Source organism: Pinus tabuliformis, chromosome X (assembly GCF_031772625.1).
Source record: "Pinus tabuliformis cultivar Carrire ecotype Pingquan chromosome X, CPIR1, whole genome shotgun sequence".
Lineage (NCBI taxonomy): Eukaryota > Viridiplantae > Streptophyta > Pinopsida > Pinales > Pinaceae > Pinus > Pinus tabuliformis.
Window position 1 is genome coordinate 1,151,251,794 of NC_142308.1, and position 144,179 is coordinate 1,151,395,972.

The following is a 144,179-nucleotide window of genomic DNA, read 5'->3' on the forward strand; positions in this document are numbered from 1 at the left end:
AAGGTAGCTTCTATTAGATTACTTTTATCTGTTGCTGCTGCTTTTGATTTTGAGGTAGAACAGATGGATGTGAAGACAGCATTTCTTCACGGGGATTTGGAAGAGGAAATCTACATGAGGCAACCTGAAGGCTTTGCGGTGAAGGGTAAGAAAGAACTGGTATGCAAGTTAAAGAAGTCTCTGTATGGGTTAAAACAGTCACCAAGGATGTGGTATCAGAAATTTGATACATTTATACGGGGACTTGGCTTCACCAGAAGCAAAGCAGATCATTGTGTGTATTTTAAATTAATTGGTGACCGTGTTATTTATCTGGTCTTGTATGTGGATGATATGTTGCTGGTTGGAAATGACAAAGAAATTATCCAGGATTTGAAGACCCAATTGTCCTCCAAATTTGACATGAAAGATCTTGGTGCTGCAAACTATATTTTGGGCATGGAAATTAAAAGAGATCGGGCAAAGAGGAAGCTCTGGTTAAACTAGAGGAAGTATGTCGAGACAATACTGCAGAGGTTTAATATGCAGGATAGTAAACCGGTGAAGGTTCCTATTCCTGTAGGTGTGAGGTTATCTGCTGAACAGTGTCCCAAGACACAAGAAGAGGAAGAGGACATGTCCCGTGTTCCATATGCAAGTGCAGTCGGTAGCTTGATGTATGCAATGGTCTGTACTAGACCAGACATTGCACATGCAGTGGGAGTATTGAGCAGGTTTATGTCAAAACCTGGGAAGGAGCACTGGACAACAGTGAAGCGGGTTTTCAGGTATTTGCGTGGCACTAGTGATTATGGTTTGTGCTACCAAGGAAGACCAGGATTGGATAGAGTGTTGGATATTCATGGTTTTGTTGATGCAGACTGGGCTGGAGATCTGGATCAGAGAAGATCTACAAGTGGGTATGTGTTTAACCTATTTGGAGGTGCAGTCAGTTGGATGAGTAAGAAACAATCTGTAGTGGCACTATCAACTACAGAGGCAGAATACATGGCAGCCACTCATGCAAGCAAGGAAGCAGTTTGGTTGCAGAGATTGTGTTCAAGTATGGGGTTAGTACATGGAGCTATAAGAATAGACTGTGACAGCCAAAGTGCAATTTTCTTGGCAAAGAACCCTGCTTATCATTCAAAGACAAAGCACATTGATGTTCAGTATCACTTTGTGAGGGATATGATAGAAGACAAAAAGGTGTTGCTGGTAAAGGTGGACACTTTGAAGAATACTGCAGATGCATTGACAAAATCTGTGAGCTCTGAGAAGTTCTCTTGGTGTAGAGAAACAATGGGTGTTTCAGGGCTGTAAAAATGACTAAGCTCTCCTGTGGCCCCCTGTGGAAAGAAAACAACAAGTGAGAGATTGTTGGGTTGTGTTATATTCTTTCCACGACTAACCTACGTAGTTAAACGGGGGGTTAGAGGGGGGCGGTTGCCCCCTTCGTTGCGCCGATTGCGCAGCGGGGGGGTCACAGGGGGGGCGATAGCCCCCCCTGTCCGGGGGGTTTGAGGGGGGCAGGTAGGACCCCGGGAAAAATTTTTTTGGACCCTATATTAGGTTGGGCGAACCTACCTATGGTTTTGTGCATGATTTTCGCACATGGTATTGGACGCGATGGTTTTTCGGTCCATGGCATTGGATGCTTCGGCATGTATAAATATGTATTGTAACATTGAAAGGAACATAATGAAAAATCACGCTGGTAGTCCCGGTTTTGGGATCCAGGGAAAAATCTTTGTGCATATGTGTTTTATGGGTTATGCTCTCGCATTGTTTATTTTCTTTGTTTAAGAATTCGTATGTAGGTAATTTCTGTACAGGGTTAAAACCTACATCCTCCACGTAATAGTGTAAATCGCAGCTATGTTCAGCTGTGGTAATACAACTTACCAAAATCTCAAATAAGGCCCCCAAAGTCTAAAATAAGGTCCAGTTGTGGTAATATAACTTACCAAAGTCTCATTGTCTCAAATTAACTTGTAAATTTCTTCCTGGACTTTATTGTTTTACTCTGTACATGGGTAGTATTTAATTGAATAATCAGTTGTGTTTTTATTTTAAAATTACATTGGAATTTATGCAATATACTTTATGTTATGAGCAAAGTCAATAGCATCTCAAAAGGGTGAAGTATTAGCATGATCTTCAAAAATCCTATTATAGGTGTATTCCCATTACCTATGCCTCCCCATTGGCGCCTTATTCCTTCCTCATTATCAGATGCGTGTTTAGATCTAGGCATAGGCTGCACAGATTTAATCCAGAAGTTGAGCAGGATGTTGCTTCATACCTTTTTCATTTTTTTTGTTGAGGCCTAGGGTTAGCACATGCAGGGCTTGGTGCATGGGTTCAAGCTGTCGGGGGAGATTCCAGTGATCAGGGATCAACGGGATAACCAAACAAGGAAGGGCGTAGGGGGGGACACCATTGCCTATAATATGAATCTTGAGTTTTGGATTATTATGTTTATAATGCACACTTGACATTGTCTCATATTTAGCCTTTCTCCATGGATGGGTAGCATATAGACAGATCTTCAGGTCATACCATTCAAACAAAACCCTCTCAGTTTAGCTTTATTCCTTTTAACAAAGCTACTTTTCGGGCCAACTGTGCTTTTATTTATTTTAAAATTCAGTGGAGAGATCCTTGCACTGTCTCCACAGTATATTCCACGAACATTGATGATTTTTGCACGTTTCATCCAGTCAAAATTAAAGGGAAATCCATCTATTCTTATCTCTAGAGCTTGCATCAGGTGCTCTATCTTAGGATGGTATCCAGGGTAAACCCAAATTCTTTGGGGCTCGGGGCAATCAACAATACATTCATTAAGAGGTCAACATTTCACTTGTGAGAATTGGTCCTGGGTGTGGAGGGATAACATTCCTCCTCAATTGCCTGGGCTAGACCCAATTGACTAAAATTATTTTTGCAAAATATATCCCGAGAAAACCCAGGGAACTTTGCCTCATTCTGAGGATGGCACCCAGGCTTAAGCAAATTCCTTAGCGCCAAAGGCCATATCAACATGTCATTGGCGGGAATAGAACCATTGTAGGGAGGATAACAATCATTCCACCTAACTAGTGGAGCTAGACCCAATTGACATCAAATGTGTTTGCAGTTAGACAAAGGTGTAGGAATTTTGTTAATGAGTTTTTTTGTGTTTTTGGAGAATCAGAGATTGCTCTTATTTTGGTTGTTTTCGAGTATGCTGGAAAAGAGAAGTTGTTTCTTTTTCCTTTTTACTTGAAACTTTAAAGGATCTTAAAAAATGGTTAAATAATGGTAGATGGTCCTTAGTACGCTAGCCAAACAAACAAAAAATTCTTACTAACTTAAAAATTCTCCAAGAGGTCCCACCTTACTGATTTTAAAAAAGGTGTAGTCCAAGAGTCCCAGAAGAGCTTATCCATCCACTTGACTTTCAATGCCTGTTCCAAGTGACAAATGAAATACTATTCTACTAGTAAATTGTTCCATAAATAGAGCAATGACTATGAGGGGCTTGTTTCGATTCTAGTTCATTTGAACTTCACACAAGTTTGTTGCTCCCGGTATTTTTTTCCATGTTTGATGCATCTGTGAGTTGCATTTTCTCCCTTTTGAATGCAAATAATGGAATTTTTTCACTACATTAAATGATGATTTCCTAAATTAATTTCCAGTCCCCTATTAGAGGAGGTTAGAAGAGGGCTTCTTGATAGGATTAATGATTAAGACTATGTGTCATGTTATGGCCTTATACAAGGTGAAACTGCAAGATCTTTAAAAGTGAGGGAAGTTGGGGTGAAGTTATGGGCTTGAAGAGAAGGAAGTTGGGGATCCATTGTATTGCATAACTTTTGCAGAACACTCGGCAGGGATCTTAATTTGGCCAAGCATCATTGATTTTAATTAGCTCTACGATTTTTCTTGCATAGATCATCCCATCAATAACATTTACTTTTTTCTATTGAACTTAGTGGACATTCAATTTTTATTTCCATTTGAAATACATAGGGGAGACATGGTGATATTGATCATGGAAAATTTTCGGGGCAAATTTTCCCCTTGGGCGAAATTAATGGGTTTTATATTTTTATTGGGCAAATATTTTGTATCACGATGCATTGTTACAAATGACCTCAAATTTATTTTATAAAAAAATTAGGTATGGAGGTTAGCCCACCTTACTTTAAGGGAGAGAGTAAAAAAAGTAAATTTAGCCCTTGAAATTAGGAGTTACAACCTTCCATTCACCCTAATTTTCAAGAATAGGTATTTATGATAGTTATTTCACTCTCCACATTCAGTGTAATATTGGGGTTAATTTCAAGAAAATGACTTTATTTTTTGGAACAAATGGTCAAAAAAGAATAATTCATTTTATTTAAAAATTCAAGTATCTTATTTTCATGTTTATTTAAAGATTGAATAATGTTCTTGCCATATTCCAAGTTTGCATCTGTTTAGTCATAATCATATAAAGAATAATGGAAAACATTTTTTTATATTTACTCCATAAGTCACCTTATATTTACATGTAAATAAATAAAAATATAAATAAAGTGGAGTATGGTAAATAAATAAAACCTCTTTTTATACTTACTCCAAAGGTATGGTAAATAAATATAAATATAAATAAACTAGAGGTATGGTAAATAAATAAAACCTCTTTTTATATTTAGTCCATAACCCTCTTTCTATTTAAGAAGGCTCAAAACAGAAGTTTTATTTAAGTGAATCCTATGGGCCAAATACCATATTTATACAAGAGGTATGGTAAATTAATAAAAATATAAATAAACAAGAGGTATGGTAAATAAATAAAACATTTTTTGATATTTACTCCAAAGGTCACATTATATTTAAGAACACTCAAAAAATGTGTTATATTTAGGTGAAGCCTATGGGCCAAATTATTATTAATACCATGCAAAAAAACATTATTAACCCTTTATTAGCCCTAATATTAGTATTAATAAAAAAAAGATGGCACATGGTATTGACCCATGGTATTCACATGGAATGTAGGCTATTTAAGGGGGGGGAATTAAACTAGCATAGATCCATCTTTACTTTGGATCTACTAAGCCCCGGGAGGGATCAAATATCGTAATATGCAAACTAGCATAGAGTGAAAAAATATTTGATCCTTGGGCTTGGTAGATCAAGGGTAAAAATGGATCTTGTAATTTAATGTCACTTAAACATTTTAATTTGGTTAAAAAAAAAATCAATTATTAATTTTTATAAATTACTAATAGTAGTTTTTAAGCTCCAGGTTTATGATAACCCATGGTATTGACCCATGGTAATATCATGGTATTCATGTGAGCATAGACTATTTAAAGGGGAAATTCTATCAGCTTAGATCCATCTTAATTCTGGGTGGGATAAATAAATTTCATCCCTCCAAGAGTGGTAGAAGTGGAGTTAAGATGGATATAGGTTGGTTTTTATGATAATGAAGATATTAAATAGACTTAGGAAATTATATTATAAAAAACATCTTAAGGTGAATGGTTAAAGCTACATTTAGTCACTTCACAAAATTTAGTAAAAAATACCAATATCTCCATTAATATTGGTTTTTCTAATTTAACCAAAAAAAAAATCAAAACAGTGAAATCTTATCACTCTTTCTGCATCACCCTCGCAGAAGAGAGATAGTCAGTGCCCAGATTTCCCACCATTTTTCAAACGTTCTCGATATGATATCTTCATGAAAAAGTTAAGGTACTAACGTTGGATTATTTGTTTGAAAAATATGTTGGTTTGTACAACCTTTCATCTTCTCTGTTATTCTTAATTTGTCGTAATGATTTGTAGGGGTTGGGCCAATGCTTAAAAAATATGTTGGTTTGTACAACCTTTCATCTTCTCTGTTTTTCTTAATTTTCGTAATGATCTATAGGCATTGGGCCGGTGCACCATATTTTCCTAAAAGGCAGAGATTGTGCACCAAAAAGGAAATTAATCCACATGTTACAACGTTGTTAAAAAATGCAAGACGTATGAAGGTAGTGAATTATGCTAATAAGCAATTTAGATTGGGAGAGAGGTAATTAAATTTTATTATTTAATTGAATATTTCTAATTAAAATAATAATAAATCTATATGTATATATTAATATATTGATTGGAAGGCTTATGACAACGGTCACTTCTTTCCATTAGATCCCCTTCAGGCCTTTGGGATACCTACTACTTTCTTATATTATATAGTTGGGGCTTGCTACTTGTTGACGTGTTGGGGTAAACAAAAAGTGTGTTTTTTTTTTTTTTAATCTCGCAGTTGGAGTCTATGGAATAAGAAAGAAATTTGATAGCTTGAAAAAAGTGGTACAAAATATGTTTTTTTTTTTTTTCGTAGTTGGACTCTATGGAATAAGAAAGAGATTTGATAGCTTGACAAAAGTGCTAGAGAAAATATTAATCTCTCCTACCTTGACAGAACTGGTGGTCAAGATCAATACCTACAAGAACTTTGTTGTGGAATATTATCAGAACTAATAGAAGGATATGAAAAAGTGTATAGTGAGAACCTTGAAAAACATGGCCACTAAAACTTGCAACATTGTTTGTAGGAAGAGAAAATTATGTTTCTTTTTTCCAAACATGTATTTTAGTATATTGTGTTATACTGCTATAGTTATAGGTGTCATATTTCATGATTGACTGGTTGAGCTCTATAATATGTTCATCCTTTCCTTGTTGTAAAGGTTTCCATATTAGCAAAAAATAAAAAAAATATAAAAATGAAAAGAGGGTATACCCTAAAAGAAAAATCAAAGGGTGAAAAAAATAATTGGTCAAAAGAAAAAATGAAAAGAAATGAACCCCAAATAAAAAAGACCAGGAAAGTGTGCAAGTCCAAATGCCACTACTATTTCATTTTTTGGTAAATAAAGCATTGTGTGCAGCTTGTTAACTTTTGCCACAATTGATGAATGGCCAAACAGCTTAATCTTGGCCAGTTCATGTTTGAATTTCCTGTTTTAAAGATAGAGAATAAAATCTGGCCAAACTGTTTAATCTTGGCAGATAAGTAGATAGGTAGAGAAGCAAAGGAGCTCAACAGTTTAATCTGAGCCCTTGGAAGTAATAAGTGCAGACCTAGGTAGGCTTACCATGCAAAGTAGGAGAAAATAAAAGTTGAAAAGGGTTTGCTAGTCCAAGTTTCACCCAAGAAAGAAGAAAAAATGTTAGGCAAAGTAGGCAGGGTAGGTAGATGGTGTTGCAGAAGAATTCTTGTGATTGATTTTGTCTCTAAAAAATGTGTTAACTTACACTTCTATCACAAAGTGCCATGGCAGACATTTTTTGGAGCAGCTCAGGCGAGGCATGACTAACTCCCCTTCATACTATTTCCCCAATCACTTACTAATTTCCCCAATGATATTAAGTTATGCTTAATATCACTAAGCCACTCATTCCATTTCATTCATTGCCTAAGTGAATTCCTACTTTACTTAGGAAAATGGCTACATTCCGCATATAAACTCCTTTTCCTTTAGCCTAAGTTTCCTAACATTATACTTAGCGCTTGTATTTCAAATTCATATTAACCATTAACCTTATTATATTAGCTCCTGGATAAAATAATTTATCAATCCCCGTATTGTATAAATATAATAAAAAACCCCATGTATTAATATCCCCGCCCCCCGGTTGAATACAGTCATATCGCTATTTTTGGGAATTAATAGATTCATTTTGGATTTATTAAACAAACCCGACGTGCACTCAAGGATTAATTAACATTTGGTTAATTAATAACTTAAACCCAAACCCGCCACCCAACCAATGAAATTAACCTCAAAAACCATTAAAATATCGGTTTATTAAACCGGGCCCGCTGTTTAAAACCTCCGCCATCTCCAACGATCGTCCGCCTTCAGATCGGCACCCTCGCATCCGACGGCTGTTATTCATTTCACAACCCCCTCATCTGCCGCATGTTAAGTCCCGGGGAATTGGCTGTATTTCTCTCGTACTGCTACCACTCGTCATTCCACCGGCGTGCTCGCTCCCTCCCCGCTCGAAATCGCCCAAGCCCAAAAGCGGTGCGGGCAAAACTGTTTACCGCCCTCCCTCTGCTGACATCATGCTGATGTCATCCGTCCTTCGAACCAAAATTTCCCGCCAAAATCGTTTTTGTCAAAAGGAAGGGAAAAATGATCATTTTGTTATGTTTTCTTCACTCAGCGCCCCCGCACGATCCAGGCGTAAAAGGAACCAAGGTCACATTTCTGGTGTTTCGACCACCTCCAGACTGAGAAGGGCTCCAGCAACGAGCTTGCAAACTCTGTCGACCCACCATTGGCATTTTTATTCCTTTTTTAACATAGTTTAAAGCAAACAGAGGGATTTCCAAAGCCTCCAGAAGAGAGAAACCGACATATACAGAGATATTTTGGGCTAAACACCGGACATATATGAACAAAGAAAACAAGGTACGCAACAAGTCAAAGAGTATCAGATCAAGCATTAAAGAGTATCAGTGCAGAATTAAAGGCAAATCAAGTCAGAATTAAAGAGTATCAGGAGCCGACAAGGAAAAGCAGATCAGAATTTAAGAGCGCAGTTAAGACAGGCAGATGCACAGAACCACTACAGGACAGCTGCAAGCCGAACCTTAAATAACCAGCCTCCAGCACAGCATAAGTTAGTTGTTTCTACTTTGCTTGTAAATTACTTTAGGTTAAAATCCAGATATCATCTCGTAGCTTTTATGAGATATCTGTTGTACATATTTTATTGTATAAATACCTCCTTCATCAGAGTTTTGAAGAGGTTGGGTATGTGTAGATTTCCTAGACTTTGTTGTAACTCAGATACTTTGGAATAAAGAGATGTTAGAATCAACTGTTGTTTGGCCCACTAGATGAAGAATTGAAGCAGAGGACTTGTCACAGAATTCTTGAATCAAACTTCGAATCAATAAGTCCCTTATATCTTGTGTTTTACATTTTTCTTGTTTACTTTATCATCTGTGTCTCATAATCTGAATGGTAAAGAAAAAGATTAATTCAGAATTTGTTTAACTACACTCTGTTTTCAGTCTTTATTATTCTCTGTGTTTTCTTTAGAATTAGCATAAACAGTGAAATTCTTAATTTCTCATGTTTCCTGATTCTCTCGTGTTGATTATTTGGTGAAGAATTCTTAATTGCTCTTTGTCAATAATCATCCATTTTCCCTCTTTCAATATGTCAAAGGATTCTTAACTTCCCTTCACCCATTTGATCCCATTCCATCTGCTTCAAATCTTTTATTTGTTCCCTGTTTGACTACCTTGCTCTGTGAAGCCATCCTCTGTTAAGAAACTAAATCCAGAAAACCATCTTCTTTTACTCCATCATGCCCAATAGACTTAACTACTCAATTTTATCTCACTGATCTATTGAGTCTCACCACCCAAACTCAAAACAAAATCCTTGAACTTCATAACTAGCCTAACACCTTCAATAAACAAAGCTAAATCATAAAGAGAGAGCCCTCTCTGGATACAGATTGGCTAGATTCCGTATCCAAAAGATTGGTTTGTGGTTACCTCGACCGTATTCCCTTTCTTACAACTTTTGGGAACAACCTGAGTGATAACATTAATGGCGACTCCACTGGGGATCGAACCCAGAATCTTTGGTTTCATAGACCAGTGTAATTGTTTGTTACTACTGTTTTCTCTATAAACTACAGATGAAGCCTGAAGTTGGCTAGGAAGCCTTTGAAACTGCTTTTGCTTTGCAATTGCAGGAGTAAATAAATGCTGCTTCAGTCTATCTCTGGTCTAGTTTATGTATTGAACAGTTGTTTTTAAACACTTGATCAGCTCCTTTTTCAAAATAAATCTTCAGGATAGTTCAAAACTCCCGTATCTAAAACTTCCTAGAAGAGACTGTTAAAGTTGTATTGTCAAAACTATTTCAAGAAAAAACCAAAAACACACTTAGAAACTGGCTTCAGAAAAGATTCGTTACCCTAGAGCACATCCTGATCCAATTCCCTCACCTGTGTTTGAAAATCCTAATATGATCCCTAAGATTCTTAGAAGACAGCGGAGCCAAGAAAATTCTGCTAGTTCACACCTTGACAAACATTTACATAATTCCATTCAATCTGAGCTTACCTCTAAGAGAACACCAAACCTTTATGTGATTACCACAGCTTCTCCAAGTTCACTATCAGCACCTCAAACTACCCTTTCCACTTATCCATCTACAGCACTCATTTCCATTGTTATCCCTACTCCTTTAGTTGTCACATCTATTTCTGCAACCATGGCAAACCGATATATTCTCCTAAACTTACCTGCAAATCCAGGGGCTATGCCCCAAGACTATCAAAGTAAAATCACCTATTTCAACGGTACTGGCACTTACACAGCTCAACAACATACCAAGAAAATGACCGATTATTTTGAAAACTATGAGATTGATGATGATGATGTCAGAATGAAAGTATTTTTTAAAAGTTTAACTGGAGATGTTATAATCTAGTTTAGAGCCCTCCCTGCAAACAGTATTAATGACCCACAAGCTCTTTATCAGAGTTTCTTGAACAGATGGGAAAAGAAGAAATGTCCTCTCCACATTTTATTAGAATATGAAAACCTAAGAAGAGGCACACAAGAAACAGTTCAAGATTACTGTACCAGATTCAATAACATCTACAATGCCATTCCTCAAAATCTCAGACCTCCTCCAGATTTGGCCTTAATCAAATTCCCTGATGCATTTGATTTTGATATGGCATACCAACTTAGGGAAAGAGCTCCTCGAAACTTAGAAGAGATGCAGAGTATAGTTGTCATTGTTGAGGCCAACCTGATATCTAAACGATCTATAGCCAAAGCTGAAAGAAGGACACCTTTCAAAGAAGAACCTTCCACCTTTGAACAGAAATTAGATGATATTATCAAAGGAATGGATAGACTTGGGGATAGAGTGGAAAAAATTGAGAGAAAATCCTCTTGGGACGGTCAACCAAGCAACATTGGGAGAAATCCAAATTTCAGGAAAAATCAAATTCCTAACACTGGAAAGACAGGGCCTGACCAAAATATCAGGCCCCCATTTCAAGAAAATTATGCTGATGCCTCAACTTTTGATGAACCAACAGAAGACACTCAAAGTAATTTAATGGGACTCAACAATGAACAACAAGTTTTCTTGACCCATGAAGATCAAGAAGCACACATTGTAAAACAATTCCAAACTCAGTCAGGTGAATCATTTGACTTTAGGGAGGGATATGATACAGCCATGTATGAAGTCCACAAACAATACAATCTGAGGAGCAGAAGGATAGATGTCCCTGAAAACAGCAAACAGAAAGATATCAAGCAGCCCAACAAAGGTAAGGTCACTAACCTCCCTGTACATATTCTTGCTGGAACAGATCCAAACCCAAATAATACAATTGTTGAAGATATATCAGACAATCAACCACACAACAGAAAACCTTCCACTGCTATTCCTATTAAAGGAAAAGTAGGAGAGCATCTAGAACCTGATTTGGAAACAAATTCAGCCCATAATCCCACTCCCAAAGAGGAGAAAAACGCCGAAAATTCAGCTGTCCGAAATACAAAAACTGAAACTGAAAAACCTTTCAATCTTGAGACAAAAGTAGGCAAACTAAAGATAGCTCTTCCATTATCAAAATTGGCTAAACATGATGTCTACAGAGGTCAAATCAGAAGATCACTCAAAATTTCTATGAATGAAGATTCAGTAAACGTTTTTTATGACCAGCCTGAATTGATATTTGGCCCTAAAGTAAATGGAAAAATAGCAAAGGGAGAAGTTCCTCCTTTCTATGTAGGTCTAAACATACATGATAAAATACTCCATAATGCTATGTTTGATTCAAGTGCTTCCCATAACTTAATGCCTAAATCTGTAATGGAGAAACTTGACCTTGACATCACCAGGCCTTATAAAGACCTTTTCTCTTTTGATTCAAGTCAGGTCAAATGTTTGGGTTTAATCAAAGATTTATGTGTGTCACTTGTCCAATATCCTGCCAAAACCATCTTAATGGACATAGTAGTAGCTGATATTCCACCAAAATATGGCATGTTATTATCTAGATCTTGGGGTGCAAAGCTTCAAGGATCTCTACAGTTAGACATGTCCTACGCTACTATTTCAATGTTTGGTCAACCCAAGAGACTATAGAGAGAAACCTTAATGAAGTACGTAGTAAGTAGCCAAGAGAAACCTCAAAATTTCCCTATCTACTCAATACATTCAGATATGGATTCTTTTATCCTTTACAACACTGAAATTGGTCCCCCACGCGAAATAAAACTCCTAGCAGGTGAAATAGAAGAAGCAACAAATGAAAAGTCTAATGTCTGAATCCTAGAAATTTCTGAAAAATCATGAAACATCATAGAAATCAGAAGAAACCGAAAAACCAGATCTCCCTATTGAGCAGATCCCTGAAACTCTAGATACCATTTATGAACGTGAAAACCTTTAGTACTTAGAATTTGATGGTTCTGTGAATAAATTAGGAGCAGGGGCAGGAGTCTGGGTGCAAATCTTCAAAACAATCATGTTGAAGGCCATGCCTACAGATGGAACTTTAGGTGCACTAATAATATGGTTGAATATGAAGCTCTATTGCTGGGTCTTAAACTGATCAAGAAATTGGGAGCAACTAGAGTGTCGGTTGTAGGAGATTTTGATTTAATCATTTAACAGATAAAAGGGAAGTTCTTGACCAATGATCCCCGATTAAGAAAGTATAGAGAAACAGCTTTAGAGATCCTCAACACATTTCTAGAAACTCGGCTTGCTAAAATCCTGAGAAAACATAACTTACAGGCTTATAGCCTAGCAATGTTTGCCAACACCTGTAAATTACCATTTGAACCAAATCATCAATTCACAGCAGAAATTAGACACAAGCCAGTGATACCTGATAATGTAAAGAACTGGCAAGTGTTTGAAAGTGATAAACAGATCAACAATTTCTTAGCCCTAGAAGACGAATTTTCCAGCACTAACGTAGATGAAGATACGCTCAGTGACTTTGATCCGACAAATCAGATAGAAACAGACATTTCAACAGAAAATGCAACTCAAATGCTTCATTCAGCGAAATTTACCAAAGAGGAAATACAAGATTTGAAAGAAACAGATGTTGATGAGATTATTGAAGGAGAATCCGAAATTATCGATTTGAAAGACAATCATTTGCCCAAAGGATTAACTCCTTTGGAAGATCTCTTTGATTTTAACGATATTCCAAAGAAACCTCAGATGGAACCTCCAAAAGCAGACATTGAAGACTACAACATAGGAACTAAAGACAATCCGAAAATGGTAAGATTGTCCAAATCTTTTCCCCCTGATCAAAAGCTTAAGTATGTTGAGCTGATTAAAGAATTCGAGGATGTTTTTGCCTAGAGCTATGAGGACCTGAAGTCTTATGACACCTCTGCAATTCAGCATATAATACCCCTCAAGGAAAATCAAAAACCATTCAAACAAAAGCTTAGAAGAATCAACCCTGTACTGCTCCTTTTAATTGAAAAAGAAATCAAGCGAATGCATGATGCAGGGATAATTGCACCAATCAAATTTTCAGAATGGGTATCTAATTTAGTGCCCACTAGGAAGAAAATAGGAGAAATCAGATTATGTGTTGACTTAAGAAATTTAAACAAGGTTTCTCTGAAGGACAACTACCCTTTACCTAAAATGGATCACATTTTACAAAGAGTAGTAGGTGCTTCTAGGATTTCACTTTTGGATGGGTTCTCAGGTTTTAATCAGATTCTATTTCATCCTGATGACCAAGAAAAGACTGCGTTTACAACACCATGGGGAACATTCAAATATGTTAAAATGCCATTCGGACTTAAGAATGCAGGGGCAACCTTTCAACGAGCAATGGATATAGCTTTTGCAAAAGAGATTCACGATTTTCTGGTTGTATATCTAGATGAACTCACTGTGTTTTCTAGATTAGATCGGCAACATTTAGATCATTTGAGACAAGTGTTTCTAGAATGTAGAGAGTATGGTATTTCACTGAATCCTAAAAAATCTTTGTTTGGTCTAGAAGAAGGCAAACTTTTAGGCCATATCATCTCCAAAGATGGCATCAGAATTGATCCTGTTAGAATAGAAGCTATTCTACAAATACCCTACCCCAGAAATGTCAAAGAACTTCAAGCTTTCCTAGGGAAGATTAATTTTCTGAGAAGATTCATACCTAATTTGGTTGAATTAATTAGATTGCTGAACAACATGTTAAAAAAGGATTCAAAGGTTAAATGGACAGTAGAAGCCAAACAAGCATTTGAAGAAATTAAATTGGCTTTGACCAGAACACCAGTCCTCACAAGTCCAAAGTTTGACAGAGACTTCGTAATTTTCTCATTTGCATCAGAACACACGATAGCAGCAGTTTTACTGCAAAAATATGATCAAGGATGTGAAAAACCCATAGCCTTTTTCAATAAAGCACTTAGAGATGCACCGTTGAAATACAAAATCATGGAAAAACAGGCTTATGCACTTGTGAAAACTTCAAAGTTTATATATTGTACTCCCATGTAGTAGCTTATGTACCAAATGCTGTTGTCAAAGATATCTTGACTCAGGATGGAATTGAAGGCAAACGAGGAAAATGGATAGCTAGAATATTGGAGTATGACATTGAGATAAAACCTACAAAGCTTGTAAAAGGACAGGGACTAGCTAAACTCATGACTGAAACAAACTTTCAAGCCTTGGATATTAATGAACTGGATAACAAACAGGAGATAGCAACTCCACGAATCAACCAGGCCTTCTTAGAATCACCTTGGTATGCTGATATAATTCATGTATTATTAAACCTGCAGGATCCTACAGGGTTATCCAGAACAAAGAAAAGGTTTTTAAAGATGAAAGCTTCAAAATTCTGTATTTTAGATAATGTTCTTTTTTGGAAAAATCATGAAGGTATTCTATTGAATTGTTTAATAAAAGAGCAAGCTGAAAAAATTCTGAATTTCATACAGGGGACTGCGGTGGACACTTGTACTGGAAATCAACTATAGACAAAATCCTAAGGGTTGGATTTTACTGGCCAACCTTGTTCGTTGATGTAAAGAAGTTTGTCACTGCTTGCCACAAATGCCAAATTTTTTAAGGCAAAAGGAAGCTATTACCTTTACCCTTGAAACCAATTTCCACTGAAAGACCCTTCCAACAATGGGGTTTGGACTTCATTGGAGAAATTCATCCTCCCTCTTCTGGAAAACATAAATGGATCCTTACTACCACCGACTATTTCACCAAATGGATAGAAGCCATTCCTTCTAGACAGGCCAATGATACAGTGATCATAGGATTCTTAGAAACCAATATCTTGTCTAGATTTGGCTGTCTTGAAAAGATCATAACCGATAGTGTTGTTGCCTTCAAGTCCAAAAAACTGATAAATTTCTGCAGCAAATACCATATCACTTTAGGCCATTCCACAGCCTATTACCCTCAAGGTAATGGTCTAGTTGAGTCCTCCAATAAAAGCCTGATCAATATCATTAAGAAATTTATGGAAGAGAACAAGAAAAACTGGCACAAGAAGCTTACCAATGCACTATGGGCAGACAGACTTACTACAAAAAGATCTATTGGAACTAGCCCTTATGAGCTAGTTTATGGCATGGAGGCTATGTTTCCTTCATCTTTAGGAGTTCCTGTAATGAAATTGCTACAAGAAGCTCAGATGGAAGCAAATGGCATTCAAAGGAGAATAAATCAGACCATCCATTTGCAGCAAACTAGAGAAGAAGTGCACCAGAAGTCCCAAGTGTTACAAGAAAAACTCAAGAAGATATTTGATAAAATGACCAAAGCAGAAGACTTCTACATTGGAGACAAAGTTCTAAAGTGGGATTCCAGGAGAGAAGACAAAGGAAAACATGAGAAGTTTGACTTCCTGTGGAAAGGACCATTTATCATTCAGGCATTACAAGGGAACAATACTTACTTTCTAAAGAGCCTGGATGATACAGAAACAGAAAAAGGACCAGTGAATGGTCGAATGTTGAAACATTACTTTGATCCAGTTTTTTGATGTATTTTGACTCTAACATGTACATATTATATCCTTAACAATGTCACAGTTTTGAATGGGATAACAACTTGCTGCAGTTGAGGCTCGAAGAGAAGGCCCTAAGCTTCACAAGTGTGCTTTCATATATAAAATAAAGCAATCAGCAAAGGAAGATTTCAGAGCACAGCAAAATTTATTCACAAAGCCATCTGACCTGCTATTCTTGACTTTCCGCAAGGGAAAGCCATCCCCAAGTGGAGCCAGTGTTATACTCCTATAGTTATAGGTGTCATATTTCATGATTGACTGGTTGACTCTGTAATATGTTCATCCTTTCCTTGCTGTAAAGGTTTCCATATTATCAAAAAATCAAAAAAATATAAAAAATGAAAAGAGGGTATACCCTAAAAGAAAAATCAAAGGGTGAAAAAAATAATTGGTCAAAAGAAAAAATGAAAAAAAATGAACCCCAAATAAAAAAAGACCAGGAAAGTGCGCAAGTCCAAATGCCACTACTATTTCATTTTTTGGAAAATAAAGCATTGTGTGCAGCTTGTTAACTTTTGCCACAATTGATGAATGGCCAAACAGCTTAATCTTGGCCAGTTCATGTTTGAATTTCCTGTTTTAAAGATAGAGAATAAAATCTAGCCAAACTGTTTAATCTTAGCATATAAGTAGATAGGTAGAGAAGCAAAGGAGCTCAACAGTTTAATCTGAGCCCTTGGAAGTAATAAGTGCAGACTTAGGTAGGCTTACTATGCAAAGTAGGAGAAAATAAAAGTTGAAAAGGGTTTGCTAGTCCAAGTTTCACCCAAGAAAGAAGAAAAAATGTTAGGCAAAGTAGGTAGGGTACGTAGATGGTGTTGCAGAATCATTCTTGTGATTGATTTTGTCACTAAAAAATGTGTTAACTTATACTTCTATCACAAAGTGCCATGGCAGACATTTTTTGGAGCAGCTCAAGCGAGGCATGACTAACTCCCCTTCATACTGTTTCCCCAATCACTTACTAATTTCCCCAATGATATTAAGATATTCTTAATATCACTAAGCCACTCATTCCATTTCATTCATTGCCTAAGTGAATTCCTACTTTACTTAGGAAAATGGCTACATTCCGCATATAAACTCTTTTTCCTTTAGCCTAAGTTTCCTAACATTATACTTAGCTCTTGTATTTCAAATTCATATTAACCATTAACCTTATTATATTAGCTCCCGGATAAAATAATTTATCAATCCCCGTATTGTATAAATATAATACAAAACCCCATGTATTAATATCCCCACCCCCCGGTTGAATACATCCATATCGCTATTTTTGGGAATTAATAGATTCATTTGGGATTTATTAAACAAACCCGTCGTGCACTCAAGGATTAATTAACATTTGGTTAATTAATAACTTAACCCAAACCCGCCACCCAACCAATGAAATTAACCTCGAAAACCATTAAAATATCGGTTTATTAAACCGGGCCCGCTGTTTAAAACCTCCGCCATCTCCAACGATCGTCCGCCGTTAGATCAGTGCCCTTGCATCCGACGGCTGTTATTCATTTCGCAACCCCCTCATCTGCCGTACGTTAAGTCCCAGGGAATTGGCTGTATTGCTCCCGTACTGCTGCCACGTGTCATTCCGCCGGTGTGCTCGCTCCCTCCCCGCCCAAGCCCAAAAGCGGTGCGGGAAAAATCGTTTACCGCCCTCCCTCTGCTGACGTCATCCGTCCTTCGAACCAAAATTTCCCGCCAAAATTCGTTTTTGTCAAAAGGAAGGGAAAAATGGTCATTTTGTTATGTTTTCTTCATTCAACACCCCTGCGTGATCCAGGCGTAAAAGGAACCAAGGTCACATTTCCGGTGTTTCGATCGTCTCCAGATTGAGAAGGGCTCCAGCAACGAGCTCGCAAACTCTGCCGACCCACCATTTTGTAGTTTTCTTCCTTGTTTAACACAGTTTAAAGCAAACAGAGGGATTTCCAAAGCCTCCAGAAGAGAGAACCCGACATATACAGAGATGTTTTGGGCTAAACACCGGACAGATATGAACAAAGAAAACAGGGTACGCAACAAGTCAAAGAGTATCAGATCAAGCATTAAAAAGTATCAGTGTAGAATTAAAGGCTAATCAAGTCAGAATTAAAGAGTATTAGGAGCCAACAAGGAAAAGCAGATCAGAATTTAAGAGCGCAGTTCAGACAGGCAGATGCACAGAACCACTACAGGACAGCTGCAAGCCGAACCTTAAAGAACCAGCCTCCAGCACAGCATAAGTTAGTTGTTTCTACTTTGTTTGTAAATTACTTTAGGTTAAAATCCAGATATCATCTCATAGCTTTTATGAGATATTTGTTGTACATATTTTATTGTATAAATACCCCTTTCATCGGAGTTTTGAATAGGTTGGGTATGTGTAGATTTGCTAGACTTTGCTGTAACTCAGATACTTTGGAATAAAGAGTTGTTAGAATCAACTGTTGTTTGGCCCACTGGATGAAGAATTGAAGTAGAGGACTTGTCGCGGAATTCTTGAATCAAACTTCAGATCAATAAGTCCCTTATATCTTGTGTTTTACAGTTTTCTTGTTTACTATATCATCTGTGTCTCATAATCTGAATGGTAAAGAAAAAGATTAATTCCGAATTTTCTTAACTGCACTCTATTTTTAGTCTTTATTATTCTCTATGTTTTCTTCAGAATTAGCATAAACAGTGAAATTCTTAATTGCTCCTGTTTCCTGATTCTCTCGTGTTGATTATTTGGTGAAGAATTCTTAATTGCTCTTTGTCAATAATCATCCATTTTCCCTCTTTCAATATGTTGAAGGATTCTTAACTTCCCTTCACCCATTTGAGCCCATTCCATCTACTTCAAATCTTTTATTTGTTCCCTATTTGACTACCTTACTTTGTGAAGCCATCCTCTGCTAAGAAACTAAATCCAGAAAACCATCTTCTTTGACTCCATAATGCCCAATAGACTGAACTACTCAGTTTTATCTCACTGATCTATTGAGTCTCACCACCCAAACTCAAAACAAAACCCTTGAACTTCATAACTAGCCTAACACCTTCAAAAAACAAAACTAAATCATAAAGAGAGAGCCCTCTCTAGATACAAATTGGCTAGATTCTGTATCTAAAAGATTGGTCTGTGGTTACGTTGGTCGTATTCCCTTTCTTACAACTTTTGGGAACAACCTGAGTGATAACATATTGCAATTTAATGAATATGTTTTCCGATTATCATATATGGTTTCATACTTTAACAAAACATTCGCCAAGACTTCACTTTTTATTATTCAGTGAAAGATTTGCTAAGATCTTACAAGATTTTATAATTCAATGATAGATTCGCCATGACTTTACAAGATAATATAATCCGGTGAGAGATTCGCCAAAAAAATTATATATACATATTATATTATTGATAAAATCGCCTCCCATTTTTCCTATGTATCATGGGGATTCGTCAATTTATTATACATATAAATTTAGGGTGGTTCTTAAAATTTTCCCTGATATTGATGCCTGATTTAAAACTTTCTTCACTTTTTTTGCATTCAATAGGATTTGGCAACTCTGGTTCTAGGTCTTGAGCCAGCAGGAATTGATCTTCTCTCAATGAGGACAAACATTATCTTTGTTCTTTGGAATATGATCAAATGATGTCTGGTAACATTTTTTCTTAATGCTGACAACTTTGTTGTTTGTTTCTTTGTTTTTCTGCCAGCATGTTCCATCCCAGAAAATGATGTGTCTGGAGCCTAGTAGATGCATCACTACTCGTAGTGCTCTAGAGCACGAGTATTTCAAAGGTCTAGGTTTTGTACCCTGACCTGTATATTAGCTGTGGGGATAAAAAGATTATTGGCCTGTTGTAGTGTAGCAGGCATCATCTCACCAGTGAGTTGCTCTTTGGAGACTGGTAAACTAGATGGAAACCTGTATAAGTAACATGATCAAGTATACCATGTTTAAAAAAAAAATTGCCACATTTGTTAAGGATTTGCACCATTGGTGTAGCTGGATTGTGGTGGTTCTAGTTCTTCAAGACTATTGAACAAAACTTTATTTGGAAATTAATTTGTTTACGATTTTCAAATATGACTGATCATTTGAAATTCTTTGCCATCTATTGTTACTGATGGGGTATTTTATAATATTGTGCAATCTGGTTTTCTATGCTTTATAGCACGAGTATTTACTTGTTATGGTGATGTGTAGAGGATATGATATTCAAGAGGTTTTTATGTTGGATTTTATGATAACATCTCAATGGTGATGGAACCCTTGCTTTGAATCATGCAAGGTTCCAATGGTGAACCGTGAAAGAGAACGCTTATTTTGGATTCTAACCACGAAACTTTTCTCAAAAGTCCAGCCCATAGAAAAAGGTGAAATGTTGTATATAAATGATGTTTATTTCTGAGCAAGAAGTCTTGTTAAAATTTGCAATATGATATATATTAGTGACTATTTTTGAAGCACGTTTTTTGCTTGGGATGCATAGTTTTCTCCCAGTTATATTTCAAAATTTCAACCTGCTTGTTCTTGATGGTTTTACAAAGGCTTTTAGTGACATTGTATTCCTTGTTGAATGAATGCTAGGGGTGCCTTGTTAAGAATAAGGGTATCTTCTATGATATTGATGTCTTTTCTTCAATGGATTTCATACACCATATGTTTGCATTGATGATGAAGTAACTTTGTGATTATCTTGATCTACATGGATAGCTCATTGTTGGTGTTGTTTGCTCATGGGTATCACTACATTATTGAGCTCCTTGGATTATGATGGAGATGATCCCTGCTCATTGCTTCATGTGATCCTGTGCTTCTTCAGAAGAGGTTGGCTAAGTAGTTGATCATTGTTTTTCCACCACGGATGTAGCATTCTCTTGTTTGTGTAAGAAATTATGCTTGAATTTAGGTTCTTACATTGTTGCATTGGTGATTGACATGTCTTCTTGCTAAAGTTGTTTTGGTTATGACCAAGTTGTGTGAAGTTTTAACAGCGTTGACCCTCTTAGTTTCTTTGTGGTTAAGTGCATGTTCCCTGAAGAGTTGCTCGTTTGAGTTTAGGTGCATTTTCCCTAAAGTGATTGGCTTTCACTACCTTAAATACAAACCTTATGCAATCATTGAATGCTCTTGTTTCGATCATCAATGTCTTGCTTGCACTTGATTGCTTATAACTAGGTGTAAAATTCCAAACAAGAAAACTTCCCAATTGACCACAAATTTCAGAGTTTTTCAATGAATATTTCAGCTAGAAATTTTGTCAAACACATCATATAGATGTTGTTGTAGGTGTTATCTTACGATAGTGAAAAAACAACATACCATTGAAGCCCCAAAAGAGTTCAATCTGATATATTCATTACTCAGAAATTTACATACAACTGATACATATAATTTTGACCACCAACTCAACACAATATCACAAGGAAATAGATTCTGGAAGCACAATTTCTTGTATTTGACAACAGTAAGATTTACAAGCCTCCAATCCTACCAAGATTACATGCACATATTGGAAATACTGAGAGGGGGGGTGAATCAGTATTCCTTTTCGATTGTTATTTTTACCAGTTAAATCATTTATACTTAGAACAAATAAATAGGAATAAATGCTTTTATTAATATAATCTTTACAATAAATCAAGTATAATATATATAAGGCTCCAATCTATTGCCAAGCACCAACTTGGTCTTTTGTGAGGCTCCAACCTCTAGGGCAACAACCCTATCTTCTCAAGGCACCAAACTTGTGTTTAGGAGAACCAACTCCAAGGACACCAATCCTTTCAATTCTGAGGCACCAACCCCAAGGGATCTGACCCTATAATTTTGCTTTGTCAAGAAATGTTTTGATTGTATTACACTGCTCTCAAAATATTCTTCATTGTGTTCTGCCAATCTACAGCTTCACTGCTACAACAATGACAACCTGTCTTCATATGAAGGAGTCTTCAAAATTCTTCATATTGCACAAATAGAGTATGAAAAGTTACCTCATGATGATTTCGAATAGCCATCATGATCTACAATAGTCTTCACACAACTTCAATGTGTCTACAATGAACTGCACTGAGCTCTGCACAAAAGCAACTCTGTGTTTCAAGCCTTTATTCTCACTGTCACGGTAAATGCTTCAAGAGTGATTGCTTCAGGAGTAACTGCTTCAGGAGTGACTTCTTTAAAGGAGTGACTGTCGTAGTTTCATATTGTGTGTTCAATTAAACACAACCCTGTTCATACTCATATAATATTCTTAGATCTACAGAGCATCCTTTTGAACTGTTATCTGAATCACACAAACATAGGTACGAGATTTCCAATAAATAACCCAGTCAACACAATGTTCAACCTTCGGCTTCCTTCTTCTTCTGTTGGACCTTTCAGCTTCCTTCTTCACTCACTCGACCTTCGGCTTCCACTTTTGTTCACTCAACCATTGGCTTTCTTTCTACTGTTCCTTCGGTTTCCTCTGTCTCTTCAAGTTAACGAGTTGTGAACTTCTTTATGCTCTATTTTTGTGCCCGAGATAGATACTCAAAACTGAAGCATTTTAACTCATTTTTTTATACAAGTTTCACCAATGACCAAAGGACACGTCTATTGGAGGGAGGTTGAATTGTATATTAAAAATATATATTGGAGAGTCTTTCATCCATAGACTTGATTATTCACGGAAACCATATAAGCGATGTTATACCCACATGGAGGTCCCACATGCCACATCATCACCTTTAATCGCAATTGCAACTTCATGAAAAATCGGAGTTATTCCTAAGACTCCTCCCCTCGCATGCGATATGCGATAAATAAAAATCAGAAGCATTTACATTGGTGTGTTTTAAACACAAAAACCTGACCAATCACCAAGCAACGCTTTAACACAGAACCCGCCAACGAACGTCAGTCCCACCTGAATTCATAAGACCGGACCCCAAATAAAATAAACCCATGTCCATAAACTTCTCGGGTTCGCTCAATCCCAAGTCTTATCAGATTAATTCTCCACCGTTGATCTCATCATTAATCCGACGGTTGTTGATCCACCCGATCAACAAACCCAATTGTCGATCCTCCACTGTTTGATCAAGGCACGCTGGATCCAATGGTTCACAATGATATCGGTCGGGGAACTTGCGCGATGCTTAACCGCCCTTACGGAGCCGATAAGGATTATAAATCCTTGATCTATAAAAGTTCGAGTCCGTTTTGAGATTAACGTCTGATCACTTTATGACCCGATATCCATTGGATATACGAGGTCATCAAATCTACAGCCTACAGGTCTTCAACTAGCACACGGGTTAAAAACAGGCCTAACCCCCACTGTTGACTATGACATAAGCGTTTGAAAATGTGATCGACGGCTAGGATTTAGCACGGGGCTTTAGCCACAATCAAAACATCCGTACAATCCTACCCCCACTCTTCCGATAGTTGTTGCTCCTTTGGTTTATCTTCCTGTGACCTCCTATAACTCTATTTATGATCCTTCGCTATTTTCTTCCTATCGGTTCTTCTTGGGCATATATTACATGCGATACTTTCGTTATGGCTCCTCCGATGTTTTCTTCTTTACTCCTCTGTTATTGTTGTTGCTCTTTGTCCTTTCGATAACACTTACACTTGGGCATATGCGATAACCTGCTTCTCTTGCTCCGATGACTTGCTTCTTTGATGGCTTTCGATAAACTTTTCATCTTACTCTTTGGCTTCATGATGGCTTCTTCTCTTTGGCTTCTTGCTTCTGTTGCTTCAAAGATCTACTGCTTCTATTCTGTCTGTATATATATATATATATTCAATCCACTTGGGTCCTCCATCTCATCATATCATCATATATCAAAATTTCATCACTATGAGCATTATGATCAATGGGCATCAATGGGAAATCATGTATCAAAGAATTTGCCATCACAAACACTGCTATATTGACATCAATGACAACCTAGATTAACTATATCCCCCTTTGTCATTGATGGCAATATTATTTTCCTTTCAACATTCTCTCCCCCTTTCACATCAATGGAAAACAGGGTGCTCAAAGACTCCCCCTATCAAACTGCTTCTGTTCTTTATGAATAGTAGATCTTCATGGGTATCTTACTCCCCCTATCATGGTGCTCTTCTTTTTACTCAAGATAGAAGGATTGCTGCCTCATTATCAACTAGCACATTATCCCCTCTTCATGTCTCATAACTTCTTCATAATGTTTTCAACAATGCTTAAAAATGCTCCACTTCAATGCTTCTTGTTTGCATAGTCAGAATTAAGGAGCCTTCACAATCCGAATCAAGAGAAAATGCCACTAAAATTGTCACTCTCGCTATCTTTCTTCAAATCTGTATTACTTTTTATCTTTGTGCTTCTCCTTAAGATGCAGAGCTATATTCAAAATCACAACGTTCTCCCTTTTTTTTTTAATATCTAATCCATGACTGTTTTTTTTTATAAATTATTTCTACTGGTTGACAACTTTTTGCACTGCCTCAATTATTCTAGATTCTTCAAACTACTCTTGCTTCAAGCTCCATTCCCAGATGTGTTTGTTTGTTTGAAGGTTGCCTCTATTATTGTCCTTGATTTACTTGTTCTCACATTATATCCCTAAATCGAGACATTCAACTTCTGTAATACCAACAACATAGTTATTTTCCCTATTTCTCTAGCATTGGATGGCCTTCTCTGCTGCTCTAATTTATCCTTAGTGATCAAGTGGAAAAACATCTTCAATAATAGTCCAAAGAATGGTTACAAGATCATGTTCTTCAATGTAGTGCTCGTGAGAAATGATCTTTATCAAAGAATGATCGTTAATATAGCTCATCAAGGATTTCATAAGGACCCTTTCACGAATAGCTTCTGCAATAATAATCAAGAATTACAAGCTCCCCCTAACTATATACATGGTCTCTTTTTGGCAGAATCCCATCATCAAACACTCAAAATATCAAGAATATCTTCATCAAGTCAACAACATGTGTTGTTGGCTGGAGAGTTCAGGAGATTTTCATATTGTATTTGCTTTCTTCTCCATACTTGTATAACTTTCTTTTCTGGCATAGTTCTAGCTTGAGAAGGTGCCCAAATCAAGTTACAATTACATGCCATATGACCAATGTTATGACACTTGAAGCATTCTATGTTGTTCATGAATAATAATTCATGACTTCTTCTTGCGAAATTGCTTCTCGGAGATTGACGGGGATCATTATAAGCCCTACCATCTTTTGCCATGTGTCCAAAGTTTGTACAAGAATAACAATAACCAAGAAATAAACTTTGGTACCTGGGAGATGGAGATTTCCTTGATGTACTTCTCAAGCCTTTCTGCCTTGAGATCCTTTTATTATAACTATTTCTTCTTATGTCCTTGACATCATCTGCATTTCTTCTTAGAATAGGATTTCCTTCATTGTTGCCTTGACTCTTATCCTTGCCTTTGCTGGATCTGGGAGCATCAACATTTCTTTCTAGCTTCCTCACATCCTTTTTGTTTGAAGTATGGTCACCCTTGCTTGAGGATTCACCTTCATAGCCAAGACCTAATTTATCAAATGGAGATCTTTGATGGCTAAGCATGTCATCCAAGGCGTGAGAGCTCTTCAAGAATTTGTCCATCCCTTCAACCTTTTTCCTGAGGGAGACAATCTCTTCTTCCAATATTTCAAAATCATTATTCTTCTTAGCAAGTTGTTTCACAATTTCTTCCTTGATACGAGTAGCTTCATTTGCTTCTATTTTAAGGGAGATGATATCTGACTTCATTTTGAATATTTCTTCATTTTCTTTTGCTAGACTATTCTCCATTTCTTCCTTGATTCTTGTAGCTTTACATGTTTCGGCCTTAAGAAGGTTGATGTCAGATTTTAGTTGAATATCTTGTCATCCTTTGCTTTTAGTTGGTATATCATGGTGTTTCTCTCCTTTTCTGCTTCATCAACCTATCCTTCTATGATTACCAATGCTTCCATTGTCTTCTCAGCTCCTTGTAATAAATTTCTTGCTTCTTGTAGTTGAGATTTGAGAGAGAAGACCTCTACCTTGTACTAACCAATCTCTTCTTCAAGTTTGTTCAAGCTCTTGCGCCTTTCTTCAAACTGACTTGACAATATATCTTCTTGTTTCTTTACCTTATCCAATTGATTTGTCATGGATATGACTTCTTCATGATGCTTTCTCTTGTTTTGATGAAATTCCTTCCTTAGCTTGGCAAGCTCTTCATCCCTTTCTTGTACTAGAAGCTTGACAAGGTCAACTTCCTTCCTTTTTTGGTCTTGGTCACCAACTAGTGCTTTCTTATTAAGTTCCTCGTTTTCATATTTCAAATTGATAATCTCTTCCATGGCAGCCATAAGTTTAGTGAGGAGATCTTCTTCAAAATCTTTTTCATTCTCATTTTCAGCTTCTATGATGGGTTCTAGATTTCCTTCTTGGTTTCCATCATCTTCTTGACTCATGGTCATGGTCAATGCTCCTTTTGAGTGAAGGTCATGAATTTTGTCCCATATACCCTTCGCTGACGAACATTTTCCTAAATTGTTCTTTACAGAATCTGGTAGCCCATTCAATATTACCTTCGTTGCTTTTTCATTATACTCCTTGGATTCTCCATCCATCATGCTATCAACAATCACTGATTTCCAGATTTCAATGCCTTGAGTCTTTAAGAAATTCCTCATTCTTGCTTTCCATATCTCAAAGTTTTCATTGAACCATGGAGCCTTCACAAATTGATTGACTTCTATTTCAGTGGTAGAGGGAGACACATCTTTAGGAGGATTGGAGACTTTCTTCCTTGGCTTCGCCATTTGTGTTCTAATGATCAACCTTCAAGCTGTTAGGCTTTGAGTGAAGGTACTGGCTCTGATACCAATTGTTGGAAACACTGAGAGGGGGAGTGAATCAATATTCCTTTTCAATTGTTATTTTTACCAGTTAAATCATTTATATTTACAACACATAAATAGGAATAAATGCTTTTATTAATATAATCTTTACAATAAATCAGGTATAACATATATAAGGCTCCAATCTGTTGCCAAGCACCAACTTGGTCTTTTGTGAGGCTCCAACCTCTAGGGCAACAACCCTATCTTCTCAAGGCACCAACCTTGTGTTTAGGAGCACCAACTCCAAGGACACTAATCCTTCCAATTCTGAGGCACCAACCCCAAGGGCTCCGGCCCTATAGTTTTGCTTTGTCAAGAAATGTTTTGATTGTATTACTCTGCTCTCAAAATCTTCTTCATTGTGTTCTGTCAATCTACAACTTCACTGCTACATCAATGAAAACTTGTCTTCATATGAAGGATTCTTCACAATTCTTCATATTGCCCAGACAGAGTCTGCAAAGTTACCTCATGATGATTTCAAATAGCCATCATGATCTACAATAGTCTTCACATAACTTCAATGTGTCTACAATGAACTGCACTGAGCTATGCACAAAAACAACTCTCTGTTTCAAGCCTCTGTTCTCACTGTCACGGTAAATGCTTCAGGAGTGACTGCTTCAGGAGTAACTACTTCAGGAGTGACTTCTTTAGAGGAGTGACTATTGTGGTTTCATATTGAGTGACTTCTTTAGAGGAGTGACTATTGTGGTTTCATATTGTGTGTTCAATTAAAAACAACCTTGTTCATACTCAAATAATCTTCTTAGATCTGCAGAGTGTCCTTTTGAACTGTTATCTGAATCACACATAAACATAGGTCCAAGATTTTCAATAAATAACCCAGTCAACAGAATGTTCAACCTTCGGATTCCTTCTTTTTTCGTTGGACCTTTCAGCTTCCTTCTTCGGCTTCCTTCTTCGCTCGCTCAACCTTCGGCTTCCACTTTTGTTCGCTCGAACTTTGGCTTTCTTTCTACTGCTCCTTTGGCTTCCTTTGCCTCTTCAAGTTCACAAGTTGTGAACTTCTTTATGCTCTATTTTTGTGCCTGAGATAGATATTTAGAACTGAAGTGTTTTAACTTATTTTTTTATACGAGTTTCACCAATGACCAAAGGACATGTCTATTGGAGAGAGGCCGACTTATATATTAAAAATATATATCGGAGAGTCTTTTATCCATAGACTTGATTATTCACGGAAACCATATAAGAGCTGCTATACCCACATGGAGGTCCCACATGCCACGTCATCACCTTTAATCGCAATCGCAACTTCATGAAAAATCAGAGTTATTCCTAAGACTCCTCCTCTCGCATGCGATATGGGATAAATACAAATCGGAAGCGTTTACATTGGTGGGTTTTAAACACAAAAAACCGACCAATCACCAAGCAGCGCTTTCACACAGAACCCATCAACGAACACTGGTTCCACCTGAATGCACAAGACCAGACCCCAAATAAAATAAACCCATGTCCATACACTTCTCGGGTCCACTCAATCCCAAGTCTTATCAGATTAATTCTTCATTGTTGATCTCATCATTAATCCGACAGTTGTTGATCCACCCGATCAACAAACCCAATTATCAATCCTTTACCATTTGATCAAGGCGTGCTGGATCCAATGGTTCACAACGATATCGGCCGGGGAACTTGCGCAATACTTAACCACCCTTACGGAGCCGATAAGGATTATAAATCCTTGATCTATAAAAGTTCGGGTCTATTTTGAGATTAACGTCTGATCACTTTATGACCCGATATCCATTGGATATACGAGGTCATCAAATCTACGGCCTCTGGGCCTTCAACTAGCACACGGGTTAAAAACAGGCCTAACCCCCATTGTTGACTATGACGTAAGCGTTTGAAAATGAGATCGACAGCTAGGATTTAGCGTGAGCCTTCAGCGATGATCAAAACATCCGTACACCCCTACCACCGCTCTTCCGATAATCGTTGCTCCTTTGGCTTATCTTCCTGTGACCTCCTATAACTTTGTTTGTGCTCCTCCGTTGTTTTCTTCTTATCGGTTCTTCTTGGGCTTATATTACATGCGATAATTCCGATATGGCTCCTCTGATGTTTTCTTCTTTACTCCTCTGTTATCGTTGTTGCTCTTTGTTCTTTCGATAACACTTACACTTTGGCATATGCGATAACCTGCTTCTCTTCCTCCGATGACTTGCTTCTTTGATGGCTTTCGTTAAACTCTCCATCTTACTCTTTGGCTTCACGATGGCTTCTCCTCTTTGGCTTCTTGCTCCTGTTGCTTCATGGATCTACTACTTCTATTATATATATATATATATATATATATATATATATATAGATAGATAGATAGATATAGATATATTCAATCCACTTGGGTCCTCCATCTCATCATATCATCATATATCAAACTTTCATCACTATGAGCATTATGATCAATGGGCATCAATGGGAAATCATGTATCAAAGAATTTTCCATCACAAACGCTGCTATATTGACATCAATGACAACCTAGATTAACAATATCCCCCTTTGTCATTGATGGCAATATTATTTTCCTTTCAACATTCTCTCCCCCTTTCACATCAATGGAAAACAGGGTGCTCAAAGACTCCCCCTATCAAACTACTTATGTTCTTTATGAATAGTAGATCTTCATGGGTATCTTACTCCCCCTGTCATGGTGCTCTTCTTTTTACTCAAGATAGAAGGATTGCTGCCTCATTATCAACTAGCACATTATCCCCTCTTCATGTCTCATAACTTCTTCATAATGCTTAAAAATGCTCCACTTCAATGCTTCTTGTCTCCATAGTCAGAATTAAGGAGCCTTCACAATCCGAATCAAGAGAAAATGCCACTGAAATTGTCACTCTCGCTATCTTTCTTCAAATCTGTATTACTTTTTATCTTTGTGCTTCTCCTTAAGATGCAGAGCTATATTCAAAATCACAACGTTCTCCCTTTTTTTTTTAATATCTAATCCATGACTGTTTTTTTTTAACTATTTCTACTGGTTGACAACTTTTTGCACTGCTTCAATTATGCTAGATTCTTCAAACTGCTCTTGCTTCAAGCTCCATTCCCAGATGTGTATGTTTGTTTGAATATTGCCTCTATTACTGTCCTTGATTTACCTGTTCTCACATTATATCCATGATTCGAGAGATTCAACTTCTGTAATACCAACAACATAGTTATTTTCCCTATTTCTCTAGCATTGGATGGCCTTCTCTGCTGCTCCAATTTATCCTTAGTCATAAAGTGGAAAAACATCTTCAACAACAGTCCCAAGAATGGTTACAAGATCATGTTCTTCAATGTAGTGCTCCTGAGAAATGATCTTTATCAAAGAATGATTGTTAATATAGCTCATCAAGGATTTCATAAGGACCCTTTCACGAATAGCTTCTGCAATAATTATCAAGAATCACAACCTCCCCTAACTGTATACATGGTCTCTTTTTGGCAGAGTCCCATCATCAAACACTCGAAATATCAAGAATATCTTCATCACATCAACATGTGTTGTTGGCTGGAGAGTTTAGGAGATTTTCGTATTGTATTTTCCTTCTTCTCCATACTTGTATAACTTTATTTTCTGGAATAGTTCTAGATTAAGAAAGTGCCCAAATCAAGTTACAATTATGTGCCATATGACCAATGTTATGACACTTGAGCATTCTATGTTTTTCATGAATAAGAATTCATGACTTCTTCTTGCGAAATTGCTTCTCGAAGATTGACGAGGATCATTATAAGCCCTACCATCTTTTGCCATGTGTCCAAAGTTTGTACAAGAATAACAATAACCAAGAAATAAACTTTGGTACTTGGGAGATGGAGATTTCCTTGATGTACTTCTCAAGACTTTCTGCCTTGAGATCCTTTTATTATAACCATTTCTTCTTGCGTCCTTGACATCATTTGCATTTCTTCTTAGAATAGCATTTCCTTCATTGTTTCCTTGACTCTTATCCTTACCTTTGCTGGATCTGGGAGCATCAACATTTCTTTCTGGCTTCCTCACATCCTTTTTGTTTGAAGTATGGTCACCCTTTCTTGAGGATTCACCTTCATAGCCAAGACCTGATTTATCAAATGGAGATCTTTGATGGCTGAGCATATCATCCAAGGCTTGAGAGCTCTTCAAGATTTTGTCCATCCCTTCAACCTTTTTCCTAAGGGAGACAATCTCTTCTTCCAATCTTTCGCAATCATTATTCTTCTTAGCAAGTTGTTTCACAGTTTCTTCCTTGATACGAGTAGCTTCATTTGCTTCTATTTTAAGGGATATGATATCTGAATTCATTTTGAATATTTATTTATTTTCTTTTGCTAGACTACTCTCCATTTCTTCCTTGATTCTTGTAGCTTTACGTGTTTTGGCCTTGAGAAGGTTGAGGTCAGATTTTAGTTGAATGTCTCTTCATCCTTTGCTTTTAGTTGGTATATCATGGTGTTTCTCTCCTTTTCTGCTTCATCAACCTATCCTTCTATGATTACCAATGCTTCCATTGTCTTCTCAGCTCCTTGTGCTAAATTTCTTTCTTCTTGCAGTTGAGATTTGAGAGAGGAGACCTCTACCTTGTACTGACCAATCTCTTCTTCAAGTTTGTTCAAGCTCTTGCGCCTTTGTCTCGTTTCTTTGCCTTATCCAATCTACTTGTCATGGATATGACTTCTTCATGATGCTTTCTTTTGTTTTGATGAAATTCTTTCTTTAGCTTGGCAAGCTCTTCATCCCTTTCTTGTACTTGAAGCTTGACAAGGTCAACTTTCTTGCTTGTTTGGTCTTGGTCACCAACTAGTGCTTTCTTATTAAGTTCCTCGTTTTCCTTTTTCAAATTGATAATCTCTTCCATGGCAACCATAAGTTTAGAAAGGAGATCTTCTTCAAAATCTTTTTCATTCTCATTTTCAGCTTCTATGATGGGTTCTGGATTTCCTTCTTAGTTTCCATCATCTTCTTGACTAGTCATCATGGTTAATGCTCCTTTTGAGTGAAGGTCATGAAGTTTGTCCCATATACCCTTCGTTGACAAACATTTTCGTAAATTGTTCTTTATAGAATCTGGTGGCCCATTCAATATTGCCTTCGTTGCTTTTGCATTGTACTCCTTGGATTCTCCATCCATCATGCTATCAACAATCATTCATTTCCATATTTTAGTGCCTTGAGTCTTTAATAAATTCCTCATTCTTGCTTCCCATGTATCAAAGTTTTCATTGAACCATGGAGCCTTCACAAATTGATTGACTTCTATTTCAGTGGTAGAGGGAGACACATCTTTAGGAGGATTGGAGACTTTCTTCCTTGGCTTCGCCATTTGTGTTCTAATGATCAAACTTCAAGCTGTTAGGCTTTGAGTGAAGGTACTAGCTCTGATACCAATTGTTGGAAATACTGAGGGGGGGGTGAATCAGTATTCCTTTTCAATTGTTATTTTTATGAGTTAAATCATTTATATTTAGAACACATAAATAGGAATAAATGCTTTTATTAATATAATCTTTACAATAAATCAGGTACAATATATATAAGGCTCCAATCTCTTGCCAAGCACCAACTTGGTCTTTTGTGAGGCTCCAATCTCTACGGCAACAACCCTATCTTCTCAAGGCAACAACCTTGTTTTTAGGAGCACTAACTCCAAGGACACCAATCCTTCCAATTCAGAGGCACCAACCCCAAGGGCTTCGGCCCTATAGTTTTGCTTTGTCAAGAAATGTTTTGATTGTATTACACTGCTCTCAAAATCTTCTTCACTATGTTCTCTCAATCTACAGCTTCACTGCTACATCAATGAAAACCTGTCATCATATGAAGGATTCTTCACAATTCTTCATATTGCCCAGACAAAGTCTGTAAAGTTACCTCATGATGATTTCAAATAGCCATCATGATCTACAATAGTCTTCACATAACTTCAATGTGTCTATAATGAACTGCACTGAGCTCTGCACAAAAACAACGCTCTATTTCAAGCCTCTGTTCTTACTGTCACGGTAAATGCTTCAGGAGTCACTGCTTCAGGAGTGTCTTCTTTAGAGGAGTGACTGTCACGATTTCATATTGTGTGTTCAATTAAAAAACAACCTTGTTCATACTCAGATAATATTCTTAGATCTGTAGAATGTCCTTTTGAACTGTTATCTAAATCACACACAAACATAGGTCTGAGCTTTTCAATAAATAACCCAGTCAACAGAATGTTCGACCTTCGACTTCCTTCTTCTTCCGCTGGACCTTTTGGCTTCCTTCTTCGCTCGCTCGACCTCTAGCTTCCACTTTTGTTCGCTTGACCTTTGGCTTTCTTTCTATTGTTCCTTCGCTTCCTCTATCTCTTCAAGTTCACGAGTTGTGAACTTCTTTATGCTCAATTTTTGTGCTCGAGATAGATACTCAAAACTGAAGCGTTTTAACTCATTTTTTTATACGAGTTTCACCAATGACCAAAGGACACGTCTATTAGAGGGAGGCCGACTTGTATATTAAAAATATATATCGGATATTCTTTTATCCATAGACTTGATTATTCATGGAAACCATATAAGAGTTTCTATACCCACATGGAGGTCCCACATGCCAGGTCATCACCTTTAATCACAATCACAACTTCATGAAAAATTGGAGTTATTCCTAAGACTCTTCCTCTCGCATGCAATATGCGATAAATACAAATCAGAAGTGTTTACATTGGTGGGTTTTAAACACAAAAACCCGACCAATCACCAAGGAACTCTTTAACACAAAACCCGCCAACGATTGCCGATCCCACCTAAATGCACAAGATCATACCCCAAATAAAATAAACCCCTGTCCATAAACTTCTTGGGTCCACTCAATCCCAAGTCTTATCGGATTAATTCTCCACGATTGATCCTCCACCATTTGATCAAGGCGCGCTGGATCCAATGGTTCACAACGATATCGGCTGGGGAACTTGCACGATGCTTAACCACCCTTATGAAGCTAATAAGGATTATAAATCCTTGATCTATAAAAGTTCGGGTCCGTTTTTAGATTAACGTCCGATCACTTTATGACCCGATATCCATTGGATATACGAGGTCATAAAATCTACGGCCTATGAGTCTTCAACTAGCACACGGGTTAAAAACAGGCCTAACACCCGCCGTTGACTGTGACGTAAGCGTTTGAAAATGAGATCGACGGCTAGGATTTAGCGCGGGCCTTCAACCACGATAAAAACATTCGTAAACTCCTACCCCCGCTCTTTTGATAGTTGTTGCTCCTTTGGCTTATCTTCCTGTGACCTCCTATAACTCTTTTTATTCTCCTCTATTGTTTTCTTCCTATCAGTTCTTCTTGGGCATATATTACATGCGATACTTCCGATATGGCTCCTCCGATGTTTTTTTCTTTACTCCTCTGTTATCATTGTTGCTCTTTGTTCTTTTGATAACACTTACCCTTTGGCATATGCGATAACTTGCTTCTCTTGCTCCAATGACTTGCTTCTTTGATGGCTTTCGATAAACTCTTCATATTACTCTTTAGCTTCACGATGGCTTCTCCTCTTTGGCTTCTTGCTCCTGTTGCTTCACGGATCTACTGCTTCTATTCGGTCTGTATATATATATATATTCAATCCACTTGGGTCCTCCATCTCATCATATCATCATATATCAAACTTTCATCACTATGAGCATTATGATCAATGGGCATCAATGGGCAATCATGTATCAAAGAATTTGCCATCAAAAACACTGCTATATTGACATCAATGACAACCTAGATTAACAACACAGTAGGCAGTGAGAGGAAATATTAAAATGGGTTAAACAGTAGAGTGAATCAGGGCATCAATGATGTATAGTGGATGTATACAAGTCTTTTTTAATTTGGAATTGGATATATATTTGATTTTATTTTTTTTTGAGGAAATTCACATGAACATATCCAAGTGACACCACCATATTTGTGGATGATACGACTAATAAACTTGTAACATTGATTAATGTGTTTCATCTAGGAAGATTTGATTTTGGTACCTATTGGCATAGAACTAGCCAAATGTCGAATGATATTGGAAACAACTAGTTGATTTAACCTCTTGGACTTGTATATGTTTGAAAGATATTTTTATATGCTTGCACATTATTCATACATACCAAATTTGAATTGCTAGGCAACAATGGAAATACCTTTTTAAGTGGTCACACATTAGTCCTGTTGTGAATTCGATGGCCACCTTGGGCAATTAGAAAGAAAGAAGCACAAAAGAAAGGTGAAGTTGCAATGGTGATTATTAAGTTAGTTGTTAAAAAGTTGCACACTTAATGAGATAGACACCTATTGATATATAAAGATGGGGAATCTATCATCCTTCCTTATTAAGTGCTCCCCACTTCCTTAGTGGGAATTGCAATATGGTTTTTTGTTTAAAACTGAGATCAATTGATCAAAATTTTATCATCAATGTCATAAAGTGCTGACACAAGGATTTCCAGTTGACATGAATTATACAACGATTGCTTAACTAGACAATCCATGCACCTAGTACAAATAAAACAAGTAATAGTTAATCCCTTGTGCACTTTACAAAATGGCTTTTTCTTGCTTAATTTTCGAATTATAATCCAGTGCATTAAAAGTTAACTGGAAAGCAATGCATAAATAGGGATTTCAGGTATGAGAGATTTTTTTTTTTTTTTGGTTGAATAGCTAGTTACATAGTCAACATTGATATCTAGTGTTGGTTGGAAAATACAAAATGTTTAGAATGATTAGAGAGAGAGGAATTCATATGACCCCAAGGAGACGATCCTTGCAAAAGAAACAATAAGAGGATGTGTTTTTTTGCTACTTTTCTCTAGGCTCTAGAATGAAGGTCCCATAACAATATTACTTTTGCCAACCATGATAACATCTGGATTTACATGTTTCAGTTTGTCATGAGTGCCATTACATGGAATTTTTTTCCTAATTAACTCTTCTTCACTTGAGGTAGAGAGTAATCAAGAATGAAAACTGTGTAAGCAATACATCAAAGCATGGAGAAAGAATATGTAACAAACACATGACAAATTTGTTATTCATGAATGATATGTTGAAAACGAAAAACAAGTTTAATACTCAAGGCTTTATTATTTTATGAAAAACAAGTTTAATACTCAACGTTTTTTTATTTTACATTATTTGTTAGAAGATAAAAAATGTGAAAGAATAAAATTAATAGATGAGATATTTTAAATCTAAAGTGAATTGGTTTGTACTTATCAAATACTATTGAATTCATTCATTGTTTAGAAATAATAGCAACAGGATGATATACCAACATGAAAAAACAAATAAACAAACCTCATCCTTATTCTTCTATCACTAGTATTATGGAAACCTAAAACCCTTCTATTGCTAGGGTTTTGACCTAAGAATATAATTGTTTTGGTTTTTTATGGTTTGCTTAACAAGGCTTGAAGTCATTACAAGAAATACTCATTATGAATTTTGTTAGCCCTTTACAAAGTCTTTATTATTTAGTGAGATTCACTAAGTTCTTATAAAAGTTTATAATTCCGTGAAATATTCGCCTTGATTTTACAAGATAATATAATATGGTGAGAGATTCGCCAAAAAAATTTTATATACATATTATATTATTGATAAAATCGCCTTCAATTTTTCCTATGTATCATGGGGATTCGCCCATTTATTATACATATAAATTTAGGACGGTTCTTAAAATTTTCCCTGCATATAGTTACTCCCATCAAACATCATAGGCATTGCCATCAAGTTAATGTCACATCAGATTACTGTCATATTAGGTCATTACCATATCATAGGTCACTGTTATGACAAAGTCTTTGTCATGTATATTAGATCATTTCCATATTCAATTTCTATCATATTAAATATTACAGGCATACATGGTTATATCATAAGGTTACTCTGTCAATATCTATCCAAGGTGAAGGCTATAACCATTTCCAAACATCACTTTTATTACTAAAACAATAGAACCAAAAAGTGTAATCCATAGAAGAACAAGGTACAACCCACATATGCGAACCCAGTCACCAAGATTATATTTATGAGCCAATGAGCCATAAAGACATGTTCAAAGTATAGTAATCATATGAATCGCAAAGAAATACATGTGAGTCATCATTGTAAATATATGCTTCAAATGGATACCATGTGTGTGAGTCAAGACTTAAAACGAAGGCATGCCATCTCAGAGAATAAGTGCGAGCAAATATTGAAAGCAAAGGTGTGTCATCTCAGAGAATGAGTGCGAGCAACAATGACCACATATACCATACAAAGTCCATACAAATGTCAAACAAATTTAACAACAAGTGTGCTGAATTTAGCCACATATTTCATATGATGTTACTCTGTCATTTAGTGTGACCCATAAGATGTATCTATCTTCTTGTGTGAGCCATAGAACTAATAGAGAAACCTCTTTGTCTCCTTGTGCGAGGCACATAATTAATTGAGATAGATAAGAAATGAACCACCTGTTGAATTTGTGCTACAAAGATCTACCACAGAGTGTAGAGAGAAAGAGAACCTCATAAACATGTAAATCTTTTTATTGCACACCAATGTTTGAGGATCAGTGGTCTTCATATAGATATTCCATTGCCTTTCCATCAAGCTGACCTTAACCTTTTTGGAGGTAAAACATCAATTTGATTTTAAATTCAAACATATTTTTCTTTTACTAATATTTTCTTTAATAAGTGTTTCTTTTGTCCAATGAAAATTCTCTTTGGGGCAAGATGGCTTTCCTTGGGGTAGAAGGGCTTCGCTTCGGGAAAAATTGTCTCGAAGCTGCCCTAATTTTTACAAAAATGAAATGTCTTAATATATTAAACTCAATTGTCTAGACAACTAAAACACCTCTAAAAATCTACAAAAGAAATTTGTTTCTCCTAAATATATTGTAGAATTTTGATAAAGTTATAATTCTCCTAAATAAATTGTAAAATTTTGATAAAATTATAATTTAATGATAAAAAAATATTGATCAATATTGTTTATTCAATTTAAACATCTCGATATAGTCATATTGTTTAACCATACAGCAACTACTTGTATACCCTACCTTACTATCATACAGCAACTACTTGTATACCCTACCTTACTATCAAATCTTGTAGCATCATGATGTGTGGCATATACAAAAGAGACATACATCCATAAATATGATATAAGATAGCATAATAAAAACTGCATTTTCTTAAGAAAAAATCATGCATTAATTTTCATTTATTCTAAATATAAAAAATGATGTTGATTTTAAACTAGTAAAATAATGATCATAGGGATTCCATCTTCCCATTTTACCTTATAATATTCCCTAAGGGGTCTAAGGGTCTAGTATAAAAGCCAGTCTGTTAAAGAGACAAAGATTGATTTTTTATGACCCACACTTGTTCCATTTATGAAGAATGATTATTTAGTAGATTTGAGTGGAGACTGCAGGACAAGATTAAGTTCATGTCATTTTGTCACGTGTGCAAGGCACTGAAATGTATCTCAGTTTTTTAGTAGATTTTTTAATGGGGTACATGGAAAAGTGTCAAAGTCTAATCAAGCATAGTGTAATATTCTGTTTGAAGAAAGACCGGCAGCAAGAGTCAGACTTCCAATAGTGTTCAATCCATCAAATGTATTTAATGTAATTTCCTCAACAATATGAGACTTAATTAATACAAATATTGTAATGCTTTTACTTGTTCAATGATTATAACATATTTTAAGTCCTGAAAAGTTATGAATTTGCACTACATTGATAAAATATGGATTTCATTTATGAGACTTAATTAATACAAATATTGTAATGCTTTTACTTGTTCAATGATTATAACATATTTTAAGTCCTGAAAAGTTATGAATTTGCACTACATTGATAAAATATGGATTTCATTTATGACAACCGACCATTTTGTACTATTTGTCTTCGTCTATGTACACATAAATGTTAAGAATAAAAAGTTAAAGTTATCAAAAAAAATAAGATTTAAGACATCAGTACACATAAATGTTAAGAATTCGTTCATGAAATTGTAAAGGAAAAATTGTTTTTATAAAAAGTTAAAGTTACTAAAACAATTAAGAACTTTTTTTTAGTGAATTTCGTATATTTTAACTTGAAAATTTTAATTAAGTGTTGAGGGTATGCATTATTTTATTAGTTTACAATTAATATGAATATAAGTATGAACATATTATTAGATAAAGTTGGGAATTAACTTAACCATTTATTATATTATAAAAATTTATATTGAAATTTTTGTATCTTAAATTTTAAAATGTTAATAATAAATGTTTGATATTTTTATTGGGAGAATTTTAAAATTAATATGATGAATATTATGATGTGGTTGCATTAAGTTTAAATGTGATAATCATGTCTTAAAAATCATGTACATGCTAGTCAAGAAATATATTGTCAAAAAACACTTATAAGCTAGGTATCACTAACATAAATAAGTATAGACTCTGTCATTTGGTATATGTTTATGGCAACATCTTATCAAAGTTCAAGTTTTCTAAGTGTCAATAAGTTTTTTAAGTGTGAAGTGATTTATTTTTTACAGTATGACAATAGTATATGATGTGTTAGTAGTGCTAATCAAGATATTAATTGTATTAGAGCACTAATTTGTCTCACATTAATTAGAGAATGTGTATTATAAAGAAACACTAAGTTAACTTATGTTGATTGGCGTAATGATAGCATATTATCGCAATGCTCAACATTATTTATCCCCTAAGCAGCGTTTCGTCCTCAATGCTTCACTCAATACTAATAAATCATTAGACTCATAAGTGTTGGAAACTTAAGAGCACAAAGAAGGACACATAAATTCAAGGAGCTTGGAAACCCGTGGAAGTGTTATATGATCCAAAGAGGTTGGAAGCACAAGTAGATTTTATATGAGGTAGGCCCGGTGTTGATCATTATGGAGTTAAGTATTGTAAAAATTAAAAGTGGGTGTTGAAACAAAGTCATCTTAGTTTAACAACCTTGTTTCTATGAGAAGTGGGCACAAATGCAACTAGTGGTAAGGAGCCAAGGCGAATGTGAGGTACAATGTAAAAAACTTTTAAGAAATAAGTCATGTTTTGCCAATTTTTTTAAGCTTAGGAAGCAAGTGGTCATGAGTTGTAGAATAATAAGAGAGAAACTTATAATCTTAATTGGGTTAAAAAATGCACTAAGAATCTTGGCATTCAAACTAATTACAATAGTGAGGAAATCACAATAAATTTAATAAATCAATCACTTGTGAGACACATATTAATTTTACTTGTGGTTAATCTTAAAATTTACAACGCCCTTTCAACAACTAAATTATTATTTATACTTTATTTTATGTTTAATAAATAAATATAATAAACAATTTAATGTTTTAAATAGCTGATTATAATAATGATGCAATAATGCCCGCAGAGGTTTGGTCTCGTGGCCAACGGACGATCTGTTAAGTCGTCCGTGCCGTTGTGCAGGTCACGAGTTCGAGTCTCGTCTTACCCGAGGGCCGTTCTTGTGGGCTGGGCGGTTCCTCCTAGAGGTTATAGTGGCAACCGGTGGGATTCGACCCCGTGTAACGCGAGTACAATACCACCGTCGTTGTCGATTCCGCTAGTCAACAAAAAAAATATTGATGCAATAATAGTAAATTTAGTGAATCATTCACTTGTGAAACACTATTTAAACTTTTGAGCAATCTTAAAATTTCTAATACCCCAACAATTAAAATATATTTATGATTTTTACTTTATTTTTATTCTAATAAAATAAATATAATAAACAATTTAATGTTTTAATATATTCATGGTGATTATTACTTTTTAATGGCATCTATAATGTATGTAGTTATACAAAACACTGTGATCAATATTAATCTTGTGAATAACAATAGAAACCTTCTTCTTAGAGATGAGTATGTTACCCAACAATGCTGATTTTTAGCTATCGTTATGTTGTCACTATGTTGTTAGTGTTATAATTTTATCGTTGCATTGTTATTGTATTATTTGCATAATTAATAATTAGTCATCATTGCGTAAGTATACTAAATATAAGGAATTTGAATGTAATGTTATTGTTACCTTGTTACTATATTATCTATATTATTAATAATTACATGTCAACATGTTATCTATATTATTAATAATTACATTCCAATAGGCTAGTACCATAAATATGAGAAAAGAGAAATCTTAGGAGCAAGTATAGTAAATATAAAGAATCTTACAATTCTAAATTTTGTAATAATGCGTCATTGTAAAAGTATTATGCATAGTATATTTTGTGTTGACCAAAGTTTGAGTTGGACTATCTAGATTTGTTTGAGCAATTCAGGGATATATATGGTTGTGTATTTTGTATTCCCTCATTTGAAATTTAATTTTTTCTATGTGTTTATGTCTTGTGTGTTTATCTATAAAATGTTTATATGGTTTTGCTAGCTTTTAATAGTTAATAAATATTATATTATATTATATTAAATATGAAAAAAAAAATTGTTGAATTAGTTTAAGTGGTTGAATGTTTTGAAAGGATAAGAAATTGTTTGAGTCCCATATTTAGTGAAACCATAAACCCTTGAATAAAAAATAAAACAAAAATTCACCATGAGCATTCATTCTCACTACTTTTCTATCACCTATATGTTCATTTGGAGTGGTAACTTTAGTTTTACCTTCCACCTATATGTTCATTTGGAGTGGTAACTTTATTTTTATCTTCCACTTGTTGTAATGTGCAATATGGAAATTACTTGAGTAAATTTTTGTCTTCAATTAAGCTAGTTTATTAGTCTTTAACTCTACCAAGGATTACATTTTTTTATTAGAAGTCAAACTACCTCAACTTCTACTTGAGATCTTTTGTTGAAATTTTCAAAATTTTATGAGAAATATTTTTCATTCATCCAAACATAATGATGTGACATAAACAACCCTAGTGTATACCAATTTTTCATATTTGTCAAAATGAAAAAAAAAATAGTAACCTCAAATTTCTGTGAATGGCTATGCTAATTAGCATAATAAGAAGAATTAATACATGTAATAATCATTATAACTGATTTTATAAAATAGATTTCTTAGTGGCTTTAGTGGATTTTTGTAGTGGAGGCTTTAGAATGAGTCATTACAGACTTAGCATTGGGTTAGAGATCTACAATTGATATTTGAAAATGATTCATTCAAGGCTCTGCATTGAACTAGAACCAAACCTATCACTTCCTCACCACCTCACTGCCTCCCATGATGCACAAGGTGAAATATACCAAGTTAATATATACTCTATATCAAATTTCATTTTGATTGAAGAATAATTTGTGTGTGAACACAGTGTTGAAGAAGAATTTGTTACCAATAATTGTTTGTGTCTCTTTATTATGGCCTCACTCTAGACTTCATACACAACCTTGACAAATTATGGTAAGTAAATAACATTCGATTGTTAATAACATTAAACTTGAACATATAAATAAACATGAACCTCTATTTTACTTGGTTTATCTCTATAGTCATGAGTGTCATGGGAATGGCCCTACAAACAGAAAGGTTAGAATTAGCAAAGAAAACAAAGTATATATGAAAATGAAATTTAAACAAGTTCAATATTTTATTTGAAATTTAGATAAGTTGAATATTCATTTTAAATTGTAGCATAGCAAATGAATAATATAGCTTGATCTTTGTTATTATTAGAGTTTCTTAAGTGTTAAACCAAGCCCAATAACATAGTTCCATCTACCTAATTTTCGTTTCGACAATGTAACACCCCTCTTTCTCATTATTTTAATTTTGTAGCATCGGAAATAGTCTTTTCTATAGTTTAGATTTTGATCATTGGAATTTATAGAAATTTGATTGTGATAGTGTATTAACCATGTCTAGCATGTTGTCAACGGACCAAGCCACCTCAAAACTTCTTCCAACAACCAAATAATAGTGTTGATAGGTTGCAACCTCCATGGTTTATGAGATTAATGCTCACTAGCTTGAGGTGTAACTATTGTGAATGAATGAATCATTTACAAAGAAATGGATTAAATGCTCTTAAATGTATACATTTTGAGTTTAAATGGGTAATTACATAGTCACATAAATAATATAGCTATCTTGCAATTAACATAGTTTTAAAACATGTTTATAGAAAGTCATAATAATTAATGGATTTTCCTATTCAAATGGTTCTTTAATTTCTCTCCTTCACATTTCCAAACATAATTTTTCAAGAATTTACTTCTTTCCATCTCATTACCCAAGCTTCCATTTTGTTGAACTAAGTAAATAAATGGTAGTTAGATGCTTTCATATTATGATTTGTTCAATGGACACAAGTACATGATTGAGATGTTGATCGGCTATTGAAATATGGTTGATCATACTGGAAGAATTATACTCATGTCAGGAAGAAGCTTGAATGCTACCTTAATAGGTTTAACCCGCCAAGTACCAATGGCACAAGTGGAGGATCTTCCTGAGGTAGTTCAGAGATGCGTGGTAGGAGTACCACATGCTTAGGTTCAACTATTTTGGCAGGTGGAAAATTCCGCCATCCATTATCATGACACACATCTAAGGTAGGAACCTCGACTGTAGGGCTTTTGATGTACAAATAAGATTATAAAATAACCTAGAAAGAAGCCTTAATTTTGTAGGAAATTTGTCCACATTTTGTAATTATATTTTGAACTATATATATAGACAAACAAGTACACACACACACATAATGATTTATGGTGATTGGACCATATATTTATTTGATTGTGTTAAAATGATTATGCTTGTCAAATTGATGAATGATTAATGTGTCAATTTAAAACATAATTTGCAATAGAATCAACAACATTATTTCTTGACCTTCGAATATGAACATAAGTAACAAAACAAAATGAATTCTCAAATAACCTAACGCTAAGAAATCTTTGAAATAACAGAGGATCACACACATGACAAATAATATTGATTTATAACACCACCACCTGAGAATCCAAATGAATTACTAATAATAGAATACCATGAGATATTACTTATGAGAGCATTTCAATGAAAACAATGTATTCAACCATATTGTTAGATGAAAATCCTATACATGTGACACTGGAAACAAGTAATTGGCTAGTTGGATAGTAAATTACCCATGTTGTGGAACCTAAGTTCCGAGTGTGACGACTAGCTCCATCTACAGACCCTAAGTAGATCAGATCACACATCGACACCAACCAAAGCATGTCAAAGACACAATCAGACACGTGACCATAAATCTAACACAATAAAAATTTACTATGTACCCTAGTTACAAAATAAAGTAAATGCTTAAGCAATAGCTCAAGCATAATACCTCTTGAGATAAAGCCCATTTTTCGGCTCAGAAAACATATTTATCTCGTAATCAACCAAATCATATGCTTATTTCTTTAACACATGTTTGACAATGTAAGGACTACCACATGGGTTTGAATTTACCTGCCCCCAGGGAATCTTTGTCTTGGTCGTAGACCAACACAACGTCTCTTTCATAGAAAACACTAAGATGTGCGTACCTATCATATTGCACCTTTACACAACTTTTATGGGCCTCATTCACTATGGTTGCATCCCAACGATGCTCGCCAAGTTGTTCCAAGTGAATGAGATGTTCTTCAAGGCTTATAGTGTTAGGAAGAAACTTGATTGCTAACTTAAGAGATGGAATCTTGTATTTGATCAGGAGGTTGGAAGCACAAGGAGATTTTATATGAGGTAGGCCTGGTGTTGATCATTATGGAATTAAGTATTGTAAAAAATAAAAGTGGGTGTTGAAACAGAGTCATCTTAGTTTGACAACCTTGTTTCTATGAGAAGTGGGTAGAGATGCAACTCGTGGTAAGAAGCCAAGGGGAATGTGAGGTACAATGTAAAAAACTTTTAAGAAATAAGTCATGTTTTGCCAATTTTTGCTAATTGCCAATTTTTGCTAATTGCCAATTTTTTTAAGCTTAGGATGCAAATGATCATGAATTGTAGAATACTAAGAGAGAAACTTATAATCTTAATTGGGTTAAAAATGCACTAAGAATCTTGGCACTCAAACTAATTACAATAGTGAGGCAATCACAATAAATTTAATAAATCAATCACTTGTGAGACACATACTAGTTTTACTTGTGGTTAATCTTAAAATTTACAACGCCCTTTCAACAACTAAAACAACTAAATTATTATTTATACTTTATTTTATGCTTAATAAATAAATACAATAAACAATTTAATGTTTTAAATAGTTAATTACAATATTGATGCAATAATAGTAAATTTAATGAATCAATCACTTGTGAAACACATACTATTTAAACTTGTGAGCAATCTTAAAATTTCTAATACCCCAACAATTAAAGTATTAGATTTATGATTTTTACTTTATTTTTATTCTAATAAACTAAATATAATAAACAATTTAATGTTTTAATATATTCATGGTGATTATTACTTTTTAATGACATCTATAATGTATGTAGTTATGCAAAACACTACCATCAATATTAATCTTGTGAATAACAATAGAAACCTTATTTTTAGAGATGGGCATGCTACCCAACAATGCTGATTTTTAGCTATCATTAACTTATCACTATGTTGTTAGTGTTATATTTTTATCGTTTCATTGTTATTGTATTATTTGTATAATTAATAATTAGTCATCATTGCATAAGTATACTAAATATAAGGAATTTGAAAGTAATGTTATTGTTACCTTGTTACTATGTTATCTATATTATTAATAATTACATATCAATGTGTTATCTATATTATTAATAATTACATTACAATAGGCTAGTACCATAAATATGAGAAAAGAGAAATCTTAGGAGCAAGTAGAGTAAATATAAAGAATCTTACAATTTTGAATTTTGTAATAATGTGTGATTGTAAAAGTATTATGCCTAGTATATTTTGTGTTGACAAAAGTTTGAGTTGGACTAGCTACATTTGTCTGAGAACTTCATGGATATATATTGTTGTGTATTTTGTATTTCTTCATTTGAAATTTCAGTTTTTCCATGTGTTTATGCCTTGTGTGTTTATCTATAAAATGTTTATATAGTTTTGGTAGTTTTTAATAGTTAATAAATATTATATTATATTATGTTAAATATGGAAAAAAATAATTGCTGAATTAGTTTAAGTGGTTGAATGTTTTGAAATTAAAGGATAAGAAATTGTTTGAGTCCCATATTTAGTGAAACCATAAATCCTTGAATAAAAAATAAAAATTATAAATAAAACAAATATTCACCATGAACATTCATTATCACAACTTTTCTATCGCCTATATGTTCATTTGGAGTGATATCTTTAGTTTTATCTTCCACTTGTTGTAATGTGCAACACGGAAATTACTTTAGTAAATTGTTGTCTTCAATTAACCTAGTTTATTAGTCTTTTACTCTACCAAGAATTACAATTTTTTATTAGAAGTAAAACTACCTTAACTTTTACTTAAGATATTTTGTTAAAATTTTCAAAATCTAATGAGAAATATGTATTAATTCTATTTTTTATTAAATAAATTTATTTACATATTTTTCCAATTTAAGATGATAACTTTTTCATTCATCTAAACATAACGATGTGACATAAATAACCCTACTGTATGCCATTTTTTCATATTTGTCAAAATGGAAAAAAAATAGTAACCTCAAAAATTTCTATGAATGTCTATGCCAATTAGCATATTAAGAAGCATTAATACATGTAATAATCATTATAGTTGATTTTATAAACTAGATTTCTTAGTGGATTTAGTGGATTTTTGTAGTGGAGGCTGTAGAATGAGTCATTAGAGACTTAACATTGGGTTAGAGGCCTACAATTGATATTTGAAAATGATTCATTCAAGGCTCTGCATTGAACTAGAACCAGAACCTACCACTTCCTTACCACCTCACTGCCTCTCATGATGCACAAGGTGAAATATTCCAAGCTAATATATACTCTAGATTCAATTTCATTTTCTTTGAAGAAGAATTTGTGTGTGAACACAGTGTTGAAGAAGAATTTGTTACCAATAATTGTTTGTGTCTCTTTATTATGGCCTCACTCTAGACTTCATACGCAATCTTGGAACATTGTGGTAATTAAATAACATTCAATTGTCAATAACATTAAACTTGAACATAAACATAAACATGAACCTCTATTTTACTTGTTTTATCTCTATAGTCATGAGTGTCATGGGAATCGCCCTATAAACAGAAAGGTTAGAATTAGCAAAGAAAGCAAAGTATATATGAAAATGAAATTTAAACAAGTTCAATATTTTCTTTGAAATTTAAATAAGTTGAATATTCATTTTTTTTTGGACAAATAAGAATGTAGCCTTCAATTAACCGAAAAACATGATTACATATGGTACACGTCTTTACAAGTGTAAAGACCAGTAAAAGACAGACCCGTTGATGAAAACAAACAACAGGGTCAACAATACCCTAAACATCACACAACAAAACAAATTTACCCTCTTTTACCAAAAGACTAACTACGAATAAATCCCCGCCGTCAGTTTGGTTCTTGATCCGGCGGTTGACACAACATCGCTTTGGAAACTTGCACACCCCTTAACCGCTTTCCAGACCCGATATCGTCAATGAACCTTTGGTCTATAAAAGTTTGGGTCCACTCTTAGCCTTAACCTCCCTCCACTTTGAAACCCAATATCCAATCAAAAAGCATCGCGCCGGAAACTTGCGCACCACTTAACCGCAATCCAGACCCAAAATAGACAATGAACCTTTGGTCTATAAAAGTTTGGGTCTGATCTTAGCCTTAACCTCCCTCCAGTTTGAAACCTGATATCCAATCAAAAAGCAACGCGCCGGAAACTTGCGCACCACTTAACCGCTTTCCGGACCTGATAAAGAAAATGAACCTTTGGTCTATAATTTTCGGGTCCGCTCTTAGACTTAACCTCCCTCCACTTTAAAACCCGATATCCATTCAATGATCGGGGGCGCTTAAAACCTACGGTCTGTGGCTATTCAACTAGCACGCGGGTTACAGGTAGCTGAACCCCCGTAAAGGCAAGTGACATCAGCGCAAAGAAATAAGATCGAAATAAGATCGACAGTCAGGATTAAAAGTGGCACTTTAATCAGGTTCAAGGACTTCCGCCCTCTCCTACTCCCGCTACTCCCGCTTATCTTTTCCACCAATTATGTCCGTTGATCTTCCATGATCTAACGACTCCTGTGCATAATTACCCCACCTCTTCGTCCTTCTCTTCACTTCGTGTTTATGTCATTCCTTCATCTTACCTCTTCATCCTTCTCTTCACTTCGGGTTTATGCCATTCCTTCATCTCCCACTGGTCTTCCTCCTGCTCATTCTTCATTGGTCTGGAGATTCACCATGTCTTTGTCTACCTGTCGTTGACAATCATCGTGCAATTTTCCAGAGGGTATAGACTCCCAGTCATACCAAATATAGCTTTCCTTACATAGCACCCCTTCATTCGCCAGACGATCAGCTAACATATTGGCTTTCCTTCTCACATGAACAAAGTTGACTGTTCTCAGGGTTTGCAAGTGGGAATGAATACGTTGAAAGACCTACGAGAGCCTCCAATGTTTTGACACTTTTCCATGTGTCGTTCCATTACACATTTTCTTGGCCGCATTAATGACCAGTTCAGAGTCAGCTTCAATGATGGCATTGTGTAAATTTGCCTCCATCAGGATTTCCAGGCACTGCTCTAAGGCCATAAGCTCCGCCATGTTATTTGTGGCAGTCCCCAAATGACTATGGAAGATATTATTTATGTGCCCCTGCTCATCTCTTATGACACTGCCATAGCCAGCCATCCATGGGTTGCCCTTAGAGGCCCTGTCTATATTGATTTTCAAAAAACCATGAGGAGGAGGTTGCCATATATCTTTACTAGCAGTTGTTTTGCTCACACCCTTTCTAGCGACTTGGGGAACCAGAGAATGGAGACCCAACTGCATCAGTATGCGAGCATCCTGGGGTGAAGGGAGGTCCTCAGGAATTTTCCAAATAAGGGCTCCTACTATATCTTTAAGCTGTCATAAAATTTGGACAATGATACTCTAGGTCGAGCCTATTTTGTTCTTGAGAATCTTGTCCTTGTGTTCTTTCCATACATCCCAGATAATAAAGCCTGGAACCAGAGTCCAAGCCTTGTTAATGATTTCATTACCTGAGAAGTCTTTCCTCCAATTCTTCAAAGTGTTTGTGATGCTGAGTCTGTCCCTGTCTATTTGCCTGAAGACTGAGGCCACCCAATCCCACATGGTAGAGGTAAAGGGGCAGAGGTTTAGTAAATTCTCCATCATCTCCTCCTATAAGCCACATAGATGGCATTTAGATGGGCCAACAAATCCCCTTTTCAGAAGATTCTCCCATGTGAGAATTTTCTTTTGGTGAACCAACCACATAAACAATTTAATTTTCATCCATTTTGGGTTCTTCGCAAGGTCATTCCATTCATGATCAGGGTTTGGATAATCAAAACATAGGGCCATGCATTTAGCTTCTTTGAAGTTAAAAGTTCCTTCAGTGTTTTGACCCCATCTCAGTTGGTCAGACGAGGAAGACACCAAAATATTCCTCTGCTCCAAGTCAAGAGCAAGGGAATCTACCTGGGCCCTCAAAGGACTCTCTTCACTATAACCAAGATTCTTCCACATTCTCCATTTACCATTGTCCCTTACCTGATCCTAGAATTCACTTACCATAAGTAAACCTTTTTTATCAGTGTCATTTTTTAGAGCAGTTAATTCTTCTCTAAACAAATTTGGTTCCTGCTGCCAGTTATCCTCCCAAAACCATGCAAGGTTCCCATCTCGGATCTCCCAGAAACTATGCTGCTGGACAATGGCTCTATTTTCCCAAGCAAGGTTCCAAATGTGGGAGCCCTTGATAAGTCCTGACATTCTGATATGATCCCTCTCCTACTAGTTATTTTCATATTTCTGCTTCCAAAGCTTAGCCCAAGGGGTAGCCGATTCCTTGAGCCACCTCCACCAGAGTTTGGCTCCCGATACTCTGCTGAGAATTTTAGGGTTGTGAAGCCCCAAACCACCATGGGCCTTAGGTTTGCAGAGCTTGTCCCAAGCTACCAAAGCCCACTTCTTTTTCTCTTCCCCTTTGCCCCAAAGAAAATCTCTTTGAATATTCCTGATCTGTTGCATAACTCCTTTAGGAGCAGGAAGAGCTGACAACATGAAAATGGGTATGGCCTGCAGGACAACCTTTGTAAGCACAAGACGCCCTGCCAAATTCAAAGACCTGCAAGTCCATTTCCTGATCTTGTCCTGAAGTTTGTTAATTACCAGCTCCCACACTCCCTTGCTCAAAGGTTTGTCCGTAAGAGGCATTCCAAGGTACTTAGAAGGTAACTGATCCCTTTGAAACCCTAGAATTCTGGTGAGGTTTCTCTAAATAGCAATGTCAGTGTTAAAAAAGAAAAATTTTGATTTGTCAAGGCTTACCTTTGTTCCAGCAACCATAGCAAAGTCGTTCAAGATTTGTTTAAAAGCTTTCGCTTCCTTGACCGTGGGAATGCCATGCAACATAGTATCATCCACAAATTGTTGGTGAGTTGAAGCAACTCCATCTATGGTCAGTTTCAGTCCCAGGATTCTTCCTTCATCATTTGGACTTTTTATCGCTCTACCTAGCCCTTCCATCATGAGCACAAAGAGGAAGCAGGAGAGCGGATCTCCTTGTCTAAGACCCCTAGAAGGCATAAAGGTTCTTTAGGGCAAGCCATTAAGCAAGATTAAAAAACTAGCCATGGATACTAGGGCCATAACCCATATAATCCAGTTGTGGTCGAAACCATAAGTTCCCAGCACTGCCCTAATGTAAGACCAACTTAGCTTGTCATAAGCTTTCACTAGGTCAAGCTGTATGATCATGCCAGCTTGCTTATTGCTCTTAAGAGAGTGTACCACCTCATGAGCTTGTATGATGTTATTGAGAATCTATCTTCCTTCCACATAACCAGTTTTCTCCTCTGAGATAAGAGCTGGAAGAAGGGGCTTGAGTCTGTTAGCGATCACTTTGGAAATAATCTTGTACACCACATTACATAAAGCTATGGGTCTGAATCTGTTCGGTGTCATAGCTTTTTCCTGCTTTGGAATCAAAGTTATGAAAGAGGCATTGAGAGCCTTCAAAACCGTTCTGGATCTTTTTGAGTCTTCCACTACATCAAGGATGTCTTGTTTGACTATTTTCCAGCATGCTTTGAAGAAGTCCACATTGAATCCATCCGGGCCAGGAGCTTTCCCATTTTTCATCTCATTGATAACTTCACTAACCTCATCTTCAGACACTGGCCTATTAAGATTGTGATTGTCTTCCCTTGTTACAAGCTTGGGAATATACTTTGTGAAATTGTTAATGAACCATGACCTGTCTAAGAGAGGCTCCTTTGCAATGCTAAGGAAGTGTTGTACTAGGACAGATTCCATTTCTTTGTGGGAGACAAGCTCTTTCCCTTGAAAATCTCTGAGTTTTGAAATTCTATTATGTGCCCTGTGATCCAAAGTTGATTTATGAAAAAACTTTGTGTTTTTTCCCCTTCTCTAATCCACTACACTCTCGATTTCTGCCTCCAGAATATCTCCTCTTGAATGCACCTATCTTCCCATTCCTTCTGAAGAGACTCAGCTTGAGTTTTCCTTTCCTCGGTAAAACCATCTATGATTATGATTTGATTAATCCCCTGGAGTTTTTGTTCAACTTCTCTTTTGGCTTTAAAAATATTACCAAACTCTTTCTTGTTCCAATCTTTGAGTCTAGATTTGATGTGTTTAAGTCTTTGTTGCAGCATAAACATTTTTGTGCCTTGAATGGGAAAATCTTCCATCCACCATTTGTCAATATTGCTAGTGAAGTCAGGGTGAGAGAGCCAGACATTTTCAAACCTAAAAGGTTTGTTCCTCGGTGTACCCATAAAAGCGGCTTCAAGCTGGATAGGCCAGTGGTCCGAGCCTCCAAAGGGAAGGATTAGAGCTGACATGTCAAGGCCTGTGAGAAGGAGGTCCTCTGAGATTATGAATCTGTCTAGTTTAGAGGCAACTTGAGAAGCCCCTCCTCTCTTGTTGTTCCAGGTGAAAGTGCCATTTATTGTTTCAGCATCCACTAGTCTCATTTTATTTATGAAGTTCTGGAAGGCAATGGAGTCTCTGCCTAGTGTTCTGGTGCCACCTTTTTTCTCTGTAAGAGATTTAATCATATTGAAATCCCCTGCCAGAATCCAGGGCATATCAGGATATCTCTCTCTCAGCTCCTCAAGGGAGGTGAGAAGCTTGAGTTTGTCTTCTAGTTTTTTAGGACCATAGACATTTGTAATCATGTAAGTCTCCCTATCACCCAAAGGTTGAATCACCAGCGATAGATAGTTCTTGGATGCTTCCGCATCCAGGATTCCAAGTTTCTGGGGATCCCAAAGCGTAAGAATCCCTCATGCCGATTTATCTGCCTTAACCTCTAGATACTCATACCTACCTAACCATTTGCTATGTATTTCTCTGATCTTGTCCATCAAACACTTAGTTTCCTGAATAAAAACCATATCTGGTTTTTCTTCTTTTATTCTACTGCTCAGATTTCTTTGTTTCCTTTTACTTCCTAGGCCCCTAATGTTCCAGGTTCTAAGCTTCATTAAGAAATGTTTGTAAATGAGTAGCTGATGATATCTCTCATCTTACCTGAGTTAATCATGAGTTTTCCACATTCAGTCAGCAACTCATTCTATCTTTTTCTTCCTCTTTTCCTACCCGGATTCTTGGAAGAGTGCCACAGTGTTTCCTCCATTGTTTTCATCCCTCTATTCTCCTGGTTGTCAAAGTTTCTTTTGACTCCAGAGCCCTTTGATTGGGATCTCTAGAGGAAGAGTTGTTGAACCCTGTCAAACTCCTCCTTTGGCATGGAGTCAACCTCTTTGGCAATAACCTGCTCCAGAAACTTTTCTAGATCTAAGTTCTCCCTCTCAAGAATCTCCTGCAGTTCATTGTCCTTCGTTCCTGCCTCACTTGGGGTCATCTCATGGTCCCTACTGAGCTCCACAATGTTCGGTAGATCATCCTTTTGCTGGTTGTTCTCTGGTATATCCTCCATGCTAGCATCCCTATCCTTCTCATTGGTATTAGTCTCTGATTCCTAGTTTGCCCCATTGTTTCCAACTTCTTCTTCTAAGATTTTGAAACTATTGTGGCTCGGTTGCCCGTCCTCATTGATTTTCTTTTGGTACCTCTTTCCTCCTTTCCCTTTGCCCCCCACCTTAGTGAAACCCTCGAGATCTTTGCTTGTGGTGGTTTTTGTGTTGTTCTCCAGTTTGTTTGATGGGCAGTCTTTGTATAGGTGTTCGTGTTCATGGCACTTACGGCACCTGAAAGGAACATGTTCATAGCCCACTGCCTACACCCATTCTTCATCATACACTTCTAAAATGATCTCATCTGGAAGTGCCCCAGATAAGTCCATTTACACACAAATCCAGATGAAAGAAGTGTTTTTACCTCTTAGAGTCGCATCTAATATTTTTATAAAATGCCCTAGTTTATTGCTGATAGCCTTTAGAGACTCTGGAAACCAATAATCTAAAGGAAGGGAGTATAGTCTTATCCATACAGGTACTGAAGTGAACGTTTCTCGTTCTGGGACAAAATTCATCACCCATGGTCGCATGTAAAGGCCTACAGCAGCGTAAAAATAAGGTCCTCCCTCGAACACACTGTCTTTATCTTCTAAGCTCGTGAACACCACAATAAAGAAGCCCTTGGATCCAAGGTGAAGGTTTATTTCCCCCTTTGGTCCATGCGTGTATGGTCTTCTCCGTCGACCAAATCCCCATAAATTTGCATATAAGCGTGTGTTCTGCCATGTATTCTCTATGCACCTATAGCGCTGGGTCACTTAAAACGACCCAAGGAATAATGGTCGACTTGGGTTTATAGACCCCTATTGTGCTCATAGGTCTAGATTTTTTACTACTACCCTCTTTTCTCTTCTCGCTGCTATCTTCCTCGTGACTTTCTTTCTGTCCATGAGGTTTGATGTTTCATGTGCTAATATCCTCAGTTATCACCTTTGGTGGTTTCTTGAAGCGATGCGGACCAGTTCCCTTGCTTCTGTTCACGGCTATTTGACTACAGGAGGGAGAAGAACTCCCTCCTCCACGACCTGCCATGGTTACCAGCGCCAAACCCTCAGTCAAACCCTAGTTCAGATTGCAGAGCTACTGTCTAGTCAATTTAATGTCTTAAATTGCTCTACATAAATTATCAATCCGGGTATCGTAAACTGATGAAGTGTGGTGCACCATATGTGCTTAGTTAACCTTTCTCTTACTTCGTTGTTTTATAGTTTATGTTGTTTTTGGGGTTTTGTTCTTGTTAGTTTCCTAAAGTGTCTAATGCAAATGGAAATCCTATTCTAAGGTCTTAAGAGTACTTTTAAAGGACAAGTATGGATAAAGATTTCAAGACAAGGCCTTATGTCCCTAATGGTAACTTCCAAAACTTAGCACTTCAAAAGAACTTAAAACATGTTATTGATGGAATTAGTATTTAAACAAAAGTGTAAATATACAACTAATTCAGTCAAAATAAAATGCAATAACCAAACAATGAGCTAGTGACTATGAGACCCAGTATCCTTGCTGCTTCAGCAAAAGGACAAGATGATTCTATCATGTCTTTAGTCATTAAAAGGCTATGTGCATCACTAATCTACAATCAAAATAAAATGCAACAACCAAACAATGAGCTAGTGACTATGAGACCCAGTATCATTGCTGCTTCAGCAAAAGGACAAGTTGATTATATCATGTCATTAGTCATTAAAAGGCTATGTGCATCACTAATCTACAATCAAACTTGAAAGCAATTTATGTACAGCTAATATACAGAAGCATAACAAAATTAAATGCAGAATTAAATGACAACTATACAAGGCTTTAGTGTGCAGGGGCCCTCTGCCACTTGCATGAATTAAAATTGCATGAATGAAAAATCTAATCTATCAAACTTGAAAGCAATTAAATAACATAATGAAATCAAAGCAATATTTACAAAATGAAATCTACTCTACCTTACATTCTACAAAGCAATATTTACAAAATGAAATCTACTCTACCTTACATTCTAATATGCTCCATGACATCTACTTCACATCTCCTTCCATGTTGAGAACATCAAAGCTTTATTCAATTTCTTCAAAAGTACAAAGTACAACAAAGTTCTCCAAAGCTTTCAAAAGCCATCAAGGAAGAACTACAAACTTAAGAACTAGGGACTAAAAACTAACAAATGAAGGAGAGAGATCTCCTATTTATACAAAAAGATGAGAGCCATCTCATTAATGATAGTCCATGAATCTCTCCCTCTACCTCTAGAGTCCTAATCAAAATAGGAACTGATAAGACACATGTCTTTTTAGAGTTACAATACAATTAGGAGATGTGACACATATCCTCATGATCCCATGATTCTTTCCAACCAAATTCGAATTTAACCTTAGAGTTCCACATAAGGGTCTTCTAGAAGTCTCCTTTCAACCTACACATGTCAACAATCTCAACCCATTTGTTAGGTATAAGCATATGCACATTATTTTCTAATGTTTAACCACAAATTCACTTAAAAGGCTTAGAAATAATAAAGATTGGAAAAACATAAAGGTGGCCCAATGATAATGAAAGTGGGATGAATGTGGTGACATAGTAGTGAAATGGAGGTGATATAATGGACATAATAGTGAAAGTGTAATGGAAATGAATCACATTTTCAAGACTCAACATACCCCCCAACTGAAGCTATTGCATGTCCTCATGCAATATGTATTACATTAACTCTTTTGATCCTTGAGCTTTGGCTTAACTTTGCATGATATCATTTGATAACTTCATATTTCTGCAAAGTGTTTTACTTGAATTGCAACATGGTTGGTTCTTGTGTTACAACCATTTTTTTGTTGTTGCCTTTTATTTTGATCTTTGAACTTTGCATAATGATATTTTGATTATTGTTGCAAAGTATATCTTTATTGGATTGCATGATGGTTGGTTCTTGTGTGACAACCATGATTTTGTTTGTATCCAATTTATCCTTTAAGCACTTTTTCAAAAGCCATTGTATGCTCATAATAGCAATGTAATAATTAATATATGTTGGAAGTATGTGAGATCCTGAATATCATATGGACATGGCAAGATATGAATATGAATGTATCCCCCCCCCAACTGATGGTATTGGCAATTTTATTAAATGAGGAAGAGAAATGTTTTTCCAACAATTATCATTCTAGATTTTTATGGAATTCTATGGTCAAAAGTTAGAAAATGTCGTACCTTCACTTACCCTTTGGAATGGATGAGTTGTATTTGTAGTGGATGAAAATTTCTGATCATATTCTTCTTCAAGTGGCTGAACAAGAGGAGTCATGGATAGAGAGATAAGATGACTTTTTATTGCTTCTACTAAAACTTGCTGAATCTGCTCCAAAATGCTGAAAATAATAGTCTTCATGTCTTCAAAACTCATTGGCACAATTCCTACTATGTGAAAAGATGTTCTGATGTCGAACATAGTAGGAAATTGTTGGCTTAGTGGCCATTAATGGATGCCACTAGTCAACACGAGAACTCTCACCATTAATGACAATGAGAGTCAAGATGCCCAAACACATCTTGCTAGGTACGAATGAATTTGCTGAAGTCGAGTCACCTAGAAGATCTGACGAACAAGGGACATTAATGTATTCCCATTGTTTGTCAGCATGAGGACTTGCCATTAAGGCATGCAAGCCTCAAGGTGTTTTTACAAAGAACTTAGACTCAAAGGACTATGGACTCAATAATTTGCATTGAAGCAGGGCTTATTTGCGGAATGAAAATGACAGGAAATGGAAGATGAAAATGGGAAATGGCAATGGAGAGTAGAAATGGTAATAAGCAATAAACATATGAATGAGCCTCTTGCTTTTATTTGTGGGTTATGAATGGACAAAAAGAGATGGAAAGTGTATGTGAATGTAAATGGAAAATATGGAGGAAAATGAGATGAATGGTTTATTATGAAGTATGGATGTGATGGAGACAATAGTATCTGAACGTTTTTCAAGTGTTTGGATATGATTTTGCATCAGCATATTTCCTCTTTGTTGATGATCATCCTCTTATGAAACAAATTGGTCTCTTAGAGAGACACCATTCTCTTGTGGTCATTTGTCCTTCCTCCTGGAACCTGCAAAAAAACTAATACTTCTTCTGCAATGGAATGTAAGATTATCAAAGGAGAGAGATGATCAATCTCTCTAGTTATGATATTTACACACAAAACAAAGAATTTGTATTAATGAAACAAGTTCTCAAAGGAAAAATCAAAATAATTTCTACCTGCTTTGGAGTTGGTGCCCCAAGTTGAATGTTGCTTCCTTTCAGCAATTTATTTCATTATTTGCCATTTCAAACTCTAATGATGGTTTTCTCATTGTGTAGATCTTGTTGAGATCTTTCCAATGGTACTTAAATCATCAAAATCTGATTTTGTATGAAAAAGTTAGGTTGATTTGAACAATGAGGTTTTTCTGGCTGCGGAATTGGAGAACAGCTGCAGAATTGGACTTTAGCTGCGGAATGTGCACGGTTCTGTAGCTAAAAATCTTGAATACAAAGTTAGCCATTCATCTTTCATCATCAGTCCAAAATTAATCAATACCTTCAGAAAAGTGAGCAAATAACTTATTCATTTCATTGATTCAAAAATTATTATTTTTTCTTGACATGCAGCGACTTAGTGTGGCGACTCAGTGTGGCGACTTTGTGATAACACTCAACTTGACTTCCCTTTGACCGGGGTTGTTTTCATCAAATTTGACCGAATGAATAGGACACCATCCATGTACTGACATTCCCCTAGCTACCCATGTGGCTTGTTTTGCTTGATGACACCTGCAACCTAGAGTTTAACAAAACAGCTGCGGAAAGTTGGGCTAGCTGCGGAAAGTGGCTAAAACAGTCGATCATCAATTTTGAAAAAAAAAATCATTGTCTGTATGTAGGAACACTGCGAATGGAGCAAAACAGTTTTATTGATGAATTTATAGTTGATGAACAGCCTATAACCATGATCATAACTATTTGGCCCTTTCATAGACTTAAGCCCTTCCGGTTCTGCCCTTAACAACCGACCCATCCTTTACTCTGTTTAAAATTTGTCTGCCTGTGAGGGTTTAACAGAGGTAAGACAGCTGGGTTACGGGGTTTACGAAAAAGACAACAGTGACTGAAAATGTAAACTGGACAATAGGTAGCGGGGGTGAACAAGATTCAGAGACTGTCAGCGGAAAACAGAAGACAGGCAGCCGTGGTGGATTCACGAAATGGGAAGGAGACTAATATGGACAAAGTGGAGATGCAACCGTGCTTCAATAGAACAGTGGAGATATGGAATGAACCCAACAGAACTTTAAACTAAACTGCTGCGGAGGAGGTGTAGACACGTTTATAAAATGGTTGCAGAAATTATGCGGTGGAGAGGAGCCGTAATGAAACCGGTCACTTATCATGATTACAGGTGGAGTGTAAAAGTGCAGTCAAATATGAGTTAAACCCGAGGATTAATCACGAGGCTGTTATTCATCAAGATTGAATGCTAGAAAGGTTCACGCCACGTCTATCAATCGGCTGTGAAGAGCCATATCCAACCAGTTCATGTAATGGAGAGCCGTCTTGGATTGAAACTGTTGTTTAACGGGTTTTAATGAATTGCAACGGGTGGCATATGGGCAGAGGACGTGGTGGCAAAGGGTGGAAGACGTGGTAGAGGTGGAGTAGGTGCCAGCACATAACCAAATTGGAATTCTCCTTCTTCAGGCACGCGGAATACATCAAACTGTCAGTTAATTAACTCAAATTCCGTTTTTCTTCACGCGGCGGCAAAAAAGAGGCTCCAAAGAACCGAAGATTTCTCCCAGACCGCCACAAATTCCTTCAAACGGTTTCTGGGTTATCTAATTGACCCACCTGGAAAAAAAACCCATGTTTTAGTTTTTCTAAATTCGTCTCTGTTTGGTCAAATCGAACGTTTTAAATTTGACGTTTTTCAGGTTTTGCGTTTTTCTGAGTTAACATTTTTTTACTGTTCTGAATTATTACGACTTGTTGCATTCGGCCTTCTGGTGGTTTTATTTGCTGAACCTCTTGGAACCTTACATGCCATGCAGCAGCCTCTGAACAAACCCTTACTACCCTTTACTTACTTCAATCCGCATTAAGCACGAATAAGTCCGTATTCAGTTCGTAGTCAGTGAGCAGGCCCCATTCAGTTCGCCATAGCAAGTGAGCTTTTTCTAGATATGCATTCGGACCATGACCCTTTCAGTTTGCTTTACCCCATTATTGAAGCGGGAGTGAACAGTCCACAAATTAATCATGCTGACAATCCAAAAAAAATGAATGCACAGAACAGTACACACATCTTGTTGCGTATTGATAAATGGCATGGCATGGGCAGGAAGGACAAACAGGATTGATTGGCTTAATTGATAGGATTACAGGGCTAGTGGAAACAGAAACAATAGTCTCCCATCTAACAAGCTACCCCTCCCTCGAAGAGTTTTTTTTTTTTTTTTTTTTTTTCAGATGGATTACTTTGGATGTTGATGTACCTCGCCTACAGATTTGATTATGGATTAGAAAGGGCACTTTGAGGTGCACGCTGAAGAGAGACAGGGCATGGAACTTAGCTTTAGAGGAAGTGACACACTTGGAGCGTTATCTCCAAAAATGCATGATTCCGTCCTCAAACAAGGAGCTCAATCCACCTTAACAATAATAAATTTCAGCCTCTAAAGAGAAATGCCGAGGCCCCTTGTCTTTGTTTGTCTATTAGCCCTTACTCAATTTCTCCCTATTGATGTCTGTAGATGCTCCATGTACATGTCTTCATAGCATATGCTTAGTCATACCTTCATTTTCATTTTATTGCACTAACATCTTGACTGTAAATTTGAAAAACAGAGTGGTGGCTGCGGAAACTGTTTCTGGCTGCGGAAACTGATTCCAGCTGCGGAAACTGATTCCAGCTGCGGAAACTTGGCACAGCAACCACTTAGCTAAATAGAGATAGTTAGGCAATCTGAATGGAAATGATCATGGGGGAAAAAATCTTTTATTGATGAAATGGATGGCATGGAGTGAAAATGGAAATGAAATGAAGTTTATTTTGTCTCTTCTTCTTTTTTTTTTCTTTTTTTTACATAATAATTCTTTTTCTGATCCTCCAGATCACACAAAGTGCAAGAGGAGAGCATACTCAAGAATTATTAACTTTTTTTTTTACATAACAATCATTTTTCTGATCCTCCAGATCACACAAAGTGCAGGAGGAGAGCATACTCAAGAATTGTTAATAATTTTTTTTTCAGATGTAAGAAATAAGGTCTCCTAATTACACTTCCCCGGCAACGGTGCCAAAATGTCTAGTCAATTTAATGTCTTAAATTGCTCTACATAAATTATCAATCCGGGTATCGTAAACTGATGAAGAGTGGTGCACCATATGTGCTTAGTTAACCTTTCTCTTACTTCGTTGTTTTATAGTTTATGTTGTTTTTGGGGTTTTGTTCTTGTTAGTTTCCTAAAGTGTCTAATGCAAATGGAAATCATATTCTAAGGTCTTAAGAGTACTTTTAAAGGACAAGTATGGATAAAGATTTCAAGACAAGGCCTTATGTCCCTAATGGTAACTTCCAAAACTTAGCACTTCAAAAGAACTTAAAACATGTTATTGATGGAATTAGTATTTAAACAAAAGTGTAAATATACAGCTAATTCAGTCAAAATAAAATGCAATAACCAAACAATGAGCTAGTGACTATGAGACCCAGTATCCTTACTGCTTCAGCAAAAGGACAAGATGATTCTATCATGTCTTTAGTCATTAAAAGGCTATGTGCATCACTAATCTACAATCAAAATAGAATGCAACAACCAAACAATGAGCTAGTGACTATGAGACCCAGTATCCTTGCTGCTTCAGCAAAAGGACAAGATGATTCTATCATGTCATTAGTCATTAAAAGGCTATGTGCATCACTAATCTACAATCAAACTTGAAAGCAATTTATGTACAGCTAATATACAGAAGCATAACAAAATTAAATGCAGAATTAAATGACAACTATACAAGGCTTTAGTATGCAGGGGCCCTCTGCCACTTGCATGAATTAAAATTGCATGAATGCAAAATCTAATCTATCAAACTTGAAAGCATTTAAATAACATAATGAAATCAAAGCAATATTTACAAAATGAAATCTACTCTACATTACATTCTACAAAGCAATATTTACAAAATGAAATCTACTCTACCTTACATTCTAATATGCTCCATGACATCTACTTCACATCTCCTTCCATGTTGAGAACATCAAAGCTTTATTCAATTTCTTCAAAAGTACAAAGTACAACAAAGTTCTCCAAAGCTTTCAAAAGCCATCAAGGAAGAACTACAAACTTAAGAACTAGGGACTAAAAACTAACAAATGAAGGAGAGAGATCTCCTATTTATACAAAAAGATGAGAGCCATCTCATTAATGATAGTCCATGAATCTCTCCCTCTACCTCTAGAGTCCTAATCAAAATAGGAACTGATAAGACACATGTCTTTTTAGAGTTACAATACAATTAGGAGATGTGACCTCATGATCCCATGATTCTTTCCAACCAAATTCGAATTTAGCCTTAGAGTGCCACATAAGGGTCTTCTAGAAGTCTTCTTTCAACCTACACATGTCAACAATCTCAACCCATTTGTTAGGTATAAGCATATGCACATTATTTTCTAATGTTTAACCACAAATTCACTTAAAAGGCTTAGAAATAATAAAGATTGGAAAAACATAAAGGTGGCCCAATGATAATGAAAGTGGGATGAATGTGGTGACATAGTAGTGAAATGGAGGTGAAATGGAGGTGATATAATGGACATAATAGTGAAAGTGTAATGGAAATGAATGACATTTTCAAGACTCAACAGCTACCATCCACCTCCAAAAAAATTCAATTGATATTTTATCAGGTTCAAATTGAATATTCATTTTAAATTGTAGCATAGCAAATGAATAATATAGCTTGATCTTTGTTATTATTATAGTTTCTTAAGTTTTAAACCAAACCAAATAACATAGTTCCATCTACCTAATTTTTGTTTCGACAATGTAACACCCCTCTTTCTCATTATTTTAATTTTGTAGCATCAAAACTAGTCTTTGATATAGTTTAGATTTTGATCTTTGGAATTTATAGAAATTTTATTTTGATAGTGTATTAACCATGTCTAACATGCTCTCAATGGACCAAGGCATCCCAAAAGTTCTTCCAACAGCTAAATAAGAGTGTTGATAGGTTGCAACCTCCATGGTTTTTGAGATTAATGCTCACTAGTTTGAGGTGTAACTATTGTGAATGAAAGAATGATTTACAAAGAAATGGATGAAATGTTCTTAAATGTATTTGTTTTGGGTTCAAATGGGTAATCACATAGTCACATAAATAATATAGTTATATTGAAATTAGCATATTTTTAAAACATGTTTATAGAAAGCCATATGTCACACACCCATAAGTTAAAAATATACAACCATAAAATAAAAAATAAAAATTAAAAATTAAAAAAAAACATGTAATTAAATAAAGAACGGTGTATAAATCCAACATTATTACCAAGACTGTAATTATAACCGAATTATTGCTATGTGAACAAATGTGATTTAATACAGAACTGAGAAAAGTTAGACCCGTGTGATTCTGGTTATGATATGGTTTACTTACCTAAAGTGTGAATCCAGTACAGCATGACCCGTAGTGACATTTCATACAATCCATAATTATATTTACAATTAAAAACATAGGAAGCAGGCTTTCTAAGAGCCACTTGTCCCTTTGTTGTATAAATATTTTGTCTGTTCTTTGCCATTTAAGCCTGACTTCATAGTTGTCTAGCTTATGAGCGATAATACCACTACCAAGTGATCTCCCACACTATGTTAATAACTCTGGTTGTCATATAGGCCTAGGTGGAGACCTCTCCTTGCTGGAGTCTTTATGGCGGTACCGTTCCATCGTTGGCCTCGGGACTGGCTTCAGATCGACGGCCTTCATTCGCTGTTTGGATCAAATGATGGAGAGCTTCCCCGGTTTTCTATGGCTCGGCAAACACAATGTTTCTTTGTCATTCTTTCCTTTCTAGAGTTAGAGACCGCAGCTCAGAAGGGTTTCTCCATACCCAAGTGCTCATAGGTTCTTTTATTCAAAATGCATTGTAAAACTGGTTTGTTGTTATCGAACCATGGCTTGATTGTCTCTGGACTTCATGGTAAGCGTATCGACCTCTAGCTTGGCTTTCTTAAGCGACGAGGGCTTGCACCGAAGTCACCCATCAGGTAATGATAATGGTTCTTGACCGATATTCTTAACTATTTTCTGTGGGCGCCTTATTTTTACCTCTAACTACCTCTGGTCTTCTTGGCAGGTATATTGGCCTGTGGTTCGACACTCCGCTACGACGAGGGTTTGCATAAGAAATTTCAGACAGGTAATTGCTGAATTTTGTTTTTCTATGATTCAAATGCAACTAATTTTTATAGTTCCTTTTTCTTTCATGATTTACCTATTAATCTAGGTTACTCCTCCCAGCTGGGATGCAGGGTTTTACAGGTGTTAATGTTTTGCGTGATACGCTGGTGGGAGCTCTTGCTCGGTCTTCTGAGTGCGTTAAAGTCTCCTCTGGGTACTACATTTCTTAATAGGATTCTTGTTGTTGGGTTTCATCTCCCATAGGGTTCTACTTGGAATTTTATGTATTGTTAAATTATCGAATGTATTTAGAACAAGTCAGCCCTTAAGGGCGACAGGCTGTTGCATAATTGCGATGGGGTTTCTCTTTGAAGTTTCCTTGTTAAATTTATGAATTCGAACAATTTTTCTGCTATATTTAAGGCGAAATGTGCTTTTGTGTTTTTCCAGAGGCGATTTCAAACTCGGCCTGCCTTATCCAGTTGTTGGTTAGCCAACTTGTAATTTTGTTTTTAGAATCCTATAGTTCTTAATTTATGGTTAACTTAGATGACTATTTAATGCATTCTGCTATTGATAAGGTTCAACATTTCTTCGATTTTCTTTCCTGTTATCAAAGTTTAACAACTTTATTTATCTCACTAAATTGCATTGAAATGGTGAAGGGTCTTTGCCCCAATCCGTGAGGGTAGCATAATGAGATTCTTTAAATTACCTCGTCGCGTACTGTATTTCTCATTTTATTATTTCTATTGTTTCCTCTATTCTTAAGTTGTGAATGTTGTTTCGTTATGTTTATACATAAATGCTTGTTTGCTTCATCCCTGTTACTCAGGGTTTGGTTTTCCTAGCAAGGGTTTTAGCATTCTAATGTTCGCAGAAAAGGAAAATTCTAGTATTTTATCTTCGTTCTCTCACATTTGTATTCGATATTGAAATATACTTGTTTTAAAATTATTTTCCAATACTGAAATATACTTGTTTAAACTCTGCCATTTGTTCTTTAATAAAGACTGCTAAATCTGATGTTACTTTTACCAGCATACACGTAATTTTCCTTTCTTCTAATTACATGGAAGTTATTTATGGACTACTATTACTAATTCCACAAATTAATATATTAATTCCCATAGTCTAATAGCAATTGACATGTACACATATATATGTAACGATGCATAACAGATTCCTAATTACTTATAAGTAAATTTCACTTATCTAGTTCAATGCTTTCCATATTTAGCCTGCAACTAAGCCTTGTTGCTCAATATTTTTCCTCCCAACCTTAAGACTACTACCTCCTATAGTCTTCCCCCGAGCTATTCCTGTACACAGGAACCCTTTTCTTCTTTTAATAATACGAGATCTTAATATCTCATAACTATCTGGTCCAAACTAGACGTAGCTACTGAACTCTGCCTGACATCTCAACACATAATTTCTTTCCTTTCTTTTCTTCTCCTCCTTGATCTCAGATACCCCTATCCTCTTGATCTTTCTTGAGTAAATACCCAAGAAATTAGTTAGGGAAGATAATTGTCTCCCTAACTACTTAAAAAGTAAAAACAATATTTACAAATAACTACTAATTCACTTCTGCATAATTAATCCAAGAAATAGTTTTATAATTAAAGTAATAACAAATTGTTTGGTTTGCAGTAAATTAAATATTTACATAATTAGGGGATATCACATCTTCCCCCCTAAGATGTAACATTATCTCGATGTTTTCCTTCTGAAAATAAATTCGGAAAGGTTTCCTTCATAGCCTTCTCATCTTCCCACGTAGCCTCCTCTGGCCCATAGTGATGCCATTACACTTTAACTTGGATGATAACTTGTTTTCGCAACGTTACTTCTCTTCGATTGAGTATAATCAGGGGCTCGACCAAGTACTCGCCTTTCGGTTCGACCTATACAAAGCAATAAAACACTTAAAATTGTCAACCAGCTTTTTTAATAAATCTGAACTCAAACAATATGCTTATTATATACTTTACCTGAATGTCTTGCCAATTGATTATGTGGTTAGCATCATAAATGTATTTCTTAAGTAGAGAAACATGAAAAACATTGTGCACATGAATATGGCTGGGTAAGGCAAGCTCGTAAGCCACTGGTCCAATTCGAGCTAAAATTTGGAAAGGGCCACAGAATCGGGGTGCTAGTTTAGCACATCCGGTCCATTGCAAGGTGCTTTTCTTGGCTCATACCTGAATGTAAACATGATCCCCCACTTGGAATTCCCAGAAGCTCCTCTTTCGATCAACAAAGTTCTTTTGCCGGTCCTGAGCAGCTTTCAAATTGACTCGTACCTTTTTCACCATCTCCTCCATTTCTTCTAACATATCTGGTCCTAGCATCAACTTGTCCTCTGGGCCACTCCAACTCAAAGGTGTCTTGCACTTATGCCCGTATAACACCTCAAAGGGACTCATTTGTAAGGATGTATGGTATCCATTGTTATAGGAAAACTCTACCAAGTGCAGGTAGTCCTCCCACTTAGATGGTTGTTGCATTACGTAAGTTTGCAACATGTCTTCAACTACTTGATTTACTCACTCTGTCTGCCCATCCATTTGAGGATGATATGCAGTGCTGAAGTGTAGTTGTGTGCCCAATCCTTCAAAAAGGGCCTTCCAGAAGGCTGATGTAAATTTCACATCACGGTCGGAAATGATCATCTTGGGTATTCCATGTAATTTAAAAATGTTTTGCATAAAAATGTTAGCAATTTGTACCACTTTATAAGTTGATTGGACTAGTATGAAATGAGCAGATTTGCTCAATTTGTCCACTACCACCATGATGGAGTCATTTTGCATTTTAGGCTTAGGCAATTCGGTAATGAAATCGATGGATATGGTTTCCCATATCCATTCAAGAATAAGCAGTAGGTGGAGCAGTCTCGCTAGGTTTTGGTGCTATGCCTTTACTTGCTGGTATTCCAGACAACTGGCTAAGAATTACGCTACCTCCTTCTTCATACCAGGCCAGAAAAATTCTTTTCTAAGGGCAAAAATCATTTTCTGGTATCCGGGGTGCCCTGCATAAGGACTCTTATGATATTCGTCTAAAAATAAATTTTTAAGAAGTTTCTGGTTAGGCACATATAACCTCTTCCTATAAATCAGCAATTCTTCTGAATTTACCTCATATCCCAATGTTGTTCATGGTTGTTCAGAATTTTTGCTTGCTTCCATAAATGTTTATATACTAAATCTTGCATGGTTGTTTCACGAATCTTCTCATAAAAAATAGTTCGTGATTCACTAAAAGAAATCTCATACAAGCAATTTACCTTACGACTTAAGGCATCCGCAACCCGGTTCTCTTTTCCCTTCAAATGTCTAATTTCAAAATCAAATTCGCTTAGGAAGTTAGCCCAACAGGCTTGCCTAGCATTTAAAGTGGGTTGTTTGAAGTAGTTTGTCAGACTATGATGATCAGTCATTAACATAAATTTCTTACCCATCAAGTAATGTCGCCACATCTTTAAGGCATGAATCACCGATGTCAGTTCTAAGTCGTATGCTAAATACTTTTGTTTGTACTCTTTAAGCTTTCTTGACTCATAGGCAACAACCCTGCCTTCTTGCATTAATACGCCACCTACACCTTCCTTGCTAGCATCTGTACAAACCACGTATTCTTTATTGGGATCAACAATGCTCAAAATAGGTGCGGTGGTGAGTAGATGTTTGAGCTGATCAAAGCTCCTTTGACAGTCGGGGGTCCACCTAAAGGCTTTTCCTTTCTTTTGCAGAGAGGTAATAGGATATGCCACCCTAGAAAAACCTTCCACAAATCGTCTATAATATCCAGCTAGACCCATGAACGATCTTATGTCAGCTACATCTTTCGGTACCGACCACTCCATGATAGTTCTTATTTTCTCTGGATCTACTGCGATTCCATTCTTGGTGATGACATGTCCCAAGTACTAGATTTTCTCCTTAAAGAAATCACATTTACTATACTTAGCATACAGTTGGTGTTCTCTTAGGACTTGCAGAACAATACGGAGATGCTCCTTATGTTCTTCTATGCTCCGAGAGTAGATCAGTATGTCATTAATAAAGATTAACACGAACTTGTCTAAGAACTGATGAAATATATTATTCATGAGGCACATGAAGGTTGTTAGGGCATTAGTTAGCCCAAACGGCAAAACTACGAACTCATAATGTCCATAACGAGTCCTAATGCAATTTTTGCTATATCTTCCTCTTTTATTTTGATCTGATGATAGCTTGAGCAGAGATCGATCTTTGAGAACACGGTTGCACCTTTCACCTGATCAAATAACTCATCTATACGGGGAAGGGGATATTTGTTCTTAATGGTCAGCTTATTTAATTGACGGTAATCCATGCACATTCATAGGGTTTCGTCCTTCTCTTTAACAAATAATATCGGAGCTCCCCAAGGGGACACACTGGGATAGATATAACTTTTATCAAGCAACTCTTGAAGTTGCATTTTTTAATTCTATTAGCTCTGGTATGCTCATTCAGTAAGGGGCTCGAGAAACTGAGGAAGCTCCCAGAATTAACTCAATGGTGAAATCTACGTCCCTTTTTGGGGGTAGACCCAAAATTTCCTCAAGAAATACATCTAGAAAATTTTGTACCACAGGTATATTTTCTAATGAAACAGTTTTATCTTTAGAGTCAGCATACCCTACTTGTATTGCATAAACTTGGCAGCCTTTTCTGATGCATTTTGCTAATTGGGAGGTTGTTACAGGTCTTAATTGCAGAGGTTTTTTAATACCTTGAATTTCCTGCCTTTCCCCTTTCTCATCCCGGTAATTAATATTTTTGGTTTTACAGTTAATGAGGGACCAGTGTTTTTCCAACCAGTCCATACCTATAAGGATGTCGTATGACCCCAGGGGTAACACATTCAAATCTTCCATGATAGGTTGATTAGCTAATTTTAAAGGGAAATTACTTACTTTGGCCAAAACTCTCCTTTTTGCTCTTGTGGCTAGCTATACTAACCAAGGATTTTTAAACTTAACAACTTGCAATTTACATCGTTCCACTATCTTGGGGCTAATATAACTCAAAGTGGCTCTGGGATCAATTAAAATAGATATGGTTTGGTAAAAAACTGTACCTTCAAATTCAACCATGGTTGGCTGAAATTCTGCCTGATGATCTTCAAGGGCAACATTAATTTTAGGAATGCTTCTTGCCACTTCTCCCACAGTAGATGCTTCTTGTATTTGTGAGATATGATCATCTCCCTAATGCGGGACTCCGCATCCTCAATAGTGTACAGGTGGTCTGTTAGTTAATTCTTCTTCAATTCTACCAGATTGCTCATTCATCCTGGTTTCGCCTGGTACTTTAAATCTGGGCTGATTCCTATTCATATTCCGGTTAGTTTGACCTTTATACAATCCTTTATTGCCTGTGCCCTTATTCCCCTTGTTGCTGGGAACAAATCTACTTCCCTTTTTATTAGCCCACCTCTTGCTCATATCTCCCTTTGGTTTGTTTTATTGGTAGCAGATCTGTGCCTTATGAATAACTTCGTCCATGGTTTTTGGGTTGTCAAACTCCAGTCGTTCTTTCATGAACAACGAGAGACTGCTGATAAACCACTGCACCTTTTCTTTTTCTTCGCGTATGTAAGGGACATACCAAAGTAATGACGTAAACTTTGTTATGAACTCATCCATGGACATTTGGCCCAGTCGGAGATCATGAAACTCTTTTTCTTTTTCGTCATAAAATCTTTCCGTTAGATATTTTTCTTTAAAATATCTCTAAAATTTTTCCTAGGTTATGCTTTGTTCATTGACTCCGCGAACTGTTTTTACTTCCTCCCACCACAGTGTAGCTTTCCCTTGTAGTTGGAAAATGGCCAGATGAGCCTTTAGATTATGGTTATACTCGTACTACTGGAAATACTTGTTCATATTGATAAGCCATGCTTCCGCTGCCTCTTCTTGTTCACCATCAAAGAGAGGAGGCTTTATTTTTTGAAACTCACCTTGAAGTTCCATTTTCTGTCTCTTCTGTGTCTTGTGATTTGACACATTATCTGATTCTTCTTCATGATTTTCTTCGCCACCTTCTGTCTCCAATTCTTAGTTTAAAAATCTTGTTCCCCTATCATATTTCTGTGTTCAGGGCTAGGGACTAGTGGCTGATGATTTTGTCTATCAGATAGACTCTTCATTATATTTTCCTGCTTCTACATCAATCATTCGTTATCTGCCCGTAGCCGGGCCATCTCATCCTTTAATTCTTGTATAGTCTCCATGATATTTGTATTGGTGTTTCGCAGCTCATTGCTCAGCTGCACCCATACCTCAGGATTGCCTTCTTGAAATGGTGTTGGTCCTGCTCCCATTACCGACCTGTGTGGCGGATTTCTAGTTCTCCTCATGCTAGTTGCTTCCCTGCTTCCTCTGTGCACATCACTGATGTTGTTATTTTCTTTATTCCAAAGGTTTCAGTTTTTGCAACCTGAGTGCTCTGATACCATATGTCACACACCCATAAGTTAAAAATATACAACCATTAAAATAAAAAAAATAATAAAAAAAAATATATGTAATTAAATAAAGAGTTGTGTATAAATCCATCATTATTACCAAGACTGTAATTATAACCGAATTATTACTATGTGAACAAATGTGATTTAATACAGAACTAAAAAAGGTTAGATCCATGTGATTCTGGTTATGATATGGTTTACTTAACTAAAGTGCGAATCCGGTTCAGCATGACCCACCGAGACTTTTCATACTATCCATGATTACATTTACAACTTAAAAAGGAAGTGGGCTTTCTATGAGCCACTTATCCCTTCTTCGCATAAATATTTTTTTCGTTCTTTGGCATTTAAGCCTGACTTCATAGTTGTCCGGCTTTTGAGCAATAATACCACTACCAAGTGATCTCCCACGCTACATTAATAACTCTGGCTGTCATATCGGCCTAAGTGAAGACCTCTCCTTGCTAGTGTCTTTATGGTGGCATTTCTCCATCGCTGGCCTTGGGACTGGCTTCAAATCAACGGCCTTTGTTTTCTGTTTAGATCAAATGGTGGAGAGATTCCCCAATTTTCTATGGCTCGGAAAACACAATGTTTATTCGTCATTCTTTCCTTTCTAGAGTTGGAAACTGCAGCTCAGAAGGGTTTCTCCATACCCAGGTGCTCATAGGTTCTTTTATTCAAAATGCATTGTAAAACTGGTTTGTTGCTTTCGAACCATGGCTTGACTGTCTCTGGCCTTCATGGCAGGCGTATCGGCCTCTGGCTCGGCATTCTTCAGCGACGAGGGCTTGCATCGAAGTCACCCATCAGGTAATGATAATGGTTCTTGACTAATATTCTGAATTGTTTTCTCTGGATGCCTTATTATGACCTCTAACTGCCTCTGGTCTTCTTGGCAGGTGTATTGGCCTATGGTTCGACACTCTGCTATGACGAGGGTTTGCATAAGAAATTTCAGACAGGTAATTGCCGAATTTTGTTTTTCTATGATTCGAATGCAACTCATTTTTATAGTTCGTTTTTCTTTCATGATTCACCTATTAATCTGGGTTACTCCTCCCAGTTGGGATGGAGGGTTTACAGGTGTTCATGTTTTGCGTGGTACGCTGGTGGGAGCTCTTGCTCGATCTTCTGAGTGTGCTAAAATCTCCTCCGGGTACTACATTTCTTAATAGGATTCTTGTTGTTTGGGTTTCGGCTCCCATAGGGTTCTACTTGGAATTTTATGTATTGTTAAATTATCGAATGTATTTAGAACAAGTCGGCCCTTAAGGGTGACAGTATGTTGCATAATTGCGATGGGGTTTCTCTTTGAACTTTACTTGTTAAATTTATGAATTTGAACAATTTTTCTGCTATCTTTCAAGCGAAATGTGCTTTTGTGTTTTTGCAAGAGGCGGTTTCAAACCCAACCTATCTTATTCAGTTGTTGGTTAGCCAACTCGTAATGTTGTTTTGAGAATCCTATAGTTCTTAATGTATGGTTAACTTATATGACTATGTAATGCATTCTGCTATTGAAAGGTTCAATAGTTCTTCGATTTTATTTCCTGTTATCACAGCTTAACAACTTTATTTATCTTACTAAATTGTATTCATATGGCGAAGGGTATTTGCCCCAATCCACGAGGGTAGCATAATGAGATTCTTTAAATTCTCATCACGTATTGTATTTATCATTTTATTATTTCCAACATTTCCTCTTTTCTTAAGTTGTGAATGTTGTTTCGTTATATTTATATATAAATTCTTGTTTTGCTCCATCCCTGTTACTAAGGGTTTGGTATTCCTAGCAAGGGTTTTAGCATTCCAATGTTCGCAGAAAAGGAAAATTTTGGTAGTTTATCTTCGTTCTCTGACATTTGTATTCGATATTGAATTATACTTGTTTTAAGCTTATTTTCCAATACTGAAATATACTTTTTTAAACTCTGCCATTTGTTCTTTAATAAAGACTACTAATTCTGATGGTACTTTTACCAGCATAGACGTAATTTTCCTTTCAGCTAATTACATGGAAGTTATTTACAGACTATTATTACTAATTCCACAGATTAATCCATTAATTCCCACAGTCTAATAGCAATTGACATATATATATATATATATATATATATATATATATATATATATATATATATATATATATATATATATATATATATACATAACAAATTCCTAATTACTTATAAGGAAATTTCACTTATCTGGTTCAATGCTTTCCAGATTTAGCCTACAACTAAGCCTTGTTGCTCGATATTTTTCCTCCCAACCTTAAGACTACTACCTCCTATAGTCTTCCCCCGAGTTGTTCCTATACACAGGAACCCTTTTCTTCTTTTACTAATACAAGATCTTAATATCTCATAGCTATCTGGTCCAAACCAGACGTAGCTATTGAACTCTGCCTGACATCTCAACACAAACTTTCTTTATCCCTTTTATCCTTCTCCTCCTTGATCTCAGATACCCCTATCCTCTTGATATTTCTTGAGTAAATACCCAAGAAATTAGTTAGGGCAGATAACTGTCTCCCTAACTACTTAACAAGTAAAAACATTATTTACAAATAACTGCTAATTCACTTCTGCATAATTAATCCAAGAAATAGTTTTATAATTAAAGTAATAACAAATTGTTTGGTTTGCAGTAAATTAAATATTTACATAATTTGGGGATATCACACCATAATAATTAATGGATTTTCCTATTCAAATGGTTGTTTAATTTCTCTCCTTCACATTTCCAAACATAATTTTTAAAGAATCTACTTCTTTCCATGTCATTACCTGAGCTTCCATTTTTTTTAACTAAGTAAATAGGTAGTTAGATGCTTTCATGTTATGATTTATTTGATGGACATGAGTATATGATTGATATGTTGATCAGATATTTAAATATGGTTGATCATACTGGAAGATTTATACTCATGTCAGGAAGAAGCTTGATTGCTACCTTAGTAGGTTTAACCCACCAAGTACCAATGGCACAAGTGGAGGACCTTCCTAAGGTAGTTCAGAGACACGTGGTAGGATTACCACATGCTTAGGTTCAATTATTTTGGCGGGTGGAAAATTCCACCTTCCATTATCATAACACACATCTAGGGAAGGCACCTCAGTTGCAAGGCTTTTGATGTACAAATAAGATATAAAATAACAAGGATTGAAGCCTTAATTTTGTAGGGCATTTATCATCTTTTTGTAATTATATTTTGAACTATATATATATAGACAAAAACACACACACACACACATAATGATTTATGGTGATTGGACCATATATTTATTTGATTGTGTTAAAATGATTATGCTTGTCAAATGGATGAATGATTAATGTGTCAATCTAAAAAATAATTTGCAATAGAATCAACGACATGATTTCTAGATCTTCGAATATGAACATAAGTAATAAAACAAAATGAATGCTCAAGTAACCTAACTCTAAGAAATCGTTGAAATAAAAAAGGGTCACATACGTGATAAATATTATTGATTTATAACACGCCACCTGAGAATCCAAATGAATTACTATCAATTGTATACCATGAGATATTACTTACGACAATATTTCAATGACAACACTATAGTCAACCATATTGTTAGATGAAAATCCTATACATGTGCCACTGGAGACAAGTAATTGGCTAGTTGGATGGTAAATTACCCATGTTGTGGAAGTTAAGTTTCGGGTGTGACAACTAGCTCCATCTACGAACCCTAAGTAGATCGGATCACACATCGACACCTACCAAAGCATGTGAAAGACACAATCAAACATGTCACCATAAACATAACACAATAAAAAATTATGTGTACATTAATTACAAAATAAAGTAAATGCTTAAGCAATAGCTCAAGCATAATACCTCTTGAGATAAAGCCCATTTTTGGGCTTAGAAAATGTATTTCTCTTGTAATCAACCAAATCATATGCCGCTTTCTTTAACACATGTTTGACAATGTAAGGACTACCACATGGGTTTGAATTTACCTACCTCCAAGGCATCCTTGTCTTAGTTGTAGACCAACACAAGGTCCCTTTCATAGAAAACACTAAGATGCACATACTTATCATACTGAGCCTTTACACACCTTTTATGGGCCTCATTCATTATGGTTGCATCCCAACGATGCTCATCAAGATGTTCCAAGTGAATGAGACATTCTTCAAGGCTCATAGTGTTAGGAATGAGCTTGATTTCTAAATTAAGAGATGGAATCTTACATTCGATCGGGAGTATAGATTCCATACCATATATAAGTTAGAAAGAACTAAACTATGAGGCATTTTTCAGTGACATACAATATGCCCAAGGTGCCAGATATAGCATGATGTGCTAATTCGACTTAGCTTCATTGGTTGTTCGCTGAAAAATGGTCTTTAAAGACTTGTTAAATGCTTCTACTTGACCATTCATTTCGAGGTAGTATGGAAACAAACATTCCTACTTGAACCCCAATTTGGAAGTCAACTCAATCATTGTCCTATTCTAAAAATGACTTCCATGTTCAATGACAATCTCCTTAGGGTTACAGAAACATTGAAAAGAAAGAGTATGCCTATCTCACCAGCATTAGCATAGCTTGACATAGCCTCAACCCACTTGGTGAAGTAATCTACTACCACGATAATGTACTTGTGCCCCCTAGCCAAAGTTGGGTGACAAGTAGTGAAATCCACCCCCCACTTAGTGAATGGACTGACAATAAGAATATTTTTTCTTGTAGAGAATTGAAAAGAGTGGCATTTCTTGACCACCTCAATACAATTCTTAAAGATCGAGGGCCAGAAATACCCAATGCGTAAAAAATTTTGAGATGTTTCTAGCCTTGAAAAATGATGACCACATGCTCCACCATCATTGTCAATCATTTAAAACTTTCTCAGCCTCTTCTTGGGTTAAGCATTCACGTAGAATTGAGTTGACCCCACAATGATACAATGAATCACTACTGAATAAATAATGTTGAGCTAGATTGCAAAAACATTGGCAATCATCCCTTAAAAAGGATTGAGGGAACTTCAACGCCTGAAGGTATATCAAAAAATCCCTATACCAAGGACCCAACAAGGAGATTAGGAAGAGGTGCTCATCTACCAACAAATCCTCATCATAAATAATGTCATTCTCACAAGGTAACTTTGAAATCAGCGCAATGAAAACCAAATACTTTTTAGATTTTGTTGACATAAATTCAAGATCGAATTCTTGCAAAATAATTATCCATTTATTGAATTTTCCCCCAATCACTCGCATACTGAGGACATATTGAAATGGATTAATGTATCCTAATCGGGAAACAATTTTTTAAGATAATGTTAGGTTTGCATAGGGAAAAGGGATGTTCCCCTTGCCAATAAATGCATCTGATGATAAGTGAGGTTATAGATTCTATAATAGGGATGTGTATTTATGAATATACTAATAACAAAAAACCATTTTAATGTTGACAATGTGAATTATAAGTAAAATATTTCAATGGCCATGTTGAGTAAAATATTTCAACGTCAACTATGTATATATAATAATAATAATCTAATTTTAAGGTCACAACCAAGTCAGACACCAAATTGGTGGTTTAGACCCCCTTGCTTGTAGGTCGACCCATCTCCATGCAACTATTTGACTGCTAAATTCTATGGAGGTGTACAGACTGTACCCTCTCTAGTTTTGAATCTATCCTCTTTGGAGGAAACACATGCTCTTAATCATTCAACATTTTATTAGTGTGTTTCCTAGGATGACAAAGGTGTGTAATTATTTTCATGTAACATAGAGTTGACATATGGTGTGTGTGTGTGTGTGTGTAATTAACATAGATCCATGTTAATTTAAGATCTATCAAGTCTTATGAGGGATCACATCACTTGAGATGCAAATATTTCTTCAAGTTTTTCATTGTAAAAGAAGTTTGCACTTAAAGTGATTTGATCCCTCTCAGAACTTGATAGACTCGAGATTAACATGGATCTATATTAGTTATATACAATCTATATTTAAGTTATGAATAAGAACAAAATAATAGATATATAAGTTTGATAGAAATTCATACAATATTATATTTAACATTCACTTTTATTAATGATCAATTTATTAATTGTAATTTCATATAATTAGAAATTCAATGTTTTAAAGAATGAAAAGTATGAATTTAGTATATAGAGATATACTTTTGCATATATACATGAAAATATTACTATGTAAATATGTATAAAAATTTTTGACAATTTTGTCTTTAGTTTACAATTGAAATTTAAATTTTTTTTATCTTTTATCGTCACTCTTTTATTTATATATATGTTTTATATATCTTTCCATAACCCAAACATATATATATATATATATTTATGATTTTTTATTTCATTTTCTCATAAATAAAATTTTAACAAAAAAATTGGTTTTACCCTAATAGATCTTTATTCACCCATACTTTATAAAGTATGAACATTAAACTCCCAACATCCCTTTTTAGGTCCATAGTTGCTACACTCATAAGCAGTACTTTAACAATGGGAAAGATAGGAATACATTTTGAATATTTTCTTAAAATCTTTGGGAATGTGCCTTTACACCTCATGTAACATGGAACACTTCCCAGTTGTAAATTCAAACAATTGCATCTTGTACACGTTTATGGACATCCACTTCACGGTGTACCTTGAGGTAGCCACTACAAAAATAACTTAGGCAAGGGGTACAACATTGTGACTAAGTTGGGAGACCCAACAAGATGCCTAAACTTCATGTTTGTTATGACCCCACACTTGTACGAGTTGATGTCACTTTGTCAAGGGTGCAAGGCTCTAGAATGTATGCAACTTTATCTCCCTTTTTTTCAAAGAGTGTTATTTGTTTTTTATGGGTTTCAAACAAAATTGTGTCAAAGATGCTAAAACACACACACCAAGGGTGAATCAAATGGCATCCCATCCAATCAAATGCATATAGATGTGTGTGAAAATTAATCAATTAACTTTTTGAAAAATCTGCAACTTCACTTATACCATTTATATTTATAATAAAGTCTTAGAAATTAGTGTTAGTTCAGAAATACGTTGTCGAAAGTATATTTTGTTTCGGAAAGAATAATGTAAATAAGGGTGGATTATTTAATAGTTGGCATTATTTTTGGGTGGTTGTCTAACAAAGGAACGGTTTTTATGTGTTATTGAGTTTTCAAGTAGTATGTGCGTGGTTAGTTGAGGAATGAAAATATTAAATGATGCTTTAATTGTGTTAATTAAGTGTTTACATATGTTAAAATGGTAATTTTTTTTAATTAAGTAGAGAAAATGTGTTAAAGAGAAGTATTAAGTTGGCTCACTAAGATTAGAGTAGTAATAATATTTTAATAGTGTTTAATATCGTTTAGTTTTTAATTATTTCTTTGTTTTTGAAGTTTCATTCAACACTAGTAAGTCTTTGGAGTTGTAAATGTTGGAAGATCGAGAGAAGAAAGTAAAAGGTATTGTGATCTAAGGAGTCAAAATGACTAAGAGGGTTTTACATGAGGTAAGTTAGGTGTTGATCATGAAGGAATCAACCCACTCTGGAAATCATACTAAAGATCGAGACAAGAAAGTAAAATGGATTGTGATTTAAGGAGCCAAAATGACTAAAAGGGTTTTAGATGAGGTAAGTTAGGTGTTGATCATGAAGGAATCAACCCACTATGAAAATCATACTAAAGTGGGTGCTGAAGTGGAGTAATCTCAATGTGGAGATCTTTCATAGTTGAGATATGGGTAGAGGTGATATTGGTTGTAGGAACTTGAGAGGACGTGGAGATATAATGTTAAAAAATGAAATTTATATTATCCTAGGATGTCATGTATAACAATATGTAACATACCTAACCCCCTAGACGCTATTAGGATGGTGGTGTACCTAGTCCCCTCTATGCCTCATCGAGGATATATTGTACTGGAAAAAAAATTCAATTTCTCATTGAATCACCTTTTAAACATAACTTTACACAATTTCTAAGTCGATAGGCCAATTATGCTCCTCAAGGGATTTCTAACAATTGTGCCCTTTCTCAATTCTAAGCACAAAGAAAGAAGTTACGGCCCTCTAAAGTTCCTTCAACATTTTACCTTTCCTATGTTAGCATGCCTATGTGGCACCCCAAGATAACATAGCACAATATGTGCTAACTAACATGGCATGGCCACCTATACCTAACACTGCCACCATGGACCCCATCCATGTCATCATCTATATGGTCCACATTAGCATCCCTACATAAATTATTCCACTATGGGCCTTGACTATAAACATCATTTGTATGGTCCACATCAATGTTTATATGGTCATATTTCCATAACTCAAAATTTGATGATTTTGTGCTTCATGTGATATATGGTGTATTGCACCACATCTTAATTTCTACATGATATAGTTTTTGTACTTTGGGAAAGTTTTATCAATGATATGTACCATAAGACATTTCTTTTCCTACATAATATATTGTGTTAAAATTGGCAACTAGGGCCAAACTCCATGTGGGTCATATTATTTATGGCAGCTGATACTTTTATTGGATCCCTCTCATTGAGAGGTGTAGGATTGATCTAAAGATCATTCGATTCCGATAAGTATTTATGAAGTTATGAATTTATTTATCTTATGGACAAATTGTTAAGTCGGCAGCGACTTATGTAGGCTCAGAAGCCCAACAGTCATGTCTATTCAACCTCTACATTTTAGTATAAATAGAAGAGGACTTCAAGTCATTTCTACACGCACTTGGATCTCTTCCTCTCTCTACTTGTCTTTGGGTTTTAGTAGGAGGAGAGATCCTAAGGAAAAGTCAGAAAAGCGAAAAAGACGGAACTGTCGGAAAATCTGGAAAAGCTGGAACTGCCGGAAAAGCCGAAATAGCCGGAAAAGCCGGAACTGCTGGAAAATCTGGAAAAGCCAAAACTGCCGGAAAATCTGGAATAGTCGGAAAATCCAGAAAAGCTGGAACTGCCGGAAAAGCCAAAAAAGTCGGAACTGCCGGAAAAGCCGGAATAGCCAGAAAAGCCGGAACTACCAGAAAATCCGGAACTGTCGGAAAAGCCAGAAATACCAGAAAGGCCGAAAAAGCCAGAAATACCAGAAATGTCGGAAACGCCGGAAAAGTCGGAACTGTCAGAAAAGCCGCAACTGCCGGAACTACCAGAAAAGCCGGAACATGAAAGTACATGTTTGAGATGTACTGAAGGAAAATCTTAAAAGGGGACCATTCCCCTCATGTAGCAGGTCCACAGGTCTAGAACAACCCAAGGGGTCTGAGATTGATAACCAGGAATCTCGCATATGCAGGTGGAAGAAAGCCCTCTATATCTTGAAGCAAAACACCCTGGGCATAGTATGAGAGGATCAATAGCTGTCTGATAAAGCTGGGATTCACTAGGAGTGAAACGGATCCAAACCATCTAAAGGTTGTGGATGATAGACCTCTCATACCAACACCTTATGAGGATGACCTACTTCTAACAGGTGCAGACCCTCTCATTTGAAGTAAGAGGGAGTTGGATTCTAGATGTGGAATGGTGAACTGTAAGCCTGTGACTACCTCAAGGATCTTAACTTTCAGAAGTTATATGGTAGTGATGTCGGACCAGATTTGGGAAATGCCTCTGAATCTCATAAACTCATTCGCGTTGATGTTCTTGGTGAACTTCCGTCCGGACATATGTTTTGCAGTTAGCATGGTGAGCTCATATTTGGTTGAACCTCACTAGATTGGTGCCAAGAGTCTTCTTAGATGTCTTTGGGGCACAATCTCTCATGGATTGAGATACACTACCGGAAATATGAAACTGCATGATTATTCGAATGTTGATTTGTCAGGCAGTGTGGAGGATCACTAGAGCACTTCTTAGTGTTGTTTCTCTTTAGATTATACTTCAATATCATGGATAAGCAAGAAGCAGAAGTCGGTTGTTATAAGCACCACTGAAATCGGATACATATCTACGAGTATGATCTCGTATGAAGCTACCTGGTTGGGGAAGCTCTTCAAGTGAGTTGTTTGTACCACTGTGATTCTCTGTGACAACTAAAGGTGGGATTCGATTATTGAGGAATCCCGTATTCGACAATTGCTCCAGTAGATAGACATCAAATACTACCTTATCTGGGATATGGTAAGTCTATGAGCAGGGAAGCTCCATCGCTATGAGATGATGTACAGGTCGCTACACTTTGTCTAAGCCCTGGGGGAAAGATCAAATCTGTGATTTTCCCAAACTTCTTGGAGTTGTAAAGAGACCCTTGTACAAGGGTCCTGCATGTTGTATACATTGAGCTCTAGGAGCTCTAAGGGCTTGTGGTTCTTACTGGAGCAACATACGACCACAGGGTGACTCACCCTCCCCTGGTGGTGTGCACTGGGACAGGATGATTCACTCTCTTGTGGACAGGATGATTCGCTCTCCTATGGACAAGATGATTCGCTCTCTTGTGGTACAAGATGATTCGCTCTCTTGTGGGATAGGATGATTCGCTCTCCTATGGATAAGATGATTCGCTCTCCTGTGAACAAGATGATTCACTCTCTTGTGGGACAAGATGATTTGCTCTCTTGTGGGATAGGATGATTCACTCTCCTGTGTAGCAGGATGATTAATTCTCCTGTGAGGTTTGGATGATGTGTTCTCCATGAAGATTGTGTAGCAGGATGATTAATTCTCCTGTGAGGTCTGGATGATGTGTTCTCCATGACGATTGTGTAGCAAGATGATTAATTCTCCTGTGAGGTCTGGATAATGTGTTCTCCATGACGATTATGTAGTAGGATGATTAGTTCTCCTATGAGGTCTGGATGATGTGTTCTCCATGACAATTGTGTAGCAGGATGATTAGTTCTCCTGTGAGGCCTAGATGATGTGTTCTCCATGGCGATTGTGTAGCAGGATGATTAGTTCTCCTGTGAGGACAGGATTGATTAAGTTATCCTGTCGAGGCATCCTACCCATGTAGTCTGGGACTCATGGGAAGTACCTCTCATCTGATCAATGAGCAGGGAAATGAGGATAGGGACCATAGTAGTACCGATGGACGCATCGCTATATCTACCATACTCCCTATGCTAGGATGACCTTCATTGATCTAGGATCAATGGTACTGGTCTGGGACCAATGGTAGGAGTTGTACCCACTATGACACTGACTTCGGGTCGGTTGAGGACTGGTCTGGGACCAGTGGTACATACTCTGAGACTGACTTCGAGTTAGTAGAGTACTGGTCTAGGACCAGTGGTAGGATTTGTACCTACTATGACACTGACTTTGGGTCAGTTGAGAACTGGTTTGGAACCAGTGGTACACACTCTGAGACTGACTTTGGGTCAGTGGAGAATGGTATGACACATTCTCAATCAATTCTTCTTCTTCATGGTTCAGCAAAGCTAAGTTGAGTAGAGCAGAGCCAGTAGCGCTGAGCTGAGCAGAGCCGAGCCAACAGAGCTGAGCAGAGCCATTAGAGCCAGCAGAGCTAAGCAAAACAGAGCAGAGCCAACAAAGCTGCACAAAGTAGAGCAGAGCCAACAGAGTTGAGTAGAGCTGAGCAGAGCCAGTAGAGTTTAGCAGAGCAGTGCAGGGCACTGATAGCATAGATAGTACAGTTGGAAATACGGATCAGTGGATGGAGTTCTCCCTAGTTGAGAGGGAGTGTTAAAATTGGAAACTACGTCCAAACTCCATGTGGGTCATATTATTTATGGCAGCTGATATTTTTATTGGATCCCTCTCATTGAGAGGTGTAGGATTGATCTAAAGATCATTCGATTCCGATAAGTATTTATGAAGTTATGAATTTATTTATCTTATGGACAAATTGTTAAGTTGGCCAGCAACTTATGTAGGCTCAGAAGCCCAACAGTCATGTCTATTAAACCTATACGTTTTAGTACAAATAGAAGAGGACTTCAAGTCATTTCTACACACACTTGTATCTCTTCCTCTCTCTACTTGTCTTTGGTTTTTAGTAGGAGGAGAGATCCTAAGGAAAAGCCGGAATTGCCGGAAAAGCTAGAAAAGCCGGAACTACCGGAAAATCCAAAATAGCAGGAAATGCTGGAAAAGCTGGAAAATATGGAAAAGCCAGAAAAGTCGGAACTGCCAAAAAAGCTAGAAAAGCCGAAACTGCTGGAAAAGCCGGAAACACCGGAAAAGCCAGAAACACCGGAAAAGCCGGAAATATCTGAAAAGCTGAAAACGCCGGAAAAGCTAGAAAAGTTGGAACTATTGGAATTGCTAGAAAAGCTAAAACTGCCAGAAAAGCTGGAAAAGCCAAAAAAGATAGAAAAGCCAGAAAAGCCAGAAAAGTTGGAAATGCTGGAACTATCGGAACTGTCGGAAAAGCCAGAACTGTCGGAAAAGCCAGAACTACAAGGAACTACCGAAACAGCCAGAGCATCTATCTCTGAAGGAAGGCAGGATGATGTATGAGATCATGGGCAGCATAATAAGCAACATGATGTATGAGATCATGGGCAGCATAATAAGCAGCATGATGATATGAGCATGGGCAGCATAATGATGCATGATGATATGAGCATGGGCAGCATAATGATGAATGAGATCATGAGCATGGGCAGCTTGATGATGAATAAGACCATGGAAGATGCAGCATGATGAGCAGCATGAAGATGAGAGCAGCTCAGTCATCAAGGTTCAACACATGTGACAGTGCAGCAAGGTGTCACACAATAATGTGCAGCAAATAGACGAGATGTAGCACTATGATAGGTGAATGAGTCACCTTAGAGAATCAGTTGAAGCAATATGTCTTCAACTGATCTCATGCCGATATCAAAAGTCAAAGTGATTGACTTCTATTGTAAATGTACTATCTCTCTCACTTTCTCTATTGAACTTTGAAGAACACAAAAGAAGAATTGATCAAGGGTTTCCCCACATTAGGGTTTGTCCCTGGCTAGCACCACATCTTGTGTCCCCTTGTCTTGGCTTGTCTTCTGCGATTTATATTTATGTTCTATCTGCAGTTTACTTTATGCTGATGTGATTGCTAATGTGGAAAAGAAATTGAAATAAATTGCTCTAGCATAGAACATACCTAAAATTAACATATTGCAACTCATCCAGCTTTACCTCTAGCATATTGTAGTTTTTGAAAAAAAATCACCTTGAAATATCTCCTTTGAAATATTTCCTTAATCACATCACTATAATCTTCATCTTCTTGCAATGAAGGGAATTTTCCTTCCTATATTCCATCATTGGGACGTTTACCTCCTTGCAATGTGTTCTATTATAATTACTTTTGGCACAATACATTGCACTTCTCAAATATTTGCAACACTACAACAAAATAAAATTTTCCACCTTGTTATGTATTACATTGGTCCTATATTTGCTGGATATGTCACATATGTGCCAAACATCTTCTTCTTTTTTTAACATGATTTTCATCAACTCTTTTATTGCATTGTCACAAAGTTTTGTTCCTTTTAGCACCATTTGTTTATCAAGTTGACACAAAGATTTCCTCATTACACTATATGCACCAAAAATATTTCAATGTGATACATCGCATCACACTAATCTTTTGATCTATGTGACACACACCATTTCTTCAATTTTTTTAAGCCCCATATGTTTTTCCTTAGCGACAAATGACATAATGCATGTAAATTATTAATGTGTGATACATCTGATATCGTATGAAAATAATTTTTATGTGATACACAAAAGTTTCCTAACTTTTGACTTAGAAATTTATGTCTTTTTACAAAACTTTCTAAATGTTTTCGAAATGGCTATTAAGGGTTTAGGTCACTATTCCAACTCAAAAACATATTGTTGGAATTCAAATAAGGTTGAAGCTTTATTCATTAACCAAGGATTCTTTTCAATCCCTATTCATTAAACAGGGATTCTTTTCCAAATCCTTCATCCCTTTCACACACATATTAAATTTAGGTAAATCCAATAGAATGATTCATAAGCAATCCATTCTCAAGAAAACTCATTGAGAAGATATTTAATGGGTTTGAGGGAAGTTTATACTAAGTTCTACCTAGGTATTTCCTAAGTCCTCACTTGCAATTTCCTCAATGTTTGATCCAAATTTATGTTAATTTGGCAGCTCAGTGACAAATTCCAATCATGAGACTAGATTCCTCTTTTCGAGAGGACCAATTTTGACCTTTAAAGCACTGGATTTGGACAAGGGAAAGTGTATTTTTGAGGTGAAGCCCACATATGCACAAAAGGACGGGTCAGCCCTAAAGTGAAATTAGACACCCTTGGAAGCCTATAAATACAAGTGACCTCAACCTCATTTAGACAGCATCATCAAGCTTCTTATTCTTCTCTCTTCATTGGATTGGTTTGCACAGGTCTGAAGTGAGTTCATGGATATTGGTTCGTACATGTTTGAAATTGCAAGGTTCGAAGCTCACACATGTGATTAGGGTTTTTGGGTTCCAGCCACAGGGTTGACAAAGGATATTTGCGGCTATAACCACACACACATAGGCCTATCCGTGTGGTTGGAAACTTTCAGCCACAAACATGTCTCTCTCTCTATGCGACTGGGTCTTAGGGTTTCAGTTTGACAGTGGACCGCAGTTGACCGCACGCTAGAAAGTTATCTCTAATAAGTACTATTATATCCATGATCAAGTATGCACTATCGCCAAGCAACGACATGAATAAAGGAAAGAGGCTAAAGTCACAACTTGATGGGATCAGACATAAGGCATAAATATGGCACTAGCGGTTAATAATGCATTGGTGACAATGATATATGACCTACCCCTATATGCCAAGTTCAAGATGAACGCACCTAAGGTCCACTGAATGTTGCAATAAAAACTCCATCGTGTCAAGTAAAAACCATCTAGAAAGAATAGACCCACGATTAAATCACATAATGAGATATATAAACATGGATGAGGTAAAAACAAGACCATATATTCTTTATTTCTTGAATTTTTTTATTTTTTTGGGATTTTTGGCATAATTAAGGCATGAAAAATACTCGCATCATACATTAAACCAAAAAAGTGATAAAGCATCACACTCCTATATACAATATGTACAGTTATAACTCAGTATAATAGCTAATGTCAAAGTGTAAGCATAGTCGAGCATAGGCCAATGGTTTCTATATGGAAACTCATGAATGATAAGTGTACCATATGGATCACCGATGTGTTTTATGACAATCTAATAGAAGAAGAATTTTAAAGGGTTTTCCTCGTAGTGTGTTTTTCCTTGGTCATTGACCAAATCTGGTGTCTCTTGTTGATGTGTTGATTGTCTCCTATTGTCATTGCATTTACAATTTTATCTTCAATTACTGTTGATGATTGGAAATATTAATTATTATTGAAAGACAGCTAATTGAAGAAGTGAATTGGGCTAAAGTAATTGAAACAACATATAGCAGTGTCAAAAATAACATGGTATCAGAGATAAGGTGAAGGACAAGCCTAAAGGAGACAAGAGCTAGAGAAATCATATTTGGAAATTTGAAGGAGCCTATATAATCAAGTCAAAATGTCTTCCTCTTTCTTCAAGGAAAATGAGAAGTTGGGTGACTCATCTAACTTTGTTGCATGGTATATGAGGTTGGAAATCATATCGAAAGAAAATTATGTCTTGGAATACATTAAAGGAAAGGTACTTGAGCCTCCAAAGAATGCTTCCATTATTGCCAAGAACAAGTACAATAAAGGTGAGTTGAAATAAAAGAAAATTATAGTTGATGGTTTATAAGATCATTTACTTGCTTATGTTGGGAATTTGAATAAGTCTAAGGATATGTATGATAAGTTGGTTGACATGTATGAAGTCAACAATTTGAATGAGATCATCTCCTTGAAATATCAACTCAAATATATAAATATGAATAAGGGAGAGTTTGTACAATCCTACATTATGAGGATATCTCGTCTTAGAGATCAATTGCAAAGACTTGGGGAAATTGTGCCTGACAGGGAATTAGTGATTGTAACCCTCAGAGGTCTCCCTCCTATTTGGGAAACACTTCATTACCACTATAAGAAATAACAATTGCTTCCCATCATTTGATGAGATTGTTGGAAAGCTCACTCAAGAAGAATCAAGGATGATCTCAAGAGGCAGGTTACAAAAGCATGAAGAAGGAGAGCATACTGCTTTTGTCACTCATAACAAGAAGAATAAAGGAAAAGGAGGTCCATCAAGTTCAAGAAAGCCTCCTCCTTGAAATTCAAATAGAAGGAATGGAAGATTCAAGGAATTGTCGCACATTGAATGCTACAATTGTCACAAGAAAGGTCACTATGCTCGAGATTGCCCTGAGAAGAACAATGGTCCACACTCCAACACTTGAAGCCAGAATAATAGGTTTAATAATCAAAGAAGGAGAGATGATCGAAGGAATTATCATAATGGAAGAAATGAAAGAAGAAGAAGAGATGTTCCAAGTGATCAAGAAGAAGACCATAGCCCTCAAAAGAAGTCAATAAATACTAGGTATGAAAGTAATGCTACCAAACAGTCTGAATATATTCTTATTTATGCACTTTCTAGTTTCTCCCCTCCAGATACATGGGATAGTTGGTTGGTTGATAGTAGGCCCTCTCAACATTTCTCTGGGTATAAGTGAGTTCTCCCTAATTTGATAGAGATTTAAGTTTGAAGATTATTCTTGGTGACAACACCACTCATCCCATAAAAAGCTTTGGTTATGTTAAATTCCATTTGGATTATGTGGAATCTGTTATGCTTCGTGATGTGATGTATATGCCAGGATTGAAAAAGAATTTTTGTATCTATATCTGCATTGGAAGATAAAGGAATGAAGGTTTATTTCATCAAAGGAAAAGTACTTACCTAGCCTATTGTATCCTCTATAAGAAATGCTTTCACATTGGGATCTAGATTTGAAGGACTCTACAGAGTCACTGGAAGACACCTTATGGCAATGATCCATGATAATAATCATCAAAGCGAGCTATGGCACCGAATATTGGCTCATCTACATTATGATGCTCTTTCGAAATTAAAGAAGTTGGTCTTTGGGATCCCTAATGTTCAATCCCAACATGATGGAGTATGTCCTAGATGTGCCAGTGGAAAGAAGACAAGGGGACCATTCCCCTCTAGAAAAAACAAGATGGATGACATCCTCAAACTCATTTGTTCTAACATATGTGGTTTGATGCTTGTACATTCACTTGGTGGTCGTATCTACTACATAACCTTCATTAATGATTTCTCAAGAAAGACTTGGATATATTACTTGAAGCATAAGGATATGCCATGGATTTATTCAAGGACTTCAAGGCTTTGGTCGAAAATCAAAGTGGAAAGAAAATTAAGATCTTTAGGTTCGAAAATGATGGAGAGTAATTTCAAACGAGTTCATTGACTTTTGCAAGAAGGAAGGTATCAAGAAGGAGACGATTGTGCCCTACAATCCCGAACAAAATGGAGTAGTTGAAAGGAAGAATAGGTATATTATGGAATTTGTTTGTGCCATGCTCCATGATCAAAAGTTGTTGAAGTTTCTCTGGGTAGAAGTTACTAATGCAGTTGCATATGTTCAAAATAGGGTTCCTCATCAAGCATTAGACAATAAGACTCCCAGTGAAGTATTCACAGGTGTCAAGCTCGACATTGGTCACCTCCATATATTTGGTTGCCCTGTATATTTCCATGCATCAAAGGGAAAAAGAAACAAGGTAGAAGACACGAGAATAAAATGTACGTTTGTTGGATATTATGAAGATTCTAAAGCAATTAGAATATATATTCCTTGTCAAAGGAAGGTTTAAATTAGCAGGGATGTAATGTTCGATGAAGATGTTTCCCTTGGGAAAGAAAGATACCTTCCTCCACCTCCTCCTCCTTAGAAGAAGAATGATGATATGGATAGTTTAGAAGGTCCTTTTGTGCCTAAATCTGAGAGACATTGTTGATGATCCCATGGAGCCCATCGACCCCTTAGATCCTCCTCCATGTGACCCCCCTGTCAGGAAGAGGCCACTTTGGCTTCATGACACATTACAAGATGTCAAAAGACACATTCCCATAAGAAGGGTCTTTCAAGTACCATGGATATGTTACAACAATGGGCAATATGATTCAAGATGAGCCTCACACCTTTGAAGAAGTTGTCAAAGAGCAAGTTTGGAAGGATGTTATGGTCGAGGAATACAAATCAATTATGAATAATGGTGTATGGGATGTTGCTTTGAGACCGAAGGGAAAATCCGTGGTGATTTCAAAATGGCTATTCAAGATCAAGCATGGAGTCAATGGAAGCATTGAGAAATATAAGGCGAGGTCCATAGCCCGAGGATTCTCCCAGAAAGAGGGAGAATATTTCGATGATATATTTTATCTTGTGGCTCAATACACCATGATTCATTCGATAGTTTCCCCTGCTGCAAGTCAAGGATGAACCCTTCATCAGATGGACGTAAATACAACATTCCTTCATGGCATGTTACAAGAAGAAGTCTATGTTGAGCAGCCATAGGGATTTGAAGTGAAGGATCGAAAGGCACATGTTTGCAAGTTGAAGAAGGCATTGTATGGTTTGAAGCAAGCCCCCAGAACATGGTACACCTACATAGATAGTTACATAATGAAGCGTGGGTTCATAAGAAGCAGCATCAATCCCAACCTCTACTTCAAGGTAGTCTAAGGTATGTCATTGATTTTGGTTTTACATGTTGACAATTTATTCTTGACAAGTAGTGAACCCCTGATGATCAATTGTAAGAGGGAGCTAGCCTTTTAAATCGAGATGAAGGACCTTGGACTTATGCACTACTTTCTAGGCCTTGAGGTGTGGCAAAGGCCCCATGATATTTTCCTTTCACAAGGAAAATATGTTGTCAATTTGTTGGAGAGATTTGTAATGAAAAAATGCAAGTCCATGACCACATCAATGGAATGAATTTCAAGAAGCTATGTGGAGAAGTTGTTGGACCCGATTTGGTGAATCCATTCGAATATAGACAAATGATTGGGGCTCTAATGTTCTTAGTGAACACTCGTCCGGGCATATGCTATGCATTAAACACATTGAGTCAATTCATGACCGAGCCTCTCCATGAACATTGGATTGATTCCAAACATATTATGAGATATTTTCATGGTATGATCACCCTTGGTCTAAGATACTCTACTGGAGATGTTCAACTTCATGGATATATTATTGTTGACTGGGCAAGAAGCATTGTTGACAGGAAGAGCACTTGTGGAAGTTGCTTTAGCCTTGGATCTGCCATGATATTTTGGATGAGCAAGAAATATAAGTTTGTAGCATTGAGTACCACCAAGGCAGAGTATATTGTCGCTAGCATGGCTAGCTGTGAAGCAATTTGGTTGAGGAAGCTCTTTGGAGAGCTATTTGAGCATGTTTTGGACACTATAGTGATATATTGTGACAACAAGTGTGGGATTCGATTGGCAAAGAATCTTGTGTTTCATGACAAGTCCAAGCACATAGAGGTCTGATATCATTACATTCGAGAAATGGTGTAGAGATGAGTTGTTAGACTCCATCACATATCTACAAATGAGCATGTTGCAGAGCAGCTTGGACTGATGGATGTTACCCCTCATGTTAAGGGGCATCATTGATTGAGAACAATGAGCATAACTCTTCCCCCTTGGTCGAGCTCCCCAAGGAGGGCATGGAGCGTTGAGGGCTGCTGGAGTTGAGGGATCTCTAAACAATAGGGTTTATCCCCTATATGTCACCTATAGGGTGTGCATGATCCTTGTCCGTTTTGACAAGTTGGCTATCTCCCCCTATCTTGGTTTAGTAGGGTATACCCCAATCGGCATCATACCCACAAGTTAGGCTTGTTGGGATTTTCCCTCCCCGTCTAGCTAACAAGTTGAGGAGGCTTGGGGATGTGTGATCCTTACCTTTGGTAATTCAAGTATCTCACCCAAACTAGATTATGATGCAAGTGTTCTACCACATGACTCTTGAGGGTCATTATTAGGAAGATCGGTATGCAATAGGATGGATGTGATTCTTCATGCCTCTTATATAGCAAGTGGTATCTTGCCCATTGATTGCATAATGGGATGGTTGTGATCCTTTCTTGGTAAGTTGTATCTCGCCTATTACTCAATGAGATGAATTGGTACGAGAGTGTCCCATATGACCTTCCCCACTGTCATAGACATGAGGTGAGAGTGTCCCGTAGGACCTCCTCATTGCCTTGAGAAGGTGGTAGTTGTAGCTCCCCAATCAGTCTTCTTCTTTAAATTCGAGAACGTTTCAATAGATAGAGTTGAGAAGAGATGGGACATGATATGATAACAGAATACCTATAATGATTACATGATGCAGTTGGAATTTCTCCCTCGCTAAGAGGGAGTATTATTTTTGCAGCTTAATGACAAATTCCAATCATGGTACTAGATTCCTCTTTTTGAGAGGACCAATTTGACATTTGAAGCACTTAATTTGGACAAGGGAAAGTTTATTTTTGAGGTGAAGCCTAGATATGCACAAAAGGACAGGTCGACCCTAAAGTGAAATTGGACACCCTTGGAAGCTTATAAATACAAGTGACATCAACCTCATTTGGACATCATCATCAAGCTTCTTCTTCTTCCCTCTTCTTTAGATTGGTTCACATAGGTCTGAAGTGAGTTCACAGATATTCGTTTGTACAGGTCTGCAATTGTAGGGTCTGAAGCTCGCACGTGTGATTAAGGTTTTGGGTTCTAACCGTAGGGTTTCTATAGGACATTTTTTGTTATAACCGCACACACATAGGCCTATCTGTGAGGTTGGAAAGTTTCAACCGCACGCACGTCTCTCTATCAGTGTGACTAAGACTTAGGGTTTCAATCTGATAGCTGAACACAATTGGCTGTAGGATGGAAATCTATCTCTGATTAGTATTATTGTTGGGATCATATTTTTCGATATTGTTTGGTTGATTTTGCTAGATGATTTCACATTGTCTCATTGCACTCTCTACTGAACATTTTATGACAATCTAATAAAAGAAGAATTTTAAAGGGTTTTCCTCGTAGTGGGTTTTTCCCTAGTCATTGACCAAATCTGGTGTTTCTTGTCGATGTGTTGATTGTCTCATATTGTCATTGTCATTGCATTTACTGCTCTATCTTCAATTACTGTTGATGATTGGAAATATTACTTATTGTTGAAAGGTAGCTAATTGAAGAATTAAATTGGGATAAAGTAATTGAAACAACATAGAGCAGTGTAAAAATTTACAGTTTAAATATTACATTAAGACATGGGTGCTTTTCTTTATAAAAGAAATGGTTATAAATTTATATTAATAAAAAGAGAGGTGGCCTAAACCGATACAATTTTCTGAAGGTTGTTTGAGCAAAATGTTAATTTTTCTCTTATGGCTATATTGTTCTTTGCTTTAGGTAATTGCATCATTATACTTTTCATCATCTACATATTAAGTTCACCCAATAGTATTATAACATCATTAAATCATATGCAATTATGTAGAAAGAACGATATCAACAACAACGCAGTGGAACATAAAAGAACAATAGAAGAAAAGAAAGAACACATAGAGCACCAAGTTGACCAAAATGTTAATTTTTCTCTTATGGCCATATTGTTCTTTGCTTTAGATAATTGCATCATTATATTTTTCATCATCTACATATTAAGTTCACCCCATAATATTATATCATTAAATCATATGCAATTATATAAAAAGAACGATATCAACAACAACACAGTGGAACATAAATAACAATAGAAGAAAAGAAAGAACACATAGAGCACCAAGGTTGGTCAGAGACCAGGGAAAAATCCCATAAGGGAAAAACCCTCAATCAATTTTTCTTTTTTTATTAAATTATAATTAAAAATTCAATTATGGAGAGATACAATGTACAAATGTCAACAGACTACCCACGACCATGACTTGTTCACAACTTTGTGAATAAGTCTCATGGCCGGAATTTACATACGATACTAAGATCAATAGTTTGCCACAATACCATAACACAATATTAACATCAATAGTTTTCCAAAATTCCATAATACGATACCAACATCAATAGTTTGCCAAAATACCATAAATGCCTCTGGACTGCAAGGATGCCATACATATACCAATACTTCTTGTAACACTAACTGTATATATGTATTTATGATGATTAGGGTTCCTCTTGAAAATAGGGTTTCAACATATGACTCGGAGATGCCACAGATCATCAAACATAGATGCCACTGCTACAATTACATAGGATCACAATTGAGGCATACCGCTCATATACATTGTAATATACTCCAGTATTGGGAATCATATACATAAACCATTGTGCCAATAATCCTGCGACCATAGATGGTTATGCAGAAATCATATATATAAGTCACAATGCCAAATGGTTATGCAGAGACTTCATAACCGAGAGGCGAGACTTATTATTCCAGGAATGATCATAAACTATATATTGATGCCAATAATATGTGCGAGATACAGGAACATGTTTCCGAGGGATATACGAACCATCATCAAACTATATGAGCCATCATGAGGGGATACAGACCACCATGAAGATCCATCAAGCCATTGTAATAGTAAGTCGCAGAGAGTCATAGAATCATTGTACTAACAAGTCGTTGAGTAACATGTCATAGAGAACATTGTGTCACTGTAATTTAGAGTTATTGCAATGAGATGTTGTAGAGAATCATAGCCACTGTAATAACATATGTTCCACCGTGATGCTAGATCTATTCGGGGAGAAATATAATCGAGAAAGAAGACAATGTAATCTCTCTATGATAATAGATGTGAGGTCAGCAAAATGATGTGAATCCATATATCATATCAAATAGAAATTTGATTGCATGCCCATATGATTCGATGCCCATAAATATTATGCAATGTGATGCCCATTTATGTATTATGTGATGTGATATTTGCGGGTCCATTCGGGAGTCATATAAGTGGGGGTCGCAGTCATACTATTCGAGAGCCATATGTGGGAAGCCACAGACTATAGCCATAGCGAGAGACCTGAGGAGTATGCGAGATTGAGAGACATGTATCTCGTACAGTCATGTCAAGAACAAGACATGCGGATAGCGGCATGTATCGATATGCGAGAGAGAGAACGCTAGACCCACTAAAAATCACAGACCAATTCATGTCACCCATTGCAGAGATCAAATAAACAAAGCTGAGATTCCATTCGCATCTTCAAAGTATTGCCTTGGTGAAATGCTTTATATAGATTCTATTTTGACCAAAAAGGATGACCTTTAATGAAGCAGATCAAGAACATTTTGGAGGGAAATTCAATTTGAATTTTGAATTTCGCTTTTAAATATATTCCCTATTTTAATAATTTCTTGCCCAATTAGTATTTAATTTTATTTCATAATTCTTCTTTTGGCGAGATGGGCTTCAAATGGGGCTTAGGGTTTCCCTTGGGGAAAATTTGTCTTAGACGTTGCTAAATTTAACACAAAATATCTAGTAGGTTTGGGTTACAACATGCAAGAACAACCCAAAACTTTGCATTTGAACAACCCATTAGAGTGAATTTGCCGTCATTCCAATTGAATACTTTCCAAAAAAACCCCAAAAATCTAAGTAGATTTGTAGTCCATTTCTTTTTTAATTGTTTTGTTTTACTTGAACTTTCATCTTTCCTGGAGAGTTACTCTTTGTCTTTTTTTTTACTTGGGTCCAACCTACATTTTTTTATGCTTCTCAAAGAATACCCATTTTTTAGAGAATTATTTTGTCTGGTTCCTTCTTTTGGTCCATAGAATGAAGGATGACATTGACTTGGTCCTCCCATGATGGGGCATTTCGTTTGGAGCTTTTTAAGGATGCACTCCCAGCAGATGAGAAATTAGATTTACTTTTATCTGTTTTGCCTTGCAAGGCCTTCGGCAAAACAGAGGGATTTCGTTCCATTTTTGTTGCAACCAAGAGCATTGAATCATTGTCGAACTCTAACTAATTCTCAAATGTTTCTCCCTTGTTCTAAGGAGAAACGATCACTTGAGGATTTGAATCTTTTTGCTCTTGGTCCTCCTTAGAAAGATCTAGAGGGAGATTCTCTTTGTATATTGTATAATGATCTTGATTGGCATCATCCCACCATCCAGGATTTCTAGTGCTTCTCTTTGCCTTGCTCATCCCTGCTTTGGGGCAAAAATTGTGAGAATGGTCAGTTTCAAAACAGATTCTACATTGAAAAGAAAGGTTTTCATAGTCCAACTTCTGCATCCAAGTATATCCAAGGCCAATTAACTTTATTTCAGGAGGAACCCCTTACTGAAATCCATTTCAACATATATGCAGGCATATGTAGACTTTAAATAGAATTCAGTGTCTTTACTGCGGCAATAGAATTTACCTAGAGCATTGCCAATTGTTGTCAAAGAAGCAAGGTTCCACGAATGTAGAGGAAGTTTGGGAAGTCTTACACAAATTAGAGCAGTCAAAATTGAGGTCGATAGAGGATTGAAGGACAGAAACCAAGGTTGCATTGAGAGCCTAGTGTTGCCCCAAAACCAAAACCAAGGAACAAATTCAGAGATAAGATCTTTATCCTTGACATTGTCAAAAACCACAATAAAAAAACCTTTATCCTAAGAATAAATATTCAAAGTATCATAAATAAGAGGCTTCCACTGAGTTGAAATCTAGGAGTGGAGGTCTACAAGCCATGGCCATAGACCATTAAACCTACAGTTCAAACCGGCTTCAGAGAAAAAAATTCTTCACTATTAGATTCAACAACAACCAGTTGCTACACCACAAGGGTGTCAAATATTGGAGTCACGGAGGGAGAAATCCAATGAGTGAGTTCGAAGATGTCCCCAATGAAAGATCGTTTTGAACAAAGGTCACAATATCTCAGAAGGAAGAAGATTGTGCAAACGAACGAGCACCAACCAAGTTGAAGGGAGGGACAATGCCCAAAACTCTAGATTTTGAGGATTTAGAGAGCAAAGGATCCACCAAAGAAATGACAGGATCAGACTCTGAAGACAAGGAGTCGCATATTGCAGCAAATGAGGGTTGAACCTCTGTTGGTGAAGAAGGGCATGCAGGGAGCTGAGATTGGTTCAAAATCATAGATGAGAGAGAGTTATCAGTGTCCAGAGCCATCGCGGCGTGAGGAAAGACCATTCACAAGAACCCAAAAGACCGACTAGAGTCGAACCCTAGTCGTCACACCAGAAGAGCCAAGACGAAACATTTTTTAAGATATGGGTACTTTCATAAATACAAGCTATTGACCCCAAAAATAATTCACACATTCTTATACATGATTTCATTTTGTATATGGTAAATAACTAAAAACCACATTTATTAGTTTTTAGCCTTACAAGCTACAAATGTACCTTTCATTCACCAATGACATCCTACAACCATATTATTTATTTATTCACACTCAAACTTCAATAAGGGTAAATATATTCCATGTTGGCTATTATGATAGATTACAATTTTCATTTATAGGAATACATTGGCATAGATGACTATGGTTTCTAATTGAAAATGCATAGAAAGCCTATAGTAAATAATCTTCGACATTTAACCATAAAACAATGGTACAAAACATCATAATAATCAAATTAAATATCAAGAAGAAGAACTTATTTGTTTTGAATACCGAAACTAATGGAGGTAGAGCAACATTCCACCTAACCATATGTTATATTATACAAATTCTCTCTATTGTATATCACTCCTAAGTTGGGATATAATACCAGTAGGGAAATCTAGCCTCTCTCATTGTAGCCACTCTATTGTAGGGCTATTGACTTACAAACCCAAAGGTCTCATTATTGAGTTCTCTTAGACTAGCATAGCAAATTGGGCACCCTAACTACCTTCCTCGCACAACACAAGGATAAGCCCTTCATTCTCTATTTCGTAGTCCCTCAAAAACCTCTTCCACAAATGCTCTTCAATGCGTGCATAAAGGATCCAACTGTTGTCCATCACACTAATATATTTCTTTCTTTATTTCTCAACCCTTCTCAAGGTTTTCATGGATTCCTTCCTAAGTTGTTTCCAACCCACAATGTGGTTACCTTCTTGGCTTCCAACCATGGCTATTCCATCACATGGCATGATAAGCTTCTTGGTTTCCTTCATTGCTAATAATTTATCTTCTCTCATAATTCACTTCCTCTTGAAGAAATCAGCATCTTCTTTCTATCTCAAGATGCTCTAGATCTCTACGCATCGCTCACATCTATTTTAGTGCTTTGTGCACCCCTTATGAGCTCCCTTTTGGAACTTGCATTAAAACTAAGCTCACCCAATATGCTTTGCTTCTTATTTATGCCACTCACATGAGTGTGTGTATTTCCCAGGGCCAATCGTGTGAGTGATTAATGGTGTCAAACTATTTTCATTACTCCTAAATAACTACCTCTTTATTTGCACACACAAGTGTCTTTTGCATCACTTATTGAATGAATCCCCCACACCCTCCTGCCCCACAAGCTCTCCTTCGACCTCTTATTGTGAGGATATGATTTCCAAGAAGATGGGAGCCAATATAGGAGTTTGTTTGACTCACTCCTCTCACAAATCTAATCATTAAGTACTCAACCTATGCTTCTATAGGTACGAATGGTGTACTTATGTACCAACCACCACATGCATTCAATGATTGGTAGTTGAGGGTTCGAGGTTTTTAATAATAAGGCAAATAGTGATGAAAGAAACAAGGTAAAATCCCCTCACTCCTCCCCTCTTTTGGTATCATAACCCCTCTTTATTTACAAATATTTAGATTGTGATGGGATGTCTTCTTTGTGGTGTAAAATAAAGCACGATAATTAAAATATCTATGCTAAAACAAATATAATCATAATTCATTACAATTAATGATGAGGATTAAAAACTAAGGGAATTACACAACAGATCAACTACCAAAACTAACCCAAATTTTATTCTTAATGCATTTTGTATGGTTTTATTAAATAAACCTTGAAGTGTCACATCCTAGGAGTTGACCCAAAAAATAATAAGAGGATTTTTTACTCAATTGAGTCGTGGTTTAATGGTATACTAGTTACCACAATGATCTGAAATGGGGACCTAAAGGCTTCTTGTCATGCTTACAAAAACATCTCCCACTCCAAAGCTTATATATTCCCAAGATCTAGGCTTATATTGACAAATGCGGAATTAAAAGAACTTGAAGTAGGTGTATGCTTGTGTTTGCCTTTGATTGTTACGTGCTTTAAGTTGATTTGCTTAAACTGATATAAAAACATATAACAACAAATAATGCAAATAATAACCAACACACATAATAGCAATATAATTCGAAGTTCACCCAAACCTCTTGGGCTACGTCTCTGTGAGCTCTAGTCAACTCAACTAGGCTCTTTGCGATTATGGCTTAAATTCTTTTACAAGTTCCACACTCAACTCCATTGGTTTACAACTGAACCTATGGGTTTAGAATACCATCTTACCCCTGGCTGTCATTACTTTGCAAACAGCTCTAGGCTTCTCTGGACTAAACTCCTTCAATTAGTGCTCTGAGCTATCTTGAGCTCTAGCTTGCACCAACTCCCTCAGAATTATGTTAACTGTCTCTGGAACTCCTTCTTCTGTCTTCAGCACATATCGGTCATCAGCAATAGCTTGATCATTTGATCTCTTTGCTGTTCTCTAGTTCTCGACTCTCGGCTCTGGCTCTTGGCTCTTAGCTCTCAGCTCTGGCTCTCGGCTCTTAGCTCTCAGCTTTCGCTCTCGGCTCTTGGCTCTCGGCTCTAGCTCTCGGCTCTTGGCTCTCGCTGTGAGCTCCCTGAAGGGAAACTTGCTCTCTCAAGGGAAAACTTCTGAAGGGAGCCCCCCTTCTTCACTTGGCTCTCTGGCCTTTGAAGAATCCTCTGACTTTGTGGCTTCCATCCATTCCTCTGTGTGCAATCATAAGGAATCATTCCTTTGTGGCTCTGTGTCCGACCCTCTGGCTCTATGGCTCTGTGGCTCTGCATCTGGCCCTCTAGCTTCGTGTGCTTCATAACGCATTCTTGTTATAGAAATGCCTTCTTATAGAGTGGCATAGGTGCGATGGACTGTTTCCAATGGGAATGACAAAGTCAATTGTTCTTCTGCTTACATTCAGAAAATGGTAGCATAACGGAAACACGCAGGAAAACTCATGAAAAACACATCATGATCCTTTAGGCGAAACTCAAATAACATTCAATCGCCCCTATAATCCTTTCAGGTTCGCAAAACAGTTCATTCATCGTCCACCGTCTGATCAGTGATCGATAATCAATGGCTGACGATCATTTCGAGTGGCCCACTTGCATGAAGATTACCTGCCCGAAAATGCGGTTCTCTCTCTCCTGCGACATGCTACCTGTCAACTGGTGTGTGGAACCAGGTGAAGTCCTTCCAATACCACTTACTGCCTGAAGCCCGCCCGAAATACCGTTTATTGCCCTCCTTCCGGAACTCAAAATATATACAATCGCACCTATAAACCCGTCAGGTCTGTCCTGTCATCACAAATTGCAATCGCACAGGCGGGAGGTCCAAGTCCATGGACTTAACACAACAGCGATGCGATATTCCCTGTTAAATCTCCACCGTCTGATCGAGCTCGTGATCCAACGGTCAAGATGCGATTGCGTCATCGCTCATCGCACTATTGCAAGTTGCTTGTCGCATGCCCAAGGTTCTGATATCACATGGAATCCTATCGTCGATGCGATATGTCGAAGGTCGCAATCGGGGTTCCTTGAGGCCCACTGTTCCGCCCTTTAATATTTCCGATGTGATTCTTTAAGGAGCCCTTATTTCTCTTAAGTCTCATTTAATAAGAAAATGCCTCCTTTTCAAAGGACATTGGGCAATTTCTTTTTTTACAATAACTCTTTCATCCGTAGTTCGTTTTGGTTTATTCAAATTGCCTTCGATTTAGAATGAAAAGGTCTATGCATTGAGACTATTTCCAAGAGTATCCGTTGACTTTCATTTTTGTTTGTGAGAAATATTTTTAGACTTAGAGTCTATACTAGATCCATTTTGGATCACGCCTTCCCACTAAAAAGCTTTTGGAATCCAAAAGATTGATATACTGATCTGAACAGTAACTAAGAGTATGTCACCCTCTTCTTTCAGCCTCCATACACTTGCCTTGCATAGTGCCTCTGAACCAAAGCCTTTGAACACTTTCCTTCTTGGATGTGATGGTCCTCCTGGGAAGAACTGTCTTCCTCCTTGATTTCATGCAGAACTCCTGCTGAGAAAGTTACAGAAGGTAGTTTGAACTTCTCTTCCTTGATCATTGATCCAAGGTTTCTCAAACAAATGTGAAGTTACATCTTCTTCACAAAAATTTGCATTTGTATCTGTTTGACATATTGTCAACAACAACTATTAACAACAACAGAATTACAGACAACAACTAGATGGCCTAAACTCTTGCTTCATCAAAAGAAATAGTTTTCACATCTTGTGAACACCTCCATGTCTTTACATCTGCATACAAATGATTGACTAGATAACAAACCAACAAAACATGCCTTTAAGACAATTGACCCTTCCAGTCAAACATGTAGAAAAAGAACTGTAGGATTCCTTTTTTCAAAGATGAAACACTTCATCATTATCTCCATCTTGGAGACCAAATCAACTTTTTCCAAGTCAATATTACATTACATGCATGTTTAAAAACAAAGCAATCAACCCTTCAAGTTAATTACACATACATGTTCAAATACAAGGAAATCATCAACATCCATGTGGTCATGCATATCATGCTTATGCATGCATTTCATCTTTCAACTTTCGCTTAAGCACACTGTACTTTTGAAGCTGAAATGAATATAATGTTGCAGCAATAAAGTGAGTCTCCTACTCAACTTTTCCATTCACCTTCTTGGTAGAATCCTGCAACTTGCATCTCATTAACAAAGAAATGCAAATAGATGTGATACATTTCTGTTCGCATCAAAAGATATGCAACTTTAATTGGATAAGAACTCTAACCATTTCTTACCAATCCATTTCAAAGGTCCTTCCTTTGTCTGCACATCAACAGCAACATGTGAATCATCTTGAAACACATCAATTATGGAATCTTTCTTTCCACCTTCTTCAAGTTTCGTGGAAGCATTGTTGGATTCAGAGTCCAACACTTTTCAGCAATGTGTCCTTGCTTATGGCAATAAGTGCAACGCATGTGCATCTTCCTCAACAGCATGATTTGCCTTGTCCAATGGACCTTTCGCTTCTTGCTTCTTTTCCTTCCAAAGTTTCTTGTATGTGGCCATATTCTTCCAACAGCTAGAAACATTATGGTTATCCAAACCACAAAAGGAACATGCAATGCTTTTCCAATGCTTATATGGAAATTTATCATGCTTAACATAATCAAAAGGAATATGATTAGAACCAGATTTATACCTTTCTTTTTCACCTTTATTACCTTCATGAGGAGGTGAATCAAATGAAGAAGTGGCTCCCTTTGGAACACCATCAATCTCTTCAAGGCTTTCAGAGTTTCCACAACTCTCTGGTTCAAGTGTATGCTTATGAACACCTTCTTCCTGCAAATGATGTTTCAAGCTATTGCATTCCCCATGAATACAATCTTTACACTCTTGAGGTAGAAGACCTGAAATGAAACTCCTTCTTGGAACTGTTTCAATTGTCTTCATGGCATCTTTGGAACTTTCTCCATAAGATTGTCCATAGCCAAGACCCAAATACTTAGGCCTTTCCTCAACTATTATTGGTTCAACAATACCCTGTGCATATTTGCCCAATCCTTTTCCTTCATAGCCCATTTTGGACATTAACTTGGACCCTATGCCTCTGGTATGTTTTTCAAAAGAACCAACATAAATATTCTTAGAGGATTTTGAAGACAAACTGGAATTGTTTACCTCTTCTTCAAGCTGATACTTGACTAAGGCTTCTTTGGTAACAAGGAGCCATGTCTCCAACTCATGCACCCTTTCCAGGTTCATATTTGCAATATGAAGTTGGCCTTCCACTTCCTACAATTTGTTAGAAAGCAATTACTGCTCTTCCTGCATGGAATTCAACTGCTCTTGAAGCCCAACACTCATTTCTCTCACCATATCCATCATTATGAACAAGTCTTGCTTCATGTCTTCATAAAAGAATCTTGTGATGAAGGAAGGAATTGAGAACTCACTTGTAGAAGTTGTCATTATGAAAATGAACAAAATAACTTCAAACAAGATTAACAAAGAGCTTATTCAAGCAACCTTTTGCAACAAACCTCTTGTGCTTCAAGGATTGCCTTGAGGTCCTTTGGGATAAGAAGAATGCCTTCAACCCTTCTTCCTTCTTGTCCTCTCCTAGAATTAGCTAACAGTAGCTTTACCTGATCCTTTGCAAACTCAAACAATAGTCAGTTTACAACAATCAAACAATCAATCCTCGACTGTTTAAACACCTTTCAAGTTAAGCAAGCAAATAGATTGCTCTGTCAATCAAGCATTTTACTTTGATCAATCAAGCCTCATGATACCACCTGCTTCATGATACAACCTGCTCTGGTATAACTTACTCTGATATAACCTTCTTTGGTGGTGGGGTTAATCAACCTAATGCTATGATACCACCTGATCTGAAATGGGGACCTAAAGGCTTCTTTTCATGCTTACAAGAACATCTCCCACTCCAAAGCTTATATATTCCCAAGATCTAGGCTTATATTGACAAATGTGGAATTAAAAGAACTTGAAGTAGGTGTATGCTTGTGTTTGTCTTTGATTGTTAAGTGCTTTAAGTCGATTTTATTAAACTGATATAAAAACATATAACGGCAAATAATAACCAACACACAAAACAGCAATATAATTATAAATTCACCCATCCGCGAGCTCTAGTAAACTCAACTAGGCTCTTTTGGATTATGGCTTAAATTCTTTTACAAGTTCCACACTCAACTCCATTGGTTTACAACTAAACCTATGGGTTTAGAATACCATCTTACCCCTGGTTTTCCTTACTCTGTAGACAGATCTAGGCTTCTCTGGACTAGACTTCTTCAATTAGTGCTCTGAGCTATCTTCAGCTCTAGTTTGCACCAACCCCTCAGAACTCTATTCACTGTCTCTGGAACTCCTTCTTCTATCTTCAACACATATCGTACATCAACAATAGCTTGATCATTTGATCTCTTTGTTGTTCTGTGGTTCTCGTCTCTCGGCTCTTGGCTCTTGGCTCTCGGCTCTGGCTCTTGGCTCTTGGCTCTTGGCTTTCGGCTCTTGGCTCTCGGCTCTTGCTCTTGGGTCTCAGCTCTGGCTCTCGGCTCTCAGCTCTTAGCTCTCAGCTCTGGCTCTCGGCTCTTAGTTCTCGCTGTGAGCTCCCTGAAGGGAAACTTGTTCTCTCAAGGGAAAACTTCTAAAGGGAGCCCCCCTTCTTCGCTTGGCTCTCTGGCCTTTGAAGAATCCTCTGACTCTGCGGCTTCCATCCATTCCTCTGTGTGCAATCATGAGGAATCATTCCTTTGTGGCTCCACGTCTGGCCCTCTGGCTCTCTGGCTCTCTGGCTCTACGTCTGGCCCTCTGGCTCTGCGTGCTTCATAACACATTCCTATTACAGAAACGCCCGCTTATAGCGTGGCACAGGTGCGATGGACTGTTTCCAATGGGAATGACACAGTCGACCGTTCTTCTTCCTACATTCCAAAAATGGCAGCATAACGAAAACACACAGGAAAACTCACGAAAAACACATCATGAGCCTTTAGGCGGAACTCAAATAACATTCAATCACCCCTATAATCCTTTCGGGTTCGCAAAACAGCTCGTTCATCATCCATCATCCGATTAGTGATCGATAATCAACGGCTGATGATCATTTCGAGTGGCCCACTTCCACAGAGATTACTCACCTGAAAAAGCGATTCTCTCTTTCCTGCGGCGTGCTATGTGTCGACTGGTGTGTGGAATCGGGTGAAGTGCTTCTAATACCACTTACCACCTAAATCCCGCCCAAAATACCATTTACTGCCCTCCTTCCGAAACTCAAAATATATGCAATCGCACCTATAAACCTGTCGAGTCCATCCTATCATTGCAAACCGCAATCGCACAAGCGAGAGTTCCAAGTCCATGGACTTAACACAACAACAATGTGATATTCCCCGTTAAATCTCGACCGTCCGATCGAGCTCGCAATCCAACAGTCAAGATGTGATCGCGTCATCGCTCATCGCACTATCACAAGTCGCTTGTCGCATGCTCAGGGTTTCGATATCGCATGGAAGCCTACCGTCGATGCGATATGTCGAAGGTCCCAATCGGAGTTCCTTAAGGCCCGTTGTTCCGCCCTTTAATATTTACTATGTGATTCTTTAAGTAGCCCTTATTTCTCTAAAGTCCCATTTAATAAGAAAATGCCTCCTTTTCAAAGGACATTGGGCAATTTCTTGTTTTACAATAACTCCTTCATCCGGAGTCTGTTTTGGTCCATTCAAATTTCCTTAGATTCAGAATGAAGAGATCTATGCAATGATATTGTTTCCAAGAGCATCCTTTGACTTTCATTTTCCTCTATGAGGAATATTTTTAGACTTAGAGTTTATACTAGATCCATTTTGGATCACACAACTAGCCTAAATTTGATTCTTGAGGCATTTTGTATGGCTTTACTCAAGAATCATTGAAGTGACATATCTCAATATATTAATTGAAAAAATAAGGAGCATATTTTTGGTGACTAGGTTATGATGTAATGACATATCAGTGACAACAACTAGCCTAGTTTGATTCTAAATACATTTGTATGGATATATTTGAAAATCTCTAGTGTTGCATCCCAACAACTACACCTAAAAACATGGGAATTTTTTATTATAGTTAATCAAGTTACAGCCTAGTAGTGGATTGGTTACCATGACTAGCCTAGATTAAATAGCACAAAATGTATGGGTCTACTTAAGATTGCTTGAAGTGATACATCCCAAGAGATTAATTCTCAAAACGAAAGTGTTTATTATAGTCAATCGGGTTGTCATCTAGTGGTTGATCACTTACCATAACTAGCATAAGTTCTATTCTCACTGGATGGCTCTACCTTAGAATCATCAATAAAGTTACCCCAAAAAGGGAAAGTGTGTAATTTACTCAAGTGGGTCATTATATAGCCATAGATTGATTGTCGTGATTATCAAAAGTTTGATTATTAGAACAATTTGTATGACCCTATCTGCACTTTTTAAGAGATTAATGAAAAAATGTGTTGTTTTTATTTATTTAGTTGAGATGTTGTCTAACAATAAATTAATTGTCGCAATTAGTTGAGGTTCAATTTTTAGGATATTTCATATCACTATATCCCTAAAGTGACACTTCCCAAGAGATTGACCAAAAATGGAGAGTTTTTATTTTATATATTTGGGGCATGGCCTAGCGATAATGCAACATATTATTTATGGAACTATTAGAGATTTTTTGAAGCAACAATTCTTAAGAGATTTCAGTCCATTGGATTGTCATCTAGTTGTATATCAATTACCACAATGGTCTCAAGTTTAGTTCTCAACATGATTTGTACGGATCTACATGGGAATCTTAGAATCAACACACCCTAGGGGAATGACCCAAAAAATAGATGTTTTCTTTTATAATTGGTTTAGTTTTGGTCTAGCTGTAGAACTACTAACATAACTATTCTAATTTAATTCTCAATATAGTGTTTTATGTCTCTTTCTCTCAAAATCCCTGAAGTGACATGTCTCAATTGATTGACCCAAAAAAATTAATTGATTGAATCAAGGTCTAATAATAAAGAAGTTGCAATAACTATTTTAGATTTGAATCTAAGTACATTTCATACAATTAATAAAAATTCGAAATATAAAATGTTTTAAAATATTAACCTCACTTGAACAAAAAAATAAAAAAATTCTTAAAAGAAAATTATATGAAAAAAATAGATTATAAAATTTTGATAAAATTATAACTTCATAGTAAAATGAAAACATTGATGGATATAATTTATTTATATTTTAAGCAACATAAGGTTTAAACATTAGAATATATTTGTACTAAATATGGACGATACAACAATCACATGAATACCCTACCCAACCATTAGTGATGTATAAATTGTTGAAAATGTAACTAGTTTCGGTCTTCATAATTGTTGTACTCATTTCAATATGTATCCCATGTAACAAACAAGAGAAGAAAAGAAAAATTATTATTATTAAAGCATGGGTTGCATGCACTTTATTGATGATATTATAGGTAAAGACATGTTCTTTGTTGATCTAGGCAGATATCGGTGGCCACCTGCCTATTCCACTTGGACCTCCACCATTGTTTCTTTCAGTTTTTCAGTTTCCTTATTTGTAGCATAATTTACTATTTTTGGCATTTTTTCGGGTCCTGAACTTCCGGCGTCGTTTTGAGGCCCTAAACGACATTTTTGGGAAAACTAGGAACAACAAGGGTCCATGGACCGATGTTTTTCACTCAAAAGTTGTAATCCCCAGATAGATATTTCTAACGAGGTATTGTGCGCTTCAAATAGAGATCATATGCCAAAGTTACGATCCCGGGAAGTTGATGTACCAATTTACCCAAAACGGGGTCCATAGTTTAGCGCTTCATCTCCTAGGGTTAGGTTTTTGGATGTTTAGGGTTTTTGGATGTTTTTCAACAATAAATAGGCCTTCGAGCCTCATTGTAAGACGATTTAGAGGCATGTAGCCACCACATCTCTTCTCAAATATAAGCTACCATCGCCCGAGCTAGTTTATTTCAATTTATGTTTGTAAGCATATTTCAGTATTTTACATCAATGAAATGAAGTATTATTTCTGTTGCATCTCTATATTTATGGTCATATATGTAATTTGTTTCATTCCTGTTTAAATCCAGATCATTTGTGCTTCTAAGGTTTGTTAGGTCTTAGGATTTATTGTCATGAGTCAAAGGAGTCAACATCATGTTTATAAGACTCTTCCGAGAAAAATGTAATTGTAAAAATAATTATTTTGAGTCTAAAAAGTCCAGGAAACTCCAAAAGTACAAGTCGGCCCTAATAATTACAAATCAGCCTAAAGGATGGAATTTAACCTTTGAGAAGGCTATATAAAGAAGCAGTTTGACCTCATTTAGAATTCACTGACTTCACAAGTTCAATCTATCAAGAAATATGTTCGAATTGAAGCTGGGAGAAGCAGAAAAGAAGAGCGAAGGTACAGGAGAAGAAAGATATCTTATTTTTGGGCTTTATCTCTCTCACATGTGTGAAGTCCTAGGGTTTCTAGTGTTGCAAAAGGAGGTCGAAATTGCAGGAGAATGAAATGCAGTATCTTGTAGCTGGAAAGAAGGATACCCTACCTTGACCTTGTTGACCTTGGGAACAACTTTCTTACTCTAGGAAGGTCTTAGGAGGAGGCAAAATTAGGGTTTCCACATAAATTGAAAGGTTTAAATTGTAGGGTCGAAATTGTAGGACAAGTTGTAGTATTGAAGCTGGCAAGTCGAAGTTGCAGTTCGAAGTCGATTGTTGCAGAATCGGGGAAAGGCTTGTTGAAGGGATGACTTGGTACTTGGGGAAGGACTTGTTCTAGGGTTTGGGTCTTTGTATCTCATTTTGAAGCATATTCTAGAAGAAGAGAATAGTTTATTGGGTTTTCCCCTTGTTGAGAGCCTAATTTATGTGTCCTCTGTTGTTGTTTCACTCTTGATATTGGTTTGATAAAAAGATATAACTAAAGAACACAAGAATAACTAAGTTCACAAGCAAATATTGAGGTGAAGGAAAATAAGAATTGATAAGCTACCACTTTCCATTTTCCAACATAAATAAATTATGCATCATGTTATATCATCATGATGTGTGGCATCTAAACAGTAGATGCGCACCTACAAATAAGCTATGAATATGACACACGATAGCATAGTAAAAAGTGTACTGCTCAAAAGTTTGAATGAACAATATTCAAAAAAATTATCTATTAATTTTAATTTTTTTCTATACTGAGCAATTATGAGTGGACAATGCAACAAAAAAATTTTAATATTTAACAGTTAATGTGCTAATATGTATGCAGTTTTTCTCAATTTGTTTGATATTTTTTTCCAATTGGGTACATATACAAAAGTATCAAAGATTAAAGATTAACCAACCAAAGTATAATATTTTGTTCCAAGACAGATGAACACCAAGAGTTAGAGTCCCAATAATATTCCATCCACCAAATGATTATAAATTTATTTTATGAAATGTATCAATCAATTTCCTCAACACTATGAAAGAAGATTTAATTGAATTTGGGATTTGTTATTTCAAATTATAAATGTTAAATATAGGGAATGAAATGAAATTAATAAAAAATTATAATTTAAAGTAATAGTTATTAATTAACATTTTTCATATATATAGATGAAAATTAAAAATTTTAACTAATAAATGCTTCAAACATATGACAAAAAAAATTAAAATAAAAAAATAACTAGCAACAAACTAGTAGATTGAATTAAGTAATTGAATATCGAATTTAAATTGATAATTTTGATAAAATGAATATATATACAAAATAATGTGTATAAATATAAAATACATATAAATTATAAACATAAATGTCTACTAAGTATAATTGAAACATAAGAACACGTGATAATGTGTAGGGGTCAGTGTTGAAAAAGTGTAACTAGGTTCGGTCTTCATAATGACATGTAACTGAGATTTTTGTAAATGATGTAAATAAGAGAATAAAAATATTTCTGTAATGCCTTGCTTCATGGGTTTCATGAGAAAGAGCCTTTATCTAGATGGCTCTCATTTAGAGCCTTAGGATTTATCATTAGAGTCAAAGAGTCAATTTCATGTATGAAGAGCCCTTCTTGGGCATGTCTCAAATATATATTAGTCTATATAACCCTCCAACAACAAGCACAAAATCCTCCTCTTCATGTCAGCTTCATTACAAAGCAGCAAACTCATGTCGGTTTCTCATTATGGAGACACACCTATTCATAATTTAATGTTGGCTTAATATGACAGAAAAACTACTATATATTGTGGGCCTCGGCCTATTCCACAGTAAGAGAATTTCAGACATCTCTTTGAGTTTTTCGGATGGGCAAAACAGAAGATGAGTTCGGATCTCCAGTACAAAGACAGGTTTGGATAGAAAGGATAGCGAGAAAGAGATGAAGGGTCAGTAAGGTTCTGTTTAGGATTGATCTCAGTCAACAAAAAGTTCAGATATCTCTGTGGTTTCGGATGGAGAGTGGCAGAGTAAAGCTCGAATGCAATCACAGGAAGAAGCTCGGATGAGGAAGGAACTGCAGGTTCTATGTAGGGCTAAACACAGTGAAACAGAAGTTAGGATCTATCTCTGAATTCGGTTGAATAGATGCAGTGACAAGGTTGAATAAATTGTAGTGTTCATTGAGGAGATGATCTCAATATTAAGAAGGTTGAAGAGGAAGAGGAGTTAAGAAGAAGAAGAGAGCAGAAGATAGATAACTGGTGTCTTGGTCTTGGAGTGGCTAATAGATCAAGGGTCTTGGTCTTGGTATTCATCAATTGGAATCTCTGTAAGAAGAATTTGTGTGAGTTTTCCTCTCAAAGAGTGAGAGGTTTTTGCCCTGGCTCATAGCCTACATTATGCATCTCTTTTCTATTTATGTTCATGCATTGGTTATTGTTTGATGAAGAAGAACACCAATAATCTAAGAACAAGAAGATTCTAATCTTAAGAAGTAAATGACATTCACAAGCAGTTACTAATGGAAGAGAAATCACCTAATGCTAATGCCCTAGATTTCTCAACAGGCAACCCTATGATGCCAAATTTTTTATATTTATTTATTCATTTATTTAATTAAACACTAAGTGGTGTGATTTAAGTTACGATAGTGCAAAATAATAAGTAAATAAGTATTCCATTTTACTAGTTATTTGATAGCGATGGCCATTATAAAATTCACATATAATTAAAAATACATCAACATTGTAAACACATAAATTTCAAGGTACATATGTCAATAGTCCAAAAATTTACAATTCAACCATCATATCGTTCACTTTTACATTTTGGTAACTATAGATACAACAAAATCATGTAATAGAACATCATGAATACAACAAGTATCGTTCACCCAGGAGTGGAGATTTAATATTGGCCTTTTCATTGTTTGTGCTCCCTTGTTGTTATATGTGTTCACGTGTGGAGAATGATGCATCCTAACCAAACATTGATGACTCGCTGGTAGGTCTCAGATTTGGTTCCCCAAATGCACCCTAGTTTATCTCAAATTGACTCTTAAATGAATATTCTCGTGTTGGTTCTTGCCACCTGGAGGTTTTCTCATGAAACCAAATTTCTCTATTTTAAATTATTATTCTTTAATTTAATTCACCACCTTCTTTTCTTAATGAGGTTAAACTATACTAGTATTAATGTTTTTAATTAAATCTATGTCTCTTTCCTCTTTTTTCCTATAAAAAACTTACATGCTTTGGGGTTACTTTATATGCACATTATCTACTTAATATTTTCCAAATGTGGGAAAGGTAGAGTCACTCAATTGATCCAATCTTTTTATTTCTTCATTTTCTCCCTTTACCCAGGGGTATACTCTTGATTTATTTAACTTGGTTCTAAAATCTCACTTCATTATGTGAATTAGTATGATTACCATATACTAATTATATTTTAGTAGTTTTTTCTTGATGCCAAGGGTGCTAAGTTGGTCGTGGCCTTCAAGAACTTCCCTTTGAAGTTCCAAGGGTGCCATGCCAATCAGTTTCTTCTTGATTCCAAGTGTGTCAAGTCGGGCGTCCCCTTCAAGAATTTCCCTTTTGAAGTTCCAAAGGTACCACATCACTAGCCCTTCAAGCATCCAATGATTATGAGGGCAAAAACTAAGTGTGACAACAAAGAATGTTATCCTCTCCTATATCGCCATCTATAGTGAAACTAATGATGTTGGGGATCAAGGAACTTTCGTTGATGCGCACCCCCAAGTAAAATCCTCATGAGCAACCCAATATGGGGTCTTCTCCCATGACATCGTGATCTTTAAGGCGAAGGTATCCCAACAACTTCTAGCCTAAGTCACAGTGGGAGTGCTAGTGGGTGAAATCAAGGACACTATCCCACCCCTCCCATGAACTTACATCTATCTATATAACCCCATCACCTATGTGTGATTCATTTGGCCAACCAACTAACTTGTGCCTACAACCACTAAAATGTCATTAGAATTCACCGCATAATTTTAAATTGAACTTTAAAACTTTTTGAGATAATAGTATGTAATCAAACCAAACTAGAGGTTGCCCACTCATCACATGTAAGTGCATCTCAATAGTCTCCTACAACACTCAATAATCATTAGTAATACTTAATTCATAAGATTAGTCACCAATGTAATTTTCTATGCTAAATCATCATCATGGCATAATCATTAATACCTTCATTAATTGTGAGTAAGAACTAATGTAAATAGGAAACATAATGAATCCATCACACGACAAGACCTAGTCATAAAACATATCCATCGCAACTATTATCATCATAATATCAAACTGGAAAATAATTATCATCACATCCATTAATAGTAAAAGTTAAATATTTGGATCCTCAACATGAGGTCCTCAACCTGAGGTCCTCAAAGAATCAAGGCTAATGTCATATGTGGTTACACTACAATGTGGTTACACAAAGTTAAAAATTGATGACCATATGTTGAGAATCATGTATATTCCAGCTAAGAAATTATTGTCCAAGTTAGGTATCACCAACACAAATAAACATACATTCTTTGTTCTTTGGCATCAATTTGTGGGAACATATCAAAGCTTAAATTTTCAAGTGTCAATGTGTTTTCAAAGTGGAAAATGATTTATTTATCAAGGTATAACAATGCTATGTGAATGTATAAGAGATGCAAATTATAAACACAATTTTTTACTAATCATAATTGAAAAGTAAAAACATGTTATGATGTGGTTACCTTAAGTTAAAATGTCATGACCATTGGTTGAAATTTATGTATGTAAACGAGAAATATATCATAAAAATCATTTACAAGTTAGATAGAGCTAACATAAATAAACTAAAAAATTCTCATTTGGCATAAGTGTTTTTTGACAACATCCTATTAGAGCTTAACTTTTCAAGTTCTATTGGGTTTTCCAAGTGGTGAGCGATTTATTTGTTGAGGTATGACAATGCCAAATGATGTGTTTTTTTGTGGGTTTCCCAAGTGGTAGGTGGTTTATTTGTTGAGGTATGATAATTCCATATGATGGTATAATAATGATAATCAATATATTAATTACTAAAGCACCAATTTGTCACAAATTGACTATAAAGGGTGTACTATAAAGAAGCATTAAGTTAACTTATGTTGATTGGTGTCACACTAACAAACTATCAAGCTAATTATGCTTAACATTATCTATCAATTAAGCAATGCTTCACTGAAAGCTTCACTCAACAGTTGATCCATAAATTTCCATGGATATCGCACTAGATAATTTGCCACAACATATCTGATAAAATATATTGAAAATCTAAAATCTATAATTCTCCTTAGATTCTTGGATTTATTAAATTATTGTTTCTAATTTTGCATGCAATATATGAAATACAAAATATAGAGATTAGTGAAAAAATGAACACTCACAAACCACAATGACACGAGATATGCTCTAGCAAACCCTTATGGGTGAAAACCTAGCTGGAAGGTGAGGTTGCTCTACTCTCTCTTTCTCTGAATGGAAATGGATTGAAGTACAAAGGAGTGATACCTGTAGACTATGGGCTACTACAAAACACAAAACCTCTATGTTTTTTCTCTCTTTACCCACTCTTAGATACTCTTTTCATCTATGGAACAAAATGCACTTGAATATAATGGAACCCATTTTCCACGTAGTGCCCAATTATAACAAAGCTCAATAGCCTGCTAGTGGTTAAGTTTGACTCCTTCAGCTCTTAATTAGAGTTACAATATTGTCCCTTCTAGATTCTTCTTCATCACAATAATGTGTATAGCCCATTTTTCATGAGTAATGGGGTTGATGTTGCATCCTCTTGAATCATGTAGTACAAACAAAAATGCCAAGTTCCAAGTGGCATAACTTTTGCATTCAATCTCCATTTAAGGTCTTTCTTGAATCATTGGAAGGGTAACTGAGTATAAAAAAATGTTGGGGGTCTAGCACAAGTGATATTTTTTGGACATCAAAAAAATCGGGAAATAACTCAAACTTCCTTTAGAATTTTTAAAACCCCAATTCGTCAAACTAGGACTCACTGATCAAAATGGTCTTCTGAGTTGACTCCTCCAATTTTTCCACTCTCAAAGAATCAAGATGCACGAAAATCATATAATGATCTAATCCATATCATACCTTACCATTTAGGATGTTTTTGGTCCCCAAAATCTTTTACTGGATGATATGAGGAAAGTTTTCCTATACCTTCTCCTTGGAGTACCATTTAGCCTTGCTTGGAATTTGTCCTTTCAACCCAATCTTCCAAAGGTTATTCTACCCCTTGTATATTAATTTTGGACCTCTTATACAACACTATGTCCTCCGTTAACTCTACTTAAGAGTTTGGTGCTAAATCCTCTACAGAGGGTAGAACTTGTTTCTCTTCCCAATCCAACATGGAAGGCATAAAGTTTCAAATTTTCTACATCCACCACTGAGTGAATGTGCATGTATAGGTTTACACTGATTCTATAGGCATTATCTCCAACTTTTTGTATTATCTCAAAGGGACCATAACATAGATCTTTGATTTTCTTACTAGGACCTTGTAGCCTTACCTTGTTCAGTTGTAACCATACTCTTCTCTCCCATTCTAAATGACTTCTCTATTATGTGTTATTCATATCTAGTATTGTATTTTTCCAAAGACTTCTATAGCATCTCCTATACCTATAGATGGATTTGCCTGATCTTCTCCAAAAAAAATCTTCCTTAAGGAATCCCCTATAAAATCCTCCCTCACTCCTTACTATCCATATGCAATATCCGAAGGTGAAGGTGGAAAATATCCAAAACAAGTTTCAAATGGCGAAGTACTAGTAGAAGTGTGGACTATTTTTTTATAAAAGTGTTGTATGTATACCATATTTTCATTCCAAGTCCTCGGATGATTTTGATTATGACCCCTAAAAAATTGCACCAAAGTTGTGTTGACTAATTTTGTTTGTACATATGCATGTGGACAGAACACTATAGACCTCTTCAACTTTATGTCTATCTTCTCCCACAATGTATTCTAAAATGCATTAAGAAATCTTATGTCCCTATCTGAAATTATGCTCCTTGGGATTCCAAAGAGCGTCGAGACCTTTCCAAAGAATAAGTTTGTTGTTTCTTGCTCGTTGATGGTATTTTTACAGGGCATAAGAACGCACATCTTATAGAATCTATCAACTACCACAAATAGGTAGTCGTGTCCCTTCGTAGTTGTTGGTAAACCTCGCACAAAGTCCATGAAAATGTTGTTGGAAATACTAAGAAGGGGGTGAATCAATAATTCTTAGAAATCAACACTTTTTAATCCTTTTCAAAGCATTAATCTTCAGTTATTCTTATTATTCTTCTTCAGATAATCATAAACAATAATCAATGGTAAACAACACGATACAACAATGCAAAAAGATAAAACAGTAGACACAAAAATTTTAGGTAGAAAATTGTTGAGAAATCTAGAGCATCAATAGATAGGTGATTTCTCTATTTGATAATTGCTTGTGATGGTCGTTTTACTTCTTTGGTTATGATCTTCTCTTCTTGAGTTATTATTGTGTTCTTTTCATCAAGACAATTACCAAATCATGTACAATAAAGAGACACAGTATATAGGATTGTCAGCCAAGACCAAAACCTCTCACTCTTTGGGAGGAAAACCCAAATGAAATTCTTCTTATAGATATTCAATTAACGAATACCAAGACCATGACAAAGACCCTTGACACTAGAGTCCTCCCAAGACCAAGTCACTAGCCTCCTCTTGAACCCTGCTCTTCCTCTTCTCTTTCTCGGCTTCCTCTAGAATTTCAACCTCTCCTTGTCATTCTGCAACTCCTTTTCTTGATAGCAGAAACCCTAGATCAGATTTTCCACTTGAATAGACTCCTCCTTGAAGGAGATTATTTCCTCTCTTACTCGGCTTCCTATAGTGAAGATTTCCACCCAAACAAGAGCACTTCAATGTGACTACAATCCTTCGACCTCCTCTTGACACCTTCGGATCTACTACCTTCGCACGTGAGAGCGTGATCTTCGCTCTCTTTCCTTCTTGCTTCGTTGATGTAGAGGCTTCTTCTATTATGTTTCTCGCACTTCTTTGTAGACTTGCTTCACCGAATTTCTTGTCTCCAAATGAGGACAAGCACTAGTATATATAGTCGTTGGTTATGATTGTTTAGGCCAACTTCATCTTCTAGGATTCTCCCTTCGTAGTAGGCTGACTTGATGAGGGCTAGTGACAAGGTCTTGGAGGGTGACTTTACATAGACAAATATGACTCTTTTACAAAGTGTAACATGCCTTCAATACATGACAATGACTCTTTAGACTTTTATGACTAGATGACAAAATTCCTAAGGGCTCTCAATGGGAGCCTATACTAAAAATAAAATCTCTTTCTCATGAAACCCATGATGCAAGCATTACAATAATTTTATTTTTCTTCTTTACATATCTTACATAAAATCACAATTACATGTCATTATGAAGACCGAACCTAGTTACACTTTTCAACACTCCCTCTTAGCTACTAAGGTATTCATAATGGTACTTGATCATTCTTAATCTGAATAATATATATATATATATATATATATATATATATATAAACAAACAAACAAAAAAACATAAGAAGGATCGGATTGGTAACCCATTTGTTTAGCATCATATCAACCAGTGTTGTTATATAGCAAGGCCTTAACTAACAACTCTATCTCTCCACAAGATTTGAGCTCAATGCTGCCGAGACCAATGATTTATAGACACTCTCATCATTGTCTCTCTCAGAACATACCCCACCTGGGTTCTCAAGGTGTGTTCCATGAGGAATATTATTATCTTGGACTCCCCAATCCTCAAATAATATCGGTCCTCCATGACTCCTCTTGTCTTGGATGTCCTATCTCATCCTCAAAGAGTATCGAATGTCAAATGATTACCCAATCCTCTCATTATGTCTTCCTAGGTTAAGACCAGAATGATGTATCTATCTCTCCCTCTCAATTAGGGAGGACATATCTATTCCAATAAAGAAATGTACTCATTCCTACAGAAGGAATGTACTTGAGCTCCCTCTTAGCTTAGGAATTTCCAAGTAAGAAACTTCTTTCCAGACTCCCTCTTAAATAGGTACCTACAATAGCTCCTCAGGTGGAGATGATGGGACAACCAACTGCTTGAAGAACTCCTTCCTTCAACGTCATGAATTTCTTTTGTCACAGAGTATTCATCTTTTGGAACTTCTTCCTAGGGCACAAACCATCCATCACTTTTATGCATGAGTCGGTCGTCATCATTCCTCTTATCAGAAAGTGATCTATTGGTCTACATCTGGCATTGCTTCATGTTATGTTAACTTCATCATGTTTTTTCATCCTTAGAAGGTACTCAACTAACCACTTTGAATACATCATCGTTGACTACTCATTTGGCACATCTCATCCATACAAAATAGTTCGATCTGGTCTAAAATTCACAAGTTGACTCCACACATGCGAAGGAGGAGTTATGTGTGACTTGCATTGACTTTTATTTTGGGACTACATCAACCAGCTTTGACTCTGTTTTGATTGGACTATCTTTTGTTGCTTTGATCGAGTTCTTAGGAGACTTCGACCGAATTCTTTGCTAGGTTGACCGAACTGTTTTTGGCACTTTGACGGGGTTTGATCGCAGATCGACTTTGAAGGCTAATCAAATTAGAGGCAGAATTTATGGATTGTTTTGATTTGGTTTGACTAAGAAAGGGAGGTCGAGTTCATTAATGGATTGACTGAAATTTTTTGGGCAACTGAACCGTTGACTTTGACTGGCTAGGGAAAATTGTTGACTTTTCTTGAATGTGCCTTCATAGGGCCGAAAATTGCAAATAGGTATCTTTGACCAAATTTGGCTCTCTCATTGTTGACTTATATTGGATTTGGTTGATTTGGCAAGTCAAGGATTTAACTTTGACTGCTTGTTTGGACTATGAATCTCATGTTGAACATTGATTGACTAATACAAGAAGAATTGATCAAAGGTTTTTCCCCCTTGTGGGGGTTTTTCATGGTATTTGACCAAATCTCTGTGTATAATTGTGCTTATCTATCTTCTATTATGCATTTACTGTTTACTATTCTATCTATAATTGCTTTACTACAGTTGGGGTGATTAGAGTTGAAGAAATTGTTTTAAAGTGATCATAACATCATAGAACATTGTGTAAAAATTAACAGTTAAGGGGAGACACCCTTTTCCCTTGATGTCAAAAGGGGAGAGAAAACAGGTCAGGGAGATTAGAGGCGTGGAGTCAGGGGGATCAGTGATCGTAGGGAGAGTACAAGTGTTGCAATCAATGACAAAGGGGAAGAATGTTGAAATGTGGTTGTCATTCGTGTCAACCCAAGCAACACTAAAAGATTCCCCGCATTTGTTGACCAAAATGACATGGAAAATCATGTTTTTCCGAGACAACACCACCATCAATGGATGCTCTTCATCATACCAATTCCAACAGTATATAGCACGCCATGAGATTCCTCATGGTTTGCAAGATACACCATTGGGAAGGTCAAAGCCCCCTCCTGGTGGTCAAAAACGCCAAGTATGATGATGTGGCAGCATTATATTGGCTATGGCACACTTCATTATGAAAAGGAGGATAATTTTATTAAGTTTCATCATGATCCAATACTTGGAAAATAAGTCAACTTATTTTTTAAATGGTCCAAAATTCGGAGGGAAGGTTTTTGGCTCCAAATAAATTTAAAATTTAAATTTCGAAATTATTATTTTCCCTCCTAAAGTGGAAGTCGGTTATTTTCAAAGTAGTCTCCTCAAATCCATATAAGTATATTTTCTCCCTCTCTAAATCGATATAAATTGAATGCAGATCAAGTAAGAAGTATGTTCTGAAATTAACCTTGGCCAGGGTAGTCTTGAAGATTTTGTGTGCAGGTCGTTGTTTTCTCTAAGGATCTCAAGTATCCTTTTGGTGTTTCACTGGTGGGATATTTGAAGTCTTGTTTCCCTATTAAGGCTAGATTTGGTTCAGAATTCACAAATCTATGAACCCCTAATTATGTCACATGTTGATTACATTATCTACAACAAAAGCATCGTGATGCATCCAAGCGTTGAAATCTGAAGCAACATGAACATTTTTCTTGTGAAACGTACAAGTTTATGGCTTATATATTTTAGAATGGGATTTGTTAGGGATTGAATACATTGCAGGTTGCTTTGAAGTCACTTCTATCACATTTTGAGGCAACCCATTTTTATGGTTGAATATTTGAAAGGGTTGGTGTTAGGGTTCCCTTGCAAAATGATATGCATATTACTCTGAAGCATATTGACCTAATTGACCTGAGCTCGTTTAAAGATTGTATATTTGGCCATGAATGTCTAAGTGACCTCTTCTTTGCAGCAAACTATACCCTATTTGAGGGGCTAGCATAAGGTTCTAAGACCAATACTTATTGACAAGTCCTAAGATTAATATTCACTTTTGACATCCGCTAATTTTGAAACTGTACTAGCATATTCCTTTGTTGCAAAAAATCTTGAGAATTCACTCACAAGCATATTGGCATCATTGAGGCTTCTCAGTCCAGTTAGAGTTCATTTTTTATTGCAAATATAAGATAGGTTGTGGAGGAGATTCAACCTTGCAATAGGAGCTAAATCTGAAGATTTTAAAAATATGTAATGAAGGCAAATTGACACAGGTTTCAAAATTAACTAATGTTCAAACCCAAATTTATATTTTGATTATTGATCTCTGTGTAAAATAGCATTGGAGAGGCTCCCCTATGCTCTAATTCTGAAGCCTATCTTGGTCAGTGTTTTGAGCAACATTATATTATCATATATTTTGAAAAAAAGAGGTGTTTCCTTGAACAGTGTCCTAAGGACAAACATTGACATAATTGTTGCAAAGAACTTGTGTAACCTGTAGGATTTTATGAAGTAGCACATTTGTTTCAAATAGAAGGAAGTATACAAAATAGTAAAGGCATCAGTAAAGGACTTCCACAAAGAGGGAAGGACGGAAGGCATCATTCATTGACACATTGATTGGCAGCAAATTGAAGAAGTCTATTGGGCAGTGAACATCTTACACATCAGAGGTATTGATTTCTCTATCATTATCATTCTAAAGTAGTTAAAGGAGTCTAGTGAATTGTCCATCTGAAGTATACTTGTACTAAGGGTTTCATTGTTTGAATATCATTGTACATATGAAGTATATTAGCAGTAAGGGTTTTCTTGAGGATCATTATAAGTGGGCCGGTATCCCTAGTACAGGAGCCCACAGTTGTTAATCTATTTTACTATCATTTTCAGGGTGGTTGGGTGGTGCAAGGCAGGTGATTGAAGTCACCTTCAGGTTGTATCCTGAAAACACTTAAGGGTGGTAGGGTGGTGCTAGGGAAATTTGGAACTTGCAAGGATGTTGGAGCATCCTACCAGTGGCAACTGATTAAACAAGGGCGTTAGAGCATCCTTCCAGTTCGAGCTAGAAAATTGAATGTTTTTCTAGAGTATAAGGGAGTTGGGGCTTCCCTTCTTAGTTGGAGCCTAAGCATATTATGTACTCATAAAAATTATTAGAAGAGCATTCAGTGGTTTTTCTCTCGCAAGGGTTTCCACCTAACGATATTTGGTGCATTTTTCTTTGGTGTGTTGATGTTTTATGCTTATTATTAATGCTCTGAAATTTTAATAATTTCTAATTGATAAATTGATTCACCCCCCTCTCAATATTTCCAACAAATATATTGCCACATCATTTATTTGTTGGGGCTTTTAACCACAAGGTGGGGGCATTTACCTTCCGAGAGACATATCTTGCAAACTGTGAGGAGCCACGAAGCGTACCATATACCATTGGAATTAGCATGACGAAGAGGATCCAATGATGAAGGTCTTGCAAACAAATATACAGACCTTTGTACACAAATTCTTCATTAGTTGTGGGGAATCTAAGGTTTTCCAGGGTTGATTTGGAGCTTCAACCACTACAATTCAGACAAAGATTAAGAGTGTTCAAGAATTGAGGTTGGCATTAATGACAACACCATCCAACACAAGTCTTGCAGGTGCAAGGACATTCCCAATGTAACTAAGAAAAAAAATCCTCTTAAAAATCTAAATATGCATAATGACAAGAGATAATAGTGACCTTGTTCCATACATTTGCAAGAAAGTAGGATAGCAAGCCAATGTTTTGGCCCTTTCATTATTTTCGTTGTTTTCATCAATAAATAAAAAAAGACTTAAAGTGTTTGCTTGTTATCCTAATTCCATTTGCAATTGCCTACAATGATATGTTATACAATTATTATGCATTTACTTATTTATAAACCAATTTCATGGTAGACCACAAATTGGGGATATTGACACCCACTCTAATCTCATTGTTGAGTACGAGATACTCACCATTTATTTGGAGTAAGAAGGTTAATGGGAAAAATTACTCCAAATCCATAGATATTATTGAGGAAGGGAGTGTAACCCAAAGGAGGAAAAAACCTATAAAAAGAAGAAAAGAAGGACAAAAGGTATTCCAACTTGATGGGTGTCATCTAAAGACAGTGTTACAGCACTTAATCACAAAGCATTGTGATTTTTTGAAGAAACAAGGGCAATTATGTAATGTAGGATTATTCTAGACTTGATAACAATTTGTGAAGCACTTTTACAATTTATCTTGTTAGTTTAATCTTCTTCTCTTCTTAGTGTATGTGTGTTTACTTCATCAAACTGCTATCAAAAACACAAGAAACAAGAACACAAGATATTGGCTCTCTGCCAGGGCAAAACCTCTCTCTCTTAGAGAGGAAAACCCTTTTGTAAATTTCACTTATTGAAGCTTCTATTGATCAATGCATAACCCTTGACAAGAATATCCTCCAAGCACAAGTAAAGTCCTTCCTCCTTCCTACACTTTGTTCCCAGCACTTCGTCCTCCTTCTTTCAGCACTTCGTCACTTCTTACAATTGTTGATAGTCCTTGTTGCACTTGCTCTACAAGAGACACTTTTCCTTGATCTTTAGTTAGACCCTTTAATTGTGATGATCCCTTCCTTCCTCTTCACTAGTCGAGCTCCTTCTTCAAGGTGTAGTTGCAGACTTGATATGACTGTCCTGCAACCCTAAATTCTCACACGTGTGGGAGGTTTCCTTGAGTATTTGGTTCCTTTCTTCTTCGATTGAGAGAGTCTCTTCTTCACTCTAGTGGGAGGCCTTATAGGCCTAAGTTTCAAGCCCAAACAATGAGAAGTATGAGATTGTTATGTTGTTGTTGTTATGGCCACAAAGATGCCGCCTTTTCTCGCATGTGTGACTGTGTTTTGCCCTAAAAACAATCCTCCAACCCTCGGTGATGACTTCTCCTTCTTCATTCCACTAGAGGCTCCTTATACTCGTCCTTTTTCACACTTTTCTCAGTCTTCCTTGCTCGTTGGTTTCAAAGGTGGATTGCTTGTCGTTTGAGAGAGTGAACAGCCTCTATATATAGAGGATTGTCCCTCCTTTAAGCCGACTTGAGTTTCCTTCATAATTTTTGCTCCTTTGATGATGTTGTTGTATAAATTCCCACTGTAGATCAACAGATTATGCAATATACTAAAACACAATGCAAGATCTACTTCTACAACACTTTGCATAAGCTTAATCAATTTGAGCACGATCAATGAGAACACATATAACTGAGAATGAGAAGCAATCACACATAACACAGAAGAAATAACCCGGGGAAAGCCTCAGCCTAAAACCCCAACTCTGTATTATCATACAAGTGGAAATATAGTCCGGATTACAAAAAGAATCAGCTCTCAAGCTATCATGCTCTCTCGGAAATCCCTCTGCTACTCATAGACAGTCAAAGGCCTCTCTCAAACCTTCTCCTCTGCCCTCCAAGCCTCCTATTTCTTTGCGCAATTTTCCTTGGGGTCTAGTGCAGCCACTTGTGTGAATTGGCCTCTTCACACACTCACTAACCTCTGATCCAATTGCGCAATCCTGAAGGAGATAAATCCTTCTCCATGGATGAGCTTCCTTTATAGGAAAAATCCATCCAACTGATAGTACATTGTCCCTCCTTTGATCTCAATTGGGTCTCCGTCTGAACTGACATGCATGGGTTATTCATGAGAGAATATTCAGTTATCTGAAGTGCAACAATTGTATGCAAGCATGCATTAACTAACTAAACTCACATTAATTTAAACAAATTGTTTAAAACAATCTACCTGGACTTGACTCAGTTAACTGAGCCAACTAATTACAACTCAAATTAGAACTCATCATTATCTCTTTAACTAATGGATAAATTCCTCAATTAAGGGAGAAATTGTTGCATGTCCTGACATAGACTTCATGTTTGATTTTTCACAACTAATTAACTCATGGTGAATTAATAAATTTATTTTAAAGCAGATGTTAAGTTCAAATTCGAATTTTACTTCCTATTTTTTAGTCCAGGGACTGACTAAAAATAGGAATCCATCCTGAACTGCTAAAAATAGCAATGTTATTTTTAGCACTTCCATTTTTCATTCCTTATTGCTCAATCCAACACTGGTGCCCAAACTGCTATTTATAGCAGTGCTATTTTTAGCACTTCTATTTTTAGCATTTCTTGTTGCTACTTTCAACAATTGTTGCATGCAGAGGACTTGTCCTTGATTGGAGGGATATTCTTTGACTCTTATATAAATATGTACATGGTGTAACATGCCCTTAAGGGTCTTCAACATTTTCTTTTGACTCTTTGACTTACCTATAGCACTTTGACATGTGCTAGACCTACTTCAATGAGTAAGAAACTCATTGATAAATATAAAAAAAATAATTTTTCTTTTCTTGAATAAATACAAATATCAAAAGTAAATTTATGAAGACCAAACCTAGTTACACTTTCTTCAACACTCCCTCTTAACTAGGGAGGGGAGGTATTCATAGATCATTACAAGGTGTTTGGCTATTTTAAAATCTTGAAGAATTCACATAAGAGAAACTGGATTGGTAATCCATCTGTTACAGCATCATAGTAACCAACATTGTTCATAGCAAGGCCTTGACTAACAGCTCTATCTCTCATAAGATCAGAGCACAACGTTGGCAAGACCAATGACTTATAGACACCTTAGTCATTGTCTCTCAAGGTACATACCCACCCGGGTGTTCACTGAGTATGACCTTCTAGGACTATTCTTGTTTTGGGTTCCCAACCCTTAAAGAATATCGGTCATCTTTCATAATATTGTCTTGGATGCCCTACACATCCTTAAATAATATCAGATTCCAGATGATTACCCAATCCTCCCATTCTTTCTTCCCAAGTGAAGACAAAGATGTTATGAATATCTCTTCCTCTTAATTGAGGAAGACATGCCCAAGTTTCCTCTGACAAGAAACTTGCCCAAGCTCCTTTGTAGTTGGGAACTTGTTAGAACTCCCTCTTAGCTAGGGACTTGTCCATTCATCAACAACTTCTTCTTCGTGGGTCCTTCAGCTGCTTGATTTCCTTCTTTCCTTCGATGTCATTAAGTCTTTGTTTGAACTTCTTCTTGGTAGGGCATCGGCCATTGATCACTTTCCTTCCTAATTTGTCATGTCATTGTTCCCTTTGTGGAAAGTGGTCTTCTTGATATATATCAAGTCCTCTTATCATCTGGCTACTTCTTTGTCATATTGTCTATGCTTCGGAATACTTTCACATGGATGCTTAGTTGTACTTGCTTGTTCCCATACTTTGATTTAGTAACCCTTCATGACTTCATCCTGATATTGCTTCAACATCAAATAGTGTTTTTCCTGGATAGCTTCTTCATCATGACATCTTTGTAGCGTTGAATCAGTTATATTTACCTTAATATCTCTAAGGCCTTCATAGGTGTCAAGGGTCCCTTGATCTTTTACCTTCCTTTGTCATAGTTTTCATGCCTTCTTTCGGGAGATGTCTTATATTGGATATTTTTCAGAAATGATTCTTCGTGTCCATGGTGTTCTTACATGCTTGCTCTCTTTCTTCATTTACTTCTTCTTAAATAGTTTAGTCAACAACCTCATACTCCTTATGAGAACACTTCTTCTTTACCTGCTTCTTGGATTAGTCAACACCTCATACTCCTTATGAGAGCGTTTCTTCATGTTGACCTTCATTAGATTGTAGTACATGCCTTCAAGCATGTCATTGGTGAAAGAGATCCTTTTATACTTGATCATGCCTTAGAACTATTCCCATGACCCAATAATATATATGATGACATGACTTAAACTTTGATGCATACATACCTCATCTTGATTCTGCTTTGATCATTTTGGCTTCATTTGATGGTTCTTCATGATTGGTGTAGCCTTTCTTGCTTCATCTTTTCTTGCTTGCATATCATTCTTTCTTGAATCCCATGAATGGGACTCATGTTGAAACAATTGATCTTATTTATCAACCTTCTTTTGAAGATTCTATCAAAGGATCTTGAAGACCCTTATCTTGCAAATGTTGCTTCCTTTGATGATGGAGGACTTTTAAGAATTTTAATCATGGTCAATTATTCTTTCATTGTGGATGAGGTCCTATAATAGGTATGCTCCTTCTCTATTAATATCTTGAGCTATATCTACACCATGCTCCTATATTCTAGAAGATATCTTTAACCATGCAATCTATTCTATTTCTATATGCTTCTATAGTACTATCTAAATCTATGCTTGAATTTCCACGACCTTGGGTCTAGGTTAGAGCCTTAAAATCATTTACGCTACCAAACCAAGAATCTCAACCATAAACTATTTTGCACAGCGGAAATATAAAGCAGTAAATCACATATGCACAATATACATAGTTTTAAACAAAATTGTACAATATGTACAATCCCAATCTTCGTTATATTAAATAAACAGAGTAATACAATAGTTTATGGTATACAAGATACAATGACAAACTTCGTTGCAGCTTCTATGTTGTATCTCATCTTTCTGGTCCTTCGCTTCTGTACTGCTCACTAGTAGTGCCTTAGTCCATCAAGGCATCTACACTTCGAGACTCCAAGAGGGATGCCTCCTATCACTGTTGCAAGTCATGTCTGCTACAATGAACACAGGCCCATCAACTGCTCTCTGTTGGCCAATTCCCGAGCTCCAATCTGCCAATCTAGCAACAACTTTATTCCATCGAAGTGTTGCACTTCAGCACCATCCTTCACCCAATCTTCAGCTTCTCTTCGTCCTTCAAGATAGCTCGTCTAGGGCTACTTTCGATAGCCAACTTGCTACCCTCCAACCAGCTCTATGACACCCAATACTTCACTGTTGGATCTGCACCTAATATGACTTTTGCTCACCTCGGATTTTCATATAAATGGCTCCAACAGGTTGCTTATAATCTGATCCAATTTTGATCACCGCATCACCCAATACATCTCTCTAAATATGTTGTTGTTACACCATGCTAACTGTTGTATTGTTGTTCTCTGGTTAGGGCATCACTCACAGCCCTATTCCTCCTCACAACTTCAGTAAATTTCCCTCCAAAAGTTCTGATCCTCCAAGGGGAGGCTCCTCCACCCACACGTTGGTCCTTTTGTGCTAATTCTAACCCAAACAAAGCACAAGAAATGACCCAGCTACTAGCTATGGCCTGCGGCCTAGCCCAGCAGCCATTGTAGGGTCTGAAACTCCACCAACAGCCCTTGAAACAGTTGTGTCCTTAGCTCCAAAACTACAGCCTAATGTGCCCACCTTACCAGTCAAGAAACAACCCTTAACATACCTTGTTGTCACCTACAGCAACCAGACTCCACCACAGAAGTATCCACATTCTCCCTTAGCCTCTTTCACATTGTCTCTTGCTTTCTCTAGTTGTGGTTAGGCTTCTCCTTTCTCCACCGAAAATTTCAGAGGTGTATTGCCCACTTGGATGCTTAAATGACCTTAATACACCTTGTATTTATACACATACAATGCCTCAACGTCTCACTTGAAGTGACACATATCAAGTCGGCCTACTTGACAACCAAATTAATTTGTCAACTTCAAAAATTCATATCTCTCTAACGAAAACTTGGATTCAGACGATTTTCGATGCGTTGGAATCGTCTTTCTGAGCACTATCATCCTCATCTATCACATGTCGTGAATCCATCATGGTTTTTCCCCAAAACACGATGGGTGCGAAAACCTCATACTTGGGTTCCACGCCCACAAGCTGCCCTTGTGGCGCTTTTCTCTCCAAACCCTAAACCCTAGGGCTTGGAGTACCTCCCAAGCTACACAAGTCAACACTCCCTATTAGCGAGGGAGGTACTTCCAAGACTAGGAAGTATCTCGTCATCATCATCACTGCTCGCAACACTTTCCCAATTCTTGACACTCACAATCGCAACAATCCCTGTACGGTGAACTACGCCATTCTTGGAAGTGTCACTATCACTGCCAGAAGCAACCTACTTCTTCTTCTTATCCTATAATGTCTTCCACTCTTTCCATGATTCCTTCTTGGTAGTTGTAGGAGCACCCTTTCTCATCACTGGACACGCGCTCTTCTTGGGTTGCAGAGTCTCCCTCTGAATCTAAAAGCTCCCTCTCGAAGTAGACTCCCTCTGAGTCTCTGGAATTGGACCTTCTCGGGAAAATGTACCTTCTTCTTGAGAACCTGTGCCTTCTCCTCTGAAGCCTACACATGCACCTACATTTTCTCCTGCTTCTCTGGGACCTACACTTGTCCCTGCTTCTTTCCATGATCCTCAGGCTTGGCAGTCAACCTGTAGAGACCATGCTCTCTAACTTCGAGTACAATCCCATCAAACTTAGAGCTTCTGAGCATGAGTCCTGCCTTTCCATCCTGGAACAAGACCTCAAACCCCTTCTCCATCATCGAGACAGAGAGCACATTATATCTGAGTCATGGTACAAACAGTACATCCTAGACCGGGATCATATGTCTTGTCTCCATTCTACATGGCACAACACTCAATCCTCTGATCTCCAACTGACTCTTCTCGCCCAACACCATGTGCCACTTCAAGTCCCATCCAGCTAGAGCCTCAAAAATATCTTGTGACCCTATCATATGTTTCGTTGCGCCACTGTCCATGTACCATCCATCCTCTTTCATAGTACTCTGCGAGAAATGAGAAATCATAGCAAAATCCTCCTCTTCATATTCCAATTTTCTAGCGAGCTCATCTAACTCTACTTTATTGGCAATAAGAGCGGCATTCTTCCCTTTTCTTTTCTCATCATCTCCCTTCTTCTTCTTCGGACATCTCGACAAAAAATGACCATCTCGCCACAGTTGAAACAATTGAATTTACTCAAGTCCTTCTTTTGCTTACCCTTCATTTGAGATGCAAGTTCCACGTCATCATTTGAATCTTTTTGCTTCGGTTGAAGATCCTCGTCTCGTAACTCTTCCTAAATGATGTCATCCCACAGCCTATCCCAGTCTGGCAACTTCTCCTGGCAACGATTCCTTTGTTGAAAGGCTTCCATTCCTCGGTGAATCATTTCAAGGCAATCCTTACCATATCTCCATCTGAGACAATCACACTGATGGTAGTAAGCTCATCCTTGACCTGAGACAATCTCATCAGATAAGAGGTCATGCTTTTATCCTTTAAAATCTTGGTGGACTTTAACTTATCCTCCAATACTAATACTCGATTCTCGTTCTTATTTTGGAACAAATTCTGAAGAGACACCCACATCTCATATGTGGTGTTCTTCCCAAATAAATGAGGTATTAGGGCATCCCTCACACCGTCAAGGATGACCAATCTCACCCTTGCATCCAAATCTTCCCGTATTTCCAACTCCTTAGGGTCAGTTGGTTTCTTGATCTCTTTCTCAGCAAAATCCCAGATCCTGTTGACCTGCAATATCAACTTGATCCTTTCCTTCCATGGACTATAGTTGGACAACCCCTCCAACCTGTCCTCATATTGGATACCTGCCTGCAACTTCAACATTGTAGTGAACCCTTCACTCACAATGTGACCAACTCCCTCTCACATTGTACCTCTTTGCACACGACTCTGATTTACTTACTTCTAAAGTAGCTCAGACACGCTCTGATACCATGTTGAATTTCTACGACCTTGGGTCTAGGTTAGAGTCTTAAAATCACTGATGCTACCAAACCAAGAATCTCAACCATAAACTACTTTGCACAGCGGAAATATAAAGCAATAAATCACATATGCACAATATACACAGTTTTAAACAAAATTGTACAATATGTAAAATCCCAATCTTCGTTATATTAAACAAACTGAGTAATACAACACTCTATGGTATACAAGATATAATGACAAACTTCGTTGTAGCTTCTATGTCGTATCACGTCCTGTCGGTCCTTCACCTTTGTACTGCTCACTAGTAGTGCCTTAGCCCGTCAAGGCATCTACACTTCAAGACTCCAAGAGGGTTTCCTCCTATCACTATTGCAATTCATGTCTTCTACAATGAACACGGGCTCATCAATTGCACTCTGGGTTGGCCAATTACCAAGCTCCAATCTGTAAATCTAGCAACAACTTTAGTCCATCAAAGTTGCACTTCAACACCGTCCTTCACCCAACCTTCAGCTGCTCTTCGTCCTTTAAGATAACTCATCTATGGCTAATTTGGGTAGCCAACTTGTTGCCCTCAAACCAACTCTATGACACCCAATACTTCACAGTCGGATCTGCACCTAATATGACTTTTCCTCACCTAGGATTTTCATATAATATAAATGGCTCCAACAGGCTGCATATAATCTGGTCCAATTCTGGTCACTACATGACCCAATACACCTCTATAAATATGTTGATGTTATACCATGCTAACTATTGTATTGTTGTTCTCTGGTCAGGGCATCACTCACAGCCCTATTCCTCCTCACAACTTCAGCAAATTTCCCTCCTACGTTGTATCACTAATTGTCGATGTGCGATCACAATTAAGTCTTATCAATGTTTACAAATGTGTCATTGATCTCACACTTAGCCAATTTCCCAAGCAGCTCAGCCTCATGTGTAACCGTAGCTCTGTTTCCATGTTGAGGAATCAAGGGCAATTATGTATAGTAGGATTATTCTAGACATGATAACAATTTGTGAATCACTTTTACAATTTATCTTGTTAGCTTAATCATCTTCTCTTCGTATTAGTGTATGTGTGTTCACTTCATCAAACTACTATAAAAACCACAAGAAACAAGAACACAAGTTATTGGCTCTCTGCCAGGGCAAAACCTCTCTCTCTTAGAGAGGAAAACCCTTTCATAAATTTCTCTTATTGAAGCTTCTATTGATCAATGCCAAACCCTATATCCTTGACAAGAATAGCCTCCAAGCACAAGTCAAGTCCTTCCTCCTTCCTGTACTTCGTTCCCTGGCACTTTGTCCTCCTTTTGGCACTATGTTGTTCTTACAACTATTGACAGTCCTTGTTGCACTTGCTCTAGAAGAGACATGTATCCTTGATCTTTAATGAGACCCTTTACTTGTGATGATCCCTTCATTCCTCTTGACCAACAGAGCTCCTTCTTCAAGGTATAGTTGCAGACTTGATATGACTGTCCTGCAGCCCTAAATTCTCGCAAGTGTGGGAGGTTTTCTTGAGTATTTGGTTCTTTTCTTCTTCAATTGAGAGAATCTCTTCTTTGCTCTAGTGGGAGGCCTTAAAGGCCTAAGTTTCAAGCCCAAACAATGAGAAGTATGAAACTATTAAGTTGTTGTTGTTATGACCGCAGAGATACCTCGTTTTCTCGCACGTGTGACTGTGTTTTACCCTAGAAATAGTCCTCCAACCTTCGATGATGACTTCTCCTTCTTTGTTGCACTAGAGGCTCCTTATACTCGTCCTTTTTCACTCTTTTCTCAATCTTCCTTGCTCGTTGATTTCAGAGGTGGATTGCTTGTCGTTTGAGGGAGTGGACAGGCCCTATATATAGAGGATTGTCCCTCCTTTAGGCTGGCTTGAGGCCGACATGATGACCATAGACCGACTTGAGTTTCCTTCATCATTTTTTCTCCTTTGACGATGTCATTGCATGGAGAGGACGTGTCCTTGCTTGGAGGGATATTCTTTGACTCTTATACAAATATGTATATGGTGTAACATGCCCTTAAGGGTCTTCAACATTTTCTTTTGACTCTTTGACTTACCTATAGCAGTTTGACATGTGCTAGACCTACTTCAATGAGCAAGAAACACATTGATAAATATAACAAAAATAATATTTCTTTTCTTGAATAAATACAAATATCAAAAGTACATTTATGAAGACCGAACCTAGTTACACTTTCTTCAACATGATTAAAACAACATAATGTATGATAAATTAATTTAGAATGAGTTATTTCCAATCAACCAATAGGGTCTTTATTTATACTTCATCATATCTAACTAACTTCTTTGAACTAGGGAAGATATCCAAAAGCAACGATCCATGGTTGTAACTAATTTCAAAAAATCCACAACGTTTTGTTGGCTAGTCGACTCTCCCATACGACTTGATCATCCAATCAAACATATTAGCAACCACGCAGTCAACCATTCCATGATTTGAACCATCAATTGTCCATTCGGTCACTCAGTTAGTTGCTCCATAAGTTAACCCATCGATTGTTCAATCAATCACTCTGTCATTTTCTATGTTTTTCAACCTACCAACTATCCAATCAATCATCTAATCAGTTGCTCTACTAATTGACTTGACCATCTCTAGTAGAGTTGTGATGAACCAACATAACATGAGGTTTTGACATAGGTTCCAACACCCCCCCCCCCCATCAACACAATGTTTAGGAGGTTCAAGAGGTGAAATTATGTTTATAGGAAAACCCCCCATAATTGCAACTTCTTGAAGCCCAAGAAGATCTTTGAGCTTAAGTAACTTAGCTTCCGACAGCAGTTTGGTGAATATATCACCGATCTAATCATCAATTTGACAATAGACAAGAGAAACAACCTTCCCTTGAACTGACTATCTTTAGTAGTGATCATGAAGTTCGACATGTTTCATGCTATTATGTGAAACAAGATTGTCAGAAACCTAAATTGCATGTTGATTATCACAATAGATGGTATTCAAGACCCTAACAGGAAACCGAAGTTCTCCTAAGAGCTTTCGGATTCGAACTACCTTTGTACCTACATTAATCAAACCATGATACTCAATTTCCATAGTCGGCAAAGAGACTACCTTTTTGTTTCTTGCACAATCAGACTAGTGGTCTAGAACTAAAGTGAAACACAAAGCCAGAGGTGAACTTGTGATCATCGTTGCCACCTGCCTAGTCAAAGTTTTTCAAGCCACTAACTAGTTTGACTCGCGACAATACTTGATACTAAAGTGAGAGGTACGTTTAAGGTAACAAACAATTCTATTTATGGCTTTCTAGTAAATTTCGTGTGGATCTTGCATGAACCGAGAAACCAAACTAATAGCAAAGGAGACCTCATGTAAATTGTGAGTTAACTAGATAAGACTTTCAACCAATTGTCGATAAAGAGTGGCTTCAACTATGGGAGACTAACAATCTGTAATCAACTTAACACCCAACTAAGGAGAGATGCCACATATCTTACAATCATCCATCTTAAAATGTTTCAATAGACCCAATACATGTTTATATTGAAAGAGACACGAGCCAATAGACAGAGGTAAAACTCGAGCACCAAGAAAGTAGTGCAGAAGGCCAAGATTTGTCATTTCAAATGTTTTAGGAAATTGTTTCTTCAACCCAGCAGTTAGTTGAAGATCATTGTCAGTTATGACTAAATTATCAATATATACAACAACAATCAAAGTAGAACCATTAGTAAGTAATACTTAAAGACAATGGTCAAATTCACAACATTTGAATCCAAGATTGAGAAAGAACCAATCAATCTTTGCATACCAATCCTTGGGGGCTTGCTTGAAACCATATAAACACTTCTGCAATCCATAAACAAGGATGGAATCGGACACAAAGCTAGGGGGTTGCTCCATATAAATTTATTTAGATAAGTTGCCATGAAAAAAGGAATTATTTAACATCCATCTAGTGGATATTTCATCCAAAGCAAATAGTCAGGGAATGAATCAATCGAACAAAGTTAATTTTTTCTACAAGAGAAAAGGTCTTAGTGTAGACGATGCTTTCCTATTAGAAAAAAAATTTGCAACCAAACAAGCCTTATGACGTTAGACTACATCTTGAAAAGTAAATTTGGTCTTGTAAACCCATTAACATTTTACAATGGTTTTCACTCGAGGTTGAGGGACTAAATCCAAAGCTTTATTATTTAAAAGAGAAACCATTTCAGTTACCATGGTATGTTGCCATTCAAGTTGTCAGATGGAAATTCTCAAGAATGTTAGAAAATGTAACTATGTTTAGTCTTCAATAATGTACTTGAGTTATTATGAAATGTACTTGTCAAAAGAATAAAGAAAAGAATTTTTATTATTGTAACAATGACTTATTAAAGCATGGGTTTCATGCTTAGGTCATCATTATATTAGTCAAAGTTCCCATTGTGTACTCCTATGATTAATATTGAGTTTATAGAGTCATTGTACATTCAAAGAGACCCTTCTTGGGCTTTTGAATCATATAAAAGTTTTTGTATCAAGTCAAATATGAATTATGTACCATCCACATCATGTCGGCCTAAGAGAGATCAAGTCAGCCTAAGGACCCTCATTTGACCCACAAGAATCCTATATATACAAGGAGGTCGAATTCATTTGTAGAATTCACTCTCAAGCAAGTTCGATATCTCAAGAAGAGCTGGAGAACTGCGAAGTCTATTGCCGGGAGGTTGAAAGAAATGTGAGTTTGGGGAAGTCTATAGAGAGGAAGAAAATCGAGATTTTGGTACCTCTATCTCTTTGTTTCGTGGTCTGGGTTGGGAGATCAAAGTCTCGTTAGATTTCACTATTGCTTGAAGCTGCATGTTGCCGGAAGTTGTTGCCTAGTCGAAGTTGCTGGAAGGGGTCAAAGATCTCGGAGGCCGACATGGTGTGGAGGGAAAGTCTGGTTTTGGTCTAGGGTAAAGGGTCTCAAGGAATACGTTTTAAAGGAAGAATTATCTTGACTGGGTTTTCCCCTCGAGGGGGGGTTTTTCCCTGGCATATACCTATATCTTGTGTCTGTTGTTTTGTGATCTTTATACACACATAATATGGTAATTGCTTGATGAAAGATAAGATAATAAAGAAGTAAAAGAAGCCAACACACTCTCAAGTAATTATCAAGAAAGGTGAATCAAACCCTAATATATTATCTTTGATTTTCCAACATGGTATCAAAGCTAAGGTCAAGAGAAGTCGAATATCACTTTGTTGGCATGGATTCTACCTCTATGGTGAACTACATAAGATTGGGTTACAACACTGTTGAAAATTGGATCAAGAGGTCATTTTCTACTTGTTCAACAAGGTCAAAAGTCAAGGATTCTTGGTTGCCCTACAAGTTCTCTTACTGATGACAATAAATGGATCATTGATAGTGGAGCATCGAGACACGTGACAGGTGAAAGAAAACAACTTCATACATTATCAAAGGAGCCATCATCTCATGCAGTGGAATTGGGGGAAAACAAAAGCTATGTTGTTAGAGGCCTAGGATCAACATCATTAAAGTTGGATAATGGATCAAAGCTGCATCTCAACAACATTCTCTATGTTCCATGTTTGAAAAAGAATTTACTTTTTATTTCTTGTTTAGAAGATAAAGGGGAAAGGATTGCTTTTGTTGATGGAAAATATTGGTTTACGAAAAAGACTCTAACATTGATAAAGCTAGGGTTACTGGAGTTCGTGATGGAAGTCTTTACCGAGTCATTACGACATCTCCTCAAGCTTTGGTTCACATGGAAATAAGTCCCATTGAGCTATGGCATCGGAGGCATTACAAGGTCATCCCTACTCTTAGTCAACTGGTTCATGGTATTCCTAATATGAAGTTAGATCATGAAGGTGTGTGCAAGGGATTCTCTTTGGGGAAACATACTAGAAAGCCATTTCATAATAGTGAAACTAGGTCTAAAGAAATATTAGACCTCATCCATTCTGATGTGTGTGGGCCCATGTCTAACAAATCACTTGGAGGTCATCTTTACTATGTAACATTCATTGATGATCATTTGAGAAAGACATGGCTCTACCTACTCAAAAATAAAGATGAAGTATTTGATAAGTTCAAGGAGTTCAGGGCTGAAGTGGAAACCCTAACCGAAAGAAAGATAAAGACTCTGAGGTCTGACAATGGTGGGGAATACACTTCTAAAGAGTTGATTGCATATTGTAAGGATGTAGGTATTAAGAGGGAGCTCATTGTTCCCTACTATCCCGAACAAAATGGATTGGTCAGAAGGAAGAATAGGCTAATTGAAGAAGGCATTCAAACTATCCTCCTCGATCAAGATCTACTGAAGTTCTTATGGGGTGAAGCAATGATGACTGTCGTGTACATTCAATATAGAAGTCCTCATAGGAGTCTTGATAATACTACACCCGAAGAGGTATTCACAGGGAAGAAGTTGAGTGTGGATCATCTATGAATCTTTGGAAGTCCAGCATATATCCATGTTCCTGAAGACAAGCGAAGGAAGTTGGACTCGACAAGTATCGAGGGAATATTCGTCAGTTATAGTCTTTCCCCAAAAGCATATAGAATTTACATAAAGGAAGGAAGACACATTGAAGTAAGCAGGGATGTCATATTTAATGAAAATCAAGCTGACAAGAAATCAAAGGATATTCCTATCGATTCTGATGATGAAGAAGTTCCCATGTTTGAAGAAGAAGAATTTCATCATGAGAACTCTGCTACAAATGTTGAAGAAGAAGGATCAAGTGAACCTATTCAATCGATGGCTGTCCCAATGACAAGGAATGGGCCAAATTGGTTGAAAGCTACATTAGAAGATGCTAAAGGTCATGAAGTTGCAAAAGGGTCCTCCAGGGAAAGTAAGAAACCGAAGAGATATTTTGGCTATGTTGCCTATATGACAAAGTTAATTGAAGTCGAAACATCTACATTCAAGGAAGTTGAGCATGAAGAGGTAAGGAAGAAAGCTATGCAGGAATAATATCAATCCATCATGAAGAATGGGGTTTGGAAGACCGTTCCTAGATCTAGTGACAAATCAGTTGTCACATCGAAGTGGATCTATAAGATCAAACATGTTGTTGATGGAAGTATAGACAAGTACAAAGCAAGATTCGTCGCAAGGGGTTTCTTTCAAAAGGAATGTATTGACTGTGAAGAAACCTTTGCACTTACAGCTAGGTACACTACCATTAGATTGTTGGTTTCATTGGCTGCTACAATGGGTTAGAATATCCATCAAATGGATGTTAGAACCGCATTTATAAATGTGACTATTGATGAGGAAGTGTACATCGACCAACCTGAGAGATTTGAAGTGAATAGCAGGGTCTCTCATGTTTGCAAACTCAAGAAGGCCTTATGTGGTTTGAAGCAATCACTGAGGGCATGGTATGCAAGAATGGATGCATATCTACTTATAATTGGGTTCATTAATATTTCTGCAGATCCGAATCTATACATCAAGGTTGAGAATAATGAGCCCATCATTATGCTACTATATGTGGATGATCTATTCATCACATGTGTAGAGCGAAGAATTCAAGAATGCAAGAAAACATTGGCAGTGGAATTTGAAATGAAGAATCTAGGACTGATGCACTATTATTTAGGTCTAGAAGTATGGCAAAGACCTGGGGAGATATATTTGGGGCAAGGAAAGAACATCATCAAGTTATTGTAGAAATTTGGGATGATGGATTCCAAGCCAATGACTACTCCTATGATCACCAACCTCAAGAAGTTGAGGAGCTCCGCTTTAGTCTCATGGATCCTACCTCATATCAACAATTGGTGGGTTCCCTGATGTATCTGGTAAATACTAGGCCAGATACATGTTTTGCAATGAACATTCTTAGTCAGATTTAGTTGGAGCCTCGTCATGATCACTGGATAGCTACCAAACATATATTGAGGTATCTTCATGGCACCATACATCACTAGCTAAAGTATGATAGTAAGGAAGTCAAGCTAATTGGCTTCACAAACTTTGATTAAGGTGGCAATGAGACCGATGGAAGGAGCACTACTGGAGAATGATTTAGTTTGGGAGTTGCTATGATCTCATGGATGAGTAGGAAGCAAGATTGTGTTGCATTGAGTAGTGTCAAGGCAGAATATGTGTCTGCATGTGAAGTAGGAAAAGAGTTTGGTTACAGAAGCTTCTAACAGATTTGTTCGAGAAGTCTTTCGGTCCTACTGTGATTAATTGTGACAATCAAAGTTGTATCAAGATGCCTGGAGACCCTTTATTTCATTTGAGGACGAAACATATCAGTAATAAGTTCCACTGTATTAAGAACTTGGTGCAGGATGGGATCGTGAAGTTAGAGTATGTCCTGAAAGATGAACAGGTAATAGACATACTGACAAATGCTCTTCCTAATAAGAAGTTCAAATATCTAAGGAACCTGTACAGTTTGGTAGATATTGGTGATTGTATTGATGATAAGGAAATGGATGAGATTTGTTGAGGCTTTGCGGGTGAAGCATTGCCTGGGGAGACATCAGGTCGACACTCTGTGTTGATGTCTGGATACCAAAGTTGAAAAGATGGTGTTGGTAATTGAGTTTTGTTTTGGATACACACATGTATGTTTGGGTTGGTGGTTAGCAAGTAAGTCTGATGGTACCTAGAGGGGCTGAAAGCTTGAGTCCACCTTAGTCCCACTTGGATAGATTGCCCTAGTCAGGAATCTAGTCCATGGCATTGCGGTGCCTAAAAGTTTTTCATGTTTCCATATAGTTTGAGATCTTCCATTGTATGTGTACATTATGAATACCTCCCTAGTTAAGAGGGAGTGTTAGAAAATGTAACTAAGTTCGGTCTTCAATAATGTACTTAAGTCATTATGAAATTTACTTGTCAAAATAATAAAGAAAATAATTTTTATTATTGTAACAATGACTTATTAAAGCATGGGTTTCATGCTTGGGTCATCATTATATTAGTCAAAGTCCCCATTATGGACTCCTAGTATTAATATTGACTTTATAGAGTCATTGTACATTCAAAGAGACCGTTATTGAGCTTTTGAATCATATAAAAAAGTTTTGTATCAAGTCAAAGATGAATTATGTACCCTCCACATCATGTCGGCCTAAGGACCCTCATTCAACCCACAAGAAGCCTATATATACAAGGAGGTCGAAGTCATTTGTAGCATTCACTCTCAAGCAAGTTCGATATCTCAAGAAGAGCTGGAGAAGTGAGAAGTTCGTTGTCAGGAGGTCGAAAGAAGTGTGAGTTTGGGGAAGTCTATAGAAAGAAAGAAAATCGAGATTTTGGTACATCTCTCTCTTTGTTTCATGGTCTGGATTGGGAGATCGAAGTCTCCTAAGATTTCGCTATTTCCAGAAGCTGCATGTTGTCGGAAGCTGTTGCCTAGTCAAAGTTGTTGGAAGGGGGCGAAGATATGGGAGGCTGACATGGTGTAAAGGGAAAGTTTGGTTTTGGTCTAGGGTAAAGGTTCTCAAAGAATACTATTGAAAGGAATAATTATCTTGACGGGGTTTTCCCCTCGAGGGGGGTTTTGCCCAAACATGTGCCTATATCTTGTGTCTCTTATTTTGTGATCTTTATACACACATAATATGGTGATTTCTTGATGAAAGATAAGATAATAAATAAGTAAAAGAAGCCAACACACTCACAAGTAATTATCAAGAAAGGAGAATCAAACCCTAATATAATATCTTTGATTTTCCAACAAAGAACATAAGCCATCAAAGTAACATTAGCATGTTTCCTCTAGCTGCAACTTTACCATCCAGAAGAGGTATCACCAACATCATGTCCATCAACTTCAATCGTCTTAATATTCGATCAAAGTAAACAAGGATTGATTGAACCGATATTCATCTCAGAAGGACAATAACGAGAAGTCATAGTTTCAGGCAATGTAGACCAACTACCAGTCAACTCAGGGATAAAGTTCGATTGGCCTAATGAAATCCAAAGAGGGAGAGTAGTTGATCCACTATCTATAACAATATCAAGGGAATCGTCGTGTAATATCCTAGAAGAAGAGTTCAACAACTAAGGCCTAAAACTTCTCATGAAGGACATCGTTTCTTCTAATAATGATATGTTGTTTGACAAGGGAAAACAGTCAAAAGGCTTTAGATTCTTTTGAGTAGCCCATCATGATGCAAGGATGATTCTTTGCATCTAGGTTCTTTCTACAATCATTGGAAAACATAGGGGCTTCACTCAATGAACCTCTGACATATCACGTGCATCCGCGGCATACTAAACAATACCCCTAATTTGACTACTTATTGGAAATAACCTCTAAAAATCACATTATTTAACCCCCTACCAATACGAACCCAATACACCTTCCCAATTTAAAAAAACCCCTACTTTCACTAGATATTGTAGGTATCTATATTTTCATTAACATTTTTTATGCCCGTTTATATCTTTTCATTGACTTTGAGATACATTTTTCATACCTGCCAATATAAAAACCCTTTACCCCCTAATATATGCTCAATATATTATTCCAATTTTTCCTCAATATAAATCCCCCAATACGAAAGCATGTGGTATGTTAATGCTCCCCTAGTGAAGCCCCTATGTTGGAAATATACACCCAAGCAATGCATTTGAATTCTCAGAGATTGCCGACTACGACTTCTTTCCACACCATCTCTCAATTGGAGTCACAAAAATGATAGATCTAATCAAAACAAGATTCAGGAGATAATTGGTATACTAAATAGATTTAGCCCAAAACTTAGTCAACAAGTCTTTGGCCTGCAACAGGCATTGATTCATTTCTACCAAAGTCCTATTCTTTCTTTCAGTGATGCCATTTTGTTGAGTATAAGGCACAAATTTCTACCAAGAAATACCTAAATGATCAATATATTCTTCAAGCTATCAATTCGCATACTCTCCACCATTATCAAATCTCAAACCCTTGATAAGTCGATTGCATTACTTTTTAGCCAATGACTTATTAATTCCTTGAATTTTTTGAAGACATGACTCTTGTTCTTCAGGAAATAGACGCAAGTAAATATGGAGAAATCATCGATAAGGGCTAAATATACTTTGCACCTGCTAATGAAGGTGTATTGATGTAATAGAGATTGTTGTGAACAAGCTCCAGTGGTGTTTGTGCATGCCATGATTTTCTAGAGTTGAAAGGGGTCCTAATGATGCTTGCCCAACACACATCCTCTATTTGGGTAAAATAGCAACCATGTTTTGTGTTACCATTAGTTTCAAACTTCAAAAATTCAGATGTCCAAGTCGTTCATGTCAAAGTTTACTCCATTTATTGATCTGGGAAATGAGAGCAATCAATATAGGATCTTATAGTGGCCGACCATGAAACTTGTATAATCCATCCCTCAAGTCGAGAAATCCCTTTGCAACAACTGACCCATCATTTTTCAAATCCTTAACAAAGAATTGATCTGGCCATAACTCAACAATCTTACCAATCTGTATCAGTTGAGAAAAGGATAACAAATTTGCAATTATACTAGGCATACAATATACGTTAACAATATTACCATATTGACAAGAAATATCATCATGACTAGCAATGTTGAGAGAAAAATCATCCGTGACATAAATAAATCTTTCGTTCAATAACTTTATCCAGAGAGGAGAATAGAGAAGCATCCTTACCTATAATGAATGTACCCATAATCAATTACCCACTCATTCTGTGAGGAGTGAGCAAGCAACACTTGAGAGGTTACAACTTTGAATGTGAAGTTGTCGACTAGTCAACTAGTTGAACATACATTTGAAACGTCTGCTTCAAAATGATTGACCTTTTCTTCCAGGTCAAAGTTTTCCTTCCATTAGGTTTTCTCAATGTGCCCTATCTTTCCATCTTATTCCTCTTTTGGTTCTTTTTGGTGGACACAACCTCACCAATCTTCCCTTCAGCTTTCTAGTCAAGACATTCTTGTCTATTTTCAATGGTATGGAAGAGACCTCTTGTAATTAAGCTTACTTTTTCCCTTAATCAAGTGAGCCTGATGTTTACCACCAAGCTTCCCTTCATCAAGCAACCTTTTTTTATCATTAAACAGTAGATCAAAGAGGGTGTCAAAGGTACCATTTTCCTTATGCAACTTCCAACTAGTACAAAAAGTGGAACAAAACACATCATAAGTTTTTGTTAGATTCATCAAGGCCAATTCAACGAATTGTTCGTCTTTCTTCAAAAAATTCATCCCACATTTTCTCAATTTCAACTGTAGTTCTTTAACACAAGCTAAATAGTACTCAAATCGTTTCAAAGGAATGGGGATCAAGAGAGATCTTCTCTTTCTCTACCTAGTAACTTGGCTCTCATTGACTTTATCAAGCGAAGTCTTTAGCTTCTTTCACATTTCATGAGGAAATCGCCCCACTTGTATGAAAGAAAATATCCTAAGAAATGTAAGTCGTAATGACCCCAAGGACCTCATCTTTCTTCTCATCAATGACAAATCTGGAAGTCCATACTTGGTGTACTGCCAAAGACCTTTTCAACAAAGACTCCATATGTAGTGCCAATATAGTATAATTAAGCCCATTCAGAATAACAAGATCAATCTTGGAAGCCATCTTTGGATGTTTTACAAATGGTCTTAATTGGCCTGCAGTCGACAAATTAACAACCCAAAGTCAATCACTATAGATCGGACATAGAAAGATTTGTGGACAACAAGGCTAAATCAAAACCATCAACTCTGATACCATGTTGGGGAAGAGGGTGTAACCCATAGAGCTACAAAATCTATAAAAACAAGAAAAGGAGGACAAAATGTATTTCAAAATAACAGGCAATGTCTAAAGACGTTGTTATAGCGCTCAAGCACAAAGCATTATGATCAAAACATCACAATGCATGATAAAGTAATTCATTATGAGTAATTATCAATCAACCCATAAGGTCTTTATTTATACGCAACCAGATCTAACCAGATTACTTCAATTAGAGAAGATCCAGTCCACAAGCAATAATCCACAGGTGTAACTCGCTCCAAAAAATTTGCAATGTTTCATCAAATTTTCAATCAACCCAACCATCCAGTCGAACATACCATCAACCACTTAGGTGTTCACTCCTTAACTTGACCTATTAATTGCCCAATCAATAGCTCCACGAGTCAACCCATCGATTGCTTAGTTGATCGCTTAATTGGTTGCTTCGCAAATCGACACATCGACTATCTAGTGGATTGTCTAATTGGCTACTCTACTAGTCGACTTGACCAACTATCTCTAGTAGAGGTGTGATGAACAAACATACCCTGAGGATTTGACACAAGTTCCAACCAACACAACCTTCAACAATACATCATTGCATGTCTTCTCACAAAGCATGCAAAGTAATTAATCATCTTGGTTATCATCCATATGGACAAGCACTCCAAATACTACAGCTCATGCCTTGTGGCATATGTTATCCCGAATCACAATTGATTAATTTAATATTGGAAAAAAACTAGTCTACCATGGTTTCAACCAAAGGCAAAAGAGAGTGAAACTGAATAAGGTAGTTGTTAAAAAAAATAAACCTAAAGCTCAAGTGCAATTCCCCAATATCAAGCCCTGTGTTGGTCACATAATTTTTTAATAGAAGAAGAACCCAAATTGAATGAGTTGATTATGCCAACAGGATCCCAAAACAAAAGAAACGATTATGAAAAATATAAATCCACTTGGATTTACACTCTAAAACATAAAATCATCATTTCCATTCATTTTCATACTATAGGGCTTATTTAAAGGTCTAGTAAAAGATAAATAATACAATATTGTGTTGAAAACTATGCACGAGGACATATGAAGAGTTCCCTAAATTATGGAGAAATGATGTCGAGAGATTCATAGAAAAACTCCAGTAAAAACTATATTACATTTCCAAATTTGTTGTTTGTACGAGGTTAGCATAAAGGAATTGAAAAAATATTAAAAAACAAGAGATGAGATATGCTCGATTTTATGAACCATAAACTTCACATCAATATAGCAAAAGTTGGGAAATATTAGTCCCGAGGGTTAGCTCAATTAGTTGAGTTCCCGTCATTAAAGCACCTCGCTATTGAGAGGTCATGGAGTCAATTCTCCACGACACTCTAGGGGTTAGGCTCCGTTAATGAGCCAGCGGGAAGTGATCCCTTCAAGTGGATCTACCCAGAACTATGTTTCCATGGATGCAGCGGTCCCTGATCTCCGAATTCTATGAACCAAATCCAAACAGGGAAAATGGGAAATATTACAAAGTCTTGGTATCCTTGAGCACTATTTTACCCTACAATTATAGCTTTAATTTAAGAAAGCAATGTAAAAATACATTGAACCAACTAAACATGAAAAACTAATGGATATTGAAATTCAAATTGCAAGACATGTCGATGGGATGAAAGTGTTTGTGATAAGCTATCTAGGAAACGTAGGACATGTTGAGAAATCTACGGCTTTTAATGTTAACAATTTCTCTGCTTGATAATTGCTTGTGATATGTTTTTACTTCTTAACTTGTGATCTTTCTTTGTTATCTTCTTAGTGTTTTATTTTCATCAAGACAATTACCAATAAATAAAGACAAGTGACACAGTATATAGGCTTCTCCAGCCAGGGCCAAAACCTCTCAACTCTTGAGAGGAAAACCTGATAAAATTCTTCTTCTAGATATTCAATTGATAAGTACCAAGACCATGACACGGACCCTTGACTATAGTATCCTCCCAAGAACCTTGTCACCCACCTTGATGTTCTACCTCTTCCTTCCTTTTCCTTTCCTCCTAGAGAAACTCGATCTTCATCTCTTATATTGCACCTTCAAAACTTCCCTAGAGAATATCGGTCTCTAGGTCTTCTAGAGAGAACCTTGGTCTCTACTTTGATCACTTAGTAGAGTCTCTCTCTTGCTGCCCCAGAAGAATTTCATTGCCTTAACTTCACACTTCCCAGAAGAATCTGTTGCCCAGACTTCACACTTCCTAGAAGAATTTGTTGCCTTAACTTCGCACTTCCCAGAAGAATCTGTTGCCCAGACTTCGCACTCCCCAAAAGAATTTGTTGCCCAGAGTTCGCACTACCCAGAAGAATCTTCACTATACCCAGAGGATGATGTCCCAGAAGAATCTTCGCACTTCTCTTTTGCTACTCCTTCTTCGCTCTCCTTTTAGCCCTCTTTCTTCTTCCTTCTCTTCGCACTTTTCTAGTGAATACTTGTCTGAATTGTGTCTCTCCAAATGAGGTCAAGTAGGGATATTTATACCCTTCTTTGTTGCCCTTTAGGCCAACTTGACTGTCGTGCCCCGCTCTAGTTGACTGGCAATGATATGTCATTAACATTTATTTAGCCCTAAGGCCCACACTTTATTCTTTGAGGACCTCGATCCGGACATATGACTCTATTATTAGTGGTTGTGATGTTTATGTATGTTCTCCATTGATATTATGATGAAGATAGCATTAATGGTTATGTGTGTATCTATTGGTATTATGATGACGGTAGCATTTATGGATATGTACGCTCTCTACTAATATCATGATGATAATAGATTTGATGGATAGGTATGTTTCCATTGAGGTTATGATGATGATAGCCATGATGAATGTACCCCCATGTCACCTACTTGCATTAGTTCTAGTTCACAATGAGCAATGATGCGAATGACTAGGTGATGTTAATGATGCTATTATGACAATGACTAACACTGAGAAACCTTGTTACTGATAATTATTGAGTGGCAAGAAACCATCAGAGGCACTCGCATATGACGAGTTGGTGACACCTGGTTTGATGAAAATTTATATTATTTTATCTTTGAAATACTAAGTTCATTTTGAAGCCTGCTATATATGTTTATCTATATTCTGATGATATGTTAATGGTTGCAGGCACAGATTAGTTGCTTGGCCGAATGACTCACATACGGGTAATGGGGTTACATGGGAGGGGTGGGACAGTGTCCCTAATCTCACCCACTAACACTCCCGCCATGACTTAGGCTGGAAAGTTTGAAACACCTTCGCCTTGAAGATCACGATGCCATGAGGGCAGGTCCCAAAGTTGGGTCGCTCATGAGGATTTTACCGGGGGGCGCACATCAAGATGGATTACTTGATCCCCGACACCATTAGTCTCACTATAGCAAACAACATAAGAGATGATAGTGGTCTATGTCGTTGCACCTATATTTTCCCCTCATAGTCACTGAATGCTTGAAGTGCAAGTGGTGTGGCACCCTTGGAACTTCAAGAGAATTTCTTGAAGGGCACAACCAACTTGGCACCCTTCGCATCACAAATAAACTATTAAGCGAGGCGCCCTTGGAATTTCAAGGGAAGTTCTTGAAGGGCACGACCAAACTTGGCACGCTTGAAATCATTAAAAATAAATTAATTGATAAATATAATCAAGAAATGAAAACTAAGTAAATTTACATCAAGAGTAAATGACGTTAGAAAACGAGGTAATTAAACCAAAATTAAAACTTGGGCTAAGAGGATCATAGGAATAAATAAAACAGGTTACCTTAAAAACTCTACCCTTCCCATGTTGGAAAATATTAGGTAGATTATGTAGTTTAATTAGGTAAAAAGGGGAAAGAGGGACATAATTGTAATGATAAAGATTAATCCTAAAATAGTTAAACCTAATTAAGAGAAGAGGATGGTGAATTAAAATAAAGAAGAAGAATAATTAGCGTAGCCGGCAGCAGGAGGAGATGTACACGGAGCATCACATCTTTGTTACGCCTATTCATCGTCATCCCTATCTCCATCGTCCGAGCATCATTACTCACTTTTGGGTA